Consider the following 144,179-nt stretch of genomic DNA (forward strand, 5'->3'; position numbering starts at 1 on the left):
GGCCACTTTAGTTATTTTAAGGCCACCATTAATGATTTTTTGAACATGCCAAATATATAGACACAAGTGTAAAAGAGCACCCTCGTCTTCATGCATCTAATGCTCTTTCTCCTTTGCTCATTGACTCCCTTGTTCACCATCTAGAGCTCTATTTCTCCATCACTATTTTTCACTTCTCATCGGCTCCCCAATTGCCATATTGAATGCTACTTCTCCACTGCTCCTCTATTCTTCATGTCTACTATTGTGTTGGCACCTGCTATTGCAAATATTTCCTTATGTCAACATCAACCCTATTCTATCTTCTTTCTCCTTCAAGGTGGTCACATTGCATTGCTCATATGTTTTAATGCCATGTGTTGTATTTAGGCTTCGTGTTCAATAGCAATTCCTAATCAGTCTCAAGATCGAGGAGTTCAGACAAATAAACACAAACGGCCAGCATTTAGTTTTTATCTATGGACCCCATTCAGACATCGATGAAGGAGTTTACATTTTCTTGGAAGAGTTTGCTCGTTTTTCCCTGTACGCTCGTTAAAGTCCCTATTCTATTTATGTCCAAACTGCTTCAAAGGCTTGCATGGTAGGGCAGTACTTTTCCCCTTCAAAGTGGAGCTCCACTGGTGATCTTGTTTATGTATGACCTCCTTCAAAGGCTTGCAAGGCAAGACAGTATTCCTTTCAAACTAGAGATGGCTTGTTTTATGTTGGACCTCCTTCGGGATGCACTGAGGGGTGCAAACAACTAAACTTTTGTACAAAGGACTAAAGCATGCACTATAAAGGACTGAAGCGTGCACCTTAGGATGCAAATTGCCAGTTGTACATAGGGCCCAAGGCTACCAAAGTTTTGTAATATTTTCAACTTTGGTAATAATAGAGGGATAATACAAATACATTTTCTATTCTCATATTCTCTCAACACATGCAAAATGGTGAATCTACTTAGATTGTTGTAGTAAAAGTTTTATGGTAGATTGGACCCAAGGCTACAAAATTTTAAAATAATACAAACACATTATTTTTGTCATATTTTCTCAACACGTGCCAAATGGTGAATCTCCTTATACTATTGTAATAAAAAAATTATAGTAGATTGTTACCAAGATTTTGTAATATTTACAAATTTTGTAATAATACAATCACGTTTCTCTTTTATCATATTCTCTCGTGTCAAATATTGAATCTTCTTAGACTGTTGTAATAAAAATTTAATAGTAAAGTATGATTTTGTAGTAGAGTATGCCACTATTGGGTGCTAAGGATTTCTAATATACCCTTAAAATACACGTGATAGTCTAGTTTTTATACAAAACACGCGTGTCTCTATGAGATTTATTTTTTTGCTTTGTGTTAGTCTCTATATGATCATAAGCATGCTCTAAAAACGTCGTTTTGTATATTTGCCCGTGTGAGGTAGAAGACAAAATATTTTGCAGTGACAAAATATTTTGCAGTGTTCTATAATGGCATCTGATTCTCTTTCACAGATTGTAACTGAAAAGCTTGACAAGGACAACTTCCAAGCATGGAAGTTTAGAATGACAAATTTCCTTATGGGAAAAGGCTATTAGGAGTTCATTACAGGAAATGAAGAAGAACCAGTTCTTCCTAATGTTCCCAATCAACAGGAAATGCAGGCATTTAAAGGATGGCATGAGAGAGCTAGAAAAGTTATGTACTGGCTGTCTATCAGTATTTCGGATTCTATGATTGTGCATATTCAGGATGCAAATATGCCAAAGGAGGCATGGGATACTTTGGCAAAAATGTATAGCACAAATAAGCAAGCCAGGAAAATGCAGCTTAAGCAGGAGTTGCACAATGTGCAGAGAGAAAATATGAGCATCAATGACTACCACATGAAGGTGAAGAAAATTGCAGATGCACTTGCTTCCATTGGGTTGCCAGTGGAAGATGATGATTTAGTCTATGTGACCTTGAATGGTCTAGGAAAGGATTATGCGCAGTTTCGGACATCCATTGCCATCCGTGAAAAATTTCCTGACTTTGAGGAGTTGTTTGCTCTTCTAATTTCTGAAGAGCAGAGAAATGGTGGTGCATCTTCTTCAGGAGGAACTTCAAAAGAAACTATCTTCTACTCAAATGCTGGAAGAGATAGAGGAAGAGGTAGAGGAGGCCGATCTGGAGGCCGTCATAGAAATCAGAATATGCAGCAAACTCAAGAAAACCAGTCCTTTAGAGGAGGACATGGTAACTCTAGAGGCAGGGGGAGTCAAAGAGGTCGTGGTGGATGGCAGAGAGGCCAAAATGCAAACAACAATGTTGAATGCTACTATTGTGGTAAAATGGGTCATATGGCTAAAGACTGCTACAAAAAGCAGAATGACATTATGAATGGAAAATTGCAGCAAGGCAATTATGCATCCTCTAGTAGACAAGGTGATGACAGAAATGAGCATTTGTTTATGGTGCAGCACATGACCAATTCTGTGACAAGTGCAGAAGAAAGTAATGATGTGTGGTATGTTGACTCAAGTGCATCAAACCACATGACAGGTCATGCAGAGTGGATGCAAGATGCAAGGAAAATGGAAAGACCAGGATTTGTGGAGACTGGTGATCATACCGCACATCCTATTGTGTAGATTGGTAAAATTCCTTTGTCTATGTAAGATAGGAAAAAGAAATACTTGACTGATGTATTTCATGTCCCGAACATCACCAAGAACCTGGTTTCTGTTGGTCAAATGGTTGAGCAGGGATTGCAGGTCAGATTTAATCCTCATGCTTTGTCGAGGATATGAAAAATAACAGTCACTTGATAGCAAAAGGAAAGAAGAAGGGCAGGATGTTTACATTAGATGCAGGCATGCCTGAATTGAGTGCAGCAATGTTTGCACATGGGACCGTGTAGTTGTAGATATTGATATCTGGCATAAACACATTGGTCATGTTAATGTATAGCGACTTAAATCAATGCAGGCCCAAAATATTGTTGCAGGATTGCCTAAATTCAAGGTTGCAGAAATGCATAAGGTATGTGAAGCCTGTCAATTTGGAAAATAGGCAAGGAAACCATTTCCTAGACATGTTCAAGAGAGGAAGAAGCCATTGGAATTAATCCACTCTGATGTGTGAACTACTAAAGCTGCATCTATTGGAGGCTGTCATTACTTTGTCACTTTTATTGATGACTACAGCAGAAAAGTTTGGGTGTATTTTATGAAAAAGAAAAGTGAAGTGTTTGGGCATTTCAAAGCTTTTAAAGCTATGATTGAAAAAGAAACAGGCCTACAAATAAAATGCCTAAGGTCAGATGGAGGGGGAGAGTACCTCTCAAATGAGTTTGCAAGGTTCTTGTAGGAGCATGGCATAAAGCAGCAATATTCATGCAGTCATACCCCACAACAAAATGGACTTGCAGAAAGGAAAAACAAGCATATTAGAGAGGTATCTCGGGCCATGCTAAATTAAAAAGAACTACCAGATTATTATTAGGCTGAAGCAGTTGCTACAGCAGTTTACATAATGAACAGGACTCCCACTGCAGCAATACATGGCATGATGCCAAAGGAGATGTATACTGGTAGGAAACCAGATATTTCTCATTTGAAAATTTTTGGTTGCATTGCCTATGTTCATGTCCCAGATGAATTGAGGTCCAAGTTGGATCCAAAAGCTGAGAAGTGCATCTTTATTGGTTATTCTCTACAAGAGAAAGGGTATAGATGCTATAACCCTTCTACTCGTAAGTTTACAGTGAGCAGAGATGTTGTTTTTTATGAGATGAGCAATTGGTATAAACCAGTCAATGTGATTAATGATGTAGATGCACAAAATGGTAATGCTGCATAGAATTCACAGCAACAATCACAAAATATTAGTGGACCTGCAGTGTCCTCTAGCAGTGGTTCACATACTTCGCCATGGATAGGCAGATTGAGATCAGGAGAATCTCCTCAAAGCAATGCAGATAGTGGTATGCAGGTATCACGAAAAGGAAAAGAGAAGGTAGATCAGCCCATGTTTGATGTGAATGCAGGTCACTCTTATGTGGATGGTGAATCTAGTGGCTCTGAATAGAGCATTGATGATGAGTTGGCTATTCCTTCTGTTGTTACACCTAGAGTAAGGAAGACCAAGGATGTTTTGAGAGCACCTGGTAGTGAGCCTATTTTGCTTAGGTCGACCAGAGTCAAGTATCCTATGGATAGGCTGAAATATGATGGATTTATAGCCATTCACTATGCCTATATGGTCAAAGTGATATAGGAACCAGAACCCACTTCTTTTGAGCAAGCCATGGGAAAAGAAAAATGGGAGAAAGCCATGGATGAAGAAATGGATTCCTTGGAAGCAAATGCTACATGGGAATTGATGCCTTTGCCTAAAGACAAGAATGCAATTGGCTATAAGATGGTTTATAAGGTGAAGCACAATGTAGATGATTCTGTGAACAGATACAAGGCAAGATTAGTTGTCAAGGGGTATGCACAGACATATGGCATTGATTATGAAGAAACATTCAATCCGATTGTAAGGATGGCAACCGTAAGAGCAGTCATTGCTATGGCTGCATCAAAGGGATGGTCTTTACATCAGATGGATGTAAAGAATGCCTTCTTGCATGGTGATTTGCAAGAAGAGGTCTTTATGGAGCAGCCACCAGGTTATGTTCATGCTGTTCATCCTGAGTTTGTTTGCAGGTTGAAGAAAGCCTTGTATGGCTTGAGGCTCCCCAATTGATTTCCTTGAAATGCCTCCCTGAAGCATGTCAAGGTCCAAAGTATAGTAGTCCTCCTTATAGGGGTGCAGCAATGGCTGCATGTGAGGTAGCTTGGTTGCATAAACTACTTTATGATATGCATCAGTCTACAAATGGGCTAGTTGTCATTTATTGTGACAACATGAGCAGTATACACTTGGCAAATGACCCAGTCTATCATGCTAGAACAAGGCACATTGAGGTGCATTATCACTATGTGTGGGAGAAGGTTTTACTAGGTCTTATTGATCTAGTTTATGTCAGCACAGAGGATCAAGTAGCTAACATATTCACGAAGGCATTGGGCACAAAGAAGCTGCACAAATTCAGAGACTTGCTTGGTGTGCAGGAATTGGGATTAAGCTCGAGGGGGAGTGTTGAGATATCGAGCTCCACTCATGATATGCCAGGGTGACCATTGTGCATTTATGTCACTGACTTGTTAGCTGCAGATGCGGTTGGTACACCGCCCATGAGTAATAGCTGGATGACAGCTATCCTTATTTACTTTAGTTCATGGCTCAGTTAGTATGCCACCTTGGTTAGCTGAGTTTGGTTTGAGACCCACATATAGGGTTCTCCTATTTCTTTGTACTAGAGTTCTTTTGGCTTTCACAACTAAGAAGAGGAAAACTGTTTTCAGCCTCCACCTTTGTGTGTATTCCCCCATTGTGTATGTGAGAAAGTTGCAAGTGAGACTCCTTCCTTCTCTCCCGCTATCTTCACAGTCATCCCATACCTCCTCCAATCCAATCTTAACCCATGGACTCATTCGCTCCTTCTCCACTTGTGACTTAAACTTCTCTTGTGGCTTAAATTTTTTAAATTATCTAAGAATCCATATGGTTGTATATATCCCTAGGTAAAGTGATAACAGGTTGGGAAAAACAGGCATTACCTATCTACCCAAACATAACTATGATGTTCTAACACCTAGTTTGTTTGGATGGTGGCAGGTAAGTGGACCCCAACCTTGGAACCTAGACTCTACCTCAGGATTCAAGATCGTTTTTCAAAATTATGTTTATCAAACTCAATATTATTAAAAATTCTTAATTTTGATCGAAATCTTTGCAAACTCTAGTTGTTGCATTTTTCAAATTAGATGTCTCAAACATTTTTTCCTTATATGTCTTCCTTTTTTTACTTTTTATCCAATTGATGGAATTAATTGTATGGCTCAATTATTGATGGAACTTTTTAATCTAAACACACAGTTTGAATTCCCAACTAGCCTTTGGTTGAGCTAGTGCCATACAGTTAATTCACATCCATTAGATAGATATTTAGCATGAATAATCCCTAGTCATTTTGTGATATGCGTTATTTTTTACTAACTTTTATATCTATTTTGCAGAAGTGGTACACATTCACTATTGGCATCATTTTTTCATTTTGACACTTATCATACATATCCACTTTTATTCACTTATTGTCAGTGGGTGGGGAGTAAGTTACACATGGTGGGGAGGGGAGTAAGTTACACATGGTGGGCTTACTCCCCACCATGTGGTCTTACCCTCTGGGTTGGGGGTGGGATAGACACACACACACACACACACACATCACGATGAGAAACCTTGTAGACTTGGGAGTGCTTAACTCATATTTCCATTGAAATTAATTGATTTTTTTATATGTAGAGTATGCAAAATTTGTGAATTGGATCCTACAAGATCTTGAATTATATATACATGTATATGTATAGGAAAAAAAAGAGGCTCCCCTAAAATGCTTTACCCTTAAGATCAATGTTGGCATTGAATTTGTGATTCAATTATAACTAAAGAAATTGGTCCTTTGTTTTATTAATAGGGGCATATTGTTTGCTCATTAGTATTAGGAGCACATGATCCTTGGTAATGAGAGCGCACTACTATAATGGCATTTGGCATACACCAAGGGGTACTGAAATAGTTGCATTGAAGTCGTCCCATTAAAGTATTGAAGGATAGGAGAAAAGAGGGACTTCTATTTTGTAGCATGTACATACTTTAACATATCACTTGATATATGTCTTTTCTTTATGGTTAATGCAAAGATCAAGAACTGGAGAGCCTTGTTGACCTATTGATTGTACCTTAGCTTGATGATATACCACTTGATTTATATTATATTTTTCTAGAACTGATCCACCCTCTTATTGTCCCTTGAATACTTAGAATGAGTGATGATATAAGAGGAGAGAACACTCTGATATATTTTAGATTCTTGCACCAATAGAAAAAGGATTCAATGGCCAAATATTCCAAGTTACTCGCTACAAATTAGCACCATGCATTCTTTATGGAGGAATAAAAGTGGACATGCATGCATTCGATGGACATACACACACACACACATGCATGCATTCAATGCACATACATGCACATGCACGTGCATGCCCACAAATGTACACACATACACACACACACACACACACATGCACATAACACTATTGTAGATGAAGTGAGAACTATTTCGCATAAACAAGAACTAAACGGAACATTCCTTTTTATCCGTTAAAAAAATGCCAAATTTTAAATCATTTTAGGAAACATGGCTTCCTATCATCAGTCCAAAAAGAAAAACACTTTAAAAAACACGTTTTTTATTCTATTCAATTTGAAAATTAATATTAAAAAACCATATTTTCCATTGAACCATGGTATGCACATGGGTAAAAGTAAAAACGATATCAGTTTCTTATACACCATCATATCAAAATAGAAGAAGCACTTTTCTATATTTCTAGTCCAAGGATTACTCAAGAGGTCTTACAAATCATCATGTGTACTCCATGTGTAGCATCCTCATTTGTATCCACACCCCTAAGCTCCTCATTAACATCATGCCCACTAGGAGATGAAGGAGAATATCCATCATCTTTGACACTATCAACAATCACATTGTACTCATTCCTCTTCGTATGTTTTGAATGCGATGCAAAAATTCCTTTCAAAGCTTCACAAACAATGCATAAAATCAATGAGCAAACCCATAACCAAGTAAAGTTAATTCTAATTCTAAGACACAAATATATTGGGTTGCTCCTTACTTGCTTATAATGTGAGCCTCAATCAGTTCAATACTAAAGCAATCCTAGATAGTGCAATCGAGGTGCAATCATGGTGCAAAATGTGGCTATGGTTGCAACTTCCATCACTACTAGTGCTTCACATAGATGCACGTCATCAACCACTCGCACAATGAGAATTTGTTAGCTCAAGCACATAACATGAACTCATGGTTTGGTGATGACTGATTAGCAACTGGAGACACTACATCGTACATATCTGTTTATCAAACTATTTGCCAACAGTTGTGGCAATGCACACAGCCGTACGATATGCTAGAGCACTATGTGAGGTGAGTTTTCTGAAACCTTTTGAAAATTGTAAATACTTAGATTAATTTTTCATGAACATATGGCACAACTCGATGTTGTTATCGAGTTGTGTCATAAGTTTCCAAAAAAAAAAGAAAGCATTATGAAACTCATGACGCAAGTCTATAACATCATTGAATTACATCATATCTTGTTTTCTTTTATTTATCGAGTTGTATCATAAATTTCATGTTTGTTCATTTTAAAAAAGAAAACATATGACACAATTCGATGCTGTTATCGAATTGTGTCACAAGTTTCAAAAACATGTCCCCCAAAAACATGAGATTTATGACACAACTCGATAACAGCATCGAGTTGCATCATCACTGCAACAGTGATGACACAACTCGATGTTGTTATCGAGTTGTGTCATAACTCTCATGTTTTGGGAGGGGAAATTTTGTTGAATTTTTTGTAAGAGAGTTTTTTTCCCCTAGATTCTTCTTTTTAAAACTTATGACATAACTCAATAACAACATCGAATTCTTTCATATGTTTATGATAAAATAATGAGCAGATTTATAGTGTCCAAAGGTTTGAGCAAGCTCAATAGACAAAACACTTTATTGTGACATAACACCTTATACATCTCCAAAAGTTGTTGATAAATAGTGAGATAGATGGAGATCTACCGATACAGAGTCTCCAACTACTCATCGATCATCCCTAAATTATGGGTTTTATTCTAATAGTTAATCGAGTGCATATGAGTGAAGCACTAGAAATGAAGGAAGTGGCTATAGTCATGGTGTTATCAAATTGTGTCATGAGCTTTTTTACCAAAAAGATTCATCATGTTACTTTGCTTTGAAATAAATGTCTATACCATCCACGATGATATAGTCCTAGTCTATTTTTGTGGATGTGAAATATTTATTGCATTCTTTTAAAAGAAAAACATATTTTGGTATGCGTTTTGAAGACAACAGTCATGTGTAGTTAAGTATCAAAACCTAAGTAACTGTATTTACCCCACTTTGGAAAGTTGCACTATATAAATTTGTGCTCTTTTCTAGAATCAATTATTTCGGAGATAGAACTATGAAGAAATATTTCTATACCATCAACAATGATGGAATATTAGGGTAGTTTTGAGGATGTGAAATATTTCTTACAAAAAAAAAAAAGAAAATCATAACTTGGCATGTGTTTAGAATACAACATCCATGTGTCACAAAGTATAAAAACTAAACTATGAGTATTGAGTCCACCTTGAAAAGTTACATTACATAAATTTTTGCTCTTTTGTAAAATCAATTATTTTTGGAGATAGACCTGTGAAAAAAAAGAGTACTTTAAAAAAAAGGAAATAATCTTAATATTTTGAATGGAATCTTTTTTTGAGAACCCACACAATGTTCTCATTGCATCCGCAATGGTGTTACATGCGTGTGTATGTGCATGCATGCGCATGCACATGTGCATGCACACACACACACACACACAGAGGCATGCATGCATGCATGCATACATGCACACAAACACACATAGACATCTTTGTTTGTGTATAGCTTTGCTTTTAGCATTTCCTTCCCCTTTACCCTTTAAGTTTTCGTTGATCTTTCCCTTTTCCATTTTATCTTTTCGTATCTAGTTTCTTCCCCTTTTTTTCCCCTTTCCCTCTATGTTTTCCTATCTTGCTCATTCAAACTTGTCCAAAAAAATGCATGGATCTGTTTCATTTTCACTTGAATCCACTCCAAATATACAACTTAAAAGTCTTCACATCTCATGATATATGCCAGTCAATGCTAATAGATCCAAGGGCTTGCATATGAAGTACATCTCCTTTATTTTGAGAATCTATAACAATTAGAATTGGAGATCTTTCTTTCAAAAACCCACTTCAATAGGAGTGTGTCCTTTTAGGGAGTTCAAATGCAATAAGCCATCAAATGTGTTTTTATGGTTGCAAACTAAAAATCTTCTTGAAGTTCCATATTCTTTGCATGCTTTATGGACTTTTTCATACGCATAATTTCCATGTCTCCCAAGTTGCGACCTTTTCACAAATTTGCACTTATCTAACTTGATGACAAACATAGGCTTGTGTCTACATTCTAATGTTGCACTATTACATCTTCAACCTTGCGCACATCCCAAAATATAGTATTAAATTCCATGTAGCCATATGTACTTGATCTTTGCTCAAGTGCATTGCAAAAAATTCCATGTACTCTATGTACTTGATCTTTTCTCTCTTTTGTTCATGTCATCATGTTAGTTTGTCTTTCTCTTTTGTGAAGTATTCCTCTTGGTGGCTTGTGCACTTTTCTTATTAATGTGTAGGCCTTTTTCCTTCTTTATGCTTTCCAACACCATGAATTCACATTAGAAAGTTTATCACATGCATCTCTTCCTACAACCTCATCCATAATTTTATTACAAAAAGCATGATGAGCAAACCAAAACACAATAATTACTTTTTGATGATTTTATGGCATGCTTTATGCTAGAACACAAATAATACATAGTTGAGATACAAATTGTGTAGTTTGAACCCTGTTTTTCTTCCTTGCTCCACCACAATTGGTCTCCTCTTTTGTGAAGTAGTCCTCTTAGTGGCTTGTGCACTTTTCTTAATTGTGTATAGGCCTTTTTCTTGTTTTTTCTTTCTAACCCCATGGCTTCACAACAAAATTTTTATCACATGCATCTCTTCCAACAACCTCATCCATAAAATTGCTACAAAGAGCATGATGGGTAAACAAAAACTCAATAATTACTTTGTGAAGTTGAGATACAAACTGTGTAGCTTGCACCCTATGTTTCTTCCTTGCTCCACCACAATCGGTCTTTCTCTTTTATGAAGTAGTCCTCTCAGCTTGTGCACTTTTATTAATTGTGTATAAGGAAAGACTCTTGGATCACAAGTACCCCTTCCTATGCTTATTGAACCTTGGGAGTGAATATCCATGACTTTATTACCAAAATGCCTACTATTATAATCAAATCATATGATATGATGATAGGAGACTGCTTTAGTCAGCAAACATACTTTACCCCATGCAAAAAGCCTCTCTCAGCTTAGCGAGCTACACATATGTTCATCAAGTAGATCTTTAATGTACATCATGGCTTGCCAAACATAATAGTATCTTATCGAGATTCTAAAGTTTGTAGTAACTTTTTGAGTGCATTATTTGAGAATGTTGTGAGTAGGCTAGATTTTTCTTTAGCCTTATAAGGAGCATCTAATGACCAAATTGAAGTAACAAATAGTACTATTCTAGATATGTTCAAAGCCTCAAAATAAGTTTATTCATATCTTACAATTTACCTACAATAATATAGTTCATTTGGCAACTAGAAGGGAACCATCTAAGGTAATCGAAGGGAAGTTTCTACATGTACCTATCACTAGATTTCCCCATAGAGTTGAGGCAACCAATGAATTTACTTAATAGGTATGACTACATCCTCAAGGAGGTAAAAGAAGCCATTAGCCTTGCATAAAAGAGAATATAATAAGAAAATAAAATGTATGATCTTGAAAGAGGGTGATTACATCCTTTTGAGGATGGATAAAAGAAGGTGAAAAAGTTTTGAAAAATGTTTTGTGACAAAAATGGCTCTACAATGTTATGGACCATTTAACATTATACAAAAATTTATAATCTTGCCTATGAGATTGAGCTACTTGATCATTGGAGAATCCCCACAATGCATTTCATATTGATCTATTGATACCATGTAAGGGACCTCTACCTACACATGTTGTGTCAAGTTTCCCATATCTCCAACAATCCTTGCAATACGTGTCAAGCCTAATGACTTCCGAAACCTTCCTTCAGCTAGAAATTAAAGTCATTCTCAATCTCACATATTGTTTGCCTTATAACATTGCAAATTAATTTATTAATACACCTCCCCACCCAAATGTAGCATTCACTTTTACCTCCTGTTCTTGTAAATTAATTTATGCCATCATAGCAATGAGCAAAAGTCACACTCCCCCTATGGATAATCCATACATACACTTTTAATGACATTCTTCTACAACCTTCACATAAACATGAAAATAATAAAAAGTAGTGGAAACCAAAAATTGAACTAGACAAATGGAATTATACTCATACATCTTTGGAACAAAGTGTAGTGACTATGTATCAGTCACTAGAATATTGGAAAACAAGCAAGTGAGTCCGATGCCAACTTCCCTAGGCACATCCTCCTCCACATCATATTTAGAAACCATCACCACATATTCATGAGTGATTTACATCTCCAGCGCTTTCATTTTGCCACTCTTCATGTCATAATCTAAGCAAAGCTGTGGACAATTTGGATACATTGAGGTAATTACAAGAGATTGAAATTCTATACGGGGTGAGATAAGATTGTCTATGTGTCATTCAATTTGCAAAATGTATGCTTCACAACAATGCATATAATTTGACAATAATTAATAATGTTACATTTGAAATCAAAACTCTTCGGCATGAACAAGAACGTGATGGTACTTTTGAAGGGATTCCCCAAGGACCTTAAAGACTAGGGCTTTTTGGAAAAGTTTGTAGGTTTAACATTGTGCTTTCAAAAATGGCATAAAAGCCTACCGTTACTTTAAGAAAAAACACTCAAATTTGCCCCAAAAAATTCATTTTTAAAGCTTGAAGTAATACATTTTGGATGATATCAAGAAACTTAGTAACAATCACATTTTGTAATTAAAAGTACAATAAAGAGAATGTATCGTCTAACTTGTAACATGCTTTTCATCTCTATTATTAAACGATTAGGTATGAAGTGTCAATAAATTCTTTACATTTCAAGCCCATACCATCCTCCTTTTCGTTGGCAATTCATATAATTTTATTGAACATCTAACCAATATGATCACAAATATGATGTAGTGATGCCAAAATGCCTTTCTAAACTGGCATGCAAGTCACAAAAACAACTTTATTATCAGTTGATGTGTCATTCGATTCCCCATATAACACTCAAGAAAGACTGGTTGTGTGATTCTGTAACTATTGAATTTATTTGGAGAACTCAAATAAACCTTTAGCATTAGTTCTCCATATCATATGACCTTAAGATGCAATCTAATTAGCAACAATCAATTGAATGAATCACTGAATCAATGAAGCCCAATATAGTGTTACTCAATATATAATAATCAAAGATAACATGGAATTACCCACAATATCGACCATCTAGCATTGGGAAAACATAGGTCAATTAGGCATTCCCAACTTAACCACACAAAGTATCCATTAGAGCCCCCTCTGAATCCTTTGTAGTTCTATGGAGTACTTTGGCCATAGTCAACAAGATTATGATTCCGTAACATCCCTCTTGCTTGGATGCAACATCAACTCAGTGTTTGATTATAGAAACTAATGAGGTTTGGAAAATCTCGAAAGAATTGTTTAGACGTCCACTGAGCATCATCATTTTTGGGATGATTCTTAAACTTGAGAAAATATATGACATAAAAGTTTTCTTTTTAGTTATAATTTGTTGATGGTCCGAAATATAGTCACGTTCAAGTATTCGTTCTTCATCAACAATCAAGGGAGCCTATCATGAAGGATGCCCTTGTTCTACTCACTTGTTATAAAAAAAGGCATCAAAGAAGCTATGTCATGCAAACATTTCTTAACATGAAAACGTGGACTATATGCAAAATTCAAGCATTAAGAACACCTCATTAGCAAAGTATATTGGTCTATCGAACTATAGATGTGAAGCAATATGGCCATGAAGGCATCTAGGTGATTTTGGATCGACCCAAGTGAAGGCCCTTGCAATCTTCCTATTGCAATCTTTTGTGGGAAGACAAGTGCATGAATTTGGATTTTTTGCTAAATTAATTGAAAATACAAGCTCTCTCTCTAAAAAAACAAGCATAATAGAACACAAAGTTAAGAAATTTAGGAGAAACAAGAGACATACAATGTAAAATCTACATTCTTGATGATTAAAATTTAACAATCCATTTTTGTGCAAAGTATCCCATAGTTCCACGTTGTTGATGGGGGCAATCAATAACTCAGAGATAACAAACCAGCAAGCAAACAGTAAATTTTAAAAATGCCATCTATAATAGGATCCAAAACATCATGAAATCTAATGCCTTCTCAAGTATGCATTTTACTTGGATCTTACAAAGCATAGATAAGTACGAGACTTATGTAGATCAAATGCAAACCATTTTTAATTCTTCCAGAAAAGTACTAGACTTATGTAGATCAAATGCAAACCATTTTAAATTCTTCCTACAATGCAATAGTGCAAGAAGTAGGATAGCACACAAATAAAATCTTTCAATCTTGGTGAACATTATTTTTTAATAACTCATACATTGCAATCATTGTCCTATATCCACTCTCACTACTTCGTATTCATGGGTAGGCATCAAGTTTCACTTATTTTTTTAAATGACTCTATATTATTGCCTACTATGGATCTAGATGAGGCAGGGATATCTCGAGTATCTACAAATCCCCTCTTACAGTAGGCACGCTTCGTTGCACGTGGAACAACATCAGGTGTGTCCATATTGTTGTTTATGTTCTACCCTAAGAAGCGTCAAATAAAGATCGGAGGGAGGTAGAAAATGCAATGTGCTAGAACGGTGATTGAGGTTAATAGATTCCATCTGTGTTTTGATCACTAGAACGGTTGATTTCAAGGAGGTCCATGCACGTGCTTAGGTAAGGATTTCGCATACCTGCAGATGAAAGTCACAACTACGAGAGCTGGTTCCAGGCCAGAAAGTGTAATATAGGCTCATGAGCATTGTTGTGAAGATGAAGTAGAGGTGCTTGCAAGTGAGTTATGGCTTGTTTTCTCTCGCCTTGGTCGAGGAGTTGATGCACGCCTATAGCACAACCTTCTTATTATAGAAACTTCATACATGAGAAGATTAGAACCCTCCGTTACTCTAGGTTTGTACATAGTGCTTCTCACAAGTTTTGCCCTAGTGGAGGAGTTGATGCACACCTATAGCACAACCTTCTTAGTATAGAAATTTCATATATTAGAAGACTAGAACCCTTCATTACTCCAGGTTTGTACATAGTGCTTCTCACAAATTTTACTCGTAGACTGAATGCATTCACTATCTACTAAGAAACTGGACAACGATAACAAGGCTTGCTATGGGAGTTCCCTATCGCCATCAAAAAAGGGAATAAATGATCAATTTCAACACTAATGTCAAACCCAAGAAAGAGACGAGTAGAGATCCCCTTGAGGTCACTATCATAATTGAAGACCAAGGAGGAACTTAGACCAAGGAAATGGATGGGTCGTGTTTCTTATTTGTAGAGGAAGGCATGAATGCAAGTTATGGCATGAACATGCATGCCATATGTCCAAACTCTTAGAGCCACCATGAGATAGATGTTGTTCTGAGTTATGGCCTTGTAATAATCAAAGCAACTTAGCCTATTTTGCCAAGTGCCAAGGTGGTGACCCAAGATAAGGAACCAAGATAGCATTTTTGAGGCAAAGTCAATACGAGAAAAGGAACATGAACCTTGTGGCTACAAGACCATGATGGAATTGAGGGGCAAAGCCCCAATCACAGTTGTACCTTGCCCAAAAATGGCTAAGACGAATTGCTAACCAAACATCATATGAAGCCAAGTTGATGGAAACCAAGCCAAGCAAGGAGCTAAAAGGTAGGCAACATTTTGAGCAAGGCATACTCACCTTTGCAAAGGCAAGCATCAACTTTGAAACAAGGACCCTCAAATACATAAGAGATCTTTAGGTCTATGTGCTTTCAACCCTCCCATCCCACTTCAAAAGCCATGAGAGCACTTGTGGAGCAAAGAATGTACAAGGCGATGCATGTTCAAATCAATCACCAAGAACATGCCCTTACCCACTTTGCTCATTGCTTGATAACCTATGATCATTGGGATGAGATTTAGACTCTCATTATTCCTCACAAATAGGGGGTCAATACCTATTTATCCGCATTTTCTTAACCAAAATGCCAAGGGCCTAAGATTCAATGCTCTCATAACCTTGACTTCAAGATGTACCTGGGGTAGCTAGTCAAGGTGGGAAATCTTTATAGAATGCCTCTTTTCATGCCTAGTCTCACAAAGTTTCTCTCGCTAAAGATGCAAGAGTTCGCTTCAATACACACACACACACACATACACACACCTTGACAAGACTAGAATATATCCAATCTAGAAATTTATTTTTTTATAAAACAAGTGAAGAACAAAGAAAGGAAGGGAGTTTGTAAGTGACTTTGAACAAAATCGTGAAAATTAAAAATAAAAATTAACTTAATACGCAAAGCTACGCTTATGTTTCAATCAGTACCCAAGCATAAGCTACCGAATTGAGTTTCAAAGATTCCATAATCTCTTTGGTAAACCCAATGCTTACTAAGCAATGTAACCCCAACCCAAACAACAAAAACTTTGATAACAAAAAGAAAGAAACAAAGTAAAAAATAAGGGAAAAAATGAGAGAATGAGAGAAAGAGAGAGAGAGAGAGAGAGAGAGAGAGAGAGAGAGTTTATTAAAGTCTTTGAAAGACCAATGGGTCTATGAGACTGTGAAAAACCTGGTACAAACGAGCTATGATAGTGGAGCTACTAAACGAGCATCCACACCAATGCAAAATGCAAAAAATGCAGAATGGTAGTACAAAGTCCTAATAACAGTCATGTCGGTGGTCGACTATATATCAATCTCATTATCATCATCAAGGTGGATGAGGCAATGGGGGCATGAACTCGACAATAGAGAGCTGTCGGTCACTCACATGTTCAACCCTGGCACGTTTGTTGGTCATAGCTATGTGTCTAACTAGGGCTACCATGACCCCTGTCAGTCGGGCTCCACCAGCCGACTCCGGGCTCCGACTCTAAACAGAGAGGGAATGTCCCCAAGTGTGATAAGTGTGTCAACCCTTTGTCTGAGCTGTCAGATCACTAGCTCCAAGTCAAGATCATGTCGAGGCCTTGTCTCATGGGAGTCCACGTGATCTCGCTGAAAAAACTCCGTGATAGAGCTCTGAGAGAGCTTAGCTAAGGAAAAAGTATGCTCCTATCTCCATTCTCAAAGTCTTCTCTCGCGGTGTCTGAGTACCTCATCAATGAAGCTTACTAAACATCGCTGGTCTGGGTAGGAGAAGAATCGGGCCAAAATCCCACAGCTATCTCTAAAGAGACAGTAGAAACGCCCTTAGATCTCATAGTAAGTAGGACACCTGAAGATGAAGTGCTCCTATATCTCAACCTCATGCACGTCACATAATGTGCATATGCATCTCTCCCTGGGTAGTCACTCTGCTCTGTCGCTCTCGATACGAAGTCTATGTGAAGAGACCCAAAACTGCCCAATAGAGATCCTCAGTGAGTGGGGTGAGTAGATCTATGTGTATCCTAAGGGATCAATGAAACCCTGATCTGTGATATGTAAGCAGTGATCTCTGTAGAAGCTAAGCTTCACTGGGAGTTCACTTGACGAGGTCTAAAATGTGTGAGCTGTTAAGAGATCACCTGGTTAACCTCGTCTGATAGGAGGGGAGAAAATGGAGCATCCATGCTATACTACAAGGGAGGTAGTCTATCCATGTGGAGCCCCAATTGCTCAAACCATCTCTCTGTGTGTGCATATCAGCACCTCTAGTCCCCTCCTACTGCAAGTACCATAGAAGAGGACAGTGCTAGCCATGGTAGCCTGCTATGCCCAGAGGTGTGATCCCCATACTCCCTACCTCGATACAGATACGTGATGACCTGAAATGCAGCATCTAGCTATAATGGGGGTGACCCAAACTCAACCTAAATGATCTGGTAAGGAACGAATGGCTTACCACGAATCATCTGTGATAACATGAGAACCTATAGCCGCTCCACACGGACGTACTCTGTATCCGACAAGTCTGGCCCCTAACATGTGAGAGAGAGAGAGAGAGAGAGAGAGAGAGAGAGAGAGAGAGAGAGAGTCCACTTCAACATATGTTCATGCCTCTTGCTAGGACCATGTGAATCTTACTCTTAAACTTATGCAAGAGCTTTCTCCACATTTTTCCAAGTATGGAAATTTAAAACCTAGTAATCTTAATCCATTGTCGATGTTTGGCTTATTTCTTATTTCCAACTTTGGTTGCAAAACATATTTTTGACATTTGCATTTATGCATAATCTCCATGCCATAATTCCCATGCCTTGGAATGTATGACATTTACCCATCTCCAAGTTTAGATGAAAACACAACTCCATGATGGCTTCTTTCTTTTTCTTTCATATGTTGACTCGGTATTGTTGGTAGGTCATATTTTCAAAGCACTAAGGATATCAACCATATGTGCCCGAGCCCTCTGCTTTAATTTGGGATGATGATCAACAATATATATTTGTAGATCTTTTGGGATGTTCCAAAGTATTCAATAATAGAACTCAAAGAATTCTTCTCTTGGAGAGAATTTTTGGATCATATGCTTGGCACGGTTGGCCTATACATGCAATCCACTATGGCAATCCTTGGCAATCTATTATTATTTGAAGAGGGCTATTTGCCCTACATTTACCTGGTCAAGTACCAAGACTAGGATTTCTTAATTTGGGAGCCACACACATTTGAAACGATATACCAATATGGGTGAAAAAATCAAGGAAGAGTGACGTCTGACAATTTCAAAGCAAGTGTCTATGGACCCTAGGCTTGCACTAGATAAAATCCTAATTTGGATAGCCCGACTAAATACGTGTGCCTCATTATTCCTTCATTCACTCTAATGATTTAAGGCAAACAATCGTCACACGAGTTCCTTCTCATCCTAACTACTTCACCACCCTAGTGTTTTCCTTGCACCTGCCACCTGCTAAGGCCTTTTAGAAGCAACTTCTCGTGTGAAGTTGTCAATCTCTCCTTGCACATGCTAGTGTTCTCAAACTGCAAATGAAATTCCCTGGAGTTGCTCTTGGTCTTGTCACCTTGTGAGCTCTTTGGTGCATATATCTGCTCATCTCACCATGTTTCCAGCCTTTGACTCATCACATTGTGAGCTTGTTGCTTCATACGTCCGTTAATGTGGCCCTATTTCTAGCCTGCATTCATAGTTGCATGCCAAAATGAAAACAGGAGAAACAAAAATGGAAGAAACGAAGTTTTCAAACTGAATTAGAAATGGCAATATGGCCTAATTTATGTGTAAATTTTAAAAAAAAACATAATACAATTACCAATTTTTATACATAATACAATTACCAATATAGTGCTTAAAGTCATGGCTTATGCAACATGCTTCAACATCTATGATTCTACGATCTATCATTCATGAATGATGATTCAAAAATCAACAACAATCTGAAACGGATTACAATTAGCAACCGCATAAGTAAAAAACATACATAGTATCTACTATTATCCTTATTCATGAACCATGTGACATATCACTGTCAAAAAAATAAAGCACCCATAGTACCATCCATGATCATGAATCATGTCAAAAAGAGGTAGCCAACTAGCAAAGTAAACTCAAAATAACATAGTTTAGGACACATATGAAGGGGTGAAGACTATACAATTTCTAGTCTCTCCAAAAATGAGCATCTAAGCAAAAAATGCTTAGACAATCTAGCTGATAGGGCAACACACCACTTTAGATAGAAAGAATTTATCATAATATCAGCAAGCCGCAACACGGACGAAAACTTGACAAGGTAAAATTTACATGTTCACTAATACAGCGGGAACATACATCTAGATGAATGTAGAACATGCCCAAACTCATCCTATAGATACGCAACACATAGTGCAGTTTCAATCTCATGATAGTCACTCGAACTAGTGAAAACCATAATCTCCATCGCATAGCAAGGACTAGCTACTATGACATCCCCACCGACATCATCAGCGCCCAATGGTCGGTATACACCATAGTATAAACATATGCTCTCACACATACAAATCCACACCCACACGTACTTGAGAATCCATTTATACAAGCAATTCCCAAATCAGTAGTCAAGAGCAATGATGCCTGGAACTGCCTGAGGGTTGGTGAGTCAAAACAAGGTAACCTGATAACAACTCACCAAACTGATTCCTGGTATGAAGAACCACAGGATTTAGTAGACATCATCAATGGACATATGTAGGTGCACTCGGCATGCATAAACATATGCCAACTCTCATATAATTCCATCTTTTACATTAAATAACATGCCCAGTTCTATAACTTATGTAGAAGTTACAGGCTACCCTTGTGTGCAATATACTTTCCAAAATTGACAACCTTGAAAGCCAAAAATTGAGATGCATAAACATATGCCAACTCTCATATAATTCCATCTTTTACATTGAATAACATGCCCAGTTCTATAACTTATGTAGAAGTTACAGGCTACCCTTGTGTGCAATGTACTTTCCAAAATTGACAACCTTGAAAGCCAAAAATTGAGGTCTTAACGCATTAGGATTCTACTGCTACAGCACGGAGCACTATTGATCAAAACTTAATTAAGTAATCGTGCTTTTAGATTATCACAAAATTCCAAACCTGCTGATGAAGTAGACGAGGCTGGAAGTCTAAGACAGTCAAAGGACAATGACAGAAGAGACTTAGACATACATGGCAATTAAGGACCGAAAAACTTTCAATAGAAGATTAGATGAAGCATGCACTGAAGCCAAACACGAGCTCATCAGCCAAACCTTTCTTTCAAAGACAAAAAATTATCACTCTTGGCCCGAAGGAGTGATATGAAATGTTGAATTATAAAAAGGATCCACCAAGTAGGGTGTGAATAGCCCTATGCCCCCACGAGTCTCAAGAATTGATGTATTACCTTTCAGCTCATCTAAGGACTTAACCCATTCAATTTTTGATGAATGTTCTCTAGTATGTTTATGCAATAGAAAAAGTGAATTATATTCACAGTTGGGAAACATGAAAAAAGGAAAAGAACCATTTAATCTATAAACAACATATCCAAAACTTAGCTGGTCTCGGGGTGTAAACCTGTTGACTTCATTGAACCACAAACAGCTGAATAAGTTAGTTAGAGGAGTATGCTCCCGAATGATGATAGCCCCTTCTGGTACATCTGTTTAATGACAAAATACAGTGAGAGAAAAACCAACAAGGTCTCAGCTGAAAGCGGTATTGTTTAGTTACAACATAGTCCATTGACTCCAATATTCAAACATAACCCTCTGAAATAAAGCAAGAATAGATGCAGAGTGAAAAGTTCTAAGGCTCTCAAGAGACCAAGGACTAAAAAGATGCAGTGTGGGTCCTACTTTCACATTGAGGGACATCCTTGACACAGCCAAGCAGCTGGAGTATGCGTAAGAAAAGACAAGATTATTCCCCAGCTCAGCATCAGAAAATAACAAAACAGGTATCCTTATGGCATCAGCAGCCCAAAGCTTGTGTACACAACATACATAAAGATATGTTCATATGATATAAGTATAGCTTTGCCAGTTCTCCATGGGACTAAGGGCAGACTCGGCCATGATAAGCCTAGGGGATGTACCTTTAAAAGACAAATGAATTAGACACAGTAAATCAATTCTCCTTACACATCAGGAGTCTTAGCCCGGGTTGGTTGGATCATCAAGTTACCCATCAGTGTCATTATCCATTGAAACAGCCACAGCATAAGCCTAAAACATAAGTTCTCTTACCTATTCCGAAGTCATTGCAGAAGCCAAGCCTCACTGTGAAAAAAGAAAAGGGTCATTTATAGATTTCAATAAAACCTTCTTGTTTAGAGGATCTTCACATATAAAGTCTATTCTTCATGTTGCTCTTGTATCTCAGGATATCATCTGTCAAAACGGCACTAGTGAGCTATTCATTGAGAGTCTGCTCTACTGGAGGGGTTGATGTGTAATTCCACATGGTGATCATCTTGTAAACTGATGCTTTTTACTGGATCTTTACATATGACAGCTACATTCTTCATGTCCTCCGAAGTCTTTGACCATGATCGGTAAACATGAATCCCACTCAAGAATCTGCTGTGACAGATTCTGGCAAAGTTTGAAATCCCATTCTTAAGCAGCTTCAGGGTCTGCTCCTCTCAGAAGACTTGCTGGCCATCATCCTATTAAACTATGTATTGCCCTTGTTACAACAGTTGCAGCATTGTTTGTCTGGGGACGTTCTTGTGACCAAGACAAACTCCATCCGTGCAAGAATATTGTAAAGATAAGAATATTGTAAAAGTGTAGGGCCGCCAGTCATACGCCTTCATAAGACTAGGATCTATCCAATCTTACAAATTATTTTTATAAAACAAGTGAAAGAACAAAGGAAAGAAGGGAGATTGTAAGCCACTTTAAACAAAATTATGAGTAAATGAGAACAATAAAAATAATATAACCCAGTAAGCAAAGTTACGCTTAGCTGCCATCTAGGCTGCTAGTCAGCTCAAATTTAAGATGATGGCAAGAACTACACCTTGAAATACCTATAGTAGCTATATTAAAAATAAAGAGATGATATCATTCTCATGCGACATACTCCAATACCACTAAGCTCCATGGGTAAATATAAACTTTAAACTTGAAGTTGCACAACGAGGAGAGAGTGTTTGCAGCCAACCATCAATTACAGATCCAAAACCCTGCTGCCAGCTCTTTGGTGCCCTCATGGAATGTGCCCCTTTGGTGTCAAGCCTCTTACCCTAAAAGCAATGCACCTAATCTAAAACACGTCTGATAATCCAATTTTCTCAAGGTACTATCCCCATCACTATCAAATCAACATCCAAAATCATATTTTCAAATTTGGAGCGATTTTCCCAGCCGTTCATTCGAGTTGTGCCTGATCACCATTACTCTATCAGACAGTAGATCACCATTACTCTATCAGACTGCAGGATCACTTTCTCCATTCATTGACACCTATTGCTCACACGCTAGTTGGCCCGTTCCTGAATCCAACGATCTATTCAACCATCGCTAAATATTCAAACCACTAGAATCAATCCAGAATGCCTCCAGGACAAAAAACATGGCCATGCATCCTTACGAAGCTTTAGAGTTGGATTTTCTTAACCTTTTCAGGCCACATACCATCTAGAAACATGTGCACCAGTGTCAACTCCGTGGTTACAATGAGATGCTTATATGAATTCAACCATTGTATATATAGCTTAACCATATAAACATCGCATATTTGTGTCCACTGTCACTTGTCTGGACATTATGCATGCACTCAATTACTCAAGCCATGCGCAAACACGTGTGTTCGCAAAGAGAGAGAGAGAGAGAGAGAGAGAGAGATGTATTAACGTCTTCCGGAAGCCTCACAGGCCTATGAGAAAAGGTACAATAAAAAAAGTAACTCATACAAGCCACTACGGGCTGAGGCAAAGGGCTTGCTAGGGCCCTTGCTGAGCGCTATGCTAAGAAACTCAAAAAACTAGTACTTGAGATATAAAACGCAGAAATCCTGAGATAACAAGAGATGCGATCTAAAATCATGTATGACCCTAGTGCCATGGCTGGGATGCGAAGATATCTCGTATCTGTCTCTGCCAGGTCGTCTCTCGCTGCAATGGAGGTGTGATCTCTATATCTAGTGGGCCATATCGAGAGTGACCCTTGACTCTAATAGTCCCTTCTGAGTAATGTTGAGGTAGGCTAGACCTACATCGTACAAGCTCTCGTCAACCTCTGCACCGTACATGGTCTATGTGTCTCTAGCTCCAGAGCTTCACGTCGTCTCAACCTCGTGATCCACTATGCCCTCCTATCAGCTAGCTCCTCCTCCTCAACTCAGTTGTGTCTTGGAGCTAGCTATGAAACCAAAAGGTATTTCTTTCACGCACAAATTCACCAATTAATCAATTGGAGAAGAAGAACACCATCACACCACGAAAGCGACAACAAACTGGGTACAATCTCCCCCCCCTAGATGAGTGGCTCACGCTTCCTCATCTAGAGTATTTATGATATTTCATAAAAGCACCAAGGAGCCAAAATTATCCCTCTCTTTCAAAATGAGGGATTTGCTTTACATAGCCATCTTAGGGCCCAAAAATGGATTATGTCCACTACAAAATATATTGGTCAAACTTTGCAATAATAAAGCAAATACAAAATTGGCCCATGGCCATATATAATGCACTGTGCGACACCTCGATCGGTACCCTCGCACTAACTCCAATCCTCGCTATGAGTTCCATCACCTGTACTCAAGCCGCCAGTTACATTAGTTATTAACAATCGATTGAACGAATCACCGAATCAACCAATCCCAACATAACCACGCTCAAAGCACAATAATCAAGCACAACACCAATAATACTAGCGACATCAGTATTAACATGGAATCACCCACAATACCGACCATCTAGCATGGCAAAACACAAGCTAGTCAGCGTCCCTAACTAACCACACAAAGTATCCACTAGGACCCCCGCCACGTCCAATGCGCTCCTATGGAGTACTTTGCCATAGTCACACTTGACTAAAATAATAATGTCCAAAGCAAGATATATCAGAAATATAATTTTCGTAACAGGCTCAAATGTGTAGAAGTTTGTGACATATCGTTGTGCAAGCCTAGTCTATCACTGCCTTCTGTGGCACCGTCATGTCCTACTGTCTAGTCTATCTCAAAAGGTCCCTTGGTATCGCTGCATCTCAATCAAATAGAGACCAGCGCAGCCCTGGTCATGAACGTGGATCAGCTGAGAGTGTGGCCCGAAACCGTGCTCCTCTTGGGAAAGGCAATGGTATCGTCCACGAGTCTCATCATAGACTAGGTAAATACATAGGAAATGCTCCTTTGCCGCCTCCTCCCCCAATGTGCATGGCCCATAGATCCACTGCTCTCTAGGCATCCTTACAACTCTCCCTACCTCGATCCTCAATTGATGGGACGAAATCCGTATATGTCCAATAGCAATCTTCAGTGCATGTGAGACTCGTATGTCCTCCAAGTACTAGGGTCTAATAGTCACACCATCTCAAGTGGTCATGACAAAGCTGGATCTTGGTGGGGAACTTTCAGTTCCCCTCCACTTCCGTGACATATAGAGTAGAGTAGATTCAACAATATGATATGGTTGAGCTCATCTCGTGGGAAGAGGGGGGACATGGCATCCAAACTATACTAAAAGAGGAAAGAGGGAGGGGGATCGGTCCACATGGATATGGTTGATCTCATCTCATGAGACGAGGGGGGACAAGGCATACAAAGTATACTAAAAGAGGAGAGTTAAGTCCATCTGAAAATCCTGGCTAGCAAACCATCTGAACATACGTGCATACTAGGCCGTGCTAACCCCTCAATCTGCTAGTCGTCTAGATGACTAGTGTGCCACATCAATAGTCTCCAGCTAAGCAAAGCAAAACCCGTGGAAGTATGTCACCATCTAAAAGAAAACATCAATCTGAAGTGGTGTCATGGCGAACTCTCCCTATATTGTCTCATGAGAGACTAAGGGCTTACTCCGAATCATTCAAGATCCCATAATCACATGTAGCCTCTCAAACCTCCTCCAATTAGTCAACGAGAGAGGACTTTCCCAAAAGGGTGTTGCATACATGATTGTCACCCTCACTAGTGTATAAACAGCCATTCCTTCATCAAGGTCCTCAAAAGTGTGCATGGAAGCAATGTCGCTCTGGCCGGACTTTTAACTGACTCATATAGACCCATCATCCCCCAGATCATGACCCCTGGGATCTGCATCTCCTGAAACCTACTAATCGTACGAGATCATGGGAGTGCGTTAAAGGCCTTTCGAAAGTCTACAAAGCAAGCGAGACTTTTCGGGATCCCAATCTCGCCTCCTCGATGATGGCCCGTAGAGTAAGGATGTGGTCAAGAGTAGAGTATTGCCTCGGGAACCCAACCCGCCTTGAAGTCCATTGCACCTGCGCCTCTGTGTAGGTGTTGATCTCTCTCTCTCTCTCTCTTACTCAACCCGTGAATCTTGGCTAGTGTGTGACCAATTGTGAGAGTGCAATAGTTCCCAATGTCCATGGAGTCCCCTACTTTGTATATCGGCAAGATGGTGGTGGTACTCGAAGCAAGGGCGAGACCGTAACATACAACATGATTAAACTTCTATGCTATGATTGGGGCCAAGACCTCCTATTTATGTGCAAAGTGCTCAATCCGTAATGCCCTTGTGATCTCGGGCTCTTTATTCTTGGAGCCGACGCAATGCAGCATTCACATTGATGCGGTGAACAAGGTGAATGTGGTGGTCTTGGGCAGAGAGGACATATCAAGTAGTGCATGGACCAAGATGCATAGAGGGATGTTGCATAAGTGTGCCAGACACCTAGATCTTTATGGGGATAGGTGCCTTTCCCTTAGAGGGAAGCCCCCATGCAACAATAGAGTCCCCTTCTTGGAAAGAGCAGATCACATCATCTAACCTATGCACGAGGAAAGCCCGCCTCTTAGAGAAAAGCCCCCATGCAACAGTAGAGTCCCCTTCTCGGAAAGAGCAAATCACATCATCCAACCTATGCACGAGGAAATCCCGCCTCTTACAACATGTAAGGAGGCATGAGATCTATTGTGCCTCGAACATTGTCAAGTACCCCAAATCCTACTCGCATATGAGATGAGATCTCATCTCTTAGCGCTTAGTATCAAACCATGGGTTTTGAGACATCTTCCCAACGAGGGGCATGCTGTAAATCAAGTCATAGGGAATGATCTGGCGGCGGTATCTTGAACCACTGATACAAGAGTGTCTAAAGCATGGGCGAGGTTCGCATCATCTACAAGAGAGGTCGACACTCATGAGACAAGTGGATCACATACATCTCATCAAGGCCCCAGGGCATGATCAAAGTCTGGACATGGGTCAAGATGGGTCAAGACATGAGGATCATGTCCTGTGTTTGGTGTAGTAGTCCAGAAACTAAATGCTAGGTAGGAATGATCAGCATTGAGTTTTTTTCTCTTTTTTTTTTTTGGGGGGGGGGGGACTGCAAAATCATGTAATCGGACACAAATACTGGAGAGCCCATCAAGTAGTTCATTGTACTTGTCCTCTAGTGATCAGGTCCTGTGCTGCTCCCATCTCCAGTAAATGTTGCCCATACCCTATCACATGTGGTTCATCCTGTAAGTGCCTCGCTATCCCAAGCTCTCCTCGGTCCATCTCTAGTACTCTAAGGAGGTCCGAACCAAAGTCTAGTAAGCCCACCTATCTACTCACCGTCTGCGCATTGAAGTCACCTAGAAGGAGGATCTCTTCTTGCCTATAGAACTCCATGATATCGCCATATGTCGTCTCATATGGGTTGTGACTCTATGGTGACCCCACGCGCATATGATGATGCATCCGAGGGGAAATAGCACACTGCAATGAAAAGCGGCTGTGTATCACGTGACTAAACTCGTACCCACATGTGTCGTGCATGCTTCTCTCTCCGCATCACATATGAGCAGTCATAGACATGATCTGAAAAGAACTACTACACTCCCAAAGCCTCGTACCCATTCTCTCTCCTCGTCTCCTTTCTGTGAGCTAAATCCCAGGTGCATCTTTTCACTCTGGGTAGCCCCCTCTCTAGACTCTCACATGTCTCGAAGTAGAATACAACCTCTCTGCCCCTTCGATCTAGACCAAAGGGCAACATTGCAACTTCACACAACCATTCTCAATCTAGTTTATACCCCCGTCTCCTAGGCCCAACATTGTCATGTCCTATCTACATCCCTCTCTCCCCTTTCTCCTTTCTCTCACACCGTCATGTCATGTCTACATCCCTCTCTCCCCTTTCTCCTTTCTCTTGAATAATTTCTTTACCGTCTTTGTAGGCAGCCCACTTCCCTTCCTATCTTGCTACCATCACCCAGACAATCCCCTCCCTCCAATTCTCTTACTGCCGGAGCGTGACATCTACATATGTCTTGGTCCCCTTCAATGTGGCCCTCATACTCATGAAGATGGACCTCTCCGCTGCTGTCCGGAATGTCACTACCATTGGCCTTGTGGTGCCTCAGCCTAACGCACTCTCTAAGCTGCCTCAAAAGTAAGGTTGACACCCATCTTGGTGATCAAAGCTTCAGCGTCAGCCAGCAGGATATCACCCACTACAAGGACATTTAGGGCCTTGCTGTTGTGTCTCTTATCCTCCTCTAGAGCATCCAAGATGAACACTTTCTTTGCGGCTGATGTGCCCCCATCTCTGCTTTCCCTTTGGTGATCTGTTGTGAGAATTCAGCACGTTTTCCCTACATAGGGCCTGCCTAGCTGCCCTTTCTTTCCAAAGTCCTTCATTTTCTGATATTAGTTCTTCCATAGCTTTGCATGCCAACTCCAGTGCCCCTTTCATGTCTCTGAGCTGTTGCATCTCTGATCCCATGGCCTGCATCTTGTCTTTTATGCTGGTTTTTTCCGATTCCCATTCCGCCTTTTCTTTCTCCCACTTCTCTCTCTTATTTTTCTCCTTTCTCCACTCTTCTTGTATCTTTCCCCCTTGCTTCTTGACTTCAGCCATTATTTTTCATCATGTGTTTTCTCATTTAGAAATGCCACTTTCGTGGCTTCCAATTTGTTGGTTTTCTCCATCCTAGGTAGCCTTATGTGGTGTTCATGCCATGTAAGCTGTCATAGCATTATCCAAAGCCTGCCTTCCCCATTATCTTCCACACAGCCCCATCGTGGCATAATGCATGCAGTTGTAGGTGTTGTTGCAGCCAAGTGTAGTCCACAGGATTCTAGGAACAGTACCAGTTTCTGTTTTACCAGACACCAGTAGCTGTTTTACTCAGTTCATGAGATTACAAGAGATTACAGACCATCAGTTCTATGCACAGGACTACTACAGTTCCCTCAACAAGCACAGAACAACTTAACAATGGTTCCTGAGGTGTTAAACAGTTGCAGTAAGATAAGTCATTTCCAGTACACTTCAAAATATTGAACCACAAACACAACATATGCGCAGAAGTTTGTGCCTTACAGTAATTACATTAACAGGGATTGCTCAAGGGCTTCAAACAATGAATAAGCAGCATGTGAGCCGAAAAAGAAACACAGCAAGACCCCCAAAATCCCTATAACAAGGACAGAAAAGACCCTCTGATTTCCAGTGAAAATCTAGTCTTCTAGGCACAATGAGTCACAAAATGCTGTTGGGGGGTGCACTTACCACTGAGAAGAGGAAGCTTCTTGGCACTCCATACTTCCATGCCTTCGTGAAGATATATCTGCATTTGTTTGTCAATAAGTGGCCGGGCATAGCGTTTCCTTCGTTTGTTTGCATCTGCTTCTTCATAGACGTTGCAGTGATGCTTGTGCCGTGCAATTGCAAAACTATGCCCACCTCGCCACAAATACCTATAGAAGACCAAGCAAACATTGTTATGTCTGTCATCATCAGTTTAGTCTTTTACGGTAATATCTATCAGCACATGTAGGGGTAATCGAATGCATTTCTTTGTTGTAACTCTGTCTAAGGGGACTTCAATAAGCATTGCACTACATTCATGAGCAGGCACCGACAGCACTAGATGAGGTCCAATCTGCTTCAGTAGCGTTGAGGAAACAATCCAGTACCAATAGCCAATCTACACAAACTACCATTCAGTAGCCTAGATGACAGTCTCCAAGAGACATCCAATCCGATTTAGTAACTTCAAGCGGCCCATCTTGCTCAAAGGTGCTTCTCTCGCAGGTCTATGATTTGACGAAACAGTACTTCTCCAATATGTTGCTCGTACATGGAACTCCTTTGCCAGTAAAAAGTGATCCCTCTATAGGGGAGGTAGAGAGAGGGTCCTAGCAAACGCAGAACCAAGGAAGCGGATGGGATTTCCACAAGGGCAATCGTCAATTTCGGGACAAATGAATTCGGTGACCTGCAAAGGAGCTCATCTCTGAAACAATCATGACCTAGATCGCAACAATGGCAAATTGATATCCTGCAAAAGAGCTCACCACACCCTTCCCCCTTCACCCCTCCCAAGTTTGGCTGGTGGCCGTTTGTGCCTTCAAAGGCTTAAAATCAGCCTTTTTGTTCTCAAATTGGCGGATGGCTTCACATCCATCCAATCCTTCTTCCACTCATCAGCCACACAAACTTTTTTTTTCTTAGAAAGAAAAGTTGCAGCAGCTCAAAAAGGACAACAATTTAGAGAGTACCACCACAGTCTTTACTCGCATTCATGGGTCATGATCTCAGGCCAGAGACTGGATGCTGGCAGCCTTCAGATCTCTTAGTGCATTTATCAGATACTCATCTATTCAAAAGGGACTTTTCCCATGTGTTTTTTAATTCTCCCAAAGAAGTGTTAGGGACTAGCCCTCAGTGCCAAAAAGATTTTCCTTTTGGGGTTTGACCTTGTGGGACAAAGTTTATCTTCCCTCTTCATATGTTCTCTGAGTCCTCCTCAGCTTTATCTTCACCTCTTCTCACCATTGGCACTGAGGTCCCCCTGCCCCCCCTTCCCCTTCCGGGTTCGCCTTCTTCAACAGCAAAGGCAATCAAGATGGATGGGGTATCGATCCATGTGCGGTACCTGATCCCATATCATGTGGTACACTTCAGCTACTGTAACACGCAAGCAAGCTTGCCAATGATTCTCCCAAGGCTTTGATGAGAATTAGCACAATAGCCCCATCGAGAATGCAATGTCAGGGCGAGTGTTGGTGAGCTAAACTTCCCACTAGTTGACAATACTTTGTTATATTTACCGACTCACATTGTCTTCTTTGCTGAGTTTGTTTGCAACTTCCATAGGCATGATGGCCTCTTTGCATTCCTCCATCTAGAACGAAATTTCTTGGCGGTATTCCTCCCAAGAGATGAAGATCTTTCTTCCTCTTGCCACATCTCAAATCCCAATAAATAATGCAAACGACCAAAGTCAACCATGTCAAGCTCTTCATGCAATAGAGTTTTTACATTCCTTATTTTTTCGCTGAAATCCCCAATCAAGATGAGATCCTCCACATATTATTCTATCTCCCTATAAATGAAGCTACACGTTTGCATTTGACAAGCTTTGAGAAAGGCCAATCTACAAGAAGTAGTCATTGATGTGTTGATACCAAGCTCGAGGGGCTTGTTTCAGCTGCTAGAGTGGCTTCTTGAGTTTGCACACTTATGGTCCTCTTGGTCTGAAAGCCCTGTGGCTGCTCCACATAGACTTCCTCCTCCAAGTCTACATTGAGAAAAGCAGATTTTACATCAACGTGATAGCTAGGCCACTTGAGGTGGGCAACCATTGCAATCATTATCGGAATAGTCCCCATGCGAGTTGCCAGTGCGCGAAGGTCTCAACCCCTTTTTATGAACATGATTTGGCACCCAATCTTGCCTTGTACTTGTTGAGACTAGCATCTGACTTATACCTAGCCTTGTAGATCCACTTGGTTCCAATAACCTTTTGCTTGGCTGGTCTGGTTACCAAATCCCACATGTGGCTCTTTTCAATGGCAGCCATCTCTTGTCTCCATTGCTTCCGCCACTCTGGGACATCCTTTGCTTCTGCGAAGTTCTTTGGCTCATAGTTCACTGTCAAAGCTTTCTAGGTCCTTCGAGACCACCTCTCTCACCTAAACTCAATCCAAGTGACCCGGAAAATGATCTAGTAGGCATGGGCCCACACATAGTTGAATCATTCAACTCCAATGGCTCAGTGGCCCAATTCGTGGCCTCCATGTGGAATGATGCCTGGTGTTGCTTATGTTCCAGGCAAGGTATGCAAACTTATGCCTTGCTTATCAATTGTACCATGCCTATCTTCTCATCACTTCTAGAGCAATGTATGTGAGGTGCCAAACTCTCGTGCATAAGTCTAAACATCCGTTCATCTCCTTATATCATCATTGCACTAATCATGTAGAGTCCATCACCTTCAAGGCCTCAAGCATTCACCTTATCCATCGCTTTGGATTGGATAATCACTTAATCCTCGTTGAAAATGACTCTCATCCTACTCTTAGCCAATTGACTAACCAGAAAGCAATTCTTACATAGATCATGTACATACAAGACATTTGACAATACCTTATTATCATCCGCACTTGTTGTGAATGGAACGCTCCTAATACCCTTGATTGGACAGCTTCAATTGCCTCCCACTGTAACAAGGATGATCCAAAACTTGGCTTCCCCATCGCAAGAAAGGCCTCGTCATTGGATCTGTCAAACATCTTCTCCTAGCTTCTTCCTACAGGTGTAGCGGCACTAGCTCTTTGAATGTAACTAGTGCCGACCATTGCCTTGCAATCACGGCTGTCACAAAATTTTTGTACCTCTTGGAAGCATGCCAATCAAAAGCCTGGCTACCCGAGACAAATCCGTTTGTTAACCAGCTATTGGGAGCCAATCCCTTACTATTTTCATCTTTGTGATGTGGTCCTGTACTAAGTTTGTGATGTGGTCTTGTACTGAGTCCCCTTGTTCACCTTTCATGTTGTAAAGTTAGTCTCGAGATCAAGGACTCTGGTTGTGTTGTTGATCTCATACATGTCCTTCAAATTGTTCCATGCTTAAGTTGGCCGACCTTGTTGGCTGTGACCATGGTTGGCTGATCAACACCAATGGTTCACCAAGTCGGTCAAAAGTTAATGTTGACTTTTTTACTGAAAAAGTCGACTCTGCCTTTTTTGACCTGCTTTGTCTTCTACTAACTTTTGTGCTCTTGGATCTCCCCCTACATCTATTGTTTGTTGTGGGGCTGCTAGCAAGGCAAATTTCCTCGTACAACTTGGTGATGTGATTGGCCTCATACACTTTCTTAGAAGTCTTGGTGAGAAGGGACTTGAACCTCTTACCAAAAGGTGCCTCATAGGGAATCCTAGCCATGTTACTCAGAAGGATGTCATTCAAGAACCCCTAAACCAATGGAAGAAACGGCTCCCATCGGGTCTGTGAATCTACAACTTTAACACTTTAGAACATCGAAGGCCAAATGGTATAAATTACTATCTAGCCATTGGACTAAGGATGGAAGCTGCTAGAAAAATTCAGCTTTGTACCAAAGTTGTCGAAGAGAGACCTCCAAAACTAACTAGTGAATTTGGAATGCCGATCCAACACAATGCAATGTGGCATACCACACATCAGTCGAAGAGACATGTTGTGTCATGTGCATCGATGGTACATTTGCATGAAATGAGCATGAACACCTTTCCACAATGGTCAGACACATGGTGTTCCTTAAACCAATGGTGGGAGGAAGGTTTTGACAAAATCCATGCAGATTTGCTCTAAAGGATGATCACGAATATCAAGGGGCTGAAGAAGACCTAGCATCTTCCCATGAGATACCTTTACTTTCTAGCACACTCGTGGACGTCAATGCGTAAATGAGGCTAGAAAACCTCGTTGTCAATCTTCTTAAGAGTGCCCAGAACACCCTATGGCTGCCAACTACTCAATCATGCGCGTCATGGAGTATGGCAGCACGAAACTGGGACAAGGGATGCATCTCAGTATGCAGACATAGATTGCTGGAATGATGAGCAGCACACTGAATATGCCACAGATGCAGGGATTGGGACCGGGAATGTTTGACCCCACCATGGGTATGGGTGGCATGGCTCAAAATGCAGGATCAACGATGCCTCCACCCTTTTTACAGCCCCCCGTTTATGATAATATTACCCCACAAGGCAAGCCGAAAGATTATAAGAAGGGAGGGGCAGCTGTGAAGTTTGAAACCTTCAATGGAATGCAGGACAAATTGAAGGCTCTCACATTTGTGCAACAGTTTGATGCTGCCTATTCCGGTGGACATTTCACGGAGTCTTCCAAAGTTCGAAAGGCAGCCACCTTCTTGAAGGTAATGCACTCCAATGGTGGACCAATTTGCTTTTGCAAGGTAAAGCCCCTAACACTGGGGTTGAGTTCAAGCAAGTTTTCTCATCCGCTTGGCTTACACTTTTGAAGTGGATATCATGACAACATGGCATAAGCTGGATTCCGCGAATTGTAAGAACCTCAAAGAGTATAATAAAAAGATGCCAGTCAATCCGTATAGGACTGTAAAACTGTCTAAGCAAGTGGAAAAGTATTGTTGTGGGCTGCCAAAGGAGCTTCGTGACTATCGCGCCAAGACAAGGGTCTCCAACATGTCTCAGCTGATTGAGAATGCTACAACAACCTATGCTCTCATGAAAGGGATGACTCTGGGGTTCAAAGGTAATGACAGCATGGCATAAGCTAGATGCCGCGATCTGTGAGAACCTCAAAGAGTATAATAAAAAGTTATGGGAGGCCTTATTGCCAGTCAGTTCGTATAGGACTGTATCATTGTCTGAGCAAGTGGAAAAGTATTGTTGTGGGCTGCCAAAGGAGCTTTATGACTATTGCACCAAGACAAGGGTCTCCAACATGTCTCAGCTGATTGAGAATGCTACTACAGCCTATATGCTCTCATGCAAGGGATGACTCCGGGGTTCAAAGGTCACAAAAAGGAAATTTTCCAAGACAACTAAAGTCAAGTTTAATGTGGACCCAAGGCCTGATAGTAAGCCCACTACTAGAGAGAGATTGTCTCCTGAGGAACGGCAAGCCCTATTTGAAGCTGGAAAGTGTTTCCTTTGCAAAGAGGAGGGCCATCAGGCCAAAGATTGTCCCAATCGTAAACGGAAACAACCTATGGGAGCGCAAGAAGCGAAAAAGGAAAGCCACACGTGCTAGGAGATTGATGAGATCTCCCCAACCTACTGGATATAGGGTCAGAGCATCCAGAGGATAGCACTCCACGAGGCAGTCCCTCCTGTAGCCTAGCTCCTCCTCCTCCTAGGGAGGACAGTGTTTGGGAGGTGGTAGCCAGCATCACGGCTTGGAACATTTGGGTGGCTCCTTGCAGTCTTGTGATGGGTGAGCACCCGGTTCCACCCTCGGCTACCCTAGTTGCCATCTGGCAAGATATCATTTACACTCTACGGTCCACCTGGGAGCGTGGGACTCCAGGCTCCAGGGTGACTATCGAGAGGCATGCACGTTTCTGCAAGGCTTCGCCTGCAGAAGTTTTCTACACATTCACTCCACGAGGGATTCACTGGTTGTATAGTCCCCCTACTTGGCTGTTAGCCACTGTACTTCAAGTTTTGTATGAGGTTTTCTTTCAAGCATTAATAGAAGGTTCCTTTCTTTGAAAAAAAAATAACATATTTTTCATTTTCTTCCTGCAACAACCACCCACACCAAACCAAGATAAGCGGCCAGCTTCAAAACTTAGGCACCGTGCTGTAAGGAGGCTCCGAGAGCACTCCGAATGTCAAGAATCAGGGTGGCCTGCTGTTTTGAGGTGACTTCTAGCGACGAAAAAGAATTTCTTCACAACAAACGAGTACAGAAATAAGTGGGGAGGGGCTGGAGAGCAAGGGGCAGATTTTGGAGATGGAGAGAGCTCCAAATGTGGAGCTCATCTGAAATGTGATTGCAAAAATGGAGGACATGAGACATTACAAAACCCTAAAACCCTAGGGTGAGCCGAAACTGACTCTAATACTAATTCAGCCACTAACTATGGTGAAAAGGTGCCCCTAATCCTCCTCATTAACTAATACATTGGCAACTGCCTTAAATATCTGTTTTGCATTAGATTAATTGGCACAAAGCCACAGGCTTTTGGGTTAGTGATGAGAACCCTTCGCGCCAGGATTCAGGTTTTGGCCTTACTTTGGTTCGTAGAGGAGATTTTGTTAGGTAAGAGGGCTGTCAGGTTACACAGCAATTTGCTCCCCCTTTGGAGAGTATCAGGAGGAAACTCTTTTTTTGGAGGTAAGCCAGGTTAAATCAACCTCTAAAGTGGTAGTAGTCAACCAGGTTTTGTTAGCCTCTACCTGGTTTGTTTGTTCATGTGGTGCCACTCTCAGGGCTGCATCGCACGGCACAAGAGGCCAATCAAGAATTCCAAGTGGAGTGGACTTGATGGATCCACTGAAGCTAGAGCTAGAGTGGCTCAGGAAATCTTGATTCTAGCGGCCCTTGAAAGAGGGCTTAAATGTTATCGATCTTACTGGCAAAGCTTTGTTGTAAGAGTTTGTTCTTAAGGGACTGTTGCTAGGTGAAGAGGCTCGGAAGGATTTCTTTCTTCAATGCTTCGGACAACACAATGGATCTTTACTTCTACAGATATCAGGATGCCTTCTTTGCCACTTATGGCTGCTATAGTCAAAGTTTGGCACATTTTCAAGGGCTCCTTATGGAGGATTTTGCATATTATGCAAAATGAGATGGATAGACAGCTGGTTATGTGGGATGCTACTCATTGTGCCCTCTTCCTGCTACTAAATTAGAATCTGAGCATGCTCCACTGAGGGTGCTTGCTAAGGGAGTTCTAGACCAAATTCGGAGTAAGACTGATGCCCAAATGATTAGGGAAACCCTCCTTTTATAGGCTTTTAGGGCAGAACTCACCAAACCTGATTGGCTGGTCAACACCAACAGTTAGCCCAGGTCGATCAAAAGTAGATCCGCTCTGTGCTTTTTGACCCGCTTTGTCTTCCACTGACTTTTGTACTGCTGGATCTGTCCATGCATCTGCTGTTTGCTATGGGGCTGGTGTATAGATCAGTCCATCATTTGCTCCTTGTTGGTATTTATTTATGGCAGAGGCCATGAGCGTTTTTTTTAAGATCACAGACTGATATCATTGGGCTAAGACTTCCCCTCAAACAAAATGAAAAGTTGCTAGACAAAGAACTTGCAGATGACAGGACTGTTATTTTAGATACTTCCCCTCACCACCTAATTGCTTTTTGGACTTGTGAGATTTTGGAGATGGAGAGAGCTCAAAACCATGGAGCTTAGCTGAAATGAGATTGCAAGAATGGAGTACAAGTGCGCTGTCAACATGACCAAACCCTAAAAACCCTAGGGTGAGTCAAAACTAACTATAACAGTAATTCAACCACTAATTGTGGTTCGGGGAAAAAACCTTAGAAGGAAAAAGTGCCCCTCACTTTCCGAAAATGTGTTGGCCATTTCCTTAAATATCACAATATTTCCAGCACCCCCCGCAGTGACAATGCCCTAGTGTACAAGGAGTGATTTCACTCACCAAATGGAAGTAAGCCCAAAGCTTTGTGAAAGCTTCAAACGTTTCGCTGAAGAAGGCCATCTGCAACTTCTGATGTGTGGGATAGTAGATCAAATTGATCTCTCTTGCATGATAATTCATCTCAATGTGGTTCATGCATGCATAAAACACAAGATGTCGTTCCACCGCAATAGCACTCTGATTGTCACTGGTGAGCCAGTATGGGAGTAGAAGGCTGCAAGCCACCACGAAGATCTGTCATCAATCATTCAATTGTAGTTGTGAAGCTGCCTTCTACTCACAAGATGAAGTTGCCAAAAGCATGGGCTGCAAATACAGAAACAATTTCCACTGGTGGAATGTCTAGTGTCATAATGACCAACCCAATCGGAACCACTGAAAACATGAAAGTTAGAGTCCCCCAGCATAAAGCAAACCAAGAGACAAAACACGCTTTACAGCACACCAACGCTGTGTCTTTGGGCTGTGCATATACCTGCTCAACTAGGACACACTGAACTGAATATCTAGGTGGGTATTACAAAAATACGTAAGGCAATCCAAGAGCCTGAATGTATAAAAGGGTTCACCTGCATCATGCATGAGCAGTCTCAGCCCTGGCTCCATGAGAGTTGATATAGGCTTGCAACAGTCCCCGAGTGTAATTTGACTGTTTAGGCACAATGCCTTCATCAGTTTGCATAAACTGAACCCCCAAATAATGGTGTAACAAATCAAGATCAGAAGCTTCCATATCCTTCTTATATTTTGCAAATTTTTCTCCTTTTGTACCTGTGAGCAGCATACCATTCACATACAAGATGATAATCAGTAAATCGTTTTTGGCTTTCTTGACACAAAGGGTACGCTTAGTTGGACTATTCTGTAGACCCTGATTGGTCAAAAATGTATAAATTTTATCATATCAAGCCCATGGGGCTTGTTTCAACCCATAAAGTGCCTTGTGGAGTCTGAAAACTAACAGGCTGACTCACATGCACTTCCTCCTGCAAGTCTCCATTGATTTGATATGTACTCTCCAACCAAAGAGCAGCCAATGAAACAGCACACCTGATCGTGGTCATCCTGGAAGTGGGGGCAAAGGTTTCATCATAATCTATCCCCTTCTGCTGAGAATAGCCCTTAGCAACCAACCTTGCCTTGCACCTATCAATGATACCATCAGATCTTTAAATCTTGTACCCAATTTTTCCCAATAGCTCTCTTCACTAAGGGCAGATCCAAGAGTTCCCGTGTACTGTTCTTCATGATAGAATCCAATTCTACCTGCATGGCCCTCAATAATGCTCACTATCTTGAGCATCCTCAAACCCTGCTTGGTTCTTTTGTATCATAATCAACAAAGTTAGCTCCACTTGTCCCTCTTGAACCAGCCCTATCCTACTAGAGAGAGGGACTGAAAGTCTGATGTCCTACAAAGCCTATAAGAGCCATCTAGGGACTATCTAGCTTCCTATGAAGTGGCCGTCTCTGCGCAGACAACCTCCTACACATCCTCATATGTGATAGGCTGATCCTGGACCTGATCTGGAGCATCCAAACACTATTGAGCTTCAGCAGGTGCAGGCTGAATATTTTATTTTTCTACCGGCTGCTCCGAAGTGCCTTCAACTGCCAATGGAAGCAACCCTTCAAACAAATCCTGAGTGCCCGTATGTTGTCTATCAAACTCAATTGGTCTAATTTTTCTTATCTCTACTGACAAAAATCCTTCATGTCTGAGGATTGTAGAGACAGTAAGGCTTGCTCTCACTACTGTAGCCAACAAAAATGCATTTAATTGTCTTATCATCCAGCTTGCTCTCACTGACTAGGCATATGTGCATAGGCTACACAGCCGAACACCCTGAGGTAGTCCACCTTGGGTTTCCCGTTGTACCAAGCCTCAAATTGGTGTAACAGTTTCAAGACCTTGGTGGGACATCTGTTTCAAAACATCTATCAGGGCTCACCCGGTCAAGTCTGTGGCTGAAGCATTAACTCCCAGCTTCTTAGTCCATATAGCAGTAGTGAGGTTGATTGGCATGCAGGAAGTTAATCTCTTAGTCAAAACAAGAATGGACGTCCATTTTCGAGAATCTATGCATGTATCCTAAAGAACAGAATACCTTGCCAGACCTCTAATGCAGCAAAAGAATGTTATACTGAAGGAAGTATCTTTGAACCAAGGAAGAAACTCCAAATAGATCTAGCTTCAATTGCCATATGTGCACAAGTATCAATCACAAAGGACACTCAAATCTGCAATAATAGGAAGCAGTAGAACAGTGAAATACCTCAAAGTTTATTGCTCGAAACACATGTCAAAACCAGACAACTACAAGCTTCCACAAAGAGCCCACACATGCAGCCAACTTCTGCCAGAAGGATGCTCGGTGGAGACTGTAGAGACCAGTTGGGGGTAGGAGGAGAGCCCTTGCAGGTCTGCATTACCCCAGCGATTACGGCTTGCTTCCTAGGCCCTTCAAGATCTAGTATTCAAGCTACAATGCTGCCATGTGTAACCTTAGTTCTCGGATTTCTTGCTGTAGATAGAAAATCCATTCATGGGGGGCAACGGTTAAGTCCCCCCGCTGGTATGTCTTTGCTAGGGAGTAGGTGTCAAGGCACTAGGCAGCAACTGTAAAGTATTTGTATATATAGAGAGAGGGATAGAGTGTGTGTGTCGGTGGGTGTATGCATGTGCACGTGCGCACGTACGCGCGTGCGCCAAATCGGACCTTCTTTCCTAAAGAAGAAGTTGCTGCACTTTTGTCCTCTCCTCAGGCTGATGCTTCATCCCAAGGCAGAGGCCCGGACATTGAGGTGGAAATGCAGACGTAGACAGCCGTTAGTTGCTGTATATACCTGTCCCATAACTGTAAATATGCTCGATCATCTGAAGTGTGTTACTCTCAATGTACAGGGAATGTGTGATGGTCGCAAATGGAAACTCGTCTAGATGTATATTAGGCAATTGCAGCCTGATATAGTTGCTTTGCAAGAGCATAATCAGCATATGTATGCTGGTCAAATAGGCCATTTTGCTGGTTATGATATCTTCTATGCCAGAGAGCAGTCCTTTTCTGGTGTGGCTTTTTTGGTAAAGCACGACCTTCAACCTGTTGTGGCTCTCAATGATCGCCATGGTAGATGGATTATTGTTCAATGCCTTGTTCAAGAGGAAATTTTTGAATTTGCATCGGTTTATGCCCCCCAATCTTCTCGTGATAGAGCTTTGATCTGGGCTGCCATGCATACTTATCCATGGCGACAACATGCCTTCATTTGTGGTGACTTTAATAATGCCCCTCAATCGGGTGACAACACCTCAAGCCACACTCATATGTTGGCTTCTGAAACACAGGCATGGTCTGATTTTTTGCTTCAGTTGCACCTGGTTGATCTCTGGAAGGAATTACAACCCATGCTTCCGGGCTATACCTTTGCATTCCAAAGACTGGCATAGTCTATTATGGCCCGGGGATATCATTCCACCCACTCAGTTTGTTCGTCATCTTGGTTACCCTTTGGGGTGGGAACTCACTCGCCGACAACAAACTGATTGGGTTTTGGCTAAGCTTCGGAAAAAGCTTGAGTATTGGAAACTGGCAACCTGGCCTTTGTACGTTCGTCTTCGAATAGTGCAGTCCATCCTTGTGGCATAAATTCAATTTTACTTGCCATTGATCATGTTCACTAAGACAGATCTTACATCTTTCATGTCTGTCTTTATGGAAATCTTCTGGCGATCCAAACATGGTAGAAAAAGTCTTAGGCTACTTTAAATGCATCACATTTGTTCTCCCAAGATGCATGGTGGATTGAACATCACGGATATTCATGTGCATATTCTTGCCCATAGGAGAAAATGTTGCTACAATTTCTGCAAGGTGATCAACCTTGGGCTCTTATGATTAGGACTCTAGTCACTCATATCAGTATTTCAGCGTTTGGTTATTGGCAACTCGATCACTGGGATTTCTTTTTGGCTGCATTGATGGCACTTTGCCTGGCTACCCTTTTGTCTCTAGCTTGCTTCTTGACTGGAAGCATGTTCTTTCTCATCTGGAATGGAATGGACGGCAATCTTTGCTTGGGAATTCTTTGAGAGCTGAAAGCATTCATTGGTCGAAAGTCTTTCAACCTCCCTTGGCTTTACAAGAACATCGATGTTCCTACTTTGTCTCGTTTAAAGGCATCACCTCGATTGCTGATGTTATAGATGATGCTGGTACTCTGCTCCCCTTTTCTCTAGCAACCACTACATATGGATTGGGCTCTCATTATCATCCTTTGTGGAGACAAATTACTTCTATGCTTTCGCCTTTTGTTCCGATTCCTCCTTTGGAACTCTAGGACCAGCTGGAAGATTGGACTTTGACTTCTCCAGGGTCCTCTTCTCGTCCTTTGAGGCTATCTCAAATTACCTGTACCTGCATTGTATAAAATCCTTTTGCCTCAACCTTGGGTTTCAGAGAGAGGTGATTCTGTTTGGCGAATGCATCGCCCAGCCAAGTGGTGGAGGAAAAGATTACAGCAACTTTGGACCTATAAAGTACCGCTTCGGCAACCGGTTTTCTTTTGGCAAGTTCTTTTGGTTTGGACAGCTATTAGCTCATCGACACATTGCTCCTGCACTTTGCCACAGATGTTCTACTTCTTCAGAGACTGTGCCTCACTTGTTTTGGCATTGTCCGTGCTCTCGTGAGTTTTTTGATTTGCTTCGACAGCGCCTACGAGCGAGATTTCCATCTGTTCCGTTTGAGAAGTTCTTATGGCTGTTTGGGTTTCATCCATCCAGACCAGAGTTTCATCTTTTCTTCGTTTGGGTTCGCTACTGGGCACTATAGACTTTATGGACATATAGGAATTGTAAAGTCTTTGGTGATCCTACTTTCTCTCTGTTTAGCTTTTTTAGGCGTTCTCTATAGCAATCTTTCTTTGATTGCTTGCAGACCCGCTGCATAGATCATGAGGTCTTTTTGGCATATACTGAAATTTTCAGTTGATTTGATTGTAGCACCTTATTTTGAGGTTGCTACTCATATAATATAATCAATCAAAGATTTCACCCCAAAAAAAGTGTGTGTTGAGATCTTTCTTGGCCTCCAAGCGCATTGCTTCCTCGACTTACCCCAATTGCTCTCATGCGAGAGAGACGGTCTTGCATTTCTTTTGGACCTGCCCTTTTGCATGGGATTTCTTTTTCAGTTTACAGGGCTTCGCGCTCATTTTCCATCCACTTCCTTTTGGAAGCTGGAAGATATGCTTCTATCCCGGAGTATGATCTTTTTTTCTCATGGTGTCGATATTGGGCTCTTTGGTCATTATATTGTGCTCGTACCATTCGATTGTATGAGCACTCTTCACTCTTCAATGTGACTATCTTCCCATATTTTTCAAGCTTCCCTAATTCGGTCTCTATAGGTCTATAGAGATGCTCGTAGCTGTCCCACTCTAGGACAGCTATGAATGTAAATGCTTCCTTAATACAAAATTCTTTTTACCCAAAAAATGTGTGTGTGTGTGTGTGTGTGTGTGTGTGTGAGAGGAAAAAAGGTGTGTGTGTAGGAGGTGCGATGGAGACCTCCTCCTCTACCCTACCAGCCTCGTCTTCCTCCTCGTTTCCGTCCGTGTTGTCACCCTCGACGTCCCTGCTGCCTACCTTGCCTTCCGTACAGCTGCCATCAGCTGTATGGCCTTCCGTACAGACTCAGTGCACCCTGCAGCCCCCCGTACAGCTCCCGTGCTCCTTGCAGTCCGTACCATCTGTACGGCCATCCATACAGTCTGTATGGTCGTCCATACAAGCTATACAAACGTCTGTACAGTCCCCGCCTCTTGATTCAGTCTCCAGTCCCTTCTCCGTTCAGTTCTCCACCGTTGATCCGGTGCGATCTGTACACTCCTTGCAACCACCACCTTCCTCTCCATCTTTTCTTGTTGTTGCTTCTCCCGAAACTTGTGTTTTCCGCTTCCTCTGTTCCTCCTGCCCGAGTTTTCATTCGATGGAAGCGCGGTGCTTTGCCTTCTTCATCCTCTTTCAAATCAGCAAAGCTTGATCTTGCAGATGGCCCTTCTTCTTCCCTTCAGCTGGATCTTCTACGCCAGTTATGTTCAGCCTCTGTCACAGATGTTCCTTCATCGGGTTCCCCATTTGTTTGTTCATTGGATTCTACCCTTCTAGTTTCAGGTCTTCGATAGGCTCAGCAGTTTGGAGTCTGTCTCTACTTTATGGGCAGGGTTCTTTCTGCCGCTCATCTTCGTCGTTGGACTGAAGCCACAGTGGGTCTGGATTGTATTTCCTCCTTTGTCTTTCTAGGCAAAGGGTTTTATTATGCCCACTGTTCTTCCACTGATGTGATGGAGCAACTTGTCAATCGTGCTAGTGTTCCTAGGGCTGGTTTCTTTGCTTATGTGATGCCCTCGGATCCACTTTTCGATCCTTCTGCTACCCTTTTGACACACTGTCCGGTCTGGATTACTCTCAAAGCGCTGCCTGTGCCTCTTCTTCAACATCTTCCTACTCTTGCAAAACTTTTGGGGAGGCCTCTTCATGTTTCGAGACAGGAGTTCTTGCAAGCTTCCTGTGACGTTCGCCTTTGTGTTTTGTGGGATATGATGCAACCCGTGCCATCTACTCTGGATCTTGATTTGGGATTTGCCCATCCGATGCGCATCGAGCTGCATTTTGCATCTTTTCCCACTGCATGTTATCGGTGCTAACACGTTGGTCATTTTGCACGTGATTGCCCTTCTACATCTAGGCCCACTCCTTCTGCTCCTTCTTCAGCTGTCAAGGTTACTCTCCCTTCTCCTCCGGTTTTTGCTATGGCTTCTTTGGAGAAGCCTTCTGCTACTGCTCCAAAGCACTACTGGAGGAAGGTAGATAAATCACAGGCCAATCTTTCTCTTGCTGACGAAGCTCACGCTCTGAGGCTTTACTTGTAAATTTTTTCTTTGTACTTATTGGTGGGTTTATACCTCTTTTTGGGGTTTCCCACACAGAAATAAAAGATTTCACTAAAAAAAAAAGTGTGTGTGTGTGTGTGTGTGTGTGTGTGTGTGTGAGAGAGAGAGAGAGAGAGAGGATTTGTGCTTGGGGCGAGGTCGCCTCCCAAAGCATCCACATGATTCATGCATCAAAAAACTTTTGAGTGATGCTCTCAAGGCACAAAGCACTTCTCAGCATGACCTATGCCAGAGTGAATGTAAAGTCCTTACATAATATGACTTCAAGATATAATAAGATTAGAGTATCAAAGTCATAAATCCCTTTTTAAGACAGCTATGCCCTTAGACATTCCAGCCCATATTCTACATTTAGGTTCTACCAACACACGACTCTAAGAGGAGCCTCTACTGAAAGTACTGCAACATACAAAGTGAGCCTAATTTCACTCTTCAGGCTATGTCAGCCCATTCTACACTAAATCCTCGCCTAAAGAGCCTGGCCATGAGCTGCAAATCCTCACGTAAAGGCCTGGCCTTTAACTGCAAATCTGCTGTCTCATAACCGAATTTATACCCAAGGAACTATTGGCACCTTTTGTAGCTTTGCATAAAGGTACTTCATACTACATATCTCTAAAGGTTGATCAAAGACAGGAAGTTACTGCTGGACAGCTTGAGGAAAAGGCATATACAAGCATTGGATCGTAAAACAGATCCCATTCAATCTAAAGCTCCTCCTTTATGACTGAACCAATGCGTGGGAAATGCATAAATAGGCATATGAATGCTATTTGTCCAAAATGATATGGCAGCTACCCTCACAAAATTAAGTGCAATCATGCGGGGCCAGCAGTCTTGGCAGATTTGAAAAATGGCTCTCAACAGCTAGTACGTGAAGAATTCAACATTTATAAAGAAGTAGCTGTGAAGACATTGAAATGTCAGAATTATGCATTGTATTGGCAGAAAAAAAAGCACGCGTATCATCCTTTCCTTGTGCAAAATTTTCAAAGTTGGCGTGGACGAATAGTTCAAAACTTAAGTAATACTTGCCTTTCAAGAATAAGTAGAGGATCAATTAACAGTTCCATTTTGCCATCAATCCATATGCTGTATTCTGTTTCTGGCAACAGCCTATGTGTTAGAAGCTTTGGCACTTTTCCATTCCTACGAGGCTCATCATATGGAGAGTTCCTAAATAAAATCAGCCGCCAAAGACCAACCCATTTCCCTCCATTCTTATCCTCTCTAAGAGTGTGGGTCTTCTGTATGCTTTTCAATGACTTCTCATCAACCACCATCAGGAAGCAAAATAGCTTCCTGGAGCGGAGGCTAATATTTGAAGGTTGATGTGGACTGTCATATCCATCAAAAATCCCAGATGCTACCACAAACCGACACTTTTTCACATAGGCTTGATCTTCTTTGTCAAGGTCACCACCAGAGTTGCCAACAAAGCCACAGTGTATCTGAAACACAACCCCTAATAATATTAGAGTCAAACCAGCTTCCTTTCTCTACAGCATGTCCTATTTTCATTTGAATCCATGGTGATGAAAGAACCTGATTTGACATTAGCTCTACCGGAACCATGCAATGCAACAACTGTGCCAATACCCTATAATGCCCATCTTATACAAATTAAGCAGTTGGCACTACAAAAAGTTACTTAAACCTCTCTAAAAGCTGAAAGCCTTACAAAATCTAGAAATAAACAACATATCTTCCTCCTTTCTCTGCTGTGAACAGTGAATGCAAGACGTTCAGGCAAACAAAATGAGCAAACTTAACATGCACACTACAGCTTTTTAAAATTATAACCCCACTTCATAACCACCATGATTATCATTATCTATGGTGGGAGAAGATGTATGAGATTTGCCATACAGGATATTTCGGATTGTAGGATATTTATGTTAGCATATATGCCTCAATTGCAGACCATGTAGATGGATCATATCTGTCAATGCTTCTCCATTTAATGAAAGTAAAGTACGACAAGACACACAAGATTCCATACCACAACACCCTGTGAAAAGGTCACATTCTATTAATGTCTCGTTACTGAATACAAATAATATTATAACAAACCAACTCTGTCTCTGCAGCTCTTAGCTGCTAGCCTTTCCTCTCCTTTACTGATTCCTCAACAGTACGTCCTCACCCGAGGTGTCAACCCAGGCTGACAAGCTCTCGCAATACGAAATTACTTCTCAATCTTACATCCTTGTAATGCCTCAATCTCATGACATAAGCGTTGGACTAGCAATTTGTTATTGAGGTTTCGAATGAACGTTAGCTAAAGAAAGCTTCCATCCTTGATCTACCTCAATCTCACTACACAAGTGTTGTATGAGCGCCATTTTGTTCCTAAGGTTTTACATGAACAATGGAGGCAGGATAGATAGTGAAAAGAGAGCTAGATTAGCAACAAGCAGGATGCACAAGGGGAAAAGAGAGTTGACATCTCTATCTCCGATTTCAGTTAAGTGCACCATTGGTCCTTTTGGTGCAGTGTCTTTAATTTTAGGTTCCATTTGCAGTTTATCGTGTGCTTTCTACTGCTTCCTGTATATGCCTATGCCCAACTTTAATGAAGGGGGTAAGTTGGATGGGGCCAACTATCCATAGTGGATGGTCAAGGTCCAAAGCCACTTTGTTGCAAGTAAGATATGCCATAGGACATGACCCTTGGCAAGGACCTCGTGTCTACAGATCCAAAGAAAGTTGAGGAGTGAAAAGACAAAGATGTCGAACCATTATACATGATAATTGGAAAGATGGCAGTGGAAACATTTCACGTATCTAGCTTGTGAAGGTGGCTTTCAAAGCTTGGACGATTTTAAAGGAAACATACGAGACAAATATACTCTACAAAGATTCTCAACCTAGTTAACTGTTCAGTGTTCACCATGAGGATGGAGCTCGATGCATGACCACCTCACTTTGTCAGCGACAGTTGACAGCAGTTGGTCAAAAGATGGGAATGACCACAATCGTAGTCAACATCCTTCTACAAAGCTTTAGAGGGTTTGTAACAAAAGTTTGATGGCAAAGCATATCGTTCACTTTTGATGACATGGGATGAATGCTATTGCCAGAAGAAGATAGAGGAAGGTGTTTGATAAGGAGGATGACAAGGCATTCCTTGCATCAGGTGAAGGTAAAGGCTATTGTAGGCTCAACAAGGGCAAGCCCAGGGATGACAAAGATTCAAAAGGTAAGAAGTCTTTTGGCGCTGAAGAAGGAAAAGAAGTGTTTTTACTATGATAGGCATTGCCAGTATGCAAATGATTGTAGGGAGAAGGAGAAAAGACAAATTAGAAAAGAAAGAAGATGAAAAGGCCCGAGGGAGAGTCACAGTCGCATTCTACCAGTGTTGCTATTACTAAAGAATCCATCCTTGTCATTGAGCATCATTCCACACATGCATTGACGAATAGGGAAGAGGAATGGATTGCAGATAGTGGTGCTTCCAAGCTCATGCCCAACAGTAAGGAAAGGCAAACCCAACACATCCAAACTCATCATGTAATAGCAGATCTGCCCAATCAAAGGGGCTGGAAATGTTCCATTCAAAGATGAGAAGGTAAGCTTCAATGTTCGTTATGTTCTAGATATTTATAAGAACTTGGTTTCAGTTGTGCTCTGATGAATCATAGAATGAAAGTAGAGTTCGACAACCGCGAAGTAAATATTCTAGAGGCTTGTGTGTGCAAGATCAATGCCTCGCTCATGCATCTCAAGGTTGTGCATGAGAGATTTGGTAACATAAGCTATAACACTCTTTTAAAGATGCAGAAACCACAAATGGTGGATGGACTTCCAGGATGGGAAGTGCACCAAATATTTTGTCAAGCTTGTATGGAGGGCAAGCAACACATTCCCAAAAGGGGCCATGGTTCGGCCACAACCATGCTTGAGTTGGTCCAGTTTGACATCTACGAGAAGATGACCACCAGGTCAATTTCAGGTTTAATGTACCTTCTTACCTTGATTGCTGCCTAGAGCCACACGATTTGGATGTATTTTCCGACTAAGAAACCACAAGCCTTAAATGACCTGAAGGAATGGAAGGCCAAGCCAAGAATGAGTCAGGAAGTAAGACATTCAGAACTAGTAGGAGACAATTCACATTCGACGCTTTCAGCAATACTGTAAGAAGGACGCGATCAAACAATAGTTGATGATGGCAAATGGTATAGCAAAAAAGAACCATTCCATGGTGGAGATGGGTTTGAGCTTGCTGAGGATAAGAACCTTCAACTGTCCTTTTTGGCTTTGGCAATCCACATGGCTGTCCAAATCCTAAACCGGTAAATAGAGGACTCCTCATGACAGGCCTGATATTTTGAGAGCATTCATGGCTGATGGACGTGTGTAATGTCATGGCAGCACAGCCACATGGATATCCAGGAAATGATGTGGCATACAGCCACAAGGACAGTCGATAGATGATGTGGCACGCAAACCACATGGACAGCCTGTCACATGGCAGTTGGCCAAGTGGCTAGCCAAGACTTAGCAAGCTACAGGTCAATGAGGCCCACCTAGTCGTGAGTTAAATTGGTTGAACCACTTTAGGTCTCCTCAAGACATATATAAGGTAAGGGTTGCAACCTCTCCATATCACATCCTGCACTTCATTCCTGCCTCCCTTGGAGAGTAGAAGTATACCCAAGCTTTGCTCAGCATTGGAGCAACCTTGTCCTTTACACTGCTGTGCATCAGCATGTGCAGGCTGTAATTGCTGATCTTCTACTGGCTATTCTGATGTCAGCTCAATGGCCAGTTGGATATAAGCCTTTAAACCCATCTTGAGAATGTGTGTGCAGCTGTCTATCAAATCCAATCATGGACTGATCTGAATTTCCGCAAAACCCAGATCTCTACTGACCAAATCCTTCTTAGTCTGAGGATTGCAGGGACGGTAAGCTTTACTTTCACCAATGTAACCAGCAAAAATGCATCTAATGGCCTTATCATCCACCTCTCTTCTCAACTGACTAGGCATATATGCATGGGTTGTGCAGCTAAACACCTTGAGGTAGTCAACCTTGGGATTTCTGTTATAGCAAGCCTCAAAGGGAGTAATGGTTTTTGAGGCCTTGGTTGGGCGTCTATTCAAAATGTGTGTTGCACACATTATTGCATCCATTCAAAATCTGTGTGGCAGTATTTTCCTCTTAATCATGCATCTAGCTGTTTTCATCAAAGACCTATTTTTTCTCTCAATAACACCATTTCGATGAGGTGTATATGGAGCTGTACCTTGGTGCTTAATGCGTCTCTCCTTCAAGAAATATTTGAAAGCATCTGACATATACTCCCCCCTCTCAAAGTCATGCTTTGCACTGTGACTCATTCTCAACCATAGCCACAAATTAGCAATTGTTCTCTAAGGTCGAGGATCTTAGCCAGGTAATCTAACATTGAATCACTTTTCTGCACCTATCAAGCTGTCTTTTCAAGTTAGAAACCCTGGTCTCATTCCTCGCTTGATACATATTCTCCAAAGTATCCCAAGCTTGCTTGCTTGGAAGTTCTGGAGGAACGGATATGAGGTACAATGAACCTCTTAACAGACAAGGCAATAAAAGAGATAGCTTGAGCATCTATAGCATCCCATCCCCTCTGATTCTGAGTAGGAACAGTAGGTGCAGCTGGCCTTGCTTGTTGCCTACCACGGGCATTACCTCCTTGCTGAGGTGTACCATCTCCTGGATGGGCAGCAGGCCCAAAACAGAGACAGCTCCACAAAAGTGAAACAACAGGGCCTACAGCAGTGTGACTGACTGAAACCAGGCCGACATATAGCTCTCCATGTGACAAAATTGTGCTCCAAGGCTGGTAAGGGTGCAGGCAGGCAGTAGCAAGGATTTTATAAGTTGGAAACCCTAAATAACAGTTCAAAAACGCCTCCAAAGGTGATGAGCAGACCATGAACGAAGGCAGTTGCAGGCGTCCAATCAGAATCGGAGCAGACGCACCATACAATAGCTGTAGAACAGCTGTACAGCAGGCAAGATTCTCCGAAACAGAGCACCTGCTGAAAACTTGGCTAGCGAGGTTCTCCATGACAAAGGCTCTCTCCCAGGGCTGAGAGAGAAAATGAGCCTGGCAAGCGAGGTTCTCCGCTACAGAAACTCTCCCAGGCAGACGCTGGAGAAAAGCAGCCTGCTTTGATACCAAATGTCAAAAATGAGAGGAGGATTGAGAGCAGAGAGAATGAAAGAGAATCTGATGTTGCAAGAATTAAGAATAAGAGAGTACACGGGTTGTCAACATAACAAAACCCTAAGGCAACCCAAATGAGGGTTACAACCCACACCCCTAAACTCAACCACTAACTGTGGTTAGGGGGGATACCCTTAGACAAGGGAAAAAGTGCCCCTAACCCTTCTAGCTTATTATTTAATTGGCACTACCTTATTATACCAATGTTTTCCAACAAGGGTGCCATTTGCTGCCCAACACTTGCTCCAAATCTAGCTCAACCTAAAGGGCCCTTAGAACCAGTGCAACTCCTCATGTACGGCCCTACATGTGGCAGTGGCCACAGAATGTCTAGGTCGTCCAATGGGTTTCATGGTTCTTGCTGTGCTTACACGCCAGGCTACCTACCCCCCCCCCCCCCCCCCCCCAAAAAAAAACTTCGTGGGACAAACTGCTCACAAGGAACTGTATAGGATGAATATGTTGCAGATCACAGGCCCCTCTTTTGTTAGCTCCAATAGGAACAGAGTCTGTACTGAATGAAAGAGTAATTAAGGAAGACCTGCATATAACGAATACATACCATATCAAAGGCCACCTTCTGCCAGCTCCAATGGTAAAGGAGCTGGAAACAGTGAGAGAGGAATTAAAAGGACCACCAGAGCTTTCACATCTTCTCATGTTGCAATTTTAGAGTTTGGGACTAGCTCTTGTTCTCCATCTCTTCTTTCACTTGCTGAGACATGAAGCGATTGCTGAACCAGGGCAGGGCTCATCACCTGTGTTAGCCTACCAGTGTCTGTTGGACAGCCAAAAACTGGCCTATTCAAAATGCTGGCCTACTCGTAGGAAGCAGTTGAACCATTATCAAATCAAAGGCATGAGCCTAGGAGTGGCATTCGACCTGTGCCCGTGCAGGCAAAGAGAGGGTTATCAGTTGTGCAACACAAACATGCACCTTCAGTGTGTCACTTAGCTTTGTCAGAAGAATCACCAGCTCAAATCATTTGTTCAATAACCAGACAGCAGATAAGAGTACAATCCATTTGCCATTTTAAGGTGAGACATTCCGAAATAAGTCCCAAGTCAGATACCCAAACTAGACCATCCTTTAAACGCCTGATACGTTTCATCAAAGTCCTAAACCTAAAATTAGGTGCAAGTCCCTCCATCAGCAATGCACATAGCTGTGGTATGACTTTTAAAGAACTCTGAAAGACCATCAGCACAGTCAGGCTCAAATTCTGCCCTTTTGTGTAGGAATAGATAAGTTACCTTCAAATTTGTCGAATTCAAAAGCCTTTGCACCTATGTACCCCTGTTGTAAAGACCTCCAAACTTCGTTTAAAGCCTCTCTTACCCAAACTGGATGGGTTTTCGAGAGTCAATTTACAGGAAATTTGCACAACCAGTTGATTTCATATAGAGGCTATGGTATTTTGGTAAACTCTTGCAATTACAAATTACCTAGAACCAACACTTCCACGTTCCTTTTCTCAACAAAAAGCCATTATCCACGCAACACAGTCATAAATGAACAGGCGCCAATGAAAGGCAAAGTTTTTGACGCAAGGAAAGTGCATATGTTTTGATCACGAATTCTTAAATCGAAAGGCCAAGAACTAACACCACAGCAAACTGGTACCTCCATTTGGGGCCTTATTTTGAAACTCTCTTCACGCTGTTGCCATGTCTGATAACCACCAAACAAGGGAGTCGCTTTAGGATCTACAACAAACGCAGAGTCCTTCATAATATATGTCAAATTCGAGGGAGTTCGACTATAAACTCTTGCATCGGGAATCTTTACAGACTGAGGATCGTCCAGAACAGGTACGGAACAGCCTGCCAAACCACCAAAGTTTGAAGAACAAGTAGAGGCAATGCCAATACATTATGAACGACATACGGCTTTGCTTGAAAGCTTCGAGGGAGCATACTGACGGTGAACAGGCTTCGGAAGCAATCCTAGCGCCCCGAACATGATGTACAACTTGTTCTTTTTGCAGTGGCCTACAGTAAAAGCAGAAGACGATTCAAGCCATGTTCAAAGTTGCCGAACTTGAATATACAGAAGAACGGTAATTTCCCTACGCGCGGTGAGGAATTGTTAAATTGGCCAGACCATGCTATCCGACTATAAGACATGGTAAATCAACGGCATCACCACGAATTCGGGAGCGGTAAGCAGCAAGGATCATACCTGGCGGAGAATTCTGAGGAGATTGGCAAGTCCAGAAAACCAACAGCCAGACGACACTGAGTGTACAAACCCAAACAATTCCAGCTGCCAGAAACAACTGCAAACTGTTCCTGCTGTGGATCAACTTCAACATTTCTGATGTGGCGGATCGCCATCCCTTCCTCTGGGAGGCACTGTGGCTCAAGCGGAAGCTTCTGGAGGGGAAAACCATCGTTCTGGAAACTGGGGGCGATCCAAGTATCATCAACGAATGCTAGAGCTGGAAGCTCGACAGTGAGATCTGGACGATCTTGTACAAGCAAATTTGAACTTCATGGGAGTGAGCTCAAGTGGGGAGCTGGAGTAGTGAAGAAGGTGCTGCTCATCAGTGTAACTGTATTTGTTTATGCGTGTAAGATTTTTTGCGCGCAAATAACATGTTATTAGCTAAAATACGAATATTCAACATCCATAAAATCCTCGTCAAATATGTTGAATAGTAACCACTCCTATCTACTAACTCGAAATTGAACTTGAATCCTAGCATTTTATCAAATTTTTAAAGGAAAAAAGTGAATGAAAAATGTGGACATGAGGCACCACACAGGGTCTGTTAGGACTCGATCCTCCCTGCAAATGTCAAGGGTGGTGGCCATATTGTTTGTGCATTTTGGGAGTTGAAGCCCAACAAATACATGAATAAAGCGACGCTCACAAGAGCGCATAACTGATCCTCATTGCAGTCTATACAATATTGTTACATGGACTATAATCATATGAATAAAGGTGTCGATATCTTTTGATCTTGCATCCAGGTTGGATTTCCTTGCTCCCTTGCATCAAGAACATGCATCAAAAGAAAGGAATGTTGTAAGAATTTAGATTGAGAACAAGTAATTTTGAATGGACGAGCAATTCAAAATATTTATATGATAATATATAATATATAATTATTATAACCATACACAGTGTGGGCGAGGAGGCAGTGCGCTTCCTTCCCCAAAGAGTTATAATCCGAGGGAACGGGCCCTTCCCCGTGCACCGAGAATATAAGCGCCAAGAATATAAACACCGAGAATAAGTCTCGCGAATGGATAAGATACTAGCAATATTACCTGAATGTCAATAGTCATAATCGTAGTTGAATGCTAGTAAAATCACCACGAGCAACTGCTAATACTTTCTTTGCTTCATCTTTTGTTATAAACAAACTAGAACCATTAAGGTGAGAAAGTAGCTTGGGGTCAACTTCCCCAATCTTCACTTATCTAGGGTACCAAAGAAACATGATGAAAGGGCCAAACATTTTATACCTCAATATACATGTTCCACACCCTAAAGGCCGGATTTTATTACTTATAAACATGGTTACACTGTGTGCGACCCATGCCAACTCAACTGACTAACCACCCAAAGACTTGCCACTATAGAGCAGAACTTTAATCATTTAGGCACATGCCCACTAGAGTATCCCGCCTCTCACAAGCTTTCCTATATCACTCATCAAGCTCTTGGTTTTCCAAAAGTCACATCCACACCACATCTGAATACGAGTTATCCATTTTGGTATTAAATTCAACTTGCTCATTAGGAAAGATTCTCTGGGAACTCACCCTTATTTTGGAAGGATTTTTGTATGCAATCCTTCAAAAAATGGACTTTTGAAAGACCAAATTTGAGTCTCTCTGGGTACCTTTCAAATTGAGAAGTGCATGAGTTGCGGATATGATCCACACGATTGTACCGATTTTGGGCAAATTGAACGCCAGTGTCATTGCAATTGAGGGCAAGCTTGCCATCGGCCTACTCAAAGAAGAGACCGGATTGAGCTTGAAGAAGAGGACATGCTAGATGGCTCCAACAATATTGAACGCCTTGGCATGGGTCACTTTCTAGAACATTTGTAGCATATTCATGGGCATACAACCGGGCCCTTTGGCTGATGACATCTACACATTATACTCGTCCTTCATCAAGGGCCTTTGAGCTTTTCCTTTGAACATCCTCGGCATAAAATTTTAGAGGGCTCTCAAAGTAAGAATACTTGAACAGCCATAGCTGGCTTCTACCCAATAGGTGACACAATTTTTGTCCTGGGCAACAATACTTCTCTTGCAAAAGCTTGAGGTGTCCTCGCTATGTATTTTCAGGAAGAGCATTAACAGATCCAAGCCAAGAAAAAGGAGGGACCTTTGTGCCTTCTTTTAGCAGAAGAGTTTGCCTCCACTTACTACCACAAGGAAGATTGACAAATCAATAGGCTCTATGATTGTGAGTTCAAGATGGAGGAAGTAGTAGCACTATCTAGTACGACAAAACTGGCAAAGGTGTGTACTGTGCGATCGTTCGCTCAATGGAGACTTGGCTCACAACAAATAATGGTGAGTGGACGAGGATCAATTTTTTAGAGTTATCTACTCACGAGAGCATCGTGCAAGATAATTTCATATGCTTGAATTAATTGTATCCAATGTGTTTCATCGTAAATCTTTGCATCAGCCTGAATTACTCTACTCATACTGGATTGTAAGATTATAGGCCATTGGAAGATCTTCAGCTTAGTTGTAGGTTTTGCATGATCAAAGCACGGGCAACCTGAGCGTGAGTAACATCATGGAAGTTGATGATCACACACCAACCATCGTTATCCACTTCTTGCATGCTGGGTGATAAGGTGAAAGCTGGCAAAGAAGTCGTAATGGTGGAGAGAGAAAGAGCCGGTGCTGCATGGTGCAGCTTTGAAGACTTCTTTTGAACCAATCGCTCAGCTCACTCCTCACTAATTGCTCCACCTCCTTGTATGAGGCATAATGCATCCCCGAAAGAGATGAAAATGTGACTCCATAAGCGAAGTTGTGGATCCGTCTCCTAGAAGACCAGTCTTCCATTTATATGGAATCCCTTAGCCATCCAGTTAAGTACAAACTTCCATAGTGAACAAGTCACAACACATCCCCAAAAGAGATGAAAATGTGACTCTAAGCAGACTTTCCAGAATGACCAAAATGGTGACACCTCCTTCCATTTCGTGATTCTATCTTTGGTTAATAGCTACAAGTCAACAACTGCTAAAGAAGAAAATTGAAACATAAGGAGGGAGTCGCAATCCAAACTCTATGCAGTCGAGCGACTCGAACAAAGCAAAATTATTCCAAACTTGAAGAGGCACTAATGGAATTGCCATTGAATCCCTTATGAGAAAATCTTTGAGTGAAAGGCAATGCAGATTCTTGTCATGGGAGTTTGGAGCTAGTCAGCCAATCTGGCCTTAGACATTGGAGCATTTTTGCAAAAAAGTGGACTCTCTGGGTGGTCAGTTGAAAGTGATTAGCCAGTTCTGCAGTAGTAAACTAGCAGCACTGATGTTGCTCCCATAAATCGAACCAAATGCAAAGACCTCTATTATTCATCCACTTTGAAACTCTAGGCCTAATTTGAATAGGTGCTATATTATTTATAAAGGGAAACCTAGAAAACCAAATGTAGCCATCGCTACCCAATTGTGTGGTACCAAGTTAGCTATAGTCATCCAAACAATGTCACCATAGTTCAACCAGCTTAGTCATAGGATTGAACTATCTGATCTTAATACAAAAGTAAGAGATAAATATTTCTCTACCACTTGACACCACCTAGAGTAAATCCTAAGAGACCTTGATTTTTAAGAAGATAATAGGCAATGATGGCCCAACTTGCAAGGAAATGAGTTGCAAAGCCCATTTAGTATAAAGCTGATTGCATTAAAAAAAAAGTTTACATCTGGCGAGGATAACCACTCACCCATTGGCTAGAGCCCAAAGGATTACATCTGACAGGATAACCATTGAGCCTCATTGAGCAAAAGTTGCAAAGAGGATATTTTTACAACTCAGTATTGCCAAGAGTTGCAGATAGACCGCTATACCTTATAGTATCCACAGAGGCCAATCTAGCTTGTTAAGTTCGAATTTTTAGGGAGCTGACAATGGAGATGATGGAGAGGCCGTAGATCATGCACAATTGCAAGAGTCAGAATTTGGGATCGAAAACAACACAAGAAAACTCTACCGTGAAAGAGCACATACATAAAGAGGTTAGCTGCATGCATGCCATCCAAGGTGGCGACCTAGAGATGTGTGGGGAATCAATGGAGACTATGAAGACTATGCACAAGAGCAAGCATTTCAATTCCTGGCAAGCGCAACACAATGACCTTATATGAAGAAAGCATACAAGATTGGGATCATGTTGAATTGTAGAGGGGTAGTATTGTTGGCTTCATTTGCTAATGATGAAGAAGTAAAAAGAGTGGGTGAGCAGTGGAGTGGATGAGCAAGGGAGCGGATGAGAGCTAGAGTAGAGAGTGTGGAGCAAAGTAGCAAAGTAGGGGTGGATGAGAGCAAAGTAGCCAAATAGTATCCTCCATGTTTGGGGCATGGTTGAAGAGTAACAGTGGCTCTCTAATAATAATGAGCCACCTTAAACTAATCAAAATTCAAGCCACTGTGGTGACTGTAGGCTCGGTGGTGCCATCCAAATAATCATGAGCCATCGTCTAGACTATAATTACTCCTTCACCATTTTCAACTCCCTTCATTGTTACCTCCCAACCTTTCTTTATTGTACTCTTCCTACAACTTCTATCCACTCTCACAATGGATCCCCTTGGACACACTGAGATCCCAAACATGTCATCATGCTCCTCCATCTCTTCATAGTCCAAGAGTCTCACACAATCTTTTCTCCCCCTCTGCACAGTGCGAGAGCTTCTCACATAGTCTTTCCTCCCCTAATCTTGAAACCATGACATGCGAGAGCTCTTCACACAATCATTTGTCCCGAATCTTGAAATCATGACATAGGAGAGCTCGTTACATAGTCTTCAAAAGACCCGTTTGGATTCTCCCTCCAACTTCATGCAGTTGTTGGAAGTCCTGATGAAGTGAATGTGAAGGATGGATAAATTGTCTGTCAAAGTTAGAAGATTAACATTAGTGAAAGCATGATTGAAAAGGTGCTAGGCATTTCTGGAGGTGATTTGCAAGCACAATTCTTGGAAAAGTCGTGGAAGAGAAATAATATTTTAGATTTATACCCCAATGCTCAGATTAGTGTAGATGGTGAAGTCAAGGTTTTGAGATGTGTTGAAATAGACAAGGCAGTACTTCCTGATGTGAGAGGGACCATGAAGCTCTAGCATGTTTATGCACTAGTAAATATATTGAGCAGACGTATAGTCTCTTTCTCAAAGGTGATCTTCAGGAGTGTGATGACTAACTTGAAGAATTGCAAGGATGGCAGATCTAAATTGTCATCTCAATCAATCGGAGTTGCTATGTACTTGATGGAGACTTCCCTCAAATCAGTTTTTAGGCAATATGATAGGAAGATGAATTTTCTACACATGAAAGCCACCGGTACAGCAAAGATAGCGCCATGTGAGAGAATGCTCAGGGAGGGTGCAGAAGCCAAGGTGGAGGAGGTAGAAGTGAAGGCCTTGTAGGCATGAGAGCAATCTGAGGCCGATGGAAAGGCATAAAAGAGAAGAGAAGAGGTAGAGAATGCACATCAAGTTGATGTATCAGTAGCTTGATGAAGTTGGGACAACACGGAGCAAGAGCTAGCAGGGATGAAAAAACTTATTGAAGACCAGAGAGCCAAGAAGGAGACTCTTTACCAATGGCTCTGCAACATGCATAATGCATTGAACATCAATAAAGACAAAATGATAGAGCAACTCAAAAGGGAGAATGTAGAAACCAGAGCAATGATGCAAGAGATGTGAGAGAGTTTCAAGGCAAGGAAGGATGCAGATCGAGTAAAGAGCAGCCATGATGGAGAAGACAAAGAGAATGTGCAATTTTGGCAAGATATGTACAATTCCCTAAAATTGGATTAGACTAGGGCTTTGCACAAGCTTGTTGTGGCTCTTGACAGTTTTGAAAAGCAGTCCCTCATCTTCATTGAAAACCAACATAAAGTGAATCTCTTGGAAGAGGTCTATGCAGATACTGCTAAACAAACCAGCTTCAACCGCAGTTGATAGAATCAGATAGAGCTACTGCAGCAGTGAGTGAGCAGTAAGTGGAGGTGTTGTAGGAGAACATTTGCACCCTCAGGATGAGGCAGGGAGGAATCAAGAAATATCTTGCTAATGTTATGGTCAGACTATTGTATTGTGACAGCTGTAATAGTTAAACCAAATGACTAACCTATTACGATGCGGCAGGGTCATACATGCATGGTCCGCCATTTGCACATCATAGATGAGTGCATGATCTGATGGTCTAAGTGCGGCCACCCTCTACATGTGTTTTTCTTCAAGGTGTTCATGGATGCAACCTCAAAATGCAGAGGACGTGATTGTAATTTGCCACTGCCTAGGTTATCAAAACATTAATTGTGCCTACCTATTACAGCTATCCACAACAGTGAGAAAGTAGATGCTACAAGAGCCTTCGCCACTTGGGCCTACAACACAAAAAGAAAGGGCCCTCAAGGAAAGAACCAACCCCCTAAAAGAAAGGAGCCTGAAGGGAAGAAGGCCAAGCTCAAGCCTAAAAAAGAAGGGCCAATCCTCTCATCAGGGAGCAAACATAGCCCAAAGAGTTCAAAGCAACCTGATGAAGGGTGCCCAAAGCAGAAAGTAAAATGTGGAACCAGTCACCTTGTGTGGAACCAGCCCCCTCAAGGAAAGGAGTGAGAAGGGCTGATCCTCCCATCAGGGAGCTAAAAGACCTCCATGTGACTGGATGTAGATAAAACACCTCAATGTATGAGATGTATTTGTTCAATTATTAATGAAACCACTCTTTAATTATTTTCAAAGTTGTCAAATGTTTGTAGCCATTTAAATACAAGTTTTTTATATACAAACAAGCTATTTTACAATCACAACTAGCATGGTGGTAGTACATGATAAATGGGATCACAAGTTTCCTTTATACAAGTTGTTTTAGGACCGCAACCAGCACGGTGGTAGTACATGATAAGTGGCACCAGTGAGGTGGTTGGTTGCATATGATATATGGGCCCTTGAGGGGTCCCCTTTAGGGACAAGGGCCATATCAACATGCCACAAGACATCTATGGCATGTTGATATGGCTCTTGTCCCTAAAGGGGACCCCTCAAGGGCCATATTGACAATTGCATTTACACAAGTTGTTTTAGGATCACAACTAGTGCAGTGGTTGGTTGCACAAGATATGTTGTGTAGAATTAATTACCATAAGTGCGGTGGCTTCCTTCAATAATTATAAGATGAGTGGCATCCAATTCATTCGTTTAGGATTTTTGGTCACCAACTCAGTGGTTTTACAAGATACGTGGCATATATTTTCCCTTGTTTAGGATTACTAAAACAAGGATAGGGTTGTTTGGGATTTACTAAAACAAACATTGTGGGTTTGGGATTTATTATACAAAAGAAGTGCAGTGGTTGTAAATCAAGGATAGGGTTGTTTGGGATTTACTAAAACAAACATTGTGGATTTGGGATTTACTATACAAAAGAAGTGGTTGTAAAACAAGTGTAGTCAGGATTTTCTCTTTGGGATTTACATAAAAGAAGTGCGATAGGGTTGGGATTTACTAAAAACAAGCGCAATGGTTGTAAAACAAGCACGGTGGGATTGGGATGATGTTTCTCTTATATTGGCCATTTTTAATGCTTAAACATTAGCAAATGAAATGGGGTAGTAATTTTCTTTTTCTCTTTGCCTTTCCCTTTTTCCCACATTCCATCTCTTTCCCTTTCACTCTTTCCCCTTCCCTTTCTCTTTCCCCCTTTCCCACTTCCATAGGAGTCCACGGAATACCGCATGGAGATTTTGGAGCAAGTAGATGGATCCCGATTGCAGAGCTAGTACCCGACATTGGAGATATAGTCCTACCTAACAAGAGGCACATGGATCAGGTGTCAAAGAAGAAATTTTCCAAGAGATGGCAACTGGTGTTGGTTTTCAACAGTCAGATGGGCGAAGTGTTGACGCGCAAGCCTCTTTAGACTATCATCCTAGTATCATGCCTTCAATGTAGGATCTGCACCTTGACATCAATTTTAGGTACCTCTTCATACTAGATTGCTATTTTGGTTACTTCAATGTTAACACCTAGGGTGTAGGTGTGGGTCATTGCTCCATCATGGTGCTTTGGTAGAATTTTGTGCAATGGGGTATGAGCCCCATTAATTGACTGATCAAATCATCACATTCAACTTTTGGAACTTCTCCAAGGCTGTGTTGTTTTGCCCTTGATTAATTGGCCTTTTGGCCTCTTCTTTGGTTGGGGTTTTGTTGTCCCCACATGTCCATTTGTTTTTCTCTATTGGTTTCCCTTTTAGTAGTTGATATGATCTCTGACCATTTTGATGATTGGTTCCTTCTTCTTCATCTCATGGCTAATCTTTGTTGCCATCATCTTTCCTCCTTCTAGTAGAACTACTACTTTGTTCAACTTCTTCAGTTCCATCTAGGATGGCCTTGTGACCACGTGATTATAGCAAGTCCACCTTGGTCATCACCATGCCTACTTGGGGTGCACCATCTTCTTGGTCACATGCTTTCCATGCTTTCTAGAGCATGTTGCATTGCTTCTTCCACAATTGGCACTTGCTTTTCTAGTGCCCCTTCTTTCCACAAAAGAAACATGCCATGTTGGTGTTCTTTAATATTTCACCTTGGTAGGCCTTCGACTTTGGATCTTGCTCCACTTTGTGGATTTCCATTGTTAGCTTATGCTTGTTGTACCAACAATCTTCGATCGTGTGGTCTAAGAGGTTGTAGATCTCGCACCATTTGCCTGATTGACACTCATTCATTGTGTGACCATGGGTTTTGCATTTGTGGCACAAGGTTTTGCCCTTTTCTAGGTTCCCTACAATGCCTATGTCCTTTAATAGCTTTTTGAGCTGATCCTTCTCTACCTTGTTTTGTATTGGGTTCCTCTTACTCTTCATCATCACTCTTCACTTCTTGAATGGGCAACTTCTTTTTCTTTCAAAACTCTGAGCCCCCTTTTCTAACACAATTGCTTATTGGAGCAATTCTTCATATGTCCTCATTGGGTACTTATCCCCATGTCATGTAGCTTCGTTCCTAAGGTGAGGCCACTCATCAACCATGATCTTCATATGTCCTCATTAGGTACTTATCCCCATGTCATGTAGCTTCGTTCCTAAGGTGAAGCCACTCATCAACCATGATCTCAATGCATCTGATGTAGCTATTGTGGCCGTTAATACCATAGCATGACTCCTTACATGAAGAAGTTGCTTCTTGATTCCTTCCTCCCTCGTCCTAAGGTTGTGGATGTTCTCCTTCAGCTCCTCCACTCTTTGCTCACTCCATGCAATAGCTTCATCTAATTCCCTTAGCATCTCTTGAAGCTGTTTAAATTGATCATAGCATCAAGATGGGCCATTTCTAATACTTCTAGTCATCCAAGCACTAAGTTTCAGGAGAGGGCGACAAAGGTCCAACGCTACACTATGAATTTTGCAACAGCACGTGCAAAGCATATCTTATGGGAATGGTACTAGCCGATTGTAAATACATTTTCCATTTTTCCAAGATAAGTGTAATACATTTTCCTCAGAATGCATTTTCTTGTGTTATCTTAGTCGTACACTACTCCAAGACACCCCATCATGAACTCATGCGTGTCTAAATCCATTTTTAATACGCTCTTTCCATTCTTTCATCTAGGCACAGCTTGCAACTAGAACTTAATGCTCTTACTAGATGAGAGTACACAAATGTATGTGGACTCTTAAGTAACAGAATGTAATAATGGCCTCTCTTGAATGTTTTTTGTACTAGATAGCTCGAACTACTACATCCCACTTCTCATAGCTGACTCCCTAATGATCCTCAAATGCTTCCTCAACCTTTTGGATAGTTTGTTTATATTTCTAGCCCAATGCAATCTTGAGACACAACAAATGCGTGCATTGGCTTGCAGAAGAATGATAGACAAAAAAATTCAAGACAAGATCTATAGACTACATAGGAAAGAAAAGCAATTAGGGGCTCCCTCACTACCATGCGAGCAAGATCAACCATGATTTTGGACCACTATCATGAGAAAAGGAAAATATTTAAGCCATGAATAACACACCCTGTAACCCATGCTCCTCTTGCAAGAACCTGGTATTTAGAAATCAATTGCAAATACTAAGCCATGTTGGTCTCATCACATTTAATTCCATATCTCATTTAAACAATACAAACTCCAATGTAGAAGAGCTAGTCTAATACATAAGAAATGAACACAATCATTCAATCGTGTGGCAGAACACCAAAGTTATTTGTAGGCTCCACATTGCCAATGAATAGTCTTAATATATTTCAAAGCTCAATCCAATAAAGGCATGATTGGTCTCCATAAGTATAACATTCACTCAATTTGAGAGCTAAATTATGAGGGACAATGAGAGAAATTGTGGTAAACATAAATGCAAAGGTCGATAAAGCACAAGTGCTACCCCAATTTCTAGATGATGAAGCATTCATGCTAGTGGAGATTATGATAAGAATACAATACAAATATTGCTACATAAATGGGATTTTTCAAACACTATTGACAATGAAAGCACCCATGAGCTTATCGCAATGCCACTTTACATTGAAAATAACATAGTTACTATGAGTCATGCATGGACTGATCACATTAGTACATTGCAAAGGAGAAAACATCTAGGGACTATGACTGGCAACATCCAGGGACGACAACTAGCGACACTGCCGATGAAGAGTACGATGATTACAAACCAACACATTTAATTCACAGCTTGTATGCATCATAACAAGTAGTTGACCAAAATGATTCCATCACATATATTGCACCAGCAAAAGACTATTCTAAAACACAAATGTCATTCTCGACATTCTTCTTTGGGTAAAGAAGATTATACCATGAGCTGTCGCATGATAAATACCAAGCAATCGCAAAGTGGAACCTACTGAATGAAGACAAAAGATTTGCAAAAACAAATAGAGAACCTATTCTTCAAAACAATAAAGTAATGGTTGTGAAGTTCTTGGCATCCACTTGGATATGCTTATGAAAGGGACAATTACAAGGAAAGCAACTCAATGCAAAAGATGTTCACAATGATACAACATCAGCCACTTGGATATACTTATGAAAGGGACAATTACAAGGAAAGCAACTCAATGCAAAAGATGTTCACAATAATACAACATTGGACAGTTAATTACTAAATTCAAGAATGGGACATGAATACTTTGACACTTTACAAACATCAAAAGACTACAAAGAAAAATTGAAGAAGAATGTATTTGCAATGATATGGTACCTTGGGACTCCCACATTCTTTGTGATGTTGTCTTGTGCTAAAAAATGATGGCGAAAGCTACTAGAAGGCCTAAACCTAGATATCAACCTTCACTAGATGAAGTAGAGAAAGTGTTCTTTTAAAATCTCTTTCATTCAAGTCCCATAACAATAGCAAGGTATTACGTGCATTGGTTTAAAGCAATCAATCAAGAACTAAGAAGGAATAATGAAATCCTTAATAAGCTGGTTGATTTCTTCTTTGTTATACAATTTTAGCACAGGAGCAGCCAGCATGACCATGGCTTGTTGTGGATCAAAAGATGCACCAATAGCTATGTGTTCCTCAGATGTTGAGATAACTACATTCATTGATGCAGACATATCTATAGATAGCAACAAGTTTCTTGCATCTCTGTGCAATGCAAAAGTCCACCATCATTGGTGTGTTGCAAAAAAGGCAATAAAAAAATGTAGATTTGGCTTCCCAAAGCCACGCTCTCAAAAAGCTCATCTTACAACCAATTGACCACAAACTAGACATTCATGACCCAAATCTTGAGACACTAGCTCAAAAACTAAAAGAATACCTACATAAACTTCAACATGAAGCAATCTTTTCCTTTGACAAACACGTTAAAGTACTAGGCACAACAGAAGAGATATACATCAAAGCAATCAGATATTCCATTAGCAAACCTTTTGTTTTGATGAGGAGAGGCCCAAAGAATATTTACACTAATAGCTTCAATTATAAGCTCTCTCACTTATGGGATGCAAACACAAACATACAATTCTTCCTAAACCAATAGCATATTGCACATCCTACATTGCGAAGTTGGAAACAAGTACAACAAGAGAAATGAAAGAGGAATTTGACTATTGCATGAAGAACAACCTCAGCATAGTTGAGTGATTACAAAGACTAGCCAACACAACAATAATAAACACCCAAGAACTGAGTTCTCAACAAGCTGCATACATTGCATTACCAATGGCACTTTCAAGCTCCTCTAGTCAATTTGTCTTTATCAACACCAACTTCTTAGAAGACACTACATTGCTCTCAAAGCACAAAGCAATCTTAAAAGCTCTAGCTGGTCATGATGCCAACATAATTTTTTGAGGACATCTTACAAAATTATTATAAGTGTCAAAGCACACTAGATGACTTGCATAGTTGAATATGTGTCTGAGTACAAGACAACGAATGGGATTAAAAAAAAACTTAGAAATCCATAAATCATGCATTTTGTCCATGTTAATCAACATAAAGACTGAACACACTTCTACCATGACAATTGTCTTTTATATATTCCATTTAAGAATTTTTAGGAGATCCTATTGCAAAGAGATAAAACATGGCATGATGCATACAAAGAGAACAAAAACATTATCAATCGAAACAAAGAGAAGTTTAATAAGATAATATTTTAATTAGCAATGATAACAAATCAGCACAATCACTTAGCAACAAATAAAGCCAACGATGTAGCTATGATATTGGATTGGATATGGTAGTACATAGAAGTGAGCCTATCAGCAATCATTCAATGCACAAGACCTACAAAGACTTGGAAACATAATGACAAACACCCAAGAACAAAGTTCACAACAAGCTGCATACATTGCCTTACCATTGCCACTTTCAAGCTCCTTGAGGAAATTCATCTTTATCAACACCAACTTCTTGGAAGATAGGACACTCCTATCACAGTGCAAAGCAAGCTTACAAGCTCTAGCTAATCATGACACTAACATATTCATTGAGGAGACCATACAAAAATATTACAAGTTCTAAAGCACGTTAGGTGACATTTGCTTTTTAGTAGAATATGTGTCCGAGTACAAGACAACAAATGGCAGACTAAAAAACTTAGAAATCTATACATCATTCATTTTATCCACTTCAATCAATAAAAATACCCAACACACTTCTACCATGAAATTTTCTTTTATATATTCCATTCAAAAAAATTTAGGAGACCCTATGAGGAAGAGATAAAACATGGGATGATGCATACAAATAGAACACAAATATCATTAATCAAAACAAAGATAATATCAAGTAAGATAATAATCTGATTAGCAATGATAATGAATCAACACAATCATTAGCAATAGATAAAGCCAATGATGGTGTTATGATATTGGATTGGATATGCTAGTATATAGAATTGAGCTTAACAACAACTATTCAATGCACAAGACCTACAAATTCACGCCTCAATTGGATGACTTAAATTCAATTAGGAAATTAAAACCAACAATGACTACTCTATGATGACATAATGCTGTAAAAAGTATTAGAGCTTCAAAAATCTATGCATCTCTTCTTGATGAGTGGTGTCGACACAAGCAATATATTTGTGCTTTGCATTAAATTCCAAGGACCTATTCAACACTACACACACACAATCGAGAAAGAAATTGATATTACAATGACACTACTCATAGCCTACACAAGAAAAGCTGCATTTAACATAGGTGGCACACCGATTCACTTAGCATTGCACCTCCCATTAATGACTTAAACATCAACAAATCTAATAGCCAAGCAACCAAACAACCTTAGTTCATTGTATAAGAACATAAAATTGGTTATTTTTGGTAAAGTATCACGGATTGGACAATAGATGTTAACTTAATCGACACCCACATTTAATTAATCAAGCACAATCATACAAAACCATTTAGTGGCCTTGACATCATATTCTATGGTGACCCTTACCAAGCAAGTCCTGCTAGAGATAATTGGATATTCAAAACAATAATATGCCCAACGATTCTCATAATGACTCACACTAGCAAAATCAAATTCTATGCTATGAGCTAACAACAACAATGCAACAAAAAGACAACAAATTCATAGAAGTCTTGAATAGAATTAAAATTGGCCAACAAACTAATGAAACTTAGATTATATAAATAACACATTTCATAGGAAGCCCAAGCTAAACACTCCTCTTCTTCATGAATGCTTAGAAAGAAAACTAGAATCATCATATATTTGAGAAACTACCTTGAACATTGCACATCCTATAAGCAATTGACATAAAACACAAAACATGCAGTAAATAGGCACCCAAAGATGCATAGGCAACAGCTGGACATTTGCACTCAAACTAGGGATGATAGTAGGTAACAGACACATTCTAGTTGGCCTCATCAATGGTGCTAATGGTATCTTTAAAATTGCAATGGGCTGGATTCATCATTTCCTAAGTAGTAATATAGGTTCAAAAGATTGATATGAAAATCGACATTTGTACAATGAAGAAACACCACTAGCATGGATACCACTAAATCAAATCACTACAAATTTTCAAATTGGCAAAAATTCATTGGATATAATGACATGAAAGCCATTCCCAATACGACCACCTAATGCAAGAACAATATATAGATCCCAAGGACTGTCAATGGCAAGCGTAGCATTTGACCCCCAAAACATTCAAACCCATGGATTCGCATGCATAGCTCTTTCTAGAATTGCATCCATGGAGCATCTATTCTTATTCTCAGCAAGCTAGAAAACATGCACATAAAAGTAGATACCAATGCTCTAAAAAAAAATTCATGGCTACAAACAACTGCAAAGTGGGAATGTCTCCAAAGGCAAACACCAACATAAAAGAAATCCTCACATCATGATCAAATCATTGAATACTATCTCATTAACTGCATCGAATAAGAAATACTAGTAGACAACAACCTTGGGCCTATCGAGATCTTATGTTTACGAGTGGCAAGAAACAACTAGATAGCGGACCCTCTCTTACCTAGCTTCAACAACCTAAGTTGCTTCAATGGATATAGAATATTGGTCCTATATGCAGAAAAACAATGACTAATTTGCAGGCACAATGATAGCAAACAAAGGCATAGAGCTAATAAGCAGCACCTTCAAAAACCAAATTATTTAACAAAAGCACATGATTGGAATATACAAATCACCTTCTTCTTGCATAAAAAATAAAAAATAAAAAATATACAAATCACATAAAATAAACATGAACAAATTCATACCTTTCTAAAGGACACTTTGGCAATAATGGACAACATCAAGACATGCATAATTCTCAAAGACTAATAGCCAAAGTGCAACACACGCATCCAAGATCTCACCAAGACCCTCTGACAGCAATCGTGCATCCAAGCGATCAATGAACCAATAATAATATACTGGCAATCCATATTGGACATGTGGGGATTAAAGGCCACTGTGCCTTAACCCCAGTTATGTACAATGTTCAAACACACACACACGCGCGTGCACACACAAACACACACACACACATACACATACCATATATATATATATGGATGACATAGAAGATTAGGGTGTTCTGCACCCATCAAAAAGTTGTGTGGCTCTAGACTTCTGTCTGTCTGTCTCTCTCACCCTCTTCCATTTCGCTTCCATTGAGAGCACTCTCAAACAACTGGTATCAAAGCTTGGGTGGTCTATTTGCTGCTTGTGGGTGGTCTAGCTATTCTATTTGCTGCTTGTGGGTGGTCTAGCTAAGCTTATGTGTGAGCCTAGATCATGAAGTCTACTACTACATCTCTATGGGAGGAAGGAGAAGCTCTATGGGTAGCTTTACCTGCATCTTGGTGTGCAAAACCTTGAAAAGAGTGCAGGGAGATGTTTTCTCTTTATGGGTGATGATTTTTGCTTAGGATTACCTCATGGGTATTGTGGGTGCTACCGTTTCCTATTCTTGGACTCTCTAACTTATCTTGTGAGCTCAAAATCCAATTTGTTTTCTTCTTGAGCCTTTGGCATCCCCTACTATGAAATATCTCGTGAATTTCCATTGCCTTCCAAAGCTCTTCCAAGCCTCCATCTAGCTTTTGAGAAGCCCGAGAGAAGTACCAGGAGTAGAAAAAACCCACTAGAAGCAATCATTTTGGATTTTTAAAGCTCTTGTAAGCTCTGGATGCCCGAGATTCGGATACAATCCCACAAACCACCATTTTCCATTTAGTCTATTCTGGTGGATCAGGGATGTGGGCCAGAACTATTGCCTATGAATTTCAAGGTGATTCGATGAAGCATTCGGGGAGTTAAAGATCTCTGCACTGAAGATTTTTGTCTTTGTTATAGTTTCATCATAGTTTTTTACACAGGTGCCACGTGGCATTATCTACTAAGGTTGCATCTGCTAAGGTTTTAATTGCTGGTAAATTGCAAGGGTTGACTCCCCGTTTCACATCCATGGTGGCTGGGATTTCGGAGTTCTAACTTAAGAGAGATATTTGCAGATTGTCTTGCTAATTTCCATTATGTAGTGATGCCCATGTTTTGAGGCATCTCAGGTTCTATTTTCACTAGCAATCATTGCCATAGCACTGTGATGTTTTGGGCATACCTTATGCAGATCACTTTGGTTGCAGTTTGAGCCATGTGTGCTCATTCATGGTGTGCATTGCTTTACAGGACATTTGGATGCATTACAATCCTTGTTGGATGCACTAATAGGACTAGATTGCCTTTTGGCATGCTTTATTGATGGATGTTTAGCACACATATGCTATTTTATGCTGAGGGACAGCTTTGACACATTGCAGTTGATGCACTGATAGTGCTATGCTCTCTTGGATGAGACATTATTGATGCTTATGCCCATGGGCAGTGTTTATGCTTGAGGCATTTGGCTCTTATTGTCATTCGGTTTGTCATCGTTTTGTCATTGTAGGTGGACATTTTCTTTTGGGCCAAATTTGCTTATATGGATGCATAGTATATACAGACGAGTCAGTTGCACTTTTTGATGCTTTGAGCCTTTGAGGTTTGGCGATATTACCTTCCATTGTGGCATACATGTTTGGGTGCACCTAGTATTTGGTGTTTCTCTCTTGCAGGCATTATCATTTGGAGTTTTGCTTTATTTGCATCATGGCATCCTCTTCCATGTCTAAAAAGGAGTTTTTCAGCATTAAAAAGTTTGATGGGACAAACTTTTCTTTGTGGAAAGAACAGATAAGGGATGTGCTTATTCAAAAGAAGCAGATTAAACCCTTGGAAAAACCCTTGGAAGGGATTGTAGCTAAGCCTACAGCTATGTTTGAGGATGTGCTTTTGGGGTCCTTTAGTATTGTTTATGGTTTTGCTACAAGTTTTGTGTCTATTGTCAATTGCATGTAGGATATGTGTGTCACCTAGCGACATACCACAAATTTTAGGGATAAGATTGATAGATTTTTCCTTGTTGGTGTCTATAATTTCTTTGTGGTCAATTTACATGTCATGCTATGTAGACATGTTATCATTTAGTATTGGCTCCATAGTGTGAAATGGTAAAAAAAGCATGCATAGATATCTATAGTAGTTCTCATGGATGTACATGTTAAAGCATATTATTGGGGTTGTTTCTTTTTTTGTGTTTTCTACCATAGATTGTGTAGTCACTAGCGTAGCTTGCCAAACAAATTGTGTGGAGGCAAGGGTTAGACTGCAAGTATTTAGCAACAATGTCTTCAAAGAAGATGTCTATGCTCTCAGGGTGTAATTGTTTCAATTGTTCTCACTGCTTTAATAGCAAGGTGTGCTCTTCGGGGGGATTCGTGTTAATGTATTGGAACTCCCTTGTGGAGCTTGTGAATGGCAACAAGAGCGCCAAGTACACTACTTGCTGATAACTTATGTGCTAAGTGTTTAGTATTGTGTTGCCAATGTGCCGAATGCGCTCACTTGTAGGAACATTCGAATGTATGCTTTGAGATAACGATGCTTTCACTGCTTTTGTTGTTTCTTTATCGATTTTCATAATGTAGGATGTGCAATAAGCAGTAGTGCCATGGGGTTTAGAACAAATTAAGCATCTGTGTTTGGGCCCCAAAGCTTCGACAAAGCTGGGTTGACATTATTTGTTTACATGTCCTTCAGATGTCTCTTTAAGAATAAGATTGAAGGGTTGTAAAGTCAAGACATATTCTTCCTCCAATAAAGGTGGCATAGGAATGAGTTGTAATCTAAGAGCAATGTGGAGTCCTTCGTTAAGAATGAATTAATATGTTTCATGTTTTGGAAAATATGTGGTTGTCATATGTGATGTCTAGAGGAAGTAAGATTTGTGTTTTCACCACACGGGCTCAAGGAAATCCAAATCCACATATTTTATTCTTTTTGTAACAAGATTTATGATGTTTGTGTGCTTAGATTTCAGTTTGTGGCATTAGGAGAAGTGAAATGTTAGTAGTGATGTAAGTGTCCACAAAAACCTTAGTTTTTGTGTTTGTAGATGTCGCAAGAGTTGGCACCTTATTTATCCAAAGGAGTCCATGATCATGTTGGCTTCCTCTATTTTGTAACTCTATTACGAAGAAGAAGTCGTTGATTGTACCAAGTATGCTACTATCTTTTCTTAATAAGGTTCTCAATGCTTTGAATTTGTGAACATTGTATTAGGTAGTTGTGACCGGGTCTTGGATTAGTTGTCGTGCTTGTATGTTTGGATTTAGCTCCACCATTGGGTTCTACTTTGCAAACAATTCATCAAGGGTTCCCACAACCTTTTTGCAGATGAGAGAGCAATGTAGAAACATGGGGGACCTAGAGGCATTAACATTGCAAAGAGATTCTTCTTCAAATGATGTTTGTAGTCTGTGGAAGTGGAGTTGTGTGAAGCCAAAATAGCAAATCTTGGGTTGTAGAAGTTTTTCTATGTTTGTATCTAAAAGTGTGTCCTTTACTTGGAATGTTCCCCCTTTAGTTTGTGCTTTTCATAGATGTGGACAACATTTGTTGCACATGAATTAGAGGTTTTCTATACAAAGCACAAGTCAACGATCTACGTTGGTTAGCTCTCAATATGTAATATCTTGATATGAGGTGCACTTTGGAAGGCTATAATTGTGTTGTACCCCAAAGAATAGGTTGGGAAATACAAGCTCCTCACAAAATTTGTCCTTAAAAACTCTTACTCGGGAAAACCCTTCGGAAGGAGCTCCAACTAAAGTTTGGTCTTCTAAATCAATCATTTTTTGGCTTATACATATCCCATGGATTAAAGTGTTAGTTTCAAGTTCTTCTTCTTGTAATTGGGAAGGCTCTGTTTTTAGTAGCTCATTAAGTGTCAATATTGTCAGTGTGGGTCACACAATGCTACTCATGTAGCTATGTCTATAGGAAACCTTCTGTTTGATTTAAGAGCAACATTGTCATCTAGACTTAGAAATCTTGGCAACACATGTTGAGCTCTATCAATGTCCGCAAAGACATCTCAACAGTCCCATTGATAGGGCAACATTTTGTACTTGATAAAAACTCTTAGGATCCACAACAAGCGCATGGAAACTTAGTGTGTCTAAAATTTGCTTTGCATATTGTTCTTCTGGTACAAAAGTGCCCCTTTTCCCTCTTGCCTCTAGTAAGTTTTGTTGGCTGATTTGCTAGTTGCTTGTCTTCAAATTGTGGTTTGGAAACATCAAGCTAGATGGTGCAACATTAGGTGCGATGTTGATATCAATGGTTGAGGTATTCTTCCTTCTCATATTGTATATATTGTTTAAGATACCTTGCATTGTGCAGTTTCCTTTGAAGTAGGTGCTGATTTTAGCAAGAAAAGTCTACCGTTACCTAATAGGAGGACCTTAGAAAGTTTTACCCCATCGTAGCATAGCAATGATATTTTGCATATTACTATGGATGAGGATCGTTCAAGTATATCAACAAACAATAAGACATGCCTAGAATTGCATCTACTTTTACCTAAAAGGAGGACCTTAGAAAGTTACCCTATCATAGCATAGCAATGATATTGTGCATTGTACTATGGATGAGAATAGTTCAAGTATATTAACAAACAATGCATGATATCTTGAGGGCATTACCTTGAGGGCATTATGAGCCAATCCTCTAACATAATCAATAGTCAACAAGTGCTTAGCTCCATAACTAGACATTGAGTTGAAGATGCGCCAAAGACTATCAAGTGTATTGGATTTCAACATAATATGCTCATACATCATACTTAGTATTTGTTCATATGTAAGAGTAGGAAAGAATTACAAAAGACACATGAAGGTATTTGTATTTGTTGGGATTCTTAAGATCAAAACTTAAGTTCTTTTCCAATTGTTTTTTTGCAAGAAGATGATGTACGTCCATTGATTTAAATAAAGACTATATTGACAATGAGGCCATGACTTGTAATTGTTAAATGAGCAAAATTAAATTGTTAGCACTTGCACAAATAAGTGGCAAGAACATTATATTGAGAGGGGAGAGTACAATAGGTGTTTGGTTCCAATGCAATCACAAACCCAAATCTATTTATAGTAAAACTCCCACTAGGTTTGGTGCTTCTAAGTTTTGTGCATGCGCTTAGAGCATCTTCTTTATACAATTGAAGCAACAGACAATCTAACCAAAGAACGGTGTTACTCCCACTAGGTTTGGTGCTTGCATATCAGCTACATTTGGCTCATCATTTCCACCAATGGATGATCCATCATTTTCTCTAGAAGCATAACTGTGCTCCTTTCCACCAATGGATAATCCATCATTTGCTCTTGAAGCGTAACTGTGGGAGCACCTAGTGGCACCATTTTTCGCACATTTAGTGCATGGACAACTTGCTATCTATCAACATCTATAGGTGGATTTACATCCTGGAAAGTGATTCTCCTCATTTCCACATCCCTCAGGGGTGTCTTATGCATCTTCTTCTCATTGAAGACCACATCACCACATCATGGCTATGTATGATCCTCTTTGCTTCTAGATCCCAGAGACAATAGCCCATCTCTCCACTTTCACCATAACCCAGAAAGATGCATTTCCTAGACTTTGGATCTAGCTTCTTCCGAAGCTCTTTTGGCACATGTGCATATGCCTTATACCCAAATATACACAATTGAGAGTAAGAGGGCTTCTTGCCACTCCATGCCTCTCTAGGAATACCACCATCCAAACTCTTACTAGGTGATCTATTGATCACATGTATTGCAGTCTTCATTGCCTTAGCCCAAAAACCACTAGAAAGACTTGCATTGGAAAGCATACATTGCAACCTTTCCTAAATGGTTCAGTTCATCTTTTCTACAACTGGATTTTGCTCTAGAGTATGAGGGGACATGAGCTCCCTCTTGATCCCACATGTATCACAAAAATGTTGAAAGTCATGAGAGAGATACTCTCCACCATTGTTAGCCCATAGGCATTTAAGCATTCTATCTCATTGATTTTCAACTGAAGCTAATAATTTCTGAAATACCTAGAACACATCTCTCTTTTGAGCTATCGCATAAGCCCACACTTTCCTAGTTGCATCATCAATGAATGTCACATAGTATTCAGTCCCACCTGATGACCATGTAGGCATGGGACCACATACATCTGAATGCACCAAATCAAGCCTTTCAAGCTCTTTCTTTCCCCTTCTTTTATGGGCTGATTTAGTTTGCTTCCCATAGAGACAGTGCTCACAAAAATTCAAAATAAGAAAGACTCAAAGGCAGTACATAACCCAAACAACATAAGAGATTTATTCCATTCTACCCCAATCGGCAATGCCACAAAAAAGTACTTGGCTGCTCAGTTATTGCAACAACATGATCAAACACCCCTGATACATGTAAGGGATATAGAGTCCCACACATGGCACCCCTAGCCAAAAGCATAGAGTCCTTATGAATTTTCCAACTTCCAAAACCAAAGATGGTATGAAAACTAGCATCATCTAGCTGACCCATTGAAATGAGACTCTTGGTCAGCTTAGGCACATGTCTTACATTTTTCAAAACAAAAGCAGACCCATTTGCAAAAGAAAACTTTATGTCACCTACTCCCACTATGTCACATGCATAGTTATTTCCAAGATGCACACAACTTGTCTTTCCACAATCATAAGTAGAGAACCATTCCCTATGGGGAGTAACATGGAATGAAGCACTAGAATTCAAAATCCAATCCTAGGAATATGCATCATCTGAAGCGATAAACAACTATGCAAGTAGACTAGAGATGAAGAGGGTAGACTAGACATGAAGAGAATGTCATTGTCACTATTATGAGTGGCTTCATTGATATTCTCGATCTTCACTTTTCCTTTGTCCTCCCTTGGACTCTTTTTCTTCTTATTTGCACCCCAGTTTGCATTCTTTTTCTTATCCTTTTGCTCTCTTTTCAGCTTGTAGCAATCATTTTTCATGTGGCCCTTCTTGCCACAATGGTAACTCTCAATGTTCCATGCCCTGGATTTGCTTCGAGAGATTCTTGTTTCTTGGGACTTTCCTCTTGAACTGTGATCTGCACATTTAACATTGCATCCTGCTTGTTGCCATCCATAGACTTCCGTTTAATCTCCTTGGCCAACAAGCTACCCATGACATCATCAAACTTTAGTACTCTAGCAAGTGCAGAGTTACTGACAGTTGTACAGAAGGTATCCCAAGACGATGGCAATGAACATAAGAGGAATATTGCCTTAGTCTCCGCAACAAAATTCAACTTCAGTGCCTGAAGCTGGTTGAAAATATTATTAAATTGATTCAAGTGAGAAGCAATGGAGACCCCTTCATTCATTTGTAGCTCAAACAACCTTTGAGGTAAATTTTATTAGAGGCAATTTCCTTCTCATAAGTGGCACATAATATTTTCCACAAATCTTCCATAGTATACTCATTTACTACTATGAAATAAACTGATTTTGCAAGGAAGTCTAACAGTAGACTTTGCTAATGCATCCAGCTCACGCAACTTGGATAACTATGATGGGCTTGTTATAACCCATCGTAGCTAGGACAATACATAGATCTCAAGAACTATCGATGGACTACGTAAGCACTTCTTTGCTTGCTACAACATCTTCTTTAAATGGTTCAACCTTCAACAACCACAATAATAATAGGGAATTTTAACATCAACTACAACAATTTTAACACAAGTCTTACAACATAATAGGGGATTTTAACATCAACTACAACAAGTTTAACATAAGCAAAACACAACTTCTTACATCCATGACACATAAAAGTATGACACAACTCATAGTTAAACCACAACCATCCATGGATCAATATTGACCACATATGGACCAACAAACCAAACCAACATGAACACTTTGGAACTAACTTCATTTATTGGTTTGAACACTCTCTCATTTACACAAACCTTCGACTCCGTACAAGGCAGGCCTTATGAATGTAATTTACCTTGTTCATAGATCTAAATACCTTCATACTTTTAATAAATGTCGATGCCACACATTTAATAAAGGCCGACAAACTCTAAACATTAAACCACCTTAGATTTTCATGGTTTTACCATTTTAGCATCACCACAAAAGACACAGAGACCTCACCACCGATTGAGGAGATGAAAATCATCTCATCAACATCCAAAAGAAGGCAACAATAAGTGTGGATTTCAAAGTTCCACCATCATTGCTTCATAAAAGCAAAACATCATTTTCTACAGTGCATGAACTTTAGTCTTTTCTCCTACAGCATGGTATAAATAGGGACATCCTCATGCCCATCATGTTCTCTCGTCTTCCCCAATTTGTAGCTAAAACTTCCTATAATATAAATATTCAGGGTAATGCAAGAATGTGATGTAACTATCTAACCCCTCATTGAGCACTACTAACGTGGTCCATTGTCCATGTAAGAGAGCTTCCCCATGGTGGCTAGCAGAGCTAGTCCAGCCCCACTAACAAGTAAATTTGCACGTCCTATAGTACTTGGATTGTTGAAACTCAGACATGCATTGCTAGTTCAACCGGCTTGTTTGAGGCACTAGCGTAGCAATGCAACGCCCAAGCATTGTCATCGGCTTAAGTACTTTCACCTTCCATCATATTCGTCAACCAGTCTGTAAAACCCCTCTCAAACATCATACATGTCACTTTGAGATCAGGCTAAGCTAGCCCGTTACTACCATACTAGGTTGAGCATTACAATGTTGAGCTTTGAGCCTTGTAGCTTGTCCTCTAATGTATTTGGAGGCTAAGGAACATCTTGGCTGAAAAACCAAGTGTGACTTCTTCCCATGATCTCCCTAAGGGACGAAAAGAGCATGATGTCACTCCCCATTTGTTAATGATATAAATCAAACCTTCCCCACCCTAGTCCCCACTTTATTCTTTAATGGGACATCCCTTCACTATCCCTATTAAATGATTTTTTGTTTTTTGTGGAAAATATGATTAAATTAAATTTAAAAAAAGGAATTACAAAATAGGAAAAACATCCAAACTTAATATGGACTACCAGCTTTGACAACAAACAGCAACTCCTAATAGGAGTGAGCATAATATGCTGCGACATTTAACACCCTTCTTTGGATAAGCTCAACCAAGCTAGTAGGCACCTTCCCTTGCCTAAATATCAGATTATTACATGCCTTCCATACCTTTGTAATCACAAAAGATTGTACCAAGTTCCAAATGTGAACATGGGAGTTCAAACAATGATGCCTATCACCACACAAAGCACTTGGGGTAGCAACCCAAATACGTTTGACGCGAATTCTCCAAACGAATAGATCATCATGAGTTGCATACTTCTTCCAGGCCTGCTTTGTGAGCTAAGTAAATATCAAGTGAGCAAACTTTGAGAAAATCCTGGAGCCGAGACAAGTCCTTCCCATTAGGATACAACTAGCCGTGCAAATCAATTGCTCTAATAGGGAGAAAACTTATAGCTAGTGTCTTTAGTTCGTGCTAATGTGGACGAAAGGATAACCTTTAAATCAAAATCATGCATGATACCCTCTATGTCTTGAGTCCCAGATCCATGTAGTAACTCTTTAGTTGCCTTGCTACCCGAGGATTGATTGGATGGGAGCAACATGATTGTGCAATGCACAAGCATTGATCCAAATGTTAAGGGCCAACGACCTATCCCCTTTAAGATGGACAACACCTCTCCAAGTTACATTATCACCAATCTATACTATTTCTTAAGGAGGAAGGGAGGCAAGAATGTCCCACGTGTCGTGTGGAGAGGGAGTTGCAAGAATGTGCCACATGTCATGTGGAGAGGGAGTTGAAGGGGAGCTTGGGAAGAAGTAGAAAGGAGGTTTCGATAGGACAAGGCACATTTTGAAATTTGAATTTGGCGCTCTTTCTTCTCGGTTGACCACCTGCCCTCCATTGCCTTGCAGCCCACGACTCCTACAAGAGAAAGGCTTTAGTGATTTCTCCCCTTGCCCAGTTAATCTGCCATAGCCACCAGCTCCCTTGCATTCAATTTGCCATGAACTTTCTGCAAGGCTGAGAGACTCCTCACCCCACAAGCAAGACATGAACGACAGCTTGCAAGCAAAGAACAAGGGCGAAGTTTTTGAGCACATGATATCTCTCCTTAACGGTGCGAGGGATTGCAGGGTAGCTATCTATCCATTTTTCTCCCCGTTGGTCTGAAAATGTGGTAGCAGTGGGAAGGTTCAGAGCGATGGTGAGGGAAGGGGTAATCAACAGCAGCGGGGAATGGAGGTCTGGAGGTTGGAACGATGGTGGATACGGTGCCATGGCTGACGGTGGGAGCGAGAACAATGGGGACAGGGAGCTTCCGAGGGTGGTGGAGCTGGGGGATGAGACGGACGTGGGAGGTTCGCCATTGTTGTGATGTTGATCACAAGTTGCAAGTCGCACCTGAAATTTCCAATCCAAGCTGTGAAGTCTCCCTCAGCCAAGGTAGACAAAGCAACTCACGCAAGCTCCACATGACAAAAGCAAATAAGAACCACCTGGCCAACCCATGGCGAATCAAAGTCACGTAATGGATGTAGCCGATCTTCGCCAACCTTGCAGTGGAAGAGATTGGAAAGCGCTATCAAACTTCAACCTCTATCTACTGTTATCGAGAACATCTTGCAGTCCAGGAGATCTGATCAGAGGTGCCAAAATCAAGACCATGGATGGATCCACGGACGTTTGTGTGCAGCAGCGTCATTTCCAAGTTTGCTCACAGGTTTTTTCGAAATGCAAAGAAATAACAGTTTTATGATTTGCTGATGAAGTTGTAGCGGTTATCTCCTGAGGGTTTTTCTTCCTGCCAAAGCAAAGTCAAGGAGTGATTCTAGCGCTCGATGGGTGCTGCATTCTCTAACGTTCATGGGGAGGGAGAAGATTGGGAAGAACACAAGTGCCGAGCGAACCTCAAAAACCTTGCAAGAATGCTGCTAGAGACAGTCGTGCTATCGGCAAGAGATCTGCCTCTCCCTTCATAGTCACCTCACAGATCTCAGTAGCACCTAGCCCAGCTGAGCTTGAGAATTATTCATCGCCACGTACCCCTGCAAACTGAGGCTCGACCAACGAGAAGATCTCTTTGTAGACCCCTCGAACGACTGCAAAAATGCCGAATTCTCCATTGCTCACAAATAGGGAGGTGGCAGATTTGTGAGCAAGGCTATTGATGGATCTAAGGAGCTAGCGATGGAGACACAAGGAGGGCATGGTGGAGTCACTCAAGTCTACAATGAGACCTCCACTGTAGCTGCAAAAGATGGTGTGGCGCAAGAAACACTCAGGGCGTTGGCCAAGGACCTTGATACCCATCACCCCATCTTCTCTGAAATCTGCCTCGATATTTCAACACCAATGACCGGGAAACTCCTTGGTCGATTTCTAGGAAAAGCTTGAGGTGGGGAGATCGCTGGTGCACAACTGCATGTAGCTCACTGTCTAGCACCCCATTCAGAAACTTCCCTACAACAAAGCCATCTCGAAGTTGAGACGGCTTTAGGAATGCTACGTTTGCAGCATGTACATGAATACCAGCTAGTTCTACAATAGTAATAGAAGCTGTGAGAATCAGTCGATCTAACGACCCACTTATAGGGCGCCAGTGATCAAAATACATCTCTTCTCATGGAGTGGGTTAGTCAAGCTGATAGAACTAGAGACCATGCTGCTACAGGTAATGATCATGTCTAGAGGCAAGTTGGAGCAAATGTATAGCCAGTACTTGAGTTTGTGGTAGGTCTTGATGATACAGTCAGCCAAGTGAAGTTGCTTCTCTTCTCTGGCAAGGAGAAGATGGTTGCAATAGTTGGAGGCATGGGTGCGATCATATCGACAACGCTGCATCCTTGGTGTAGGAGGCAAGCAGATAACAGTCATCATTGCCTATTACACCAACATTGAGGAGGCAAATGAACCATCCTTTGAGCTCTACAAATTAGCGATGGGATCAAGGGAGGTGCCTCCAAAGCCAGTGTTGGAAGATTTGTAGAGCAATGAGTATCACTAGCCATGGGCTGATTCTTGGGTGGAAGAAGGTTTTTGAAAGAATTATTCACTTCCTTAGCAATCCTACTTGCTTACCAAATTTTGCATTACTGTTGTCCCCTTAATTTTTTACAAAAATTGGAGTCAATGAGTCTGGTATCTTTCTTGACTTTGAAATTTAATTGTTGTTGGGTGCCGAGTTTGATAGCTATTGCTTCTATGAACAATGTCTCCAAATGTTTGTGGGAGGGCACCAAACTTGCAAAAAGTTGTACAATGTGTTGCCCACTATTCAGGAGCTGAAGTGGATGGTTCTACCTGTGAATTAGGCAACTACATTTATGTCAATGTACACATCCAAGTGTTGATGCTTGAGCTAACATTATGCTAAAGTTGCATACATTGTGGTTGCTTGAAACGTTGGAGAGGATGTGAGAGGGAGAAAACGCCTCAACCTCTCTATATACCCAACTAATCATGTGCCAACCATTTCCATTTGCGGACATGTCCATATCCTACATAATCAGTACATAATGCATGCTTTTAATGTTGCCGAGAAGGGCACCACATGGTGGCAATGATTGGATGCCTTTGTGGGCAGCGAGGGAAAAAGAAAGAGAGGGGGTTGCCACATGGGCAAGCACCTCATAGCAGAGCAAGGGGACTACCACATGGGCAGCACATGGGTAGCCATGTGTGCAACACAAGAAATGAGTACCTGGCACCAAGATGGACAACAACAGGCTGCGTAAAGAGACTGAGAAAGACCACGATGTTGTCAGCATGGGTACAACTTGGTACGGATGCTTGGAGCAGACTATATAGAGGTCCACATGGCCTGCTGACAAAAGGCGGATCCAAGGCAGGAAGGAGGTGTACTGTGGTGCAGATCTATAGGTGTCTGGCAAACCCTTAGGACTTGCATTGGACCATGGTTTGGGGCAGAAAAGGCCCTAAACAAATGGCAGGGAAGATAGGCGAGGGTTATGGGCAGGTGGCAGGCCTACAATAGGCCCTGGGATAGGGCAGATATGCGAGGCACCCAGGTGGCCAAGAGCAACAGTAAAAGGGCTGGCCATGGGGCCTTAGATAGAGCCCTATTGGGTCAGCCCAGTGGGTAGGCCAGCCAATAGGGGGGCTGCTGGGTTGGCCCATTTCCCCCTACTGGATGGGTTGGTTTTGGGCCTTATGAAAGGGCCCCTTTTGGGGCTCATAAGGCATCACTTGGAGCAAGAGTAGAAAGGCCTGCAATAGGCCCTAGGATAGGGCAGGTGGCAGGCCTACAATAGGCCCTGGGATAGGGCAGATATGCTAGGCACCCAGGTGGCCGGGAGCAGCACTAAAAGGGCTGGCCATGGGGCCTTAAATAGAGCCCTACTAGCTCAGCCCAGTAGGCAGGTCAGCCAATAGGGGGATGCAGTGATCTGTGGGTGTGCCTTGAAAGAGTGGGAGATGTAGAGAGAAAGAGAGAAGGAGAGAGTGATGGAAGCAGTGAGGAAAGGAGAGAGTGATGGAAGTCTGCAGAGCCCGTGGCCATGCTGGCTATAGCCAGCACACATTGCCATGCAAGCAACCACATTAGCTGCCACATAGGTAGCCAAGTCGGCTGTCACATAGGTAGTCAACGACAGTAGACAATCATACAGACAGCACCACATTAGTGCACAATAGCCACATCAGCAACATGGCAGTCGGTGATTGGAGCAGATGCAGCCCGACCAGCTTGGTCGAGACAGATTTGGCCAAGGGGTTGCTTGCCTTGGTCGGTCATTTCTAAGGCCCAAGGGAGCCTATAAAAGGTAGCCACCTTGGCCTCTTTCGTCATTCACTTCCAGGGTTGAAGAGTGCAGCCAACAGTAGTATTTTGCAGCTGAGGTCAGGCTAGGAATAGGAGCAGCGAATCTGGTTCATCCTTGGCATCTTCCAGGCCCAGGACATCTTCCAGGCCCCTTCATTTTGGACAGCAGCAGTAGCATTAGGGTCTGCATCAAAGCATCCCTCTTCTGCTTATCTACAGTGAGGGTTTATCCCTCCATACAGTACTTATTCTTTGAGTTGTATTCAGCCCTATTGGGAAACATTTATGTTGGCAATGGGCAGGTCACCTCCCCATTTGTAAGTTCCCAAATGAGGAGAGCATGGGGGAGGTGGACCTAGGGCCAGGGCTACCACATGAGCATTTGATTGGATGCCTTTGTGGGCAGCATGCCCCGAGGGAAAAAGAAAGAGAGGGGGTTGCCACATGGGCAAGCACCTCACAACAGAGCAAGGGGACTACCACATGGGCAGCACATGGGTAGCCATGTGTGCAACACAAGAAATGAGTACGTGGCACCAAGATGGACAACAACAGGCTGCGTAAAGAGACTGAGAAAGACCACGATGTTGTCAGCATGGGTACAACTTGGTACGGATGCTTGGAGCAGACTATATAGAGGTCCACGTGGCCTGACAAAAGGCGGATCCAAGGCAGGAAGGAGGTGCAGCTGTGGTGCAGATCTATAGGTGTCTGGCAAACCCTTAGGACTTGCATTGGACCACGGTTTGGGGCAGGACAGGCCCTGGACAAATGGCAGGGAAGATAGGCGAGGGTTATGGGCAGGTGGCAGGCCTACAATAGGCCCTGGGATAGGGCAGATATGCGAGGCACCCAGGTGGCCAAGAGCAACAGTAAAAGGGCTGGCCATGGGGCCTTAGATCTCTGAGCCCTATTGGGTCGACCCAGTGGGTAGGTCAGCCAATAGGGGGGCTACTGGGTTGGCCCATTTCCCCCTACTGGATGGGTTGGTTTTGGGCCTTATAAAAGGGCCCCTTCTGGGGCTCATAAGGCATCACTTGGAGCAGCAATCCAAGAGTAGAAAGGCCTGCAATAGGCCCTAGGATAGGGCAGGTGGCAGGCCTAAAATAGGCCCTGGGATAGGGCAGATATGCTAGGCACCCAGGTGGCCAGGAGCAGCAGTAAAAGGGCTGGTCGTGGGGCCTTAAATAGAGCCCTATTGGCTCAGCCCATTAGGCAGGTCAGCCAATAGGGGGATGCAGTGATCTGTGGGTGTGCCTTGAAAGAGTGGGAGATGTAGAGAGAAAGAGAGAAGGAGAGAGTGATGGAAGCAGTGAGGAAAGGAGAGAGTGATGGAAGTCTGCAGAGCCCATGGCCATGCTGGCTACAGCCAGCACACATTGCCATGCAAGCAACCACATTAGCTGCCACATAGGTAGCCAAGTCGGCTGTCACATAGGTAGTCAACGACAGCAGACAATCATACAGATAGCACCACATTAGTGCACAATAGCCACATCAGCAACATGGCAGTCGGTGATTGGAGCAGATGCAGCCCGACCAGCTTGGTCGGGACAGATTTGGCCAAGGGGTTGCTTGCCTTGGTCGGTCATTTCTAAGGCCCAAGGGAGCCTATAAAAGGTAGCCGCCTTGGCCTCTTTCGTCATTCACTTCCAAGGTTGAAGAGTGCAGCCAACAGTAGTATTTTGCAGCTGAGGTCAGGCTAGGAATAGGAGCAGCGAATCTGGTTCGTCCTTGGCAACCAACCGATCCAGTAGGGGGAAATGGGCCAACCCAGCAGCCCCCCTATTGGCTGACCTACCCACTGGGCCGACCCAATAGGGCTCTATCTAAGGCCCCATGACCAGCCCTTTTACTGCTGCTCTTGGCCACCTGGGTGCCTAGCATATCTGCCCTATCCCAGGGCCTATTGTAGGCCTGCCACCTGCCCATAACCCTCGCCTATCTTCCCTGCCCTTTGTCCAGGGCCTTTCCTGCCCCAAACCGTTGTCCAATGCAAGTCCTAAGGGTTTGCCAGATACCTATAGATCTGCACCACAGCTGCACCTCCTTCCTGCCTTGGATCCACCTTTTGTCAGGCCACGTGGACCTCTATATAGTCTGCTCCAAGCATCCGTACCAAGTTGTACCCATGCTGACAACATCGTGGTCTTTCTCAGTCTCTTTACGCAGCCTGTTGTTGTCCATCTTGGTGCCAGGTACTCATTTCTTGTGTTGCAGACATGGTTACCCATGTGCTGCCCATGTGGTAGTCCCCTTGCTCTGTTGTGAGGTGCTTGCCCATGTGGCAACCCCCTCTCTTTCTTTTTCCCTCGGGGCATGCTGCCCACAAAGGCATCCAATCAAATGCTCATGTGGTAGCCCTGGCCCTAGGTCCACCTCCCCCACGCTCTCCTCATTTGGGAACTTACAGATGGGGAGGTGACCTGCCCATTGCCAACATAAATGTATTCCCAATAGGGCTGAATACAACTCAAAGAATAAGTACTGTATGGAGGGATAAACCCTCACTGTAGATAAGTAGAAGAGGGATGCTTTGATGCAGACACTAATGCTGCTGCTGCTGTCCAAAATGAAGGGACCTGGAAGATGTCCTGGGCCTGGAAAATCTCATAAAAGGGCCCCTTCTGGGGCTCATAAGGCATCACTTGGAGAAGCAATCCAAGAGTAGAAAGGCCTGCAATAGGCCCTAGGATAGGGCAGGTGGCAAGCCTACAATAGGCCCTGGGATAGGGCAGATATGCTAGGCACCCAGGTGGCTGGGAGCAGCAGTAAAAGGGCTGGCCGTGGGGCCTTAAATAGAGCCCTACTGGCTTAGCCCAGTAGGCAGGTCAGCCAATAGGGGGATGCAGTGATCTGTGGGTGTGCCTTGAAAGAGTGGGAGATGTAGAGAGAAAGAGAGAAGGAGAGAGTGATGGAAGCAGTGAGGAAAGGAGAGAGTGATGGAAGTCTGCAGAGCCCGTGGCCATGCTGGCTACAGCCAGCACACATTGCCATGCAAGCAACCACATTAGCTGCCACATAGGTAGCCAAGTCGGCTATCACATAGGTAGTCAATGATAGCACACAATCATACAGACAGCACCACATTAGTGCACAATAGCCACATTAGCAACATGGCAGTCGGTGATTGGAGCAGATGCAGCCCGACCACTTGGTCGGGACAGATTTGGCCAAGGGGTTGCTTGCCTTGGTCGGTCATTTCTAAGGCCCAAGGGAGCCTATAAAAGGTAGCCGCCTTGGCCTCTTTCGTCATTCACTTCTAGGGTTAAAGAGTGCAGCCAACAGTAGTATTTTGCAGCTGAGGTCAGGCTAGGATTAGGAGCAGCGAATCTGGTTCGTCCTTGGCATCTTCCAAGCCCAGGACATCTTCCAGGCCCCTTCATTTTGGACAGCAGCAGCAGCATTAGGGTCTGCATCAAAGCATCCCTCTTCTACTTATCTACAGTGAGGGTTTATCCCTCCATACAGTACTTATTCTTTGAGTTGTATTCAGCCCTATTGGGAATACATTTATGTTGGCAATGGGCAGGTCACCTCCCCATTTGTAAGTTCCCAAATGAGGAGAGCGTGGGGGAGGTGGACCTAGGGCCAGGGCTACCACATGAGCATTTGATTGGATGCCTTTGTGGGCAGCATGCCCCGAGGGAAAAAGAAAGAGAGGGGGTTGCCACATGGGCAAGCACCTCACAGCAGAGCAAGGGGACTACCACATGGGCAGCACATGGGTAGCCATGTCTGCAACACAAGAAATGAGTACCTGGCACCAAGATGGACAACAACAGGCTGCGTAAAGAGACTGAGAAAGACCACGATGTTGTCTGCATGGGTACAACTTCGTACGGATGCTTGGATCAGACTATATAGAGGTCCATGTGGCCTGACAAAAGGCGGATCTAAGGCAGGAAGGAGGTGCAGCTGTGGTGCAGATCTATAGGTGTCTGGCAAACCCTTAGGACTTGCATTGGACCACGGTTTGGGGCAGGAAAGGCCCTGGACAAAGGGCAGGGAAGATAGGCGAGGGTTATGGGCAGGTGGCAGGCCTACAATAGGCCCTGGGATAGGGCAGATATGCTAGGCACCTAGGTGGCCAAGAGCAGCAGTAAAAGGACTGGCCATGGGGCCTTAGATAGAGCCCTATTGGGTCGGCCCAGTGGGTAGGTCAGCCAATAGGGGGGCTGCTGGGTTGGCCCATTTCCCCCTACTAGATCGGTTGGTTTTGGGCCTTATAAAAGGGCCCCTTCTGGGGTTCATAAGGCATCACTTGGAGCAGCAATCCAAGAGTAGAAAGGCCTGCAATAGGCCCTAGGATAGGGCAGGTGGCAAGCCTACAATAGGCCCTGGGATAGGGTAGATATGCTAGGCACCCAGGTGGCCGGGAGCAGCAGTAAAAGGGCTGGCCGTGGGGCCTTAAATAGAGCCCTACTGGCTCAGCCCAGTAGGCAGGTCAGCCAATAGGGGGATGAAGTGATCTCTGGGTGTGCCTTGAAAGAGTGGGAGATGTAGAGAGAAAGAGAGAAGGAGAGAGTGATGGAAGCAGTGAGGAAAGGAGAGAGTGATGGAAGTCTGCAGAGCCCGTGGCCATGCTGGCTACAGCCAGCACACATTGCCATGCAAGCAACCACATTAGCTGCCACATAGGTAGCCAAGTCAGCTGTCACATAGGTAGTCAATGACAGTAGACAATCATACAGACAGCACCACATTAGTGCACAATAGCCACATCAGCAACATGGTAGTCGGTGATTGGAGCAGATGCAGCCCGACCAGCTTGGTCGGGACAGATTTGGGCAAGGGGTTGCTTGCCTTGGTCGGTCATTTCTAAGGCCCAAGGGAGCCTATAAAAGGTAGCCGCCTTGGCCTCTTTCGTCATTCACTTCCAGGGTTGAAGAGTGTAGCCAACAATAGTATTTTGCAGCTGAGGTCAGGCTAGGATTAGGAGCAGCGAATCTGGTTCGTCCTTGGCATCTTCCAGGCCCAGGACATCTTCCAGGCCCCTTCATTTTGGACAGCAGCAGCAGCATTAGGGTCTGCATCAAAGCATTCCTCTTCTGCTTATCTATAGTGAGGGTTTATCCCTCCATACAGTACTTATTCTTTGAGTTGTATTCAGCCCTATTGGGAATACATTTATGTTGGCAATGGGTAGGTCACCTCCCCATCTGTAAGTTCCCAAATGAGGAGAGCGTGGGGGAGGTGGACCTAGGGCCAGGGCTACCACATGAGCATTTGATTGGATGCCTTTGTGGGCAGCATGCCCCGAGGGAAAAAGAAAGAGAGGGGGTTGCCACATGGGCAAGCACCTCACAGCAGAGCAAGGGGACTACCACATGGGCAGCACATGGGTAGCCATGTGTGCAACACAAGAAATGAGGACCTGGCACCAAGATGGACAACAACAGGCTGCGTAAAGAGCTGTGTAAAGAGACTGAGAAAGACCACGATGTTGTCAGCATGGGTGCAACTTGGTACGGATGCTTGGAGCAAACTATATAGAGGTCCACGTGGCTTGACAAAAGGCGGATCCAAGGCAGGAAGGAGGTGCAGCTGTGGTGCAGATCTATAGGTGTCTGGCAAACCCTTAGGGCTTGCATTGGACCACGGTTTGGGGCAGAAAAGGCCCTGGACAAATGGCAGGGAAGATGGAGCAGATAGGCGAGGGTTATGGGCAGGTGGCAGGCCTACAATAGGCCCTGGGATAGGGCAGATATGCTAGGCACCCAGGTGGCCAAGAGCAGCAGTAAAAGGACTGGCCATGGGGCCTTAGATAGAGCCCTATTGGGTCGGCCCAGTGGGTAGGTCAGCCAATAGGGGGGCTGTTGGGTTGGCCCATTTCCCCCTACTGGATCGGTTGTTTTGGGCCTTATAAAAGGGCCCCTTCTGGGGCTCATAAGGCATCACTTGGAGAAGCAATCCAAGAGTAGAAAGGCCTGCAATAGGCCCTAGGATAGGGCAGGTGGCAGGCCTACAATAGGCCCTGGGATAGGGCAGGTATGCTAAGCACCAAGGTGGCCGGGAGCAGCAGTAAAAGGGCTAGCCGTGGGGCCTTAAATAGAGCCCTACTGGCTCAGCCCAGTAGGCAGGTCAGCCAATAGGGGGGGCTGCTGCGTCGACCCATTCCCCCCTACTGGGTCGGTTGGTTTTGGGCCTTATAAAAGGGCCCCTTCTAGGGCTCATAAGGGATCACTTGGAGCACCAATCCAGGAGTAGGAAGGAGCGGCAATGCAGTAGCAAGGAGCAGCAGCAATAGGTCCATCCTTGGGCCTATAAATAGGAGCTGAAGGAGACATACAAGGGCTGTAGTCTTAGCTCAAGGTGCTGCCCACGTAGGCTGGCTACCCGGATAGCAAGGTGGAAGGGATCAGTGACAGAGAGTGACAGCAAGATAGTAGTACAACATTTTGGTAAGGTCAGAGGACCATGCATTGGTGGGACTCTAAGCCTCTCTTTTGTATTGTGTCCTTCTGTGGTTGGACAGAAATATCTTTGGCAATAAGAGGTGGAGTGGAGGGAGAGCTAGGAGATTTGCCATGTGTTGCTATGGTGCCCTTTCCATCTTGACACGCCATAGCAGAGGCACTTGGGCATCACTGTGTAGGAGCAAGGCAGAAGAGAGAAGCCATTCACTAACACGAGTGAGGACTCAGAGGCGGCAAGTCATGACTGTAGATAGCAAGCAGATATGAGTTGGGAACTTTGGCAATGGGACTGACCAGAGATGTGAGAATAGATTGGTGTCATGGTGACTGGTCTTCACAGCTAACGAGTGATGGAGTGTGCATAGCAAAGAGCAATCGCGCAGATTGGAATAGTGGAGCTGAAGGATTGGCTACACACTGATAGAGTGGATGGCAACGCAGAAGAGCATAGTTGGCAACGCAGCAGACAGAGCACAGTGATTGACCTCTTTTTCTGTTTTATCAATAGTAGAAGGGGAAGCATAGTCTGGATGAGGGGTTGTGAGGCAGGCACATGTCAGTCCACATGGATGCACATTGTCTGTCAGACAGCCACGAGGCGAGTTGCTGACGTGCGATGCCACGGCAGTGAGTGGTTTAAATGAGATTTTTTTTTCAAAATTTTGTGCTTAGTTTATATATTCACACACACACACATGTAACATTTTTAAAACCTTTTAATAATCCTTTGTCAAATGCTTTTCATTTAATTTTTATTTCTTTTTGAAGGCGAGCGAGAGAGAGAAAGAGAGAGAGAGAGACTTTATATTATGTATACAATATTTACATTTCATGTTTAATTTATATATATATACACATATATAAATTGCCTTTTAAATTAATCCTTTTTTAAATGTTTTTCATTTAATTTTTATCGCTTTTTGGAGGCATGAGAGAGAGAATATTATATATATGATATTTATTTATATTTATACATTTCATGTTTAGAGAGAAAGAGAGAGAGTAAACATACGCGCACACAAACACACACACACACACATGTGGGTAACAAGGCAATAGGGTGGGTTTATGCTTTATTTTCAAATATGTGGCACATTGTGAGGGCTCTAGAAGATAGGCTCAAACGACTCCACATGTAACAAGAGAGGCTAAGACACAAGCTTGACAACCATGTGTGTGGAGTGGGCATGCGGTGAGTTATTGCCATGAAATGACACGTGGCCTTTGTGCAACAAGCTACCACCTTCAAGCCTCTAGCCATACCCGCACACGTGCGTGTGCACACACACACGTATGTACATTTATATGTACATACAAATGTACATACGTATGTATGTATGTACGTGTGTATATATGTATGTTTATACAGATAGAGACATGGTGCAAGATCGATGGAATTGACACACTTATGTGCATGGGTGCAAATATTCTAGCCATGTGCATTCAAAGGTGCACATACATCACATGAACATATATAGACACTTATAGGGACACAAGCACACATGTACATGAGTACACAATCATATTGGATTGCACATGGACATATAGATGCATACATCCACTTGCATTGGCCTACACATAGACACACATGCAATCATCCACAATGCACAAAAAAACCCACACACTCCTAAGCAAACATACAAACATTATCATCATACACACACCTCTTCTTTAAAAACAAGCTTCTCCAAAATTGCATTTCTTCAATTTTAGGACTTGACTTTAATTAACGTCATTTTAATGTTCAAATAAAAATTCTTCATGTGTGTGTGTGTGTGTGAAATAAATAATACATATTTTATTTATACCTTCAAATGAAAAATCAATATATAATAATTAATGTGATGATTGATTATAGTCGGTCAATCTAATTCAATTAATTTAGATCATATTATTAATAAAGGAACTCCTAGGGATTCATTTGGATTTGATTAGAAAATTTAATAAAAAGCTTACAAATGTTGAGATTTGTATGTGTGTGTGTGGGTGTGTGTGTGTGTGTGTGTGTGTGAGAGAGAGAGAGAGAGAGAGAGAGAGAGAATGTAGATACAATTTGAAAATTTCTTAAAGTTATAGTTAAAATCTTAAATTTAATTCCTCGAAATTAAAGGCAACTTATGGTCTCAACTTTGAGACCCAACGAAGCGGGTCTGTAACCCGTCGTAGACGGGTCATGCTACTCGTGTGGACAATGCTCAAGGCAAATGGTCAATGGTGTAGGCATCCACACTCCACGCAACCAAAAGCACAATTTTAGAGTGTTCCCCCTTTGCTCACATCTGTGAATTGTTTTCAATGACAAGACCCGAAAATTGCTGTGAATTGCATGCAGAATGTAGGTAAACCGGCCTGTTGGGAACCCAATCGACCTTGATCTCCGTGGCAGACGCGGCAGCCATTACAATCAACCAGCGCCCGTGATTGAAGGGGGCCAGAACGGCGCCGATTTCACCTCATCCAATTACACAGCGCACCGAAAGGACGCGCGGGTCCCCATGCCTCTCGCCGTACCTTCAAGCGCCGATTCGGGAACAGGTCGCGGTATGGACTCGTGAAAGATTGTCTTCGTCAACCGCCGACAGCTATGGGGCCCAGACAAGCATAAAAGGCCAAGAACGTCGTGCATCGACTTCATTGCAAAGTCCATAAAGGGATTCGCCATCCAAGCACGACCCATCTTATTAGAGGGCATTCCCACGCCTTTCTGATCTTCAATCCTAAGCTCAAGGGCGTCTGATGCAACGAGTTGTTCCCATGCCTTCTCCAACTTGAGGTAGCCGACTTCAAAGGTATCTAGATAAACGTGGAATCCACAGACATTCCAGCCCTTCTACTCGTTGCAACTAGCGAAAAGCAAGGCAAATCCTTAGCCACCCTATTCTTCTAGTTAACATCAACAACTAGATTGCTTGGCCAGCTGGGCTCTTGATGAATACTTCTCTCTTTTGCTATCTTGTTGAGGTTCACATGAGTCACGTTGTCAGAAATGATGCAGAAGATTGATGTTCAATTGCATGCAACCTTTTCTAGAGATTTCGTTATCATCCAGTCCTGCTTGCACTTGATGTTGTTCATGTCGACAGTAAAACGTAGTTTTTCTTTTTTTCGGAGGAAGACAAATTCCTATTCTTTGCACTGTAAGCAAATCTATTGTCATTCCACTTCGAGCGAACGACGGGGAGATGTATTTCAGAAATGTATAAATAATAAATTAAAACCAAATTGAGACAGAAGCATGCAACTGTGACAGGAATAATCCAAACCCAAAGCTGCATTGCATGTACGACAAAAGTTCCAGCACCATTTGCAACTTCATTGGATCTCTTTTTTTGAAGGCACAAATGTTTATTTTTTGGGTCAAATTATGTTCCTACGCTTTAGGAAATAGTACTTCCGCGCTCTAGCCGGATGGCCCTCGAGCGTGTTGTAACCTAATGGACCTACTGTGTTGTGGCTCCTTATGTAGTACTGCTCTAAAGTTCGTGCTTTGTCTACAGTGTCTGTTGTTTCCAAAACTTTGATTTCGAAATTTTCTTTGAAGGGCTTGTAACGCTGCAAGTCCTCTTTCATTTTCGCCGGTGGTTTTTTATTGTGCTGTTTGATCCTCCGCGACAAGTCCGTTGTGCTCCCTATGTATTTTCTGTTGTTGGGCTTGCACGTGATGCAGTAGACGACGAGGCTCGCACGATTCCCTTGCGCGGGCGCTTCAGTGGAGGCTCCTCCTTCATCTCGAGACTCGCGTCTTTCAATGTCGTACCTGCGTAAACATTGACAATTACGTTAGTCATCGAGGTTTTCGGTCTTTTTTTTTTCGTTTGACGTCCATAATAGAATGCATTTATTTACTTGCCCTGGTTTTTCTCTGTTGGCGTTAAAGGATCGTTTCCAATACCGAAGCGCTCCTCGTATAAGTCCCTGTCGAAAATATACGTAAGCTTCTCCATTGTCGTCACCGGGTGTGTCGCGTCGTGCGTCCCTCCAAATTGTTCCATGAATTGTTCGAGTATAGCCGTTCCTTGATCGCGCGTCGTGTCCCTCAGCAACTCCAAGGATACGTTGTACCCGTAATGCAGCAGCTCGCACGCATACGCTGTGATCCCTTTCGTCTTCGTGTCTAGTAGCTTCTGCCCCTCCAAACTTTCCATCATCCTATCGGTCTCATCGAACTCAATGTCAAGCTCGACAAGGATCTCTTTGAGGAGTCCTGCAGGAGAAGTGTAATCCATGATGAGTTTGTTGTTCTTGCAACTCGTTAATTCTTTTTCTCAATTGTTTCGGTTTTTTTTAATTTTCGGAAGCATTACATACCATTTGCGAATCTCAAGCCTCCCGGCTCTCTTTTAGCTGGCAAACGCCTATTGCAGTTGTCAATGAAGTCGCGTAGTTCCGCATACGTGTTGAAGCCGTTGATGTAAGCTCCCGGACGTTCTCCTGCATTGTTTGCTAGCCGGATTTGCTTTGTGGTTAGGAAGAACCTCCTCTTTGTTGGTGGAGGTTTTGTTACCTTCGCGTTGCTTTTGTATAGCTCAAATAGCTGCTTGCAAGCACGACTTATTACACCGTCTTTTCAAATGAGCTGTCTTTTTAAATCTTCAAGAAAAAAAGATTCTTTCATGCTGGTGGAATTTACCTTGTCTGCGTCCATGTCTTATGTTGCAATGTCCCGAGCTTTCTGATTCTCTGCACCTGTTCTCGACAACAGACAAGATATTAAAACCATTTTCCTTGCACGCATGTTTGACGTAACATATTCATGACTTGTCTCTGCCTTTTTCAATCTCTGGTAGTGAATACCTTTATGCGCGTGGTTGTGTTGTCGGCTATGAGAACTCTCGTGGAATTGGTCTGAATATGTCTGGATGTGGGCAATGTAGTATGCGCAGCCTCGTTCTCTCAGTCACTCTGGACAACATCACGTATGCTAGGCCAGGGGCAAACACTCCTCAAAATATGAGCAGCGCTTTGTTGGATATGGTTGCGCCTTGGGATTTGTGTCCTGTGATAGCGTATGCTAGGGTTGGTGGAAATGTGGACTTGTGGAACCATTTTCCATTTATTGCCTTTCGCTAATGCTTCGAGCGTCGTAATGTGAGCACGGCCGCTGTTGTGTCCACGACGACAGTGATACCGTTGATTTCTCCCCTGCTAGTTGCATTGATGCTCTTGATTTTGCACATTGCTCCATTTGCAGCACCTATTGCGAGGTCGATGTTTTCCGTTATCATTGCCTTCGCCCCCACGCAAATTTTTCCTATCTCGTTGAAGCTTTTGTCCTCCAACCATTCTTTGAGAGCTGGTTCGCTTGCGGCGTTACTGTGTATTTGAACATGCACAATCATCTCGGGAGTGTTGAATTTCTCCACAAGCTCATCGTTGAAGGTAGCGACATCGACTCTGTGCGTGCAAATGATGGTTGTTTCGGCATCGATGAAGTGGCATGCACCTTCCTGGTCGACAATGCACTGCCCCAAACAGTCGGAAATCTCGTCAGTTGTGGGCGTCCTGAGTCTTATGGTATGCAAGAATGCCAGGAACGGCATGTCTCGTGCATGTTGCACCGAGAATTGCATGTGGTACATTTTCGCTTGAGCCCAGTGCGCGGAGGACATGATGTGGCACGGTGGTAATTGGCAGACTGGCGGTAATTGCGCCAGGTCACCAAAAATTATGAGCATTTTGTGTCTGAATGGCTCATGCAATGTGCCATTAGTCACATTGACGATTTGTCTTACCACGAGATCGAAAGTCATCCTTGTTAGCATGGACATCTCGTCAATGATGATCGCATTGGCTTCCTTGATTGCGAGGTGTTGCTCATCTGTCTCATGGATGTTCAGTGGGTACTGACTGCTGCGCACAGGGATCTTGAATTGGTAGTGTACAGTGGTTGCAATCCCGCTCAGTCGCGTCGCAGCCACCCCTGTTGATGCACAAAGTATTGCTGTTTTGTTTTGCACTACCAGATGCAAAACATAGTACCGTATCAAGAAGCTTTTGCCGCTACCTGGTGTTCCACAGACAACGTGCAGGCCCGAGCTTGTTGAAGCTAGGCTTTCGAAGACTCTTTGTTGTTCTATTGTCAATGCGGCATTAGCGACGGTGCGAAACTCGGCCATTTTTTCCAACATCCTCATGCGTGTTGGCCCTTCGACGGTTTGCTGGTCGATGTTAGGCGCTTCGATCGGGCAGTCTCGGATGATCGCAACCTTTTGCAATATCATATTGATCAACTGGTCTGTGTGGTCAGTCGCTAGCAAGTTCCTTTGCGTGTATTCGGTCACATACATCTCGAGGTCCTCGTTGCTCAATATGAGGCCGCGCATTTGGCATTCGACAAAGTAGGATCCAGCTGTGTTGGCAGGTGATATGAGCTCCGTTTCATTCCTGAAGTTGAGTTTTCGCAAGAGCACGTTGTAGAAGTACCCCTCTGGTTGATGTCCAGGGTGGTAGTCAGTGAATCTGACTACTCGCTCACATTTTGCGATCCTGTTGCCTAAGAGGTCAAGAGCGACCGTTCCACGTTGCGTTTCCTTGGGCTTTCGGATCACATATTGCCTATGGTGATTGTAGAACGTGCTATCCTCGATGACGCTCGGTCTCCCGCAGTATATGTCGACCGGGTGCAGGGTGACATTGTTGTTTCGCGAGATGATGTGTTGTCTTAGAGATGGTGGCGAGGAGTTGACATAGTGAACGGTCTCGCTCCTTGTGATTGTTGGTATCTGCATGCAGTTTAGCACGGCCTCTGTTGGAGAGGTTGGTTTTGATAGGAGGCTCGCGGCAATGAGTTTCAACTTTACTTTGTCAAGATGTTGCAACCCCAAACGCGAGGCATCTTCTGAACGGATGTTCAGTTTGCCCATTGGTTCAAATTTCATCACGTACTTGAGGAGGTAGTGAGAGATTGAAGAGTTTGTCACCCGCTGTATGTTCATGTGTGCACCCCACAACAGTAACACGGAAGGGTGGTAAGGGACGACGTTTCGGTGCTCATGTCCCGGCCGGTAATACAACCAACGTTGCGTCAGAGGGTCGAGGATGGGTTCATATTCTGGCTGTGTTGTGAAAGGGAAGCCGTGCTTGCAACTGTGGTGTGACGGTCCGACGTAGCACGCTTTCCTGCATACGTGCAACTGCTTCCTGAGAACTAGTTCTCGCAGCCTTGTGTTTCGAGGATCCAGGGCCTCGTCCTTGGGGACGTAAGCTGCAATCTCATTTGCAATTCGCTCTGACGGTCATCATGGTGGACCCACAATATGACATGGGCGTGTAGGGAGCCCCTGTTTTGTATTCCTCATGTTCTGCATGTTTGGATATGTTGGTTAGCATATGTGCAATTTCCTAAAGATGATAAATTCAAGCACAAAAGCTATACACAATCCAACGATCAAAGATGTTCAAACCATCAAGGTAATCATCTTCACACATCTTCGAGCAGTTGTAGTTACAATTTTTGCCTTTGCAAGATTCCAAAAAATTACGACTATGGAAATATAAAAGTGCGTATAAATAACATCTTATTATATCTAAAATGATTCACTATGTCCATGATCTTATGAGTTGGCAATAGTTATCATTGACACTTTTGCAAACTTTGATCAGATCGCGACAATTATTGATGTTTGCATCCCATCCACCTCCAAACTATTTTATTGTGTAGACTACCAATGGTAGCAACTCAAAGTGTTAATCTGAGATTGGATCGAAGGATTTTAGAACTACGTAGACTGTATGCACGGCTAGATGCACGAGTATATGTATGCAGCAATAGGCCTCCCATACCCAAAAAGCAAACTATGATTTTCATCATTATCAAAGAATGTGGCGGAGGCATGTTTTGTTGCCTATACAGACACCATGGCTGGTCGTTGCACTTCCTACTACTAATTCTCTAGATTCAATACAATTTCCACAATTAATGTGAAGTTATGTTTGACATGAGTGGCAGAAGGAGTATAACACTATTGTGGACGCAAAGAGATGGCCATGGTGTAGCTCTAGGCAACAGGGTTAGGCTGTCTTTTTTTGGCTTGCTGTAGAGTTCCGAGCTGTTCTTACAAAAAAATCGACTAAACACTATTCTGAATCAACGTAGGTTGTCTAAAAATTTCGTCTCTATTATGGAATCCTGGACAATTTTAGAACCGGCAGAGAGCTCGAAGATTTTGCCTCAGTATGTAGAGCTATGAAGTAACTATGAATGGACTTGAATATTGCACACAATGTCCGTCAATGAACTCCAGATGGTTGATGAAAGAACGTTCATGGGTTGCAACAACGGCCAATGGCGACTAGAACTCGTCATATATCTGCAGCAAGCAAATGTTCAAGGTGGATATGCACAAGCGTTGATGATAGACAGAGGTGGTGTGCAGCGTAAGCGAGGAAGCAACTATGGAGATGTCTGACTCTCGCAAGCTGTTCTTCTATGACTCAAAGTCTCAAGAGGTCACACTCCTACCCACCCAAACGTTGCACATGATCATTAGTGCCCGAGAATTGCAGATCAAAATTAGAAGCAATTGTAGAAATTATAGCTAAAGAACTAGAGGATCTCTCGTTGCAAGCCCACGTTCCAACTACAAAATTAAGTCCCTAGATCCTTCCATCGATTCCCAATTCGCTGAAGTTCATCAACAGTTTAAATAGACCGATCTATAGTCATAAGCTCAAAGACACAAAATCCATAATGAAGGAGATTCATGGGCAGTGGCTCGATACAAGCTTCAGTATAAGCAGGAGCAAACCTGATGGTGACGGCACGTGAACATTCAAAAGCCAATACGTGAGGGTCTCTTCACAAACCAATAGCCTTCATAAAGCAATCTACGTTGTTTTTGGCTTACGTTCGTCCGTTTCGCCTATATTTAAAGGTTTTGCCTTGGCTTTTTACGCAGCTTTTCAAAAGCTTTCAAAGCTTTTGGGCTTTCAGAATTAAAAAAATCTAAGGGTGTATATTGTGCCATGTGGAAGCACAGGATTTCAGAATTTGAAAAAACGTCCTAGTGCTGGCCAAGTAAAAATGCCGATGTTAATGGAGCTCATTTTATCTCCTCAATAGCCAGTGTAGCTCTTGGGACTGCACCAAAAATGGTCTCTTGAATTCGCACGGCGATGGCTTTGACCAACGTGGGAATGCCCTCTTAGAGGGCTTTCTTGCTGACTACCAGAGCTGGCAAATATGCCAGCATCCTGGCAATCAAGCGGCATAGCTCAGGGAACGTCCCCACAAACGCCATGCTGTGATGGAGCCTTGATTTCTTTGGACACTTGCGCTGGCATACCTAGCTACAATTACCCTGCATGGACTCATGAGCTAATTTCTAGAGATGACCTTGTAATGCCTGGGTGGAGAGGGATTTTTCCCATCTCCAAAGGGGCATTGCAGGTGCTCAATTCGAGCCCCTACACTACAGGGCCATACATGGGAACCTTTAAAGCGCAAGCATTCCCCAACAATTTTGCTAGGTCTACCAAGCCTGGGAATGTGCTCTTAGAGGTCAAACTAGCATTCTGTTTTCTTTACAGCCTACACAAACATTCCTCCCAAGTCTTTATCATTGAGATGTGGGGCCTACGCACTCATAAATTCTATGCTCACAACTATCCAAAAACTCAATTATAACTCCAATTGAACTTGAAATGAAGAGGGATTATAACCACTCTAAAAGCATATTGAAACCATGTTTACTAATTCTAAATGAATAGGAGCATACTTCACATTCCCCCCCATCTAACAAGAAAAACAGCTCACTAGGATACATGTACAACTATAGTTGGTCACTCAACCATGTGACAAAGCTAAGAATCAACTCACTAGGATACATGTACCAACTACATTACAGCTAGGCAATCTAAGCATTATGTTTATTGAATGCATTGTGTGAATTGTGAAATCTCATATTGCAACTCCAAAGCAAACATCGTAAAATGAAGAAATATGACCTATTTAATGAAAGCAAGAAAGACTATGAACCAATCCCTTTCTCATATAAGTGGTCTCACTCAGTTGAAAAGGATCATTAGATTGGATAAGAAATGTCCAAATACTCAAATTTCATATCTTGCGTTTGAGGAGTGATTTGCCACTACAAGTGTGAAAGGTTTTTTCTACAGTAGCAAGTAGCAGTCTTAATTTACACTAGCACCTACAAATGCACCTTTACTTATGTGAGATCGAATAGCTTTAGAATATTCTAAAATGAGTGGGAATTACTTTTTTTGGAGACAATGCTCAACAATATTCCAAAGGTTGATTTAAATGAGCAGTTTTTGTCAGACCTATTTCACTCCCAAACCTTGCTTTACCAGCACAGCAGAGCCTAGGACAGTTCACGAACGCTTTGAAACAAGCTTTATTGACTGAAAGCCAAAAAACATCCTCTAATCTGCACTTGATTTCGTGCAACAACACCACATCAAGGCTCCTACTCAGAATTACCCTAATGTATCTATTCTGCTTATTCTTGTCACAGTATCCTCTCAAATTCCAGGACCAAATCTTCACCGTCTTGGAGGCTTTGCTACCGCCCTTACTATGCCAAGGTCCTACAAGCATTTTTGAAAAATCGAAGACGGTTTTCCTTGCCCAGAGACTCCCCGCGGGCCATGTCCTTGAGTCTCTTTGAGACACCCTTCGATGCTTGACTTTGCTCCTTGGGCCGACTCACATTAGATCTTTCTTCCAGAACTCGCTTTTTGTGATATGCCTCAGGTAATGTTTCATCCCCGCCTCTAGCAGCATCCTCCATACCAACATCCACCCACTAAACCAAAGAGGCACTGGGGCTATAAGGGTTAACCATGCCATCCAGCCATGGCTCCATCTGCTCAAGTGCCTCCGTTTCGTGTGTAGTGGCAGTTGTCTCTTGATCTGAACTTTGCCCTTTAGCAATAGGCCGATACGGAGAGCCATCGTAAACTCCTGCATCCTACCTTTCTTATCAACCAGTTTCCACTTATTTTCCTTCTCCACCTGGTCCCCCGCTCCCAAGTGAAGAACTGAAACTCACCGGCCTGCCTTCGTAATCGACACTGTCTCCTGATGGTTCTCATCTTGCTTTTGCTACTCCCTTTGCACACAAACCTTCCCCTCTTTTGAATCACACCGAGCTGTCTTCGTATCCGACACTACCATTTGACGGGACTCCGCTTGCTTCTGCTTCTTAGACTCTTTCAAAAAATGGGTCAACATCTTCTCAAGTACTCCTGGATCTTCCCTTTGATCACCTTTGCCTTCCTCCTCTGCTAGTCCTCTAGCAAGTTTAGTGTTCTCTGCCCTTCTAGGGCACTCTCTAGCATAGTGTCCCAATTCTTTGCAAATGTAACATGCATCTGGGAAGGGATTGAATTGCACACGCTAACACAGAAGACCTCCATTCGAAAATGCCACTTGTATGACATCGGGAAGTTCTTAATTATGATCCAAGAGGATCCTCGCCTTTCGGGTAGTCGACTCTCTTCTTAAGGGAGGAGGAACCGGTACTAGTCTCCCCAAAGTACTAGCCATCCTGCCACAGCCCCACCCAGCCACTTCGGGAGACCTGGAAACTCAATCCAAATGTGCTAACTTAAGGCAACGTTCAATGAAGAAATATGGGTTGGCTCTAGAGTGTGTACCCTGTGGCTTTATGTAGGATGTGTATTGCATGGAGAGTAGATTGTACATGTATTGAATGCAAGGAGTTTGGAACTAAAAAGTTTACCATTGGAGCACGTCCGATTTTCCCCCTAGAGTGGTTAGCCCTACATGCAGCCCCCTCGTACACAGAGATATAGAGAGAGAGAGAGAGAGAGAGAGAGAGAGAGAGAGAGGATGAGCCGTCTCTTCCTTCCTAGATTCACACATGCACACACACCCCAGTGGCTCTGCTCTTCCTTCCTATATTCACACACACACACACACACACCAGTGCCAGAGCCAGTGCCTGCCCACACAAGAGAATGTTCTACCTCTTGTCCTCCTCTCAACAAGAGTGTCAACTTTGAAGCCGTTTCTTGCCAGGGGGCGCCCAGCTGCATTGCATTGCAACACAGTCAGCAATGATAATGGCTCCCCCGTTGCTCTGCCGCTTGCCTCTGCTCCTCCTCCTCTTCACCTGCCCCCCGTCCTCCTCCTCCTCCTTGGACTACCTCGCCGCTCTCAGCCACAGCATCCTTTTCTTCGAGGGCCAGCGCTCCGGCCACCTCCCCTCCTCCCAACGAGCGGCCTGGCGAGCGAGCTCGGCCCTCCACGATGGCCTCGCCCAAGGAGTAACCGACCGCCCCTCTCCACAGCTTTCTCCTTCCCCGCATTGCATTGCATCGCATCGCATTGACTTGCTGCCATCTTTTAAGGTTTTCCTTGGCTTTGCCGCAGGTGGATCTCGTTGGTGGCTACTACGACGCTGGGGATAACGTCAAATTTGGCCTCCCCATGGCCTTCACCATCACCATGCTCTCTTGGAGTGTGGTTGAATACGGTGGCCACATTACCTCCGCTGGTGAACTTCAACACGCCATGGACGCCATCCGATGGGGAACTGACTACCTCATCAAAGCTCACCCGGAGCCGGACGTTCTGTGGGGAGAGGTAAGTTAGATATATCGTTCCTACCTCGTTCGCGAATTGTTTGAAAATTCCTTTCTAATCTCAGTCGGTCTCTTCTTCATAATGCAGGTCGGGGATGGCGATACAGACCATTATTGTTGGCAGAGGCCAGAGGAGATGACTACTTCCCGCCAAGCTTACAAGATTGATCCTTCCAACCCTGGGTCCGACCTCGCAGGTGAAACAGCGTCTGCTTTTGCTGCAGCTTCCATCGCTTTGAGAAACTCGGACGCAGCTTATGCAAATCTGCTCATTCAACATGCCAAGCAGGTGATTACTCAGCCTTACATTGTCTGCTTTAACGTTTAAAGAACTCTAGATTCATGTAGCCGCTTTCAAAGGCAGCTGATATATAGCTTCTCCCTCTCTCCCTTTCACGGTTACCCCAATTTGATTAGAAACGTCTGCCTTCCCTGCAGCTCTTCACGTTTGCGGACACTTACAGAGGGAGGTATGACAGCAGCATAACGGTTGCTCGTCCTTATTACCAGTCCGAGAGCGGCTACGATGTAAGCTCTTTTTGCTGAACACGTTATGCCGAGCAATGAATTTCGGATCCTTTCCTATACTTCTCATCTCTCTCGTCGCTTTCCGTCCAGGATGAGCTTCTATGGTCCGCGCTGTGGCTCTTTGAGGCTACGTTGGAGGAGTACTACCTCGACTATGCTATTCAGAATGCCCAGAGCTTAGGTGGCACCGCGTGGGCGATGACAGAATTCAGTTGGGATGTGAAGTACGCCGGTGTACAGGTCCTCGCCTCAAAGGTCGGTGCTCATTATTGGCAGCTTGCCAATCCTCATCGTTTGCCCGATGTCTCAGCCTGAAGATTTGCCTTTGCTGCAGATACTTCTTGAAGGCAGGGGCGGAAATGCCGAGGTTTTACAGCAGTATCAGGCGCAGGCTGAGTTCTTCATGTGCGCCTGTCTCCAGAAAAATAACGGGAAAAATGTCGCTCGCACGCCAGGTATGAGTACGCTGGGATGTTCGACTTTTCATGGAGAGGTTGAATACGGCTTTCGCCTGAAATTGCTCTGTTTGGCTATGAGCTTCAGGCGGGTTGATGTATACGAGATCATGGAACAACATGCAGTATGTTAGCAGCGCCTCCTTCCTGCTGACGGTGTATTCGGATTATTTATCCTCCGCTAGGCGGCAAATGCGTTGCTCTACTGGATATGTACAGCCATCGGAGATCCTTGGGATGGCGAATTCTCAGGTGCTAGGGGGAGCGAGCTATGTTAGCGGAAATTTTCATTGGCCGTCGATGTTGCATGCCTAGTTGCCAAGGCAAGGCTGGGGGTGGTTGCTATTTGTTAGGACAGTGATCGCTAATACAAATTGTGTGCTTCCGCTCAGGTTGATTACATCTTGGGTAACAATCCAAGAGGCACGAGCTACATGGTTGGATTTGGGGCCAACTATCCCCAACGCATTCACCATCGTGCAGCTTCCATAGTTTCCTTCAAAGTGAACCCCAGCTTTGTGGCTTGCAGAGTGGGCTATCAAACGTGGTACACGAAAAGTTCTAGCGACCCAAATGTGCATGTTGGCGCTGTGGTTGGGGGCCCTGACGAGAACGATGACTATGCAGACAACCGGGACGATTACGAGCAGAGCGAACCTACAACCTACAACAACGGACCCCTCGTGGGAGTGTTCGCGAGGTTGCACGGAGGAACTAGCTATGGCCGCCTCTACCCAGGTGCATTTCTCAAATTCTTTGTTAGTCTGTTACCACGAAAGCTTTTTCCACAGAGCTAACATTATTAACATATCCTAGAACTCTTCCTTGCAGTGTTGACTCCAACCTTGTCTCCGGCTACACACTTGCCCAGATCGACGCCAGGTATCCTTACATCGTCGTTATGGTAAACTGAAAGCTAGGACCCTTCGGAATGCGCAACATTAATTTGATTTGAAGCGCGTTCTTCCTTTTGCAGTTTCGAGCCATCCTCGCACTCAGGCTTCCAATCTCAACATCTCTCAAATGATGACTAATTCTTGGAGCTTCGAGGGTCAAACTTACTACCGATACGAGGCTGTTGTGAAGAATAACTCGCCTAGCACACTTGAACACCTTCAGCTTCTTGTGCAGAATTTGTATGGGCCTCTCTGGGGTCTCTCTAGGACTGGTCACGATACTTACACTTTCCCTGAATGGGTGAGTGCTCTGCCTTCAGGGCAGAGTTTGGACTTTGTATATATCCATTCAGCACCCAAAGCAGCCATCCTAGTAGCCAGTGCAAATTTTAACTGACGCGTTGGTCGGCAGCCTCAGTCTATCGGGTGCAGTGCTTGTGTGTGTGTGTGTGTACATGCCAGACACCGAGCAGGGCCAAGGGCAGCGTGGAATGCTGGGCATCCTTGTTTTTACGTCCATGGAGGGCGGCATTTCTCCCAGTATAATTTGCTTATTGTTTCTGTACACTACATGGAACCCCTATGTATTTATCTTCCGAGAGCTCCAAGCCTTTGAAGCAGAGGCCGAGAAGCTTTGCACAGATTTCTCGAGGAGATTTAGACGTCATCCCAGAAATCTAGCTACAAAACCCACCAGAATAAAAGTCTAGCTTTTTTTAACTAATCTCAACATGCTTGTTAAGGAAATTTCAAATTGAATCTTTAGCATTACGTTTAGGTGGGTAAAATGATTTTGGTAACCTTGCATAAGTGCCTCTCTCTCTCTCTCTCCATGCGAAAGTTTACATATGCCAATGAATCCTTAACAATGCCTTTATTTGGGAAAAATATTTTTAGTAATTACTTAAATCAAATCCGAATGAATCCCTAATAACGCATACCAATCGAGACTCTCTCTCTCAATCTCAATCTCAATCTCAATCTCAATCTCAATCTCAATCTCAATCTCAGAGTGTGTGGCTATAATAACCATGTGTATACACACACTAATGTACACTTTTATATCACATCTTGTGCACGTGCTCAAGAGTGTCTTTGGGCATGTTTCCATATGCACATCTCCATCTATGTATGCATGCAGTCTATGCTTATGTACATGTGTGTCTATCTTGTGGAGATCTTGTGTTTTACTCACCATATAAAAACACAAATATACACACATAGAGACAAACATGTATAATAACGCCATATTCACACATAGAGACACACTCATATCTTACACACCCTCATACGTGTATACATACATAGATTAAATCACAAAACACATGTAGAAACACCCATGTAAACACAAACATAAAGACATAACAACACATTCACACATAGAGATGCACTCACACATGCCTCTTGTGTGATGGATTTTTCAAGATTCTTCCATGATAGAATGACTAAAGTGGAGGCATACTTTCACACTTGAAAATCATGAAAGTAGAACGTTGAACTTTCTTATGTCCTCAATTGTGATGATGAAAGCCTTGTATGATTTCATAGAGAAAAGGAATGAAAACCCTTGTCTCTAGCCAAGAATACCCACTCACAATAAATTGAGACTGAAACTACATGTGATGGCTAAGGCTGGCTAAGGCCCAGGTGTTGATCTTTGCTCATGTGTGTTGTTTTCGTTGAGACCATGTTGTGTAACCTAGCCATAGTTTCCCCACATTAGTGGCTCTTGAAGCTCCCTTAGAGCAATATTCCTCCCTTTAGACAATTCTTCCAAGGTAGGAGGGTGAATGTCTGTGTCTGCATCTGTGTTGATCTTTGCTCATGTGTGTTGCTTTCGTTAAGACCATGTTGTGTAACCCAGCCATACTTTCCCCACATTAGTGGCTCTGGAAGCTCCCCTAGAGCAATATTCCTCCCTCTGGAAGCTCCCCTAGAGCAATATTCCTCCCTTTAGACAATTCTTCCAAGGTAGGAGGGTGAATGTCTGTGTTTGTGTCTGTGTGCAAATTTATTGTCCCCCTCAAAGTTATGATTAGTTTTAAACAAACACACACACACACACACACACACACACACGTACATACATACATGTGTATGTGTGTGTGTGTCTCTCTCTCTCTATATATATATATATAAGTTATACATTAAAAAAAAGTAAGTAAATAAATAAATAATTATATTTATATTTATATCTAATATATATCTATATATATATATTTATACATTCATATTTATAAATAAATAAGTGTATATATATATTTATATAAATATAAATATACATATAAATAAAAAATAAAATAAATATTTATATGTATATATATACATGTACTCTCTCTCTCTCTCTCTCTCTCTCCCCTTCTTATCTTTATATACTCTCTCTCCAATCCCCTCTGCATCTTTCTTGCCCCCTCCCCCGTAGCCACATAGGCTCTTTGCTCTGGCTGTGACTTCTACCCTCTGCTATAGTCCATGCCACATGGCATAACCGTCTCTTCGTGCCCCCCACTCCTATGCCACATGGCACAAATGTGGCTTCTCTCAATTTGTGCACTTGTCCCCACACTCTACCATGTGGCACTAGCATTATGCCTTTGTGCACCATCTGGCTCGACATCAGTGACTTCCTCTCCCTGTGTATGCAGTCCAACAGTCTGCAGACTCTGTCTCCCCCCCCCCGCCCCCCCCCCTTTGTCTCTCCCTCTCTCCCCCCCCCCCCTCTCTCTCTCTCTCCCCTCTCCCTCTCCCTCTCCCTCTCCCTCCCCCCCCCCCTCGCTCTCTCTCTCTCTCTCTCTCTCTCTCTCTCTCTCTCTCTCTCTCTCCCCCCCCCCTCAGCTGCTCAGCCCACAGTAGCGCAGGAGTCATGCTGATGCTGCCCCCTGCTTATGGATTTGGGCCCCATATCTTCAATCTGTTCTCAGAGGCTACGTAAGTTCTTGCACTGACCTTTAAGCCTGGCTGTTATTGCCCCCATGCTCACAGTCGTCTTGCTCAGTCCACTACCCCCCTCAGTTCTCCATTTGCTCTCCTTCCGCTCAGCCTGCACACTCCAATGAAAGTCCTCCATCCAATTGCAATAGCAACAGGTGTCCCATCTGCCCCCACTATTCACGCTTTTTGATGACAACGCCTTTAAAACCCTGACTCCTCGAGCCAACTTGGTGCAATAAGACTCGCTTTGCCTCGCAGCCTCTCTTCCTCAGTTGCAGTTTTTGTGCCTCTATATGTGATAACCCTTGTACCAAAGGCCAGTCCCAACCCTAGTGCCCATGCAGATGCACCCATAAATCGATGCACCACCTCACGTGTGACCCATGCGAAGACACGAGGTGCACCGAGATCTGCCTACCTTTGCCAGTTCCCTAACTATTCATCTGCTGTGCCGCAAAGTCTCTAGCTGCCTACCTCTACCACGTGGCACCCACATTATCCCATGGCATCACCCCCTCTCTGTTGTCCCATGCCATGTGGCGCTCGTGCAATTGGCGGCCCTTGCCTTTGCTCCACCGGTCTTCAGGTCTTGTGTCCCATTTCATGCCTTTGCAGTACCACATGGCACCACTCGAATTTTGCACATGCCTCTGTAGTCTTGTGATGCCTTAGTCTTTTGCGATGCCTCTGCCCTCCCTGCCCTTTTCCCTTCTTTGCTCTTTCTCTGGCCCTCTCATAGAGTTCCCCTACCCTCCCTTCTCCCTCATTGAACCTCCCTCTCCCAACCTTCCTCCTCTCTTCTCGAGACTCCAAAAATGCTCCATGTGCTAGGTTTGGTAATACGCCCCTTAAGGAATATAAGAGAAGAGAACATCAGTGAAATTGGGCCGTAAATTCTTTCATTTGCTAACGATTTTCGCTCTTAAAGGCTACATGAGCTCTAGACATTTGGCGAGAATGTATTGGTGGGTCACAACATTCCAATTTTTGTGCGAAGCTCCCAATGTAGTTTTGTTGAGTGCATGGTGTGGTTTTGAGATCATTTTGTGATCCACTCATACCATAGATACCTTTTATTTTGATAAATATTTGATATTTTTTTGGGGTAAAATATGCCAGCTACGGGGATGTACATAGTTAATAGCATCTATCAACTTTAAAGAAAAGAAATCACATCTCGTAAGCATGGGCGGATCAACATATGTTTCTTGCTAGTTAGCTAACAAAGGTTTTGCAAATTGACTTTCAAGCCAGCTTGATTCTCTATGACCTAATCCTCTCTATTCACTCCTCTCTGAAAATTCAGTTAATTAATTTGTCTTCGCATCCTAGCACTCCTATAGACAACTTTAATATGAAAGGTTAAAGCCAAAAATCAAGGCTTGCCTTCAATTCCTTCGCGTGAGAGGTAGTTGTTGTAGGTTATCCCAGCCCCCCTCCGCCTCTCCCTCCCCCATGCATAGTTTTTGATTGATCGACTATCCCTTCCCCTCTTTATAGTTGCTCAGGGCAATAGCTAACTTTTGGAATCAGGACCTTTGGAAACTTCTTGAAACCAGCTTACCCAAAAAAATTGCCACCTGTGCGGAATCAATCACGTCTGCATCCCTTATCTAATCTCTCACCTTACTTAATCTTTCAAGTCTGTGTCCCTTATTAGTTAATGCCCCTGCCACCGCCTTAATTCACACTTAATTTGGACTTTGGGCCCTCCTATGCCTGCGCCTCACAAAACTAATTAATGGAATGTATTTTTGGGAACATTAGGGGCCCCTATTTAGATGAAAAAGAGACCGATTTCTAACTCCCCATAAACATAGCAGCACCACTACAACAATCTAATGTGTCTAGCTCTTCTTGAATAAGACAATCAACAAAACTGAGTGTCTTGGAGGTCTATATGTCTATAGTAGATAATCTATATGTCTGTAGTAGATCATCAACAGATTGGGTTGATCAAGTCAAGAGACATCTTCGAAAATGTTCTTATTTGTAAAACAACTATGGATTTTGTGTGCTGAATTGGGTAGAAGACTCTTCTTTTTGAATTTGAGTTGGATAAGGCCAACAAGAGGGAAAGATGGGATTCCATTATACTGGATTGATTGGGGTTGAGGTTTGTGTTTGCTACGATGGCGTCCGCCCTTCTAGGTAATGCATTTGCAATAGTCTAGATGTTTGAATGGAGTGGTTGGGACATTTGCATTGAAAGATTTATGAGATAGACAAATTGCAATCAACGCTTTTGTTGGTACATTATAAGATGTATTGAGCATCGTGATGGGACTCGTCCCCAATGTAGCCTACATTGGCACTTCAAAATAGTCTGACCAACCTAGCATTCACATCCTTCGTACCAAGTCCTTGCTTATGACATCACAAAATGCAATAAAAACTCTACAGTTAGCCCATTAAGGCCGGTCCTTTGTTGTTGCATTTGCCATGGACAACAAGTCCTTGCTCATGACATCCCAAAATGTAATAAAAGCTTTGATGTCAATCCACAGAGTCGCCAAACGTCCTCAAATCGCCCAAAATAGTAGTAGTATAGCAAGGCTTTCGTTTGCAGATTTGGATGTCTGAATCTCTCCGATGGCAAACATGGCCACATGCTGAGCAGATTGTGGTGGAGAAAGTATAGGTTACAACTGTAGGGCACATTGGTCCATGCACTTTGTAGGTTGCAGCATGCAAACAAGGGAATGGAGGGTTTGGAGGTGCTACAAAGAGGCCCTTTTGGCACCTCTATTCTAGCTCCATACTACCATTGCGCAATGGGGTGGAATTCAAGGTAATCAATGAGGCTATCAGTCACTTCTTTATCTCTGTTCAACAACAAAGCCCTCTATTCACAATAGGGTTAGGTGTCCTCCCTTCCTTAACATGTGACCTCAATTTTTGCCACTTTACCTCCCCAAACCTCCCAGATGGAGATACATGTGGCTACACTCTTAGGGACCGACTTATGCTTCTCCATTGAACGACTTTACCTCCCATAGAAATCACAAATTGCAAGGATTGGCCAAGGTCCTCTGCACCTAAGTGACTCTACAATCCAAATCGGTGAGAACCTCAAACACGTTGGTGCGTCATCTTGCACTCCCAATTGACCCAGAATCCTGCTCAACTTAGCTCTAAAGACTTCACCACATGTTAGAATTTAGTAGCTAGATTCCCTTGGCTATCCATCACGCTGTTGACAGTTTCACACAAGTGCTTCCTCTTCATCGCCTAAAAGAACATCTTAAAAGAGTAGTCACCAACCGACATCAAGAGCTGTCTAGTTTTGATCAGGCATGCTCAACTTCCTGAAGTTATTGGATGCTTGCAAGGCCCCTTCATGTTCTTTCAATAAAGGAAAAAGAATAGAGCGTTGTTGCATGGTGGTGATACCTCTAGATCTCATCTTGATCCCTAGTGGACAGGTTGACCCATGACCTAAGCATCGTTATTCTCAATTGAAGGGTCAATTCCAAGGCCAACCTTAATGCCTCTCGAGCGTGTGTTGTTAATCCTTTAGGTTTACTTCTCTATAATCGATACTAGTAATCCCTAGTCCTATCCTTAGCAAGAACACCTCAAATGGTAGCATCCACTTCACACAGGAATACTCCATCCCTTTTACACATTCCCTCCTAGAAGCGTAGACCACTGGCAAGGAGAACCTGCAAACTATCGATACATGATCAGAGACATGGGATGACAACAAGTACTTCTCCCCATCGAAGCAAAGCACCACTCGTCATCAAAAGCATAAAATCTATCAATTCTACTACTATAAAGTCATTCCCCTTTTGTTTATTATTCCAAGAAAACCCTCCCAAGATTTGCTTAGTAAATTACACCCTAGTTCAAACACAAATCCTCCCATGACTCACGCTCTAACCTTGACAAATATTTGCCCACATGCGACATATTCCAATCACCCACGAGGATCCACTTAATACTAGTAAAGAAGTGTGTGTGTGTGTGTGTGTTCACACAAAAAAAAGTGCATGCAAAGGTGCGTGTGTGCATGTGTGCATGTGTGTGTGTTTGCACACGCATACAAGCACACATGCATGCATGCATGCATGTGCATGTGTATGTGCATGTGTGTACATGCACATGCACATGCACTTACACACACACACAAGTGCACACACATGTGTGTGTGTGTTTATAAAATAAAACCTTTTAACAACACGGCACACGATGCTCAAATAAGGGTAGATAAGAAATTTGTCATTAAAAGGGTGTATATAAAATATTTATACAATTGGTACAAAAGTGTCAAATCCATTAGGTAGTCCAAGCTCTGAGGTCAGGGTCTACTTACCTCTACCACCATCCAACCCAACCAGTTGTTAGAACAATGAAGTTGAATTTGGGAGGTAATGCCTGTATCCCCTGTCTTGTTATCACTTTACCAAAGAACATGAACACACCTTTCAAAATTTTAAGATAAAAAGGAGGTTTAAAGGAATGTAAGAAATAGAGGGGGTTTACATTCTAAAGAATTTAGAGAAAGTGAAAAAAATTCTAAGGGGGGTAATCCTCGTCCCTGAGTGATAATTAAGGGCCAAATAAATTAATTGGATTAAAGTTGGGGGTAATCCACTCCCATGAAAGTTAAATTAAGGAAAAAGTAAAAATTAATGTTGAGAGGTACCAAATTGGAAATTTTAATTACAAAGAGAATCCACATGAAGGGTACTCATCATTAAAACTGGGGGGTAATCCTCATCCAAGGTAGTTCATCATCAAAGAAATTATAATCATCAGTATACAAATTTTTATAACAATGTAACCAACAAGAAAACACTCCACAACATTATTGTTTAGAAGAAAAGAAAAATAATAGAAGAAAAGACCGTATCAGTGCCATGTATAGTGTGAAAATCATGTAAAAAAAACCAACCAGTCTAGAAGAATAAATTGTAAATATATAAAATGGGAAAGTTAGATAAGAATTTATACATAAATAAGAAAGTATATCAATACATACATAAGTACTTATAAATAAATATCTAAGTGTTATAAACAAAGGAAATCCTAAGAGAAAAATTCCTTTCATCTTGAATAAGCATTGATCAGGTAAAGTGATCTTATGCCCTTATAATGTGATCCAAACAACACTATAGATTTTATAGAATGTCCTACCATGGACTCATCTTTTTGTTGTCTTTTTTTCAAGAAGTCTACTCTTGTATTGTGAGATATCCACTAGGGATGGAAATTTCCCTGAGGTAGCATTTTGATTGGTTCAAGATAAGTTGAGGGAGAAGTTTTATGGGTGGTATTGGCTTTGTCTGTGGTGGTGAAATGCTTGGGTTATGACAAGTCAACATGTGATGGCTACTACGATTTATGTGGGGAAGATGTTGGGTGGTAGAAGATGCATTCTGTTCTTGATATCTTATTCGATCTTTCAAACAATAGCATGAGATCCCCAATTTTTGCACTTAAGAAAAACAAAAACTAAAAGTACCCCAAAATAATTATATTTTCCAATCTGGTTATATCAGGCTCATCGGCTTTGCCAAAAAATGCAAAAAATGACAATTCTTACTTTTCTAAAAAATGATTAGACTTTGTTGTCATGCAAACGTTTTGCTACCTGCTTTTGAGGTTAAGGATTGCTCTAGGCTATTCACCCACACTACCTTTTTATCCAATGCTACACCAATTTCTTTTTATCCTTTTGTCCATCTGCTTGGTGTATTTTGTGTATCTACCTTATAGAGAAAGACCTTGGTGAATTTTAGTGGATAATATCCTATGTTGCTTGGACCAGATAGTTTGAACTCAAGCTCATACGTAAGAACATTAAAGTTGTATAAAATCACATTATTCTATGTTTCTCTTTTTCCTCTACCTAACGGCTTATTTGTTGTCATAGAATGGATGTGAAGATGTTGTGAAATCTTGATGAGCTTGAATCTCATTCCCCTCTGATAAGTTTTTTGGGATATTAGGGGGAGAGAGTGGAGTGAACAAGATAGGTAAGTGTACACTACATTGTATTGATCATAAAGATGAATATACTTGAGAACCCCTTAAGGTTAGGGTAATGGCTAGACCTTATGCCCTTATGATATAGTGCAATTTACACCATCCTTAACACCCCATCTTAAATTGCATTCGGTAAATAGAGGGTGCATGTACAATATTTTTTTTTGGTGATTTCAATTGGTGAATATGATGCAAAGACTATTGGAAAAGAAAGAATGAAAAAATGAGGGTAGTATGTGCATGTGTGCGCATAGTGAGCAGAAGTATGTACAATGAGTACAACTTAGTAGATCCTATACATCAACTTGCATTTCTCCCTTGTTAAGTTGTAGATCATCCTTCACCTTCGGAACCAAGCCCAAAAAAGAATAAAGTGATGAATGTAGAACTCCAAAAAAATTAAAGTCATCAGGTTCAAGGACTAGTTGATCAAAAGATAACCGCATCTATAATCGTATATATGGATGCATGCTAAACATGTTAAGATGAATAGGTCATGTCTCCATGGATTATGCAGTTGGTCTATAGAAGAACTCAAATGTGAAGGCAGTTGGCATAGCCATGAAGAAATAATTTAGTAGGTTGTGAGATACAAGAGTGCCACCAACCAAAAAGAATTGATAGCAATGATAAAGGTATGCTCCAAGAGTGTAATATCTGTCAAGTGATGCAGGGAAGACTACATCATAGGTGTTGATAGAGTGATCTAGGAGCTACAAAAGTTGGAGCTAAAAGTGCAAGTATGGTACTTTGCTCTACTTAAGAAGAGGCCCGTAACTAACAAGACATGGAAGAATGTCAAACATGTATGCCCAATAGATGGGGTGGCACTTGTTGTCTTTTGGCTTCATTTCTTGAGTGACTTGGTACGATGTTGTTGTACCAACATTCCAAGCAATCATGGTCATGCTTGGCACAAGCATTACAACACTCTTCTTTGGTCTGTTTGTAACATGAACATTTGTCACATCACTTCTCACTAGCTTCAGGACTTCCTCAATAGGTCTTGAAGTGCTTTCTTCAGTTGTGTTGTCAGTGCTTCCTTTTTCATTGGTGTTGGTCTATCTTCCTCCTTGCTTTCCTCAATCATCTTCTTTTTCTTCGGTTTGGTTGTTCCACTTTTTTCCAAAGAAATGGATCTGTTGAGAAGTTTCTCGTAGTTCTTTGTTGGATTTTACCTCGATTTTACTATCTCCAAGGAATGGAGGCCAATGTTTGTACCACAAAATAGACACATTCATATTGTTTTATCATCTAGTAGTGTGCTCAATTGATTGATCAAAGCTCTCATGCAATGCACAATATCTTTAATGCCCTCTCCTTTCTTATGTATCATTGAGCTTGGTTCAAACATTTTGCTTATAGACTTCTTGATAAAACTATTTCAAGAAGGCTTCCAACAATTCGAGAAGTGTCAAATGGGGAACTAGTCAAACCATCTCTATGCTATCCTCACCAATGTGCATGGAAATTTATTCATATACCCATCTTTGTTTGTAGCTTTATTGATGTCATAAACACAAAGAAAGCTATGCAAATGATTATACGGTTCTTTATCTTATGCTCCTTTGAAATCTCGAAACTTCACCTTAATGGGTTGGGATGTTGTTGCTTGAGGTATTGCCACCCTTAGGCTTCTTGGGTGCTTTTTTTTCAGCTCCTCACACTTTGCTCTGTTGGGCTTTTAGCCTTGCCTTTGGTCACGTGTGACTACACTCACCGTCATGTGCATGCATCAACCCTAGTCTTCTCTTGCATTCTTCTAGTCTAGCTATGAATCAGGGTCCGTCGTTGACTCCTTTGTTCTAGTATGTAACTCACAATCAAACCCATGTTTAGACTCAAGGATTCTCCTATGTTCCTCTACTCTGGCATGTCACTCACAATCGGATATGCATTTAAACTTAGGGATTGACACCCTTAGTGTTTTTGGATAGCCTCGCTCATAACTTGTCTTATATATACACCACTTCCTCTTTGAATTGTGCATGTGTGTTGGTCTCTCTTCTTCTTGCCTTGCATGTGTTGTTCTTGGTTAGATCCACGCCTTGACTTGGGACTTGCTCCTAGCTCATTCGATCTATCATGTCATTCTAGATTGGAGACGTGTCTTGATTTAGGGCTTGACACCCATTCTACTCTTGATGGGCTTTATGGTTGTTTGGTTGGTACCACAATCCTTCATTAAAGTAAATCAAAATCCTTGCTCTTTAAAGATGATGACTCGAGGTCTACACCAAGCATGGTCCTAAGGTTCTTCTTATTTTAGGTTTCACACCATCCCTAGGCAAAAGATAGGGACTGAGGTTCACCTCAGGGTGTGGTAGTCTGTTGGTGCATCCCTTCTAATTAGGCTAAGTCTTCTCAGCCCTAATGATATCTAGAATCTAAGGCTTACTACCTTGGATAAGATTTTGTAGGGCAATGCCAGGGAGGATGATAGACCTCCACTAGGAGATGATGATTATTTACCCCCTTTTGGGTTGAATAGTCCTTATAGACTTGGGGCAACCCACATCCATAGTTAACTATATATTGTACCATCTTCCTCTAAGAGATACTATACATATGTATAGCCAAAATATACTTGGGCATGTGGCTCTTTCTCTTCACTGTGTGTGTAGAGTATGAGATGTATGCTTAGTTCAACATGGTATCAAAGCTTATGGATAATCCTTGAAATAGAATGAAGGTGGGATTTAATAGCTTCCCATTCAAATATGTATTCAATTTAGAAACTAAAAGAGATCTAGAATGTGAAATATGCAATTTAGAAACTAAAAGATTCTAGGTCTAGCTAATATGTGTATTCAACTTAGAAACCAAATATTTTAAGCTTAGCTAGTAAGTGTAGAAACTAAACAATTAGCTAGTATGTGAAATCTTGTGCCAGTTTCCTTCTTCCCTCTTATGTTAGCTCTCAAATCTTGTGTTAGTTTCCTGTGATAGAACTCTTGTACAAGTCCAAAAATTGAAGGTTTGGCCATGGTAATGTGATTGGCATACACAATGTAGTAGATGAATTTTTCTAGTTAGGAGCCTTAGCTTTTTTGACAATTAACACATGACTTTTACCTTAGAAAAAGGACTCCATTAATACTTGTTTTCTAAATATGTATTTGAAGGAGGCATGCAATGATCATGATGTAAAATGGGAGGCATGCAAAGTTTTTTGAGATCTTTCTAATATGACCATCTTTAAAGCAACTTGAAGACTTTAATTTTAGTCCTTTGTCAAGGCAAGGAATCACAAATTACATGTACTAGTTTTCTTTTCTTTTTTTTGGGACTTCTTCTTGCATTGGGTACAACTCTCCATTTTTCACTCTTGTACTTTTGCAGACAAAGAAACATTAAACCTATTTGAGAGCAAGAAGCAAGGTCTCTCAACCTACGGAGTCTTGGTAGACTCTATCTAGTGGATCCTTTGATAAATGCAACTCGTATATTTGAAAATGTGTCAAGTTTGGTCCAATATATTTGAGATGATTGACATGGATTACTTGTATTATTGTAATCAATAGTCTTAATGATGCACAATCCCACTTTGCAAAGCTTCAAATGCATTTGATGCAAGAACATTTGAAAAACTTCAAGATATATGCACAATATGCATGAAAATCTAACACATGGACAAACATGTTCTACTCTTAACACACAACTCATAGGTTGTCAAGTTAAGATCAATTAATATATTAATGCTAAGGAAAGGATAGAAGTGGTCATTAGAGGATTGGGTAGTGACAAAATAAATTGGTTCCCAAAAACTCTATCCCCCAAGCATTAGCCCATTGCACTGGCTACCAAAGTGGAAAAAGTGATTGACCACCTCTTTGTTACAATTAAAATTAGAAGGCTATACAATCAATCAAGCTCTCAGCAATTATGGTGGAGCAAGGAAGAAACATAGGGTGCAACCTACACTCTTTATATCTCAATTATGTACTATTTATCTTCTAGTGTAAAGCATGTAATACAATCATCACAAAATAGTTATTGTGTGTTTGCTTACCCATCATGCTTTTTGTATAAATTTTATGGATGAAAATTTTGGAAGAGATGCATGTGATAAACTTTTTGCTGTGAAGCCATGGTGTTGGAAAACACAAAGAAGGAAAAAGGCCTATATTGTTACATCAACCATAATCCCGGAACCATGTATTGTGATTGTGGTTAGGCGGGAAACCAGAGGGCTTGACGATGCTTGCATACTATGGGGCCTAGAGGGTTTGGGTCTAGGGTCATGCCTAGGCCTAGACATTAATTAAGAGGTGCAAAGGAGAGCCCATGAGGGGGCTAGAAGGGTAAGATCCCTTGTGGGACACATGGCATCAAAAGAGGAGGCCACATTGCAAGCATTGGGCTTGGGGGAGGTTTCCAGAAAGTGATCTACAAGATGATGTAAAAAGGAAAGTATACTTACGAGGGAGACTAGGAACCGTGGCTGGGAGGAATAAGTAGAGCCCTCGAATTTAGGGGATGTGACATTGGTATCAAAGCTAGAGTTTGAAGCTTTGGGAGTGCAAGCTGTTTGAAATTGACGAAGCATCATGAAGGTGGAGGTGGTGACTTGAGTTTTGAGAGAGACTGCGACCGGCATAAAGGCCAATCCTTCAACCTACAGCAAAAGTATAGTGGCGAAGCCCGGGATGATGGGCTTTGGAGAACTTTGGAGTCTGGATGATTCAGCACATAAGACGGTGAAGAACTAATAGCCTACAATACTACAGTTGCATAGCGGGGCCGTGGGACTTGGGAGCTAGCAAGAGAGCTTAGTCTACAAGGTAGAAAATTCCCACTGGGAATTATTTGTTATACTTAGTATTGCGAGGCAGTGTAGCACGATATTGAAGACAACAAGGCGAAGTCATTTAAGCTATATTTGTGTCAGAACGTGGGGATTTGGGACTGCGCAATACAACCAATGCTTCTAGGATGAGGTTGAGTCTAGTACCATAGAAATGGCTGTATCTTCCTAGATAGCTTGCTTTTAAGTCAGGGTGCTATGCGAACGAAGTCATGGATTGACAGTTTGATGTCGGAATTGGTCGCGGAAGTCCCTTCTTGTAAAGGTCGTCATTTTTTTTTGTTCCTTAGAAAAGTTGCCACGTCATTTCTAAAGTTGCCCAACCTTTGACAAAAGCCACCTCACTTTTCTCTTTTTTACCCCTCTCTAAAGTCTAAAGCCCCCCTCTCTTTTTAAAGTCTTTTCACCCCATTCTTCTTTCCAAACTCCTTAGCCTCGCCAAACTCGAAGAAGATTATCGAAGAATGGGTCGAAAAGTTCGAAGCAAAGAGTATAAAGAAGAGTGGGATCGGGGAGAGAGATCAAGAATTAAAAGCATGAGAGGACGCGTCGACTTTGAAGACAAATTCAATGCCTCAAACAAATATCAGGGAAGTGGGCACTACATTTTTTTCCTCTCTGACATAAAGCGTTTCGCTTTATAATTTCTAGAAAATACACGTCTTCAAAATGACAACTCTTGAAAGGGATAATATAATTAGGGAGGCTGAGGAAAGGGCTAGAAAAGGAAAAGCAATACTTGGAGAGGAAACACATGAGGAAGTACAAATTGAAAATCAAGAGGATAACATCGAAATGGAGGATATAGACTACTGTTATTATGGAATTCCATATATGGAATTCACAAAACTTGAAACTCGAATGCAAAATATAGAAATACAGTCAGGGGTTATCAGTGAAACACTAAAAACCCTAGCTGAAGCTAACACTAAGATAGCCGATTCTCAATCGGTATCTATTACTAAAAAATCACCAATTCCTCCTAATCAAGTTGAAAGTTCCACCTCTCGACTTAGAGAAACCTTGTACATCCTTAAGGACTTAAAACTGCCAATTTTCAATGGGGAAGAAAAGGAGTGTAATAAAGATGCGATTAATATAATCTTGTAAAAATGGCAAGACTTCCACTGACTTAGGAATACACCTCCTAAAAATCAAGTCATGGAAGCAAGTTCTTCCCTTGGAAATAAAGCCTATAAATGGTGGATGAGCCTCAGGGAGAGTGATAGAATTCCAAGGTATTGGATTGAGTTTGAACAAGCCTTCCTCAAAGAGTTTTTGTCAAAAAATGAATTAGAAAGAGTGTGGGAGGCTTGGGACAACTGCACTACAGGTAAAAACACTTTAGTCCAGTACATAGCGAACTATAGGGAGGCAGTCCTTAAGTTGAAGGGAATTGATGAATTCCAAAAGATAAAGGGTTTTGTGAGAGGTCTCAAAGACACTTATAAGGTTGAGGTGAATAGAAAAACCTTTGAGGAAGCCATTAAATATGCCCAAATATACGATGATACGATGAGGAAATTCAGAGTTGGAACTTCAGAGCAAACAAGTTTTGTTCCAAGGTTAAATAAATTTTCCAATTTGAAAAGGAAGGGGCACTTTAAGAAGGAGGTTCCTCAGGCACCACCTAAGAAACCTCAAACACAAAATTATCCTCTCTTGAAGAAAGAGGATTATGAAAGGGCCAGGCAAGAAAATCTTTGCTTCAAAAGTTTGGGCAAAGACCATGCTCTTGGAACCACCCTAAAAATAAACTAGCGGGAGCTAAAGTCCCAAATAGACCTCCACAAAGACAAGTGCATATGGTGCAAGTGTTGCTGTTTAATGGTACTGAAAAGTACACTGAGGTAGAGGTCTATCATGAGGCAGTTCATGTACCTGTAGATGAACCGTGGATCATTGATAATGGTGCATCGTGCGACATGACCAGTCGAAAGGATTGGTATACCTCTCTACAGCCGGTAGGGAATGACATCCTGGTAGCAGTCGGCAATGATGCAAAATGTCTAGCAAAAGGAAAAGGTACGATTGCTCTCAAGTCAGATGGAGTTGTAAAACAGTTGTCCGATGTTCTTTATGTGCCAGATATCAAGAGGAGTGGACAGCAGGAGATCAGTGATAGGGTACTGTTTCTCACTTGGATCTGGAGTTGTGTCATGGGTCAGCAAGAAGCAACCCACAGTTGCTCTTTCTTCTACTGGGGCCGAGTACAACTCTGCATGCTTTGCTTCTTGCGAGGCAGTGTGGTTAAGGAGGAATTTGGGGACATGGGTGCAATGCAGAACAAGCCTACGTAGTTATCATGTGACAATCAGAGTTGCATGGCGATTGCAAAGAACCCGATGTTCCACGCTCGCACAAAACACATTGAGATTCAATATCACTTTGTACGTGAGCCCATCATGGATGGAGAGGTTGACTTGGTGTACTATCTGACTACAGAGAATGCTGCGGGCATCTTCACGAAGGCTCTTGGAAGAGACTTGCTGGAGAGGCATCTTCATCGACTTGGCATTGGGCCGAAAAATTAAGTTCACTTGCGGGTGGACATTGAGGGGGGGTGCTAGATATCAATGCTCCACTCTCATGTAACTACGTGAGAACCAACTAACTCTACTTGTAAGCCCCCCATATGAGGAGAAGGCATTTGAGTAGCTCAGTTATCCGGTAGGTCCTGGTTTGGACACCAGATGGGGGCTATGTGTGGCCTGATGGCTAGAGGGCTTCAAATAGAGTTGGCACACCGCCAACTAGGCTACATGCAAGTGTGGGAAGGCATCCCTTGACTGACCGCACTGAGGGTAGATGGAGCATTTCCCAGGGCAGCCCACTCTTGGGTTGCGAGGCCCGTTTGGAGCCTTAGATGATCCTGGATGGCTCTGGGCCAAACAGAGACCGTAGGTTAGTTGCTCTGTTTTGTGCACCGGTTCTATCATATGGTCGGTGGCCGACCCCCAGTCGACCATTTTGGGTAGATTGGGTCGGTCACCCAATTAAGCCTAACTGACTACGACTGGTGGCTATATAAGAGCAAGCCCGTGAAGCCCATTTCACCACTGGCTACAGCAACCCTGATTCCTTAGCATCCAGCCTCCGTCTTCTACTGCTTCTAGCATGCCATCGAAGCTTCTTTCACAGGAGCGCACGTTTGGGAGATAGCGCCATCTATTGTATCAGTTCTACAGTAATCAAATTTTTGATTCTCCATACTATCTTGTCTTGTTGCTAGAAAAAGCATTTGGAACATTTGCGAAAAGTGTTCCAATTGCTTGGAGATAATTCACTCTTTGCTAAAGAATACAAATGTGAATTTTTTGCAAAAGAAGTGAAATACTTGGAACATATAATATCCTAAGAAGGGGTTCGTATGGACCTTGATAAAGTAAGGGCCATATTGGAATGGCCACATCCTACAAATCTAGAAGAATTACAAATATTCTTAGGTTTTCAGGATTCTATAGGAGATTCATCCAAGATTACACTAGGATTGTTGTTCTAATGACGGACCAGCTTAAGGGGAAGGGAAGCACCTTTATATGGGATGAACCTCAAAAGAGAATTTTTGAAAAATTAAAGGTAGTTATAGTGGCAGCTCCTGTCTTAAAAGTTGTGGATCGCAATGAACCATTCATGGTTGAGACAGATGCTAGTGATTTTGTTGTTGGGGCAGTACTTATACAAAAAGGTCGACTAGTGGCTTTTGAAAGAAAAAAGTTAAATCATGCCCAACAAAATGACTTGGCATATGAGAAGGAACTATATGCTATAGTCTATGCTTTAAAAAAGTGGAGGCACTACTTATATGGTGCAAAATTTGTGATCATCTTTGATTAGGAGAGCATTAAGTGGATTTGTAAAATCAGTCAAAGCTTAAAGGTAGAAAAGCTAGATGGGCTGAGTTAATGCAAGAGTTTGATATACAATTGATGTATAGGAAAGGGAAGTTCAATGTGGTATAGGAGACTCTCTTAGCCGAATGCCAATTGTTAATGAATTGAGTTTTACTCAATTTCAAAATGATTTCCTAGAGTCCTTAAAGGGGAAATGTGAGTTTGACCTCACTTCTTTGAAATATGGAAAGCAATTAAAAATAGGGATCCAACTAATTGAGAGGCTTTCACGAGAGGTTTTCACTGAGGAGTTGCATGGAAATGGTGACACACCATAGGTTGGTGATAAAGGACTCAAGTGGAAAAAATATACTATTGAAGATGGCTACCTGCTCTACAAGGGTAGAGTATGTGTCTTGGATGATAATGACATTAGGTGCCAAATCCTTTTTGAATGTCATGATAGTTCGAGTGTTGGACACCTGGGAATTCAGAAGACATATGTGCTTCTGAAAAGGCAATTCTTTTGGCCTCAAATAGGTAAGGACGTCCAAGATTATGTATTGAAGTGCCAAAAATGCCAGGTCAATAAGGCTAAACGCCTTAAGGTAGGAGGTATCCTATACCCATTGGGATTCGATTTGGCAAATGGGAAAGCATCTCCATGGATTTCATTGTGGGATTACCTAGGACACAGAGGGGGCACAACTCAGTGTGGGTAATTGTGGATCGGTTGACCAAGATGGCTCATTTTATTCCTGTTAGTGAAGATGTTAAAACTCTAGAATCAACTAAGCTATTTGTGGAGCATATCTATAGGCTGTATGGACTACTAGCCAGTATTGTTAGTGACCAGGATAGCAAATTTAATAGCCATTTTTGGAGGGCTATGTGTAAGAGGTTAGAAACTTCATTGAATATGAGCACTGTGGATCATCCATAGAGTGATGGTCAAACTGAAAGGTCAATCAGATCATTGAGGATATGCTTCAAGCATATGTAAGTAAACGGCAAACTAATTGGGAACAGTATCTGCCCATATTAGAATTTGCATATAATAGTGCCAAACATTCAGCTACAGGTTTTAGTCCATTCATGATGATGTATGGATGTCAACCAAGAGCCCCAATGACAATGGGACTCGAAAAAGAGAAGGTTCAAGTGGCCAAAGACTTTCTTGAGGATATGAATCAAACACTTAAGTTAGATAAAGATAGCATAAGAAGAGCTTAGGATAGAGCACGAAGTTATGCAAACCCCCACCGTAGAAAGTTGGAGTTTGAAGTAAATGAGAAAGTCTACTTTAAGGTACCTAAATCTTCAGAATCTCTAAAGATAGGTAAATGTTTGAAGTTGTCTCCGAGGTATTGTGGACGATTCACAATACTTAAGAGAATGGAGAAATTGCTTACAAATTAGCCTTATGCGAGGGATGTAGAGGACATCCAGTTTTTCATGTTAGTAGGCTAAAAAGAAAATTAGGAGATGATGATAATCTCATTGGAAATTAAGTCCTAGTTGAGAACTCATTGAACTCGCATCTTTACCACATGAACCAGAAAGAATTTTAGATAGACAAGAAAAAAGAATGAGATATACTATATGGCAAGAATGTTTGGTTAAGTGGAAAGATAGATATAAAGAGAGTTCAACATGGGAAAGGGTAAGAAGTCTTTAGAGGAGGGTTTCCAATTTCCTTTTGAGGATGTAAACCATTCTTAAGGGGAAGGGAATGTTACATCAGCCATAATCTCGGAACCACGTATTGTGATTGTGGTTAGGTGGGAAACCAGAGGGCTTGATGATGCTTGCATACTATGGGGCCTAGAGAGTTTGGGTCTAGGGTCACGCCTAGGCCTTGTTAGATATCAATGCTCGACTCTCATGTAACTACGCGGGAACCAACTAACTCTACTTCTAAGCCCCCCATATGAGGAGAAGGCATTTGAGTACCTCGGTTATCCGGTAGGTCCTAGTTTGGACACCAAATGGGGCCCATGTGTGGCTTAATGGCTAGACGGCTTCAGATAGAGTTGGCACACTGCCAACTAGGCTACATGCAAGTGCAGGAAGGCATCCCTTGACTGACTGCACTGAGGTTAGACAGAGCATTTCTTGGGGTAGCCCACTCTCGGGTTGCGGGGCCCATTTGAAGCCTCAAATGATCCCGGATGGTTGTGGGCCGAACGAGAACTGTAGGTAAGTTGCTCTGTTTTGTGCACCGGTTCTATCGTATGGTCGGTGGCCTATTTCGGGACCGACCCCCAATCGATCGTTTTGGGTGGACTGGGTCGGCCACACAATTGAGCCTAACCGACTATGACTGGTGGCTATATAAGATCAAGCCCGTGAAGCCCGTTTCATCATTGGCTACAATAACCTTGATTCCTTAGCATTCAACCTTCATCTTCTACTATTTCCAGCATGCCATCGAAGCTTCTTTCATAGGAGCGCACGGCTGGGAGGCAGCACCATCTATTGTATCAATTCTACAGTCATCAAAATTTTGATTCTCCATATTATCTTATTTTCTCTCTTGCGTACGAGATCCTATTATCTGTTGAGCACACACGTTGTATTATTTTCTTACATGGTATCAGAGCCTAGACTCTAGCAAGAAGATTTGGTAGTGTGTTTCTGTTGCGAGCAGATTGTGAGAGATGGCCCAGCCCACAAGACTGCGAATCCCACTGTTTGACGAAAGCGGAAAGTTGGACGGCTCTAATTATCCTCTCTGGAAGTTCAAGATGAAGACCATCTTAAGCACATATGAGCCTTGGGACTCTGCTACTGGGGTGGATGTGAGGCCGAATCCAGCCAATGCAAGACAACAGATAGTACCAACTGCAGATGAGATTCTCACGTGGACAAGAAGAAATGCAGATGCACCGTGTTCTATTGTCTACACTGTTAGTGATTTCGTCATGGCATTAATTCAACATGTCATCACAGCAGAGGAGGCATGGACGATCTTGAAAATTCAGTACGAGACCACGAATTAAATGCGGATTCAGAATCTAGAGACTCAACTCGCGAATGAAAAGTTGTCTGAGTCTGAAGCGGCAGAGAAGTTCATCACTAGGGTGAAGAATCTGCGCGATCAAATGACTACGATTGGCATCACCATCACCACCGAGAATCTAGCACGAAGGTGCATAAGGATTCTCCCACCAAAGTATGACGGTCTTGTTATGGCACTGAATATGTAGAACAGAAATCCACCCCTCAACTTTGAGGATTTCAGCGTGATGCTTCTGGAGGAGGAGATGCATCAAAAGTTGAGGACTGGAGAAGATTCGGCTTTCTGGACTGGATCAAAGAAAGATAAGGGTAAGGACTCTGGTAACCCATCTTCTTTTGATGATAAAAAGGTGATTGTATTGCAACAAGGCAGGGCACAAGCAGAATGAGTGCCGCAAGAAGATTGCAGATGAGAAGAACGGAGTGAAGAAAGAGTCCAGTAATAGTGCGCAGGCAGTACCCATAGAGCTGTTTATCACAATTGAGGAGATTTGCATGGAGGTAGTTCATGTACCTGCAGATGAACCTTGGATCATTGACAGTGGTGCATCATGCCACATGACTAGTCGGAAGGATTGGTATACCTCTCTATAGCCGGTAGGGAATGACATCATGGTAGTAGTCAGTAATGATGCAAAATGTCCAGCAAAAGGAAAAGGTACGATTGCTCTCAAGTCAGATGGAGTTGTAAAACAATTGTCCGATGTTCTTTATGTGCAAGATATCAAGAGGAACTTGTTGTCCGTTTTTGCGATCACGGATTGGGACCTCAAAGTTCAATTCGATAAGAATGGTGCACAGATCCTGGATCTTCAAGGAAAGGTCATTGGTAAAGGTACACGACGCAACAACATTTACGAACTCTCAGCTTTCAGTGCTCGAGTGGATGTGAAGAACACTAAGCTGTGGCATGAGAGGTTTGGTCATCTAAACCTTAGTTCTTTGAAGGAGATGCATAAAAGTGGAATGATTGCAGACCTACTAGAAATTTCAGATCTGCCCGATGTATGTGAAGCTTGCATGATGGGCAAGCAGCATCGGCAGCCCTTTCCTAAAGAGGTCAGCAGAGCAAAGGCTCCTCTAGAGCTCGTTCACATGGACCTCTGTGGAAAGATGGAGACGGAAGCTTTGGGTGGTTCCTTCTACTTCATGATGCTGATCAATGACTACAGTAGAAGGATATGGATATACTTCCTGAAGACGAAAGATGAGGATTTCAATAGGTTGAATGGCATGTAATGGTTGAGAAAGAATCGGGGAGGAAGGTGAAGAAGCTGAGATTAGACAGAGGTGGAGAGTTCACATCGACTAAATTTGAAAGTTACTGCAAAGGTCACGGAATCAAGAGGCAGAAACCCCCGCCACATACATCACAGCAAAATGAAGTAGCAGAACGCAAGATGCACGTCATCTGCGAAATGGGTCGGAGTATGATGAAAGGGAAAGATTTGCCAAAGACTTTCTGGGTTGAAGCATGTAACACTACAGTTTACATCCTCAATCGTAGCTACACGAAGGCTATGAACGAGATGACTCCACGCCTTTTCTGGTAAGAAACCTTCAGCTGCACATTTCAGAGTTTTTGGATGTGATTGTTTTGTGCATGTCCCTGATGCTAGCAGGAGCAAATGGGAACCAAAGAGCCGGAAGTGTATTTTCTTAGGCTACAGTGAAGAGGCAAAGGGTTACCATCTCTATGACCCTATTACCAAGAAGGTAATTGTAAGTCGCGATGTGGTCTTCTCAGAACAACCGCATCAATTGGAGGAGGATGCTTCCTTCCCAGACAACCAGGACTAGGATATCCATCTAGTACCACCACCAACAACAGACCGAACTCCCCCAATAGTGCTTGGGAGGATTCAAGACAAAGAAGATGAAGAAGAGCCTATAGAACCATAACGACAATGGCCATTCTCGAAGTGGGTAAAGTAGCTTTTGGATGGCAAAGAACCTCCAGCAATTGAGAAGGAACCATCCGAACACCATCGGTCCAAGAGATTAGAGGAGCAAAGAAGGGCGCAGGAACACTTGGTCAACTATGCTTTGATGACAGAAGTGATCCGTGCTGATGAACCCAAGTGTCTTGAAGAGGCACAAGGCAATGATAGGTGGATGGAGGCTATGCAGTCAGAGTATGGCTCCATAATGAAGAACAACACTTGAGACCTTGTCGATCGACCACCAAAGCACAAGGTAATCGAAACCAAGTGGGTGTACAAGATCAAGTACAAGTCCCCGACGGCACGTTGGATAAGTACAAGGCTCGGCTCATGGCAAAAGGATTTGCACAGGTACATGGTTTTGATTATCAAGATACTTTTGCTCCCATAGCTCGACTAACCACAATTCGTAGTGTTTTCGCTTTAGCTACCCAGGGAAGTTGGCCCATGTTTCAGATGGATGTGAAATCCGCCTTTCTAAATGGAGATCTCAAGGAGGAGGTATACATGGAACAACCACTAGGTTTTGAGATCCCCGATTCAGAAGGTAAAGTCTGCAAACTAAAGAAGGCAGTTTACAGGCTGAAACAGGCCCCACGAGCATGGTACCAGTGAATTGATGCCTACTTTCTGCAAAATGGGCTCAAGAGGAGCCCATTTGATGCAAATTTGTATATCTTCAAAGAAGGAGGTAGGTGTATGATCGTGGTCCTTTATGCGGACGACCTTGTCATAACAGGGAACCATGAAGAGAAGATCTCGCAGACGAAGCATTTGCTAGGAAGAGAGTTTGAAATGACAGACCTTGGACTGATGCATTTCTGTTTGGGGATTGAAGTTTGGTAGGAGCCGAAACAGATCTTCATTTCATAGCTGAAATATGCTGGAGAGATACTGAAAGCATTTGGCATGGCTGAGTGCAATACAGTTGGTACCCCTATGGAGGTTGACGCAAAGCTCTCAAATGAGGATTCATCACCACTGGTGGACGAAGCAAAGTACAGAAGGCTTGTGGGCAGCTTGATCTACTTGTGCAACACATAGTCGGACATCAGCTTTGTGACTGGTGTACTAAGTAGGTTTTCCAATAAGCCCCGGGAGAACCATTGGAGGGCAGGGATGCGGGTGCTGAAATACATCAAAGGCACACTTGATTATGGCATCACCTATACCAAGGGCAACATCTTGACCAGATTCTATGACTCGGATTGTGTAGGAGACATAGGCAGCAGGAGATCAGTGACAGGGTACTGTTTCTCACTTGGATCTGGAGTTGTGTCATGGGTCAGCAAGAAGCAACCAACAGTTGCTCTTTCTTCTACCGAGGCCGAGTAAAAATTTGCATGCTTTGCTTCTTGCGAGGCAGTGTGGTTGAGGAGGATTTTAGGGGACATGGGTGCAGTGCAGAACAAGCCTACACAGTTATCATGTGACAATCAGAGTTGCATGGTGATTGCAAAGAACCCGATGTTCCACGCTCGCACAAAACACATTGAGATTCAATATCACTTTGTATGTGAGCTGATCATGGATGGAGAGGTTGACTTGGTGTACTATCCAACTACAGAAAATGCTGCGGACATCTTCACGAAGGCTCTTGGAAGAGACCTGCTAGAGAGACATCTTCATCGACTTGGCATTGGGCCAAAAAAGTAAGTTTACTTGCGGGTGGACATTGAGGGGGGGTGTTAGATATCAATGCTCCAATCTTGTGTAACTACGCGGGAACTAGCTACTAACTCTACTTGTAAGCTCCCCATATGAGGAGAAGGCATTTGAGTAGCTCGGTTATCCGGTAGGTCCTAGTTTGGACACCAGATGGGGGCCATGTGTGGCCTAATTGTTGGACGACTTCAGATAGAGTTGGCACCTCGCCAACTAGGCTACATGCAAGTGCAGGAAGGCATCCCTTGATTGACCACATTGAGGGTAGATGGAGCATTTCTCAGGGCAGCCCACTCTTGGGTTGCAGGGCCCGTTTGAAGCCTCAAATGATCCCGGATGGCTATGGGCTGAACAGTGACCGTAGGTAAGTTGCTCTATTTTGTGCATCGGTTCTATCGTATGGTCGGTGGCCTATTTCGGGACCGGCCCCTAGTCGATCGTTTTGGGTGGACTAGGTCGGCCACCCAATTAAGCCTAACTAACTATGACTGGTGGCTATATAAGAGCAAGCCCGTGAATCCCATTTCATCACTGGCTATAGCAACCTTGATTCCTTAGCATTTAGCCTCTATCTTCTACTATTTCCAGCATGCCATCGAAGCTTATTTCACAAGAGTGCACGGCTGGGAGGCAATGCCATCTATTGTATCAATTCTACAGTAATCAAAATTTTGATTCTCCATACTATCTTGTTTTCTCTCTTGCATATGAGATCCTATTATCTGTTGAGCACAGACGTTGTATTATTTTCTTACAGGCCTAGACATTAATTAAGAGGTGCAAAGGAGAGCCCATGAGGGGGCTAGAAGGGTAAGGTCCTAGTGTGGGACACATGGCACCAAAAGAGGAGGCCACATTGCAAGCATTGGTGGGCTTGGGGGAGGTTTTCAAAGAGTGATCTTCAAGATGATGTAAAAAGGAAAGTATACTTATGAGGGAGATTGGGAATTCAAGGGGGTTTTGAAAATCAATGCTCCACTCTAATGTAACTATGTGGGTACTAGCTGGCTCTACTTTGTAAGACCCCCTTTATGAGGAAAAGGCACTGCATAGCATGGATTCCTAGTAGGTTTCAATTTAGAGACTAGATGGACGCTAACTGTGGCATGATGGTTAGAGGCGCATTAGATGTGGTCCAATGCAGTGCTTTACATGGTGGCATCAACGACCGACCTAATGTTGGCTACTGGTTGAGCACAACAAGGGTCATATAATGACAATTGTGGATTTGCGATAAATGCAAATTTTTTGACAAATATCTTATAAAAGTTGCATAATCCTAGGAATGATCTCAGCTCATGTATATCTCAAGGTCTTGGTCATGTAGTTGACTATACACTCTATCTTCTTTGGGTCAACTTAGATCTATCGAAAAATATGATATGGCCCAAGTATTCTATTTGATCTCAAAATAAACTATTGTTTTTTATGATTAGGATATAGCTTGTTTTTCCTTCAAGAGTGTAAAGGCTAACACCAAATATATCGTATGTTTTTACTTCAAGAGTGTAAAGGCTAACACTAAAGGTTTCTTATGTTTTTCCAAATCTTTACTAAAGACATAATATCATCATAGAATACTATTTTGTAGTCTTTGTGTTTAAGAAATATATTATCCATCATCGAACTGCGAATCCACTTCCTCGGCTTGAAGTTGTTTTATTGGAACTGCCAGAGGAGCTGGATTTGGAGCTCTTGGATATGGTCGTGGATTTGGATTCCTAAGTAATTACGAAACTTGGGTCCGAACGAGAGCAAGATGCAGCCTCATAGATGGGAGTGCATGTGCAAGTGCTGGTTGCTTGTACACTGGGATGGGTGCCACTTGGTATTATTGAGGTCGAGGAGGGTTGTTGCGCATGTTGAAGATGCAACTATTTTCATCATGCCCACCGACTATGCAAATGTGGCACCACAACCTTGGCGGTGGATTTGCTTGTGCAGTGATCCTGGCTCTTAGGACGGGGCATTCATTTGCTGTATGATTGGCCATGCATGGACACCATACATTTTCTCACCGTGAATAAGTCTGAGGTGGTGGCTGAGACATGTGAAGCTTTTGTTCCATGGCCTGCATCATTTCATCTCTTAGTTTCACGGTCATGGCCTCTAGGCGATCTTCATTAGATGTTTCTGCAGTGGACTTGGATTTTTCCTTTTTAGAGTGCTTATCTTGCGCACTGGCTTTTCCATCATCACTGCTGGTGTTAGACTTGGTCATGCCATCCTCGATGTCAATGACTGCCGGATGAGCAGCACTGAATGTTTCGTATAACTGCTAATCTTTTTCATGTCTTTGCAGATTTTCTTCCTTAATAGGCCTGCAATGAACCAAGCCGTGAGGTACTTAGCATCAGGGCATGGGTCACATTTTTAAACGTCCTCTTCACAACACTTATGGGCATGCTCGATGTTCTTAACAACTTTAAGAACCTTTGCCACCTTATTTATTGAACACACACACAATATAACTGCCCCTTAGATTGTAACATTGGCCTCTTTCTCCCTGATCGTAGTTCTCCCTTTGGTTCTTCATTCCACTGCCTCTCCTCTATAGGTTGTCGTCTCCTCTTAGATTCTCTTCCCTCACAGGTAGTCTACTCCCCACCAGCTCTTACGTTTGCCACTACACCTCTACTTGCGACCTCGTTACTTGCTTTTCTTGTTCCTTAAACTCTTTGACTTGGCCTTCACACCTCCAGCACAGCTTCCTACTGGTATGCCTCACCTTTTTTACTCCTCCTCAATTGCCTTACGGCCTCTCTACACACACAGTTTGTCTTCACCTCCTATGCTTCCTTCTACCTTTGCCGCCATGGTTCCCTTAAAACCTCCTTTGCCGTCTTGGCTCACAACATCCCCCCTTCTTGCCATTTTGGTAACATGGCTCATAGTTCAACTACGCGCTCGACTTATCATTTATTTCCTTGCAAGCTCTTTTTCCTGGCCACTGATCCACTTTGTTTGGCACCTCACACACCCTTGCAACCGACTTCATCTATTGTGCCCTCTACCAATTGATGCCCTTCGACCATTGTCATCTCTCTGGTCCTCTTTCCTACAAGCCTTGTTTGGCATCAGATCCTTGCATTGGTCTTGATGGTTCGCCATACAACCTTCCTCTTTTTCTATGTACTCTGTTGAACAGCACCTTCCATTTCAAGTCTTGGAGCTGCAGTTCTCTCCTAGAATTGTAGCTGGTTGGTCTTCTTTTGGCAGGCCACACTCCTCATGTAGTGTTCCTGCTATCCTTTTAGGAGTCAGTCCTTGGTTGAGGGGTCGCACAAAGCTTGGCTGCTCCTTCACTTATTTGTAGTACGATTACGTAACGATACTATGCGGGTACATGCCTCCCATTTGATGAAGCTGAGCACTCCTTTTTTTCTTAGTTGTTGGCAACTACGTTTACCCCTCACTGTCTTTTTGATGTGCATGCTATCCTTTGAGCAAAATCGGAAAGGCAAATTTCATGACTGTTCAAGTTGCCTTAAATGCAATCTCGAATCATAACACTCAAAGGAACTGCAAGACCCTTCTAATTTCTGACTCCCTATGCATTTACGGAGTGCCCTAGTTACTCACCTAGTTACATATATAGTTGCATTTAGCTACCCTATGGCTCACAATATTTCTAAACCTATATAGTCACACATATATATATATATATATATATATATATGTATGTATATATATATATATATAATTACTTAGATATTGATGTTAACGAAAACCCCCTTTTTTTTGCTTTTTATGGTGGATTGCAATAGTTTATGCTTAAGTATAGAGGAAATTATATTTACTTTTGGTGCTGCTTCTTTTTTTGAAAAAGTATAGCTTTACAACTATTTTACCCCTTTGTTTGCCATTTCTTTGGCCTTTTTTGCGTCTTTAGAATATACTATCCCACTCACCTTGGTGTGTTGATTGCCCCCCTTATTGGTTCTTTTAGTTTTGTACTTTACGTTATTACTTTGCAAAAACGTATAACTTTCTTTTAGTCTTATTTAACTAACTTTCTTTTTTTTCAAACCTAGTTAATTCATTTGAGCAAGCCTTTTTAAACTATTTCATGTATTCATTTAGTTACTTAGTGCTAACCATTTTATATTCCACCCTAAGTATAAAATTGTGATTATGGTTTACACCCCTTCTTGTTAAAGAAAGTATTGGGCTTTTAATTGCCAATCAAGGTCATAGATGCTCTCCCTTCTCTAGTTAGTAATATTTTTCTCATGAGGGGTTATTAAGTTCCCTTCTGGATATTTATTTTACTTTTTGCAACTAGTATTATCACTTCCCCTTCGCTTTAACCATTCTTTTTAATTAACTAGCGACTTTCCTATTGTCTAATCGCTTTCAATTGTATTTTAATATCCCTTACTTACCATTCTTGGGAGAGGACTACCCCCCATCTTGATTTCATTGGCCCTTAGGCTCCTTTTAGGGATGTGAATTAAAGGGAAAATTTTGCTATAACTAAGCTTTTAATTTTTTTAAAACACTTTAACCCTATAATTGATTTATTTAAAGTTTAAATTATGTGCTCTCTCTGTCTCTCTCTAAAATAGGAGTTTATGCATTTATTTTCTAGAATCCTAAATGATAGTTCTTGTTCCTAGCTAAAGCAATAACAAGCCAGGGAATACAGGCATTACCTGTCTACCCAACGTCAACCTCATTGCTCTAATAACTGGTTGTTTTGGATGGTGGCAGGTAAGTGGACTTTGACCTTGGAACCTGGACTACCTAATGGATTCGACACCTTGTTCCAATCTTGTGTTCCTATTTCAAACTCATTATGATTATAAATTCTCAATTTCGTTAGAATTTTTGCAAACTCTCAATTGTTTGCAATTCCCAACTTAGACGTCGTAAATATATTTTTGTACTTGTCTCATATATGCCTTTTTATCCAATTGGTGGAATTAATTGTATGGCTCATTTATTGATGGGACTATAAAATCTGAACACACACACACACACACAAAGTAATGAGAGATGCTAATTGATTATCCAAGGTATCATACACATATGGTAGATCCTTTATATATGAATATTCTCCTAAAAGCAATGAGAATTTAGAGCACATATGCCACAGCCACACCCAATTGCCTAAGAGTGCGTGTCCAGTATGGATAGAAGCATTGCTTATGCTTAATGATAACCCTCTAAAGAATATAGGCATATGTTTTATGGCTTTTCACCTATGGATTAAAAGGTAAGTTTACCTTCATATGCTCAATTGGAAGAAGATGATTGATGATCTATCTATCTCTTCAATATTCTACTCCTATTTATAGCATTCGCTAACGTTGTTAGGTAAGGTTCATATTCTTATGACATATATGTTAAACACTGTGGATTTGGAAGCTCCCACTCTAGCAACATCGGAAACACCTCTGGGAAATCTCCAGGTTGCTCTAGAGCCAGTTTGTTGTCTCTTGCTATGTAGATATTTTTTTCCTACACATGATAGCTTCTCTTATGTGATGCCTCTTCTCCACTTTGATGTCATCTCCTCCCGAGGTAGTATTAGCTTGGAGGCTCCAACATTTTCATAGCTCTTGGCTTGTACACCATCCACCTTCTTTTACAGTTATAATCCAAGTTTGGATTATATGTTCTTTCAATGTTATCTTGGCTTTGTTACATTTTCCCAATTCTACACACCTCTACCTCTCTCTTTCTCTTGTGAATTATTCCTCTACCTTACGTAGCCATGCAATCTCAATTGTACTATCTATAAGCTCCTTTCCCGTGCTCAATCCAATTTAATCCAACTAGCATCAATGCTTTGCATCTTGCCCTGCCTCTTCTCGAATGCTTGTTTACGATGTAATATTTTGGTTGTCAATATTGATACAAAACTATGCAAAGAATATGAATGTAATGTTTTTGGGGGCATGCCCTACTACCCCTACATTATGATCATGACTCCTAAATGTTGCAAAACATTTTTGGTATCCTCTTGTGCTTAAACATCAATATTTGGTGCTCTCCTTTACGTATGCATAATGCCCACAATCTATAGTGGTTGTATCTCTCTTCTCTATCATCCTTATTTTTATACATAGCCAATTTGTGTTGCTTTGGTTTTATTCTATAGATGAGGTGCTCATATCATTATCATTTGTCAAGAGTAGTAGACTTCTAGCTAATACCATTGTCTAGTGTAGACCATCAAATTGAAGCACGCATAACTACTTCATATTCTCCTATAGCGGTAGAATTTTAATAATGGAACCTTATTACATTTGACTTCTGTTATACTCTTAAAATTGTAACCTTGTCTTTAGTATGGTTTCCAAATTTCATTTGTATAGTAAATATGGACACCATATCAATTTGTCACTCTTATACTTTGGGACTAGATGCATGTCTTCAATAATCATCTCTTCATAACATTATACATATAGACGCCAAAGCTGGCCAAGGTTGACAGCAGCAATGATTGAGTATTTCGGCAAAGAAGAGGAGCCGGAGAATGTGTACCTGCAGGTGGCAAACTTGAAGTAGTCAGAAGGTGAGACGGCACGTCGATATGTGGATCGAGCGGCCATGCTCCTGGACCGTTTGATTGCCACACAAGAGGACAATGCCAGGTTTCGAGCTGGAATGACTCAGCATGTGCTGGGCTACCTTGTAGTAGGAGCGAGTGATGAATTCCGCCTCAAGCTTAAATGGGAGAATCCAGAAACTATGGTGCTAGCACATGAGATTGCTCAAAAGTTTGATAAAGTTCAGTCTGACCCCGCTTCAAAGAAGACGATTGTCCCTCCACATCCCCCTCAATTCCTGCAACAACAACCTGGGGGGTCTAACTCAGGGGCATACCCCCACCCCTCATCAGGGATGTATCCACCGCCTCCACCTCAAATGTATGGTCCTCCCTTAGATGCTTACCCTCAACAAGGTGGATATCCTCATCCTCCGCCTCGAAGATTTCCCCAGCCTCGCCCACGAGCCGATGGGAAAATCCGAGGGTGACCACTTACTCCTACGAGATCTTTTAGTCTTCTCTGTTGGTGGGTCTGCCATCTCAGCATCTGAGGGCTTTGAGAAGGTCACCTTCTTCCTGGGGCGGCCCGGTCCACGGTTTGGAGAGGGGTCCGAGGTGGCACGACTTCTTTTCCCGAGATCAAGGATCTCGACATCAGAATCCTCAGTGCCCGACTCACTTAGAAGATTCACCCTTGGAATATTGGGGCATTCTGTGCGATAATGACCCTTCTGGTGGCACTCGTAGCATACAACATTAGCACGATCTCTTGGAGGGCGGTTGGCTTGATTTCTGATGCCCACCATCTCAAGCCGAAGATCATTTAGGGCCTTGGCTAGGTCATTGACTCCAGGTTCTGTTGCAGGGGGGGCCTCTTTAGTTGGAGGGGCCACTTCATGACCTTTCTCATCGGTCTTTGAGCATCACACTCCCTCAACTAATAGCATTAAGCCCTAAGGTGAGACGTGAGCTGGAGCAAGGTCTCTCAACAAGGAAGAGCAAGAAAAAGGGAAAGGTACGAGAGGTATCTTCTATCTCTGAAGAAATTGATCGGCACCCACATACAGTAGATGTCATCATAGATAATTGCCGTGTCAAAAATGTGTGTGTTGATGGGGGAGCTGCATGTAATATCATGGTGCCCCGAATCATGAAGAAATTGAATTTGAAATGTACAAGGCGTTCCTCCACTCGAATCAAGGTAGCGGATGGTCGACGACTCGCCACCATGGGAGTCATTGAGGATTTGCCCATCACCTGTCAATGGGTTGACCACCATTGTCAATTTCTATGTAGTGGACATTGAAGATATAGGCAAAAGTTACCCAGCCATACTCGGGAGACCATGGTTGAGAAAGAGTGATGCAGTCAGCTATTGGAAGACAGGACACATGTCTTTTGGTGCTTCCAAGGAGAAGATCTCGGTGCAACTTGGTGCCATGGAATCGGAAGAAGAAGAGGAGCATGACAGTGATACTCTCTCATCCTCAATGTCTGAGTCCATGTGTCTGAGTCCATGGAAGAATCAGACGGAGGGAAGGAATTCTCAGAGGAGGAAGTTTACATGATGGGGGTGTCTCCGACCCTGCCACCTGTAGAAAAGATAACAGCTAGTCCACAATAGCTCGAATCAATGCTTTCTCCAGACCTCACTCTAGGTGAGAAAGATGAGTTTCTTGAAATGTTCAAAGATTTCCCTGACCTCTTTGCAACTAGCTACCACCACCTTCGCCATGTGACTGCCATAGAGCACAAGATAGAGCTGAAGCCTGATGCAAAGCCTGTGGCTCAGAAGTATCGGAGATTAGGGCCCCTGCAGACCGATGCTTTGCGCTCAGAGTTGCAGAAGCTTGTAGAGGCTGAGTTTATTGTTCCGGTTCACAATACTGAATGGGTTTCACCAGTGGTAGTCATCCCAAAGAAAAACAACAAGTGGCGGGTCTGCATCGACTATAAGAAACTCAATGCTGCCACCAAGAGGGATCATCATCCCCTGCCCTTTCAAGACCTCATTCTTGAGAAGGTAAGTGGTCATGAGATGTATACTTTCTGTGATGGTTACTCTGGGTTTTATCAAATCAGAATTGCCGAGGAAGATGTGCTTAAAACCACATTTGCCACACCCTGGGGGACATTTGCATTCAAAGTAATGCCATTTGGCCTCACCAATGCTCCTGCCACCTTTCAAAGATTTATGCAGATGGTGTTTGCTCCTTATTTGGGGGATTTCTTGGAGGTGTTTTTAGATGATTTCTGTATATTCTCATCACGTAAGGAGCACATCATGAAGGTTAGATTGGCCTTCCAAAGGGTCAATGATGCAAATGGCAGTCTCAACCCTGAGAAATGCACCATTGGAGCCACTCAAGGGAGGTTATTGGGACATGTTGTCTCATCCGAGGGCATCAAGCCTGACCTCGAGAAGGTAGAAGCCATCCTCAAGCTCTCCCCACCTACAACCAAACGTCAGGTACGCTCATTTGTCAATCTAGCAGGATACTATTGCCGCTTCATTGATCAATATGCTGCTTTGACACGGCCCATGACTATGCTATTAAAAGATGGGGTTGATTTCTCTTGGGATGAGGATTGTGATCATGGGTTTGCACAAATCAAGAATGCTCTGGCTTCAGAACCCATTCTACGTAATCCAGACTGGTCAAAGACCTTCTATATCAATCCTGGGTTTGGTGAGCACACTCTGGCAGGTATTCTTCTCTAGCAAGGGGAGGATCGGTTCATGTACCTCGTTCGATTTGCTTCTCGACAATTGCTCGACACTGAGCGATGCTATTCAGAGGCTGACAAGCATGCATTGTCTTTGGTGTTTTGCATTGAGAAATTTAAGCATTATGTGGCTGGAAAGTCCTTCTTTATACTCACTGGCACTGGTCTTGCAAAGCAGGTTCTTCAATCACCAAATCCCACGGGCCGGTTGGCCAAATGGTCGGCAGTTCTACAAGAATATGATTTTTCTTTCAAAATTGTAAAAGGGGGTTGTTCCAACTTGAAGAATGCTTTGATTGATTTAGAGGAGTGCCTCGATGTAACCCTGGTAGCAGCCATAGAAGTTGGGGATCCTTGGTATGGTGGTATCTACAAGTTTTTGACCGCTTTCTCCTTTCCTTCAGAAAGTACTAGCTATGAGAGAAAGAAGATCCGCAGAGATAGTAGGCGCTACACCCTCCTTGATGGGGTGTTGTATCGTCAAGGCATGGATGGGGTACTCAGACGGGCCATTGATGCAGATGAAGTGCCTAAGGTATTGAAGCATTATCATGATGGATTTTGTGGAGGCCACTATGCCAGTGACTATACAGCTAAGAAGATTTTACATGCTGGATACTATTGGCCGACCTTGTTCAAGGATGTCACTTTGTATTGCAAAACCTGTGAACCATGTTAATTCTTCGGTAGGAAGGATTTGCGTCCCGGGCAACATCACCCAGTGATGTCCATCCATCCGTTTCAGAAATGGGGAATAGATTTTGTCGGGCCCTTGCCCATGACTGCCCGCAAAAAGAAGTATCTTTTGGTAGCCACTCAGTATGTCACTAAGTGGGCTGAAGCTATCGCCCTCTCTGCTGCAAATGGCAAGGCAGTTTCAAATTTCATATTTGAATGTATCTGCACAAGGTTTGGGACACCCATGGAGATAGTCTCTGACCATGGGAGTCCATTCTTAAATGAAGCAGTGGAGTTACTCATGGATCGCATGGGCATTGATCATCACACTTCTAGCATCTATTATCCAGCATCCAGAGCGGACCAATGGCCTCCTTTGTAAAACCATGGGAAAAATGGCCGCAGGGAATGGGAGCCAATGGGATCAGAAGGTCACTGAAGCCGTGTGGGCTTACAACATCACTCATAAAACATCTACAGGTCACACCCCTTTTGAGTTGGTGTATGGTACTGAGGCAGTTTTACCACTAGAGATAGAGATTCCGGCCTTGAGATTGGCACAGGAACAGAGGATGATAGAAGATGAACATGTAGAGGCCAGATTGGTACAACTTGAGAAGTTAGATGAGACCCGACGCCTTGCACTACATCAAACAGAGATCCAAAAGAATCGACAAAAGGCCCGATTGGATGCTAAGATTCGCAAGGGATGGGAAAGACACTTTGCTGAGGGGGATGTTGTGCTATGCTTTGATAATAGATTGGACCACCAAATGGATAAGAAGTTTCTGCCACTGTGGGCTGGTCCATACAAAGTCATCAAAGAACATAGCAATGGGTTTGTACAAGTTCAGGAGCTGCATGAACCATATGGCAAGAAGGTGATCAACAAGCGTTACCTCAAGCCTTTCTTTGTGCGTGATGGTCCCAGGCATGGAAATACTGTGCATTCCCTGCCTGAGGGGGGGCACTGTTATGGATAAAATTGTCTAAGGAAAAAGACATTAATATGTATGTATGTTTGTATATGTGGCAATAGTATAATAAAATATGGTGTGCATAGGGCCCAAGGTTGAGGTGGCAGGGCATGACCATGTGCCACCCTTCCATGTAAGAGGACCCATAAGGTGTGTTGTACATAATCCATAATAGTAAGAGAAGCAATATAAAATAGGTGGAGATAGATATTATATTGAGTTATTCCCTCCATATGGGATAGGCCCATGTGGGGGAGGTATAGAAGGACCAAGAAAGCTAGTTAAATAATGGGGAAAGTAGGATGAGGTGGCAAGATTCCTTGTGCCAACCCTCCACTTGTCCTCCTAGAGGTTTGAACATATTATAAAATTGGAAAGAGACCAAGGGAGTATCATAGACTTGAGATATGGGGCTTGATTTATGTGGAAACTTGAGGCAAAGGGTTGTTGCACACAATTGAGAGTGCGTAACCACCTACCAACATGGGAGACTTTTCCACACACACCATGCATGTGGGAGGATACATTAATGTGGAGAGACCCCCTCTTTTGGCTATAAAAGGAAGGGGCTATTCCTTGATGAGACACGCTCATTCTTGTAAAGCCACCTAGCTAGTATTTTGATATTTCCCTCTCATCCCTTCTTTCAAATAAAGTATGGTTCTCTTCCATTGATGTCTACATCTCAACATTCCTCCTCCTATCATGAACATGCTTCTCTTCCCCCTCTCCCTTTCCCCTTGTGTCATAGTTTCCCTTTTCCTTCCCTCCACTTCTAATTCCTTTTTCACCCCTATGACATCCCTTCGCCCTCATGATCTCCTTTTCTCTATGGCCTTTGAGCGTCGCCATATTTAGCCTCTAGCCTCTGGTCTCGATAACTTTTCCGGCTAAAAATTATTCAAATAAGATTTTTTCAATCTTTGTCTTTGATATGCCATTGCATACATTCTCTAACAAGTCTTGCGAAAATAAAAATCCCTTTGGTTCTTCACCCTCTCATCTCCCATGATGCTGAAAATTGATTTACTCACCTTACAGGCTGAAAATCAATCTACTCCCATGACGTACTCATCACTAAGGGCATAAATTCTGCATCGCGAGTGCAAGGCTAGTAAATAGTCTAAAGGATGATCAAAATCACATGATTGTATTTCTTAAAAATTTGGGCAGATGCTTTCTATAGTTTGGATATTGGCAACTTCTCATAAGAGTGTTCTTCTTTGCTTGTTTTCTTAGATGTGCATCGTTGAAAATATGATTTCGTGCTCTTGTTAATTCACTTCTCTAAAGAGCCTTGGTCTTTCTGTTGTTAAATATTAGGCTAGTGCAAAATTGAAAACTTCTTCAGTATCTACAACCGTTGTGAAGGAGAGGTCTGATGTCGAGTAGTCAGAGAAGGAAATAGACATGTTGAGAGAACTGAGAGCTCAATGCCAAAACACAAAACAAGCTGTGGGAGGATCAAGCAATCTACCAACCCACGCTAATGAAATAATACACAAGCATGACCATAGGGTTCCAAAGCTCGCACCATGAGTCTCATGGCACCACCAAGGAAACCAACCAGCTAGCAAGAAGAGCTACTTAACCAACTACAAGGATGAGAAAAGAAAAGGAAGACCAATATCTAGAAAAGAGAGATGAGCCGACCACTGGGTTTGTAAAAGCAAAGCACCTCCTCTCGACGAAGAGAGAAAGCTCACAAAACTAACATGGAAACAAAGGGAACAGATGAAGCTCATGAACTTTGTTCCATGCGGGAGGAAAAAACAAACATGACTGTCATCCTTGTAAATAATCTCCTTGGTAGAACCATAAAAGAGTCTAAATTCCTTCAAACAGCCACCATGGAAAAAGCTCTACACTATTAATTCGATCACACTACCATATAAACTTTCACCATCAAGAGAATATTATCCTCTAACCCCTTTTGAGAACATCCTAAAGATGCCAGAATGCCAACAAAATCCTATAACTAGACTCAAAAAATAGAGATCCAACTCCAAAAGCTTACATAATCTAATTAAGTGAATCTTTTCCTATAATGTAAGGACCTAGCATACTAACCCCCTAGATTCTATGCCATGCAATGCTATAAGAACATAACTAATAGAGTATATAAATATTAAAAAAAGAGTATAACTATATAATTACCTATCCATATATACAAGCACCCTTATATATGTGTGTGTGTGTGTGTGTGTATAGCACCATATATAATTATATATATATAGAGTAGTAGAGTCACTTTAACTTAGGAAAAGAACCCTCCCACCGTACACACACATTAACCTATATATATATATATATATAAACCAAAGATATATATATATATGGGGTAAAGAGATTAAAGCCTAATCTAAGAGAAAACATTCACATCACTTACAAAGAGATTAAAATTTTAACAACTTCGAACTGCATACTATGGACCTACTATGGATTAGTATTACGGATAAGGACTATGTTTTGTAGATGTATGTTCATTAACATTGTAGTCGATATGTGATCCACCTTAGTTTTTTTTTGGAATAAGCAAAAAGAATTCGTTCAAGCCAGATGTCACGAGTAATTTATCCGGCATTGATAGGTAAGCATGAAAGTTTATTGAAATGTGCAAAAATTCATAGGGTAGAGTCTGATCCATCATGCCCCATGACACACATTTGGTCGTGGTAATTTGTAATTGCATTGTAGTCTCCACGTTTTTTCTCAATACCATTTTGAATTTAGTAGTAGTTTGGTATGTCTTTTCAATTTTGATTTATGGCTTGTGTGTGTGTGTGTGTGATATTGGGTGTTGGGCTTGTGCATATAGAAACAATATATCTCCATGATCTCGAAGAGTTTTCTCTCTATGTATCACTATTATTATGGTCATGATGATGGGTCTTCTTTTGTATTCGTCATGGGTGTTGATGCCTGCTTAGTGGCTCTTGCCCTCGGCTCATTATATCAGGTTCTTTTAGTCTCATAGACTCTTTGGTCTTCCCAAAACTTTTAATAAACTCTCTCTCTCTCTCTCTCTCTCTAGCTTCTCACCTCAGCTTCATTGTGCTAGTTGGTGTGTTCCCCCTATTGTGACTTCATGTGTTTTGTGGTTCATATTGCTTTATGAGTGTTCTTGCTTAATGCTTCTATTTTGTGTGAGTGTGCGCGTGTGTGTATTGGGTGCCCTACCTAGATATAAAGTCCAGAAAGGCTATATCCCTTTCTTTTGTCGTCATCCTTACACCCAAGAGGAACCCATATTTAGCTTGCGAACCTATAGCCTTGGATATATCCATGACTAAGAAAAAGCATGCGAACCCATAAATTCATGTCATAAATCCCTTGAGGGTGGGCTTGTTGGGATCAAGGTCTTAATTGTTTGTGTGCGTGTTTATATGCGTAAACCAATCCTACTCAAGGACTGTACTAGTTCACTACACTCTAGTGAAACAATGTCATATATATAGATTAATCCATGGGGGCGTGTACTAGGATAACGCTTGAGGAGTACAACAAGATAACGACAAACATGTATGTGTGGTGAAGATCCCTAAAAAGGTCATTTATATGTATGTACATTTGTGTACTATGTTACTTTTGATGCGTGTGAGTGTGAGATAAGCTATGAGGTGTGACTTTCGTTGGTATGAGAGGATCAAAGAAGTTGATGGAGTGATTATAGGATCTTGGATACTCTCTTATGGATGATGTCAATGCTATGTATATCTTGAGTCTTGGAGCATTTGCTTTAACTTTACCTTCTTGCCTATTGCCTTCTTGTTCATGTCGAGTAGTCATCCAAAAGGTGATGGTGGTAGGGTCGTCATCTTCTCATGGGTGTGATAAAGGCTATGTATAATGCATTAAGCAACAACGTATGCAAGGACTAATAAGAGTGGGTGCCAAAAAAAAAAAAAAAACATCAACGGCATAACAAAGCTGCAATCGCTTTTGGTTGTAGGGTTTGTGTTTGCATATCACCATGGCGTCCACCGCTGCTCAACCTCAGTTCAGGTGCACGCAGCCTCCTTCCAAGGTTCTCCACCTCAGGAATCTGCCATGGGAGTGCAGCGAGGAAGAGCTCATCGAATTGTGTAAGCCCTTCGGGAAAGTGGTTAACACCAAGTGCACGGTTGGCCCCAACCGCAATCAAGCATTCGTCGAATTTGTAAGTTCCTTGCTCCTTATCGAGTTTCATTGAATAGGTTTTGTCGATGGACGGTTGGAGTCGCAGGAGCTTTCCCATCACAGAATTTTGTAATCAAAAGCGTGGACGCCAGCACAATCTGTTTCCTGTTACGTTGCTTTCGCGATATTTGTTAGAGCTTATGGTTCTGTTTGATCGGATCTGCTTTGCAGGTGGATTTAAATCAAGCCATCTCTATGGTCTCGTATTATGCGTCGTCTTCAGAGCCCGCTCAGATACGGGGAAAGACCGTGTATCTTCAGTACTCGAACAGGCAAGAAATCGTGAACAATAAGAGTTCTGGAGACGTTCCCGGTAACGTCCTGTTGGTGACTATTGAGGGAGTAGAGGCTGGTGATGTCAGCATTGACGTTTTGCACCTGGTGAGTCCTGAATTTCTCCTCGACGCACTGATCTAGGGGTTGAAATTACACGGGCGTAAATGGGAGCCTGTTTACGCATGAAGTGGTAAAACTATTCTCAGCGTTGCCCGCCCGTGTCTTCAATTGTAATTCCATACAGCACGGAAGATTGGAATAAGTATTCAAAATTTTGATATAGTTTGTCTTGTGAATTTCAGTTACATGCAAGGGTTGTACTTCATGCCTGGCTTGTGTTTGACATGGATCAGCAGGTCCATGTTACGGACACATCTTCGATGGCAGACTACTCCATGGGAGAAAGCGCACGTGTGTTTGTTTCGTCCCCTTTTGCTTAACCTTGCCTCTCACCCTTCTCCTGCTCCTAACCTTACTCCTTGAGAGTTGCGAGTTGATGTTCAGTCATCTCTTCTCCAAACCCTCTGAGCTTTGATAGGAGCCGTAGAGATAGGAACTCTGTGCTTTTAATTTATTGCTTGTTTTCTTTTACCCACCAGATGAAAATGCACTCATGGATCCGCGCCAACGCATGAGCTTTGCTAGAGTCCAATGCATTATTTATATGTTTTTCAATGTGTCTGAAGTGATTTCAAGTGGGAATAGATTAGTGCAGTCTTTGGGAATGCATTTCATTTTTTCAAAACCAACTTGGGCAGGGTGAGGTGGTGGATCTGTGATTGGTTTTCTTTTTCACGATGGGTTTAGGATCTTTGAGGGCATTTTGATCGCTTGCATTCTGTTTCGGTTAATGTTTCACTATGTTGTGTGAAAACAAAATTGCTTTTCTTCCTTGTGCCCTTTTCTGAGGGTGTTACAATCTATTGACATAGGGTATAAAGCTTTTGGTACTAATGCAAGGATACTGTATTCTTCTGCGTACTTGCTCTGCAGCCCAGAATGTTGTGTTTAGGATTACAGTCATAAGGTTTCCAATTGTTTTACAGGTTTTCTCGGCTTTTGGGTTTGTTTACAAAATAACAACTTTTGAGAAGACTGCAGGATTTCAGGTGACACCGTGCTTTAAAAAGTTTTAATACTTATTTGCTTTTGTGTATGCACGATTGACACAACTCATTGACTAATGTATTTTGCCTGTGGGACGCCGAGGCAATACAGGCTCTTGTTCAATTCAGTGATGCCACTACAGCTTCCTCAGCAAGATCAGCGCTGGATGGAAGAAGTATTCCAAGGTAAGTTTATTGATCTCTTCATTTGCTTGACTGAAGGTCATTGTTTACAGTACAACTTTAGGGGTGGTATTAGCAGTGAGTTCTGTAATAACTTTTGGCGAGAGATCCTCCAACCTGTGAGTTAGCTGGCCATATGCATGCGTACACATTCAATTGTGAAAACATGATTAAGCAGGCCTTTGGAGTTACATGCAGGTACCTACTCCCAGATCATATCGGGCTTTGCCACCTACGCATTTCTTTCTCAGCACACACTGATTTAAATGTGAAGTTTCAAAGTCATCGGAGCAGGTAACAATTGTTGGTCTTTGATATCTTGAAATTTTGGAATACTGAGCTTTTATTCTCCCATTTTTGTGAGCTGTTTGGTCCACGTCAGATCTGAATATGCTTATTTCCCTGTAAAAGTGATTTGATTGATTCTGTGGATGGTTTTGACATGGTGAGACAGAAAGCAGTTCGCTATCTTGGTTTGTTCATGGCGTTACTGCTTCATTCATGTCTATTGATGGCAAAAGGGGTTGTGATTTGGACAGACAGCATCTTAGTGTGTCCTTGTTCATATATTTTGAATGTGATTTTGAGAACTCATGGATAGATCTCAAGTGCTGAAGAAGACGTATGTTTGGATAGCAACTAGAACATAAGAGTTGCTGCGCTACTTATTAGGTTTGTTTTCAGTTTGGATTTGTATCATGTGCCCCGCCCCCCCCCCCTCTCTCTCTCTCTCTCTCTCTCTCTCTCTCTCTCTCTCTCTCTCTCTCTCTCTCTCTCTCTCAATCTCTCACACCTTGGGATTCTTTTTCTTGAATGGCAGGGCGATGTATTTACTTCCTCGTATC

General features: G+C 42.2%; 3 protein-coding genes across 14 annotated transcripts in view; 2 read left to right on the forward strand and 1 right to left on the reverse strand.

Annotated features, from left to right (window-relative positions):
* Positions 1-18,657: 18,657 nt before the first annotated feature.
* LOC147897302 (Sept9 (DUF616)) lies at positions 18,658-52,783 on the reverse strand. Of its 7 annotated transcripts, none has more exons than XM_087380689.1 (7): positions 52,409-52,783; positions 52,150-52,218; positions 51,851-52,050; positions 45,043-45,458; positions 29,181-29,368; positions 21,055-21,139; positions 18,658-19,138 (listed from the first exon to the last, which is right to left on the reverse strand). In XM_087380689.1, exons 1-7 carry the CDS (start codon positions 52,650-52,652, stop codon positions 19,117-19,119), a joined length of 1,224 nt encoding a protein of 407 aa, XP_087236815.1. In that variant the 5' UTR covers positions 52,653-52,783; the 3' UTR covers positions 18,658-19,116. The 7 variants fall into 7 exon arrangements, with proteins under 7 accessions (XP_087236815.1, XP_087236820.1, XP_087236814.1 ...); XM_087380688.1 differs by lacking the exon at positions 18,658-19,138 and adding an exon at positions 20,017-20,139; XM_087380694.1 differs by lacking the exon at positions 21,055-21,139.
* A 47,281-nt stretch (positions 52,784-100,064) lies between these two features.
* LOC147897303 (endoglucanase 19-like) lies at positions 100,065-103,146 on the forward strand. Its single transcript, XM_087380999.1, has 10 exons — positions 100,065-100,318; positions 100,425-100,637; positions 100,725-100,925; positions 101,075-101,164; positions 101,255-101,419; positions 101,499-101,619; positions 101,708-101,871; positions 102,012-102,357; positions 102,451-102,501; positions 102,596-103,146. Exons 1-10 carry the CDS (start codon positions 100,109-100,111, stop codon positions 102,910-102,912), a joined length of 1,878 nt encoding a protein of 625 aa, XP_087237125.1. The 5' UTR covers positions 100,065-100,108; the 3' UTR covers positions 102,913-103,146.
* A 38,232-nt stretch (positions 103,147-141,378) lies between these two features.
* The window catches only part of LOC147897304 (polypyrimidine tract-binding protein homolog 1-like), a 10,484-nt gene continuing 7,683 nt past the window's right edge, over positions 141,379-144,179 (forward strand). For 2 of the 6 annotated variants that reach the window (XM_087379975.1, XM_087379976.1), the window contains exons 1-5: positions 141,379-141,749; positions 141,941-142,150; positions 143,092-143,154; positions 143,264-143,337; positions 143,533-143,628. In XM_087379975.1, the coding sequence (XP_087236101.1) occupies positions 141,564-141,749; positions 141,941-142,150; positions 143,092-143,154; positions 143,264-143,337; positions 143,533-143,628 (629 nt within the window). In that variant the 5' untranslated portion in view covers positions 141,379-141,563. Of the gene's footprint in view, positions 141,750-141,940; positions 142,151-142,347; positions 142,457-143,091; positions 143,155-143,263; positions 143,338-143,532; positions 143,629-144,179 lie in introns of those variants that run through there. The other 4 variants (XM_087379977.1, XM_087379979.1, XM_087379980.1 and 1 more) reach the window with 4 other exon arrangements.

Source organism: Dipteris shenzhenensis, chromosome 10, assembly GCF_047967505.1.
Source record: "Dipteris shenzhenensis isolate YYH24624 ecotype China chromosome 10, Dip_SZ_1.0, whole genome shotgun sequence".
NCBI lineage: Eukaryota > Viridiplantae > Streptophyta > Polypodiopsida > Gleicheniales > Dipteridaceae > Dipteris > Dipteris shenzhenensis.

What these genes read in the sequence shown, in the direction of transcription:
- LOC147897302 (XM_087380687.1), bottom strand. Translation starts at nt 52,652, where the DNA reads ATGATACTTGGATCGCCCCCAGTTTCCAGAACGATGGTTTTCCCCTCC. An exon ending in GCTTCCGAAGCCTGTTCACC is followed by an intron (nt 52,051 to 52,149) that starts GTCAGTATGCTC and finishes GTGGTTTGGCAG; the next exon opens with GCTGTTCCGTACCTGTTCTG. An exon ending in CCTCTACTTATTCTTGAAAG is followed by an intron (nt 29,369 to 45,042) that starts GCAAGTATTACT and finishes GGTCTTCTATAG; the next exon opens with GTATTTGTGGCGAGGTGGGC.
- LOC147897303 (XM_087380999.1), top strand. Translation starts at nt 100,109, where the DNA reads ATGATAATGGCTCCCCCGTTGCTCTGCCGCTTGCCTCTGCTCCTCCTC. An exon ending in CGGACGTTCTGTGGGGAGAG is followed by an intron (nt 100,638 to 100,724) that starts GTAAGTTAGATA and finishes TTCATAATGCAG; the next exon opens with GTCGGGGATGGCGATACAGA. An exon ending in CTTGCCCAGATCGACGCCAG is followed by an intron (nt 102,502 to 102,595) that starts GTATCCTTACAT and finishes TTCCTTTTGCAG; the next exon opens with TTTCGAGCCATCCTCGCACT.